The sequence below is a fragment of the Catharus ustulatus genome, chromosome 1, assembly GCF_009819885.2.
Source record: "Catharus ustulatus isolate bCatUst1 chromosome 1, bCatUst1.pri.v2, whole genome shotgun sequence".
NCBI classification, from domain to species: Eukaryota; Metazoa; Chordata; class Aves; order Passeriformes; family Turdidae; genus Catharus; species Catharus ustulatus.
Genome location: NC_046221.1, coordinates 107,684,067 through 107,828,245, shown reverse-complemented (window position 1 = coordinate 107,828,245; position 144,179 = coordinate 107,684,067). Strand labels below are relative to the sequence as shown.

Genomic DNA, 144,179 nt, shown 5'->3' with positions numbered 1-144,179 from the left:
GTTAAACATCTTCCAGACATTTTTGTTTGCTCTGTGGAGTAGGAGTATCTTTATTGTACAAACATGCCTACTTCCTATTTAATACTGTATTTTTAAACTGTGAGGCTTATTTCTTGCCTAGCAGGATACATTCTCCAATGCACCTTCAGTAGTTCAGCTTGGGAAGTTGCCAAGTTGACTTATGAGTAATATTTTCTTCCACTGACGCCTCACCACCCCCAGCTATCAACAAGGAACATTCCTTATTCTGCCGCTCTTCACCCACGTCACATATAAGCATTCTTTTAAAAAGATGTATCCTGTACCAGTATCCAGTGTGGATGAGTCAGGCAGGAGGACTCAAAACTGGTTAAGGAAACCATGGATATGCAAAGATATATAGGGAAAAACATACAGTTATTGCCCTGAAGTGGCAGAAGACTAATTAATTAGGTTGTTCTTTCTTCCTTCTTCTCCCTCCAACTTTAAAATAAAGAAATAATAATTATAACAAACAAACAAACAAACAGAAAACCAAACAGCAACCAATCACCCTCCTAAAATACTGCATTGCTCATAAGCCCTTCCTGTAAAAACAAACTTGTTACAATACAGGTGGTTTAACGATGCTGTCCCCAAGTCAGTGCTTACACACATAGATGCCAAGCAGAATTTTTTTAACAGGTTGCAAGTGCAGAATTTAAGACTACATTTAGTTCCCTGAGAATACTCTTCCATAAAACTGAAACAACTTTAGTGAACTTTCTGGCTTCTGTTCATGCATTACATGTAACAGTTTAGTGAGAATTGCCTCCTCCCACATGATGGCCCGTTGGTGTCTCTAAAATGTAGAAGCTGTTTACCCAGTTTTACTGTTGAAGAATAAATTGGATATTTTTAATGCTAATATGTATTAATATTATTCTCTGGTCAAAGTAACAGTACTCATGGTTATTGTTAAAGTTGTTTTATTCAGGCTTTTTATTCTAAAGACTGACAAAATCTGTTTATCAAATGATAAGATAAATATTTTAGAAATGCATCATTAATTCAAATAAGTCATCTTTTTAAGTTTGTGGTGTCTCCTCTTGTGGAAAAAATGTACATATTTTGTTATTCAGCCTGTTTTTCATCTTCTACTTGGAAACAGCACAGTTTGTGTGGAAACAGTGATAGGTGCCATTCATAAATTTTGAGGATGAAAAAGTAATAAATCTTAGTAGTTTTCCACTCTTTCAGTAAAAATTCAATACTTATGAGGGCTGCCTATTGCAGAAATGCATGTGGAGCAGGAGTTCATGCTCAATAAGTCAGTGAAGCAAACAAGTCACAATAAACTGTGCAGGCCACAGCATTTCTCAGCATTATGTATCGCAAGCAATAGTTGGTGAATTTTGTTTCTTTACTGGATTCAAGACAACTTGTGATATGGGATGAAGTGAATGAAAAAAGAGGGAATCCGTGGATTTATACTGCATTAGTACATTGTAGCTTGTCTGCAGCACACTCTAGGACTTGTTCAGTGCTTGTCCAGACATGGGAGCCTTGCAGCTCCTGTCCCCAGACAGACTTTGCTCTGGTCTCCCCATCTGAAGTGCACTCCTTGGTATTCTGTGTGCCCACATGAGCTGGTGTGAGTGAGGGGTGGTCACTGTGCAGCTGAGCAGGCTGTGGATTGTTGCAGTTGCCACTTTTGCAGAGTAAATGGAGAACAGGGATCATACATGACCGCGTGCAAAACTGTTCCTTGCCATGCCTTGCAAACATGCTCCTGACATTTGGCATTAAAATGCCTCCTTTCTCCCATACCTTGTGCTTCTTAACAATAGCAAGCAAATAATTATTTAAAAAGTGGAATTTTGTCCCATAAGCTACTTCCCAAGGTGCTTCAGAAAGAAACATTACTTTTGCAGGTGACATTGGTCCCTACCTGCAAGGAGAGGTGCCCCTGACCCAGCTGGGGTGGAACCATGGGTGTAGACTCCAGGACAGGAGAATTTCAAACCAAAACACCTTCCTGCCCTTCTCTCATGTCCATGAGCATCTACTGCAGTATGTCCCTCCTCTGCCTCTGGATAGTGGGATCAAAGAGATGCAATGGGCATCATCTTCTCCCTGGCCTGATGTGTTACAGATTTGCCAGGGATGGAAAGATCCACTGGTCAGTGTTTCCAGTAACAGGATTTTGTTTTCTCCCCAGTTGCGTGTAATGTGATAGTTAGACAGACGTCATTAAAACCAAATTCTTAGACAGGACAACCAAAGGGACTTCTTGGCTTGTCTGTGTTTTGCACTATGATGTAATTCAAGGCTGTGAATTATTGTCATGTAGCCACAGTCTTTTGGCCAAACCGGAATTACTAGTATGGATTTGAGTTAGAGGGAAGGAGACCGCCTGGTTTTTACATTTTCTTCATCCATGTAGGCTTTTTCCATGCTTTGAGGTCCACAAGTGTGTGTCTCCAGCAGGACTGCTAAACCAGTGCTTTTGGGTTTAGGTAGTACCAAGAGAAATATTTGTCTTTATGCTTCCACACCTTTTCCATCTTTTTAGGTTATTAATGGTTAAAGAAAATTATGTGTATAGAAGTCTTGTAGGCATCCCAAGGTGTCAGTTTGGAGGGACGAAGCATAGGGTTGTTTTCATAATAGCAAATGAATCATCTAGATCTGGGGTGGGTGGGAGGGGGGGAAATCTGGTCACTAATGTTGCGAACAGAGAGCAGTGTGTAACAAGTGTTTGGAGATGCAGAAATCCTGCCCTCAGAGGACTTGAATGGGTAAGTTCCTCTTAGAATCCAGGGAAAGGCGTGACGGCAGACATCATGCATGTCTTGACTGGGTACATGTGGCTTTTAGTAGCTTTCTTTTTTAGCTAAATTATAATGTACGGTCACTATTTCTATATACAGAAGCATCCTTCTCCAAGTTTCCTGTTGTGATGGGAAAAACATTCAAAGAACTTGTAGATTTAGGTATGCACATGCACAGAAGTGCACAAACCTTTCCCATTAATATGATTATTTGTTTTTTAAATGCTTGCTTCAGATTTCTCTTCAGAATGTCACCTTTAAGGGGGAAAAAAATATCCTTTTGTAAACTTGGATCGGTTTTTGGCTGGAGTTTTTTCACCGTTTACTCACTGTGTAAGTGTACTAAGCTTTTTTAATGCCCTAATTTGAGTTGTGGCTTGAGGAAAAATCACTCTGCTGTGTAGTTATTTTACATCTGGGATTGCTGCAGTGTAATGAGTGTCTGTTGATTCCAGGAGCTGTGTCAGTGCCGCCCTGGGGAAGGGAACTGTTCCTGCTGTAAGGAGTGTATGCTCTGCCTGGGCACACTTTGGGATGAGTGCTGTGACTGTGTTGGTAAGTTTTCATTTTTGGGGGGACTTCCTGCTTTTTTTACATTGCTTTCTCCTACCACATGCTGACCTCACAGTCTTAAAATAGAAGTAAAACACAGAATCTGTGCTTTAAGCACCTTACAGCTCATTGTGTGGAGACCCAAACATCTGAAGGCTGTGTCTGCTCTATGGAGCTGGGGGTGGCAGTAGTCCAGGTATTGCTTGTTAAATGTCATCATAGCTGATTATTAATTTTGTTTTTCAAACACAAAACTGTTTGAATTGTCATCTTGGGAAAACTCCACAGCGCCTGCTTTGTGGGGTTGGATGCAGCATGAAGGCTTCTGCCTGTAAAGGGTGCATTGACAGGTACAGCACTGGGGCAACTTTAGGATTGAGTTGGGACTACTAGTAAATATGAATGGCCTAGTGTTTCCATTGTTCTTTTATTTACAAAACAAGCTCTTTGTGAAGGCTAAGAAAGAAGCAGACAAGGTCTTACGGTAGGACTGGATGGCAGTCTTAAAAAGAACACATTGCTGCTGACAGGTGGGGTACAGAGTGCCCAGATCTTTGCAAGTGAGTGCTGTAAGCTGAACTTGCCTAAGGAGGTTGCTTTATAGCTCTGTTTCTTGTTTTATATGTAACAAAAGCTTCATCTTCCTGTGGTTGTTGTAAGTCTCCCTGTGCTGCCATCCAAAATCCTGGCTTCCATAAAGGGATGCATCTTGAGTGTTATACCTGCTTTCACTTTTTCTAGGTCAGTTTTCTCTGAATTCATGAAGGTGATTTGTTTCAAAATGCCCATTTTCAGTGAAGGTTATTTCCCTAGTTCAGAACCATTATCTGCTGTAGACAGCAATGCATAATGTACTGATCTCTAGAGAGAGGAAGAACCTGCCTCCTGGGATTGTGAAGTTCACACATGAGCCTCTTTTCATAAATCTGCAGGTGACTCACTGTTCTGCTGCTCTTTCCCTTAGTGTTTTCCAGGAGAGGAGTTAACAAGGTTTCAGGTTCAGTTTCCCAGTACTGAGCAAACTAAAACTTCTCCTGATGGTTCTTTGGGTGCCTCAGACCTTTTTGGATTCTGTGGCATGGTCCTATTCTTCTTCTCTTCAGTGTAGCCTTATTCAAATGAGGAAACAGGAATACATGCCATACCTGACTCCCTAGATACAGTTCTTCACTGATACTCGAGCTGATAATTAAGTTTCTTTATAAGCTGATCACATCTAATGTAAAAGCAGATAGATTGTTGTGTCTTACAGATCATGTCTGCTTTGAGGAATTACCTCCTATCCTTCACCACTAACTGTGCTGGTGCTCAGTTGATGCTCCCATGTTTTGTGTATGTCCTCCTTTCTTTGACATGTTGGAGGAGGGAGAACAGCAAAAAGTCCCCCATTGCCTTGAGTTAAGCTCTTCTAGTCCCTTGTGTAAAGGCTTGTCTGCTTCCATCATTTTAATAACCCATTTCTGCATCTTCTCATCCATTCCAAAGCAGTAGTGTAGACATATTTGATCCTTACAGATTGCTCATAAGTTAAACTTTTTAATTTTCTTTTTAGCCAAAACTGCTATTTTATAATATCTACTATATAAAAACATTATTATAATTCAAATGCTTTTGAAAACAGTAAGAGTGAAGGATCTTTGTGGATGAGATTTACCCATTAAAGGCCCACTGGTTTCTGTTTCACAACATTAATACGATGACATCAACTAAAACATACATCCCTTGATGTATCTGAACAAAATTCTCTCCTGGTTTGATATCTTCCCAGCTGATTTTCATGTGGTCATCCTTTATTGCAATTTTATGTTTAATACAGTGCTTGTTAAAGTATTGTTAATATTAGTGCTTTTTAAAAGGTGGTAAGAAAGTTACAGAGATTTTATTAAAGCTGTGAGTCTAAAAAGGTCCGTGATGAACAAACCTAATTGATAGAAGTAGGAAAACAATCATTTACAGTAGGATATTTGTGTAAGTGGAATTATTTTTTAGTATGACCTGATGTTGTTTAGAAAAGGCTTATTTTTTTACCTACTCTGTACTTGGCTCACGTTTTTATAGGAACAGACTGTCATGGAGTGTTTCTATTACCAAATGCTGGTAATGCTAACCACTTGCTTAAGATTTTCTAGATCTCATGCTAATCACCATGAACAAACTTCCCTCTGCTTTGTTCACTATGGAAATCCATCTACTTAGGTTGAGAAGATTATGGGTTTGTATAAGGCTCTAGTTAAGCACAATTATTTGTGAAGCTGGAGTCCTAGTGGATCTACAGGGCAGGTGATACTTCTCTGGTTTTGTGAGGGAGGTAGACTTTGAACATTTATGTCTCATATCACTTTTATACTTCAGGAATTGGTGTGCTTTGCAGCTGTAGCTGTCTAAACCTGTGTCTGTGAAACTACCCAAAATTATATCCAGATGTACATGAGGAAAATGGATTTGCCTGTCTCTTGACAGGTGACTTCTAACAGTGCCTTATGGCTCCTGAGTTTAAAAGACCTATGCAGATACAATTTTTTTTTTTGTCTTGGTAGTTTCCATGGATTGGACTTAAAGTGAGATGCCCTTCATCCCTAGTAATAAATGTTAGTGTTTAAATGATTACCAAAATACTGGCACCGGCATTGTATGTCAAAAAAACATTTTGTACTAATTGGAAGAGTGAGAAAAGATTACAAGGTTTCAAAAAAGATACTGCAGAAGACATTGAAAAGTAAGGAAGAGCTAACCTAGAAATGAGGATTTTGCCTGTTGTGGCCATTCCAGCTAAGTAGCAAAATGGGGTTCATCTTGGCTGTCTCTACACAAGTAAAGTAATTCAGACTCATGCTCTGTCCTGATAGTGATCTTTCCATTTCTGGCAGATGACTAGAAAGATCTAGTGCGCTACTGCAGCAGATGAGATGGAATACTTGAATTGTGATCAGAAGTTTCACGTACCTCAGACTTATGAAGATACTCCCTTTGTTCAGTCATAACCTTACATTCCAGGTTTATGCTCCTATTGATTATACTATGCTTTGTCTCTTCTCCCAGAGAAAACAAACCTTCCACTGGACCTTTCATTTTCTAAGCTGTAGTGCTAACACTGAAAGGGAAGCAAAGTGCTCTTTAGAAGAAGTTTTTCTTTTCACAACTCACAGGTGTGTTTTGTAGAAGACTGAACTATCTGAAACCTGCTGTTATGGAAAGCTTGTCCCACTATATTTGATAGCACTTCTGCTATTGGGCTGAGTGGGATAGATATGAAAGAGTTCTGTTCTGTTCAGCAAAAAAAGAAGCAATTTTAATTCTCTTAATATTCCTGCCTGTTCCAAGAAGAAGAGCTTAGGGAGTTCTGTGTAATTTTCTGTTTCCTTCCTCTGCAGGTATGTGCAATCCTCGCAATTACAGTGACACTCCTCCAACATCCAAGAGCACTGTTGAGGAGTTGCATGAGCCAATTCCTTCCCTTTTCCGAGCTCTGACAGAAGGGGATACTCAGCTGAACTGGAATATTGTTTCCTTCCCTGTGGCAGAGGAACTATCACACCATGAGAACCTCGTCTCCTTTTTAGAAACAGTGAACCAGCCACAGCATCAGAACGTCTCTGTTCCAAACAACAATGTCCACACACCTTACTCTAGTGACAAAGGTAATGAGTGTAGTGTCTAAATCCCTAGCATTTCCCTTTGTCTCTTGCAGGAGTCTTCTTGGTGCATATCCTATGCTTCTCTGTGCTCGCTTCTTCTTTTCCCATAAGAATGTGTGAAAGGTACAGTCTACTTTTGAGCATGACATAACAGAAAGAGTGAGGCAAAGGTGTTGAGGAACATGGAAGATGGTGTTTAAATGACTGATGCTCTTAGGAGACACTGAACCACATGAGTTTATAATTACTCCTGTGGCATGAGGCAGTTTGTTCATGTTGTTTCATGTGCACTGGCAGGGTGTGCTCTCTGACCTAGAAACAGTTACCTGTAGCTTAGGAGACAGGACAGACCAGAAACTGAATCCAAATCATGTATCCATGCAGTGGTAGGCAACTGAAACATGGCTTAAGAGGTCTGATAAAACCATGTGCCATAAGCCCCCATATCAGAACAGTTGTTTATTTCTTTCATCTAAGCTGGTGTAACTTGAAATCTTTGGAGGTTTTGTATGAAATCCAGGATTAATAGTAAATCTAAGCAAGATTAGAAGGATTAATGAAGGAAGGATGTGTGACAGACTGTCTCCAAAATAAGTAACTTGGTGGTAGGGGTTCAACTTACAGATTCATTCCTCCTATTTTATATGAAATTTTTAATATTCTTACCTTCAGTTTTAGAGGAGAGACTTCAGAATACTGTTTGCTGTGGGGGGAGGATGAGAAATTGGAGGTAATGTCAATAGTGGTATAAAAAATACTCTGTTTCTTGGTTTCCATACTAAACCTGAAACCCTTTTCCCTGCAAATCATTACGTCAGACTTTAAAGAATCTCATAAACAGTTCATCGTGGAATTGCTGCTTAACAGGGGAAAAAGAGCATCTGATTTATTTTATTAGTGCAATTAATGCTTTGCTTCCCTCCCAACATACACTTTAAGTATTTGCAACCCCATATGTTGCTGTTGTGATAGCCCTTTTATCTTATCAATAAAAGATGCCCTAATTGTTGGACATGCTGCTTTTCCATACCAGTGTGAACCATTGACCTAGTTGTGTTTCTGAGTAGGACTGCTGCTGATTAAATGGAACCGTAATGGCAACTTTTCTAATTTCCTTTGGCTAAGGCACATTAGAAAAATAAATTAATTCCAGAACTAGGAAACCAGATGGGCAGAAAGCATCTCATTCATATGTCTTTGATGTTATTAAAATGCTTGCTTGCCGTTATGAAAATAATGTACAAAGCCATGTAAAATGGAAAGCCACAAAAAGCCCTGTGTGCAAAGACTACAGTGCTTACAATTATAAATTAAACTCAGGGAAAAAAAATATGTTTAGTACAGCCTTGAATATATCCCACTGTACTTAGGTACTGCAACCCAGATGGCTGTTCCCTGACAGTCCTTTACTTCCCTACCAAGAGGATGGGCTAATGATAGTTTTGGGTTAAACTTGGAATTTGAATTGCATCTCAAGGGTGTGGAGCAGTTTTGAGTACAACAACACAGACAAATACATAACACTGCCATTTTTTCTTAGTCAAAAGTCTCCTTCATTTCTTTTACTAGGAACATATTAGAGATTAGGTTGAGAGAGCTCTTACTGGAATGATGACGGTCCAAAAACAACAGTTTTATTTGGAAATAGTTACTAAATGCCACTGGCTTTCAGGCCTCAGCAGACACTTAAAGCAGAAATAAATGTCAGAGCTGTTCTTGTAATCATTGGCTATGCCTTCTCCATCTTAGTGACCAGTGAAGAACTGGAAAAGACAGAAAATTTCTTTCCACATCCTATTCCTATAATTTCAAGTATTTAAATACGTAAGCCAGCCGAAGAGTCTCTTTTCTTGGACACAGTGTAGATAACTTTGTAGTGCTCTGCTTTCTCAAAAGTGATATTAAATTTTGCATATAAAAACATTGATCTGAGCATTGAGAACAGAGGAGGTGGGAAGAAAAATTAGCATCTGGCCTTGGTCAGTTGATGTTTATTATGGTGGAAGCAGAACAGCTGGAGAATAGTGTTGGATGTTATGTGAGCCATGGGTAGCATTGTTTCTAATCCTGTTTTGCTGAGTTCACTGGGGAAGCCATAATCAGAAGGTGGAGGGATAGTGGGTTGGGACTGAAAAGCCTTATGAGCATGGGCACAGTGAGGTAGCTGAGGTAGCTTCTGCCCATATAGAGTTCAGTCACACAATCAGGTCACTGCTTTAACAAGCTGGCAAGTGTTAGAGCCACTGAAAGAGAGAGAGGGTCTGTGACTGTGTATGTGTGTGCTCAGTGGCAGTAAACATCAGCATAGCCTGCAGTGGGAAAAATAGACCATGTCTGTACCCTTTCCTTCTCCCCAAAAATGCTGCTAGGCTTGAGGGCAGGTCTTGCAAGTGGAGATTCCGTTAAGGTAATTTGCTGAGTAGTTGTCTTCAGGATTGTGACAATCAGGGATTTGAAAGAATATTCATGTGAGCAGGAACACAGATGCCTTATGTTTTCTTTACAGAGCTGTACCTCCTCCATTTTGTGGTTCTTCTGTGGTTTCTTGCTTGCTTCCCTGCAACATGGTGTGCTGGCAGCAACCGATGGCATGGCCTGTAAAGGGAGAGGGGCTAATGAGAGGTAGATTTTATAGGGAGACAGTGGTCTCTGCTGTCTTCTGGAATACATTCCAAAATTTGGAAATGCTCTGCTTACAAATACCCCTTGTCACATAGTGTTGTAACGCAGCTCTGATTTTAGCTTTACTGTGCGTTCTCGCAGGGATCGCCGTTAAGCTGGCCCAGGGTGCCAGACTTGCTTGATGCAGTTCTGGGTGAGTGCCAGGAAAAGCAGCACCAGCCACAAGCTTTGTGCCTGAGTAGTGTGGAGCCATCACCAGGGAGGGCGGCTGTGGATCCGGGAGGAGGTGGGGTGCGGTGGGATATAAAGCATTCCTTTCTCGCCCCAGCCTACTCTGAACCCAGCCACCAGACCTTGAACTTCCCCGTTATTTTCCTAATGAGTGTCTTCCCTTTCCTCCTGTGAACTGACTTGTAATGTTTTAGCTGCCAAAGTTATGCATATGCTGCTGGAGCTACTGTAGTTCTTTATATCAGTTGTTTCTGGCACTTGAGCCTCTACTTCAGAAAGGATTGCGATAGTTATTAATCTGGACCTACATTTGTATTTAATTCTCTTTGCTTTACTTCTAGCTGATACCCTCAGAACTCTGAATTGTGAGTTCAGAGGTTTAAATAAGCTTAGTTGTTTCAGATGATGACAGGATGTTGGTGAGAGAGAGAGGGGAACTATATAATTTTTTGGCAATTGATGAAACAAAATCTGTGTTGTAGTTAAGAGTTTCTGACTTACACTGCTTGGTGACACAGGGGATGGTGTCTGCTCTGCAATTCTGCTCCCCTCCAGGAGAGCTAGATTTCCACTGAAGAGGCATCTCTGTAGGTAGTCTAGGGAGATTTTTTTTTTTACTTTCCTTTTTGTAAATTGATTGACATAAAACTGACTTGTCTAAAAGAAGTAGATTGTGTAAATTGATTGTTCATAGTCAGTTGCAGGTTAATCTCCTTATTCTTGTTTTCCCCTCTTCTCACTACTGCACTTGGCCAGTGTTTTTTCTAGTGGAAGGTGTATCCCTGCCAACAGGAGGGGATTTGGAACTAGATGATCTCTGAGGTCCCTTCCAATCCAGGCTGTCCTATGATAAAATGATATGACTGCTAGATGGACAGTTACCTTTTTTAAGAACTGTTGCGTAGCACATTTAACATCAAAGATCCCGTGCAGCAAATTATCATTAACTGGGAAGGTTCTCTGAGTTGCTAAATTCTTCTATATTACACCAATGGAGATAGTTTTATAGCAAAGCCTGGTAGTTTCTTCTGTTCATTTTTAATTTAGACACGGTTTTTGTTTCTCCTAACAACCTTCACTGAGTATGAAATGTGAGGAGGAAAAAGGTGAGAAATTCGTGTTCCAAGAGAAAAAGTTTACTGCTGTATCCTTCTCTCTCCCTGCATCTGCAGTCTGTGGTCCTTAGTGTGTGAAAATTGTCAAAATGCAAATGAGAAAGCTGTTACTGCACCAAGTAATATTTTTTATCTACACTGAGGGAGCCAAGTGATGACTCTGTAATTAGGTTTGTGAAACAGTTTAAGTACTCTCCCAGATCCCAGCTGAGCTTGTAGGTATGTATTTTGTTCCCCTGTGTAACTCTCTGCAGTCTATGGAGCAGGATTTAGTGCTTGAGGGGAGGAAGGAACTCTCCTGCTTTCAGTAATTCAGCCTCTAAATGAGCACAGAGGCATTGCTGAGGAGGGGACCAGGAGTGCCCTGTGACAAAGTGCACCCTGGACAATCTGATTTGTTCAGGCCTGGCAAGTCTTTCAGTGAGCAAAACATTGGAAACAATTTGGTAACATTTACTTGAAGCACATCCTCCAGCTGCTTACAGGAGCTACTTGGGACCAGATGGATTTACTGCTGGCTCTGGTCTGCTACACGCAGTCTGCTCTCTCCCCTTTGCAGCATTTTTGTACTCATCCTTGAGACCCCAATCCTCTTGACTTGTGTGCAGGTGGAAATAATCTTTCTTCTCCACTCTCCAGTCAGTCAAAATTAATGTCCTTGGTTGTCACTGCCACCATAATAAAGTTGAATTTTGGCTTTGGTTCTGGGAGAGTGATTCAGGAGACCCATCTCTGCAGTCTCACAGGAGCTGACTGATGCCACCTAGTTTTGCCAGAGTTACAAGCCAGGTGGTGCTGCTCCTCTGGCCTTCATTACTGGGAAAGATGTCTCCCTGTTCAGTGTCATCCATACTTACATCCTAGAAATCACAGGCTCTCCTTCCCCAGGAAGTTTATTTCATTTCTGCAGGCATTAGCTGATGAACTGGGGGCTTCACCAGGACTTGTGAAGCAGTACTAACACTGCTGAGGCTCCCAGAGATGAGGTTAACATGAAGGTGAGCACAGATGTCTCCTTACACAGAAGAGACTGGACATTCTCTGGTGTTAAGACTGCCTGTAAGTGCTGGGAGCAGTTAGCACTCCTCAGAGTGTGAACAGCCTTCCTGTCAACTTCCCTGGCCTACCTTAGGCTTTCCTTTGTGTGTTGCAAGTTGGAATGCCATGATCAACAGATAGTGAGCACTTCTGGCAACCCCTTGAATGGTTGCTTCCTTTAAAGAGTTGTTTCACTCCAATCTGGAGATAGCCATGAATCATTTTGCCTTCTCAGGTAACATCCAGAGACTAAGTCAGTTGGCAGGACATGGTTTCCCAAAAGATGATTTTGCCAGAAGAAATCTTTCTAGATTAGCCAGGACTGCCTGTTTCAATGCAGAGGCTCTGTGCCTCCAGCTGACACCTGAGCCTACGTATGGAATTTAAGATCAAACTTAATGTAGTACCACTTCAGTAAAAAACTACTAAAAAGGTATCAAAGGACTTAACAGAGATTAAGCAAAAGGATATAAAGAGTATGAGTAATGTGCAACAGAGGCTTGTGTAAGGTTCTTGTGCTTGAACCCCAGCACTGACTTGGATGACTGATGGGACATGAGAATATTGCCTGGAGACTTGCTTCCACTTTCTCATCCTTACCCTTCCACTAAAAACTTCCTGTGAGGAGTGAAGAGAGCAGATACCTGGGACTATCTAGGCCTTCTGGGAAGGGATGGTATTTGCTTCTTCATGGGACTATGGCAATCTGAGCTTATTGTCACCAGTGATGAAATATTGCCAAGTCCTTGTGCATTCCCCATAAAAGTTAGAGGTGCTGTCTGGCCTCTGAATGCCTTCTTGCCTTTGAGGCTGTGGTGGCTGCATCTCCCTACTACTTTTCAGCTTTGGCTGAGCACTTTGGGTGTATACCTATCACTCTGTACACGGTACCATAGCATACACTTCTGTTCAGCTCTTTCCTCTTCCTCTTTGTGAATCAAACGTCCTTACTGAAGCTGTAGATATGTTGGTTGTTTTCAGGTAGAGGTTTTGTTCTCTGAGAACTCTGTTCCTCTGGTTGCTGTGCCTCAGGGTATATTGTAAGGGCTTATAGAAATAGAAATGCCAAGAATGGGACGGGACTTACATAGCCACAGTGTACTTTGTTGATGTTCCCAGCAGTACTTCAGGTACTGCAACATTTTTGAGACAATAGTAGCTTTACTTGCAGCACAGCTTTTCTGGGAGCAGAAACTGCTTCAGCTCTGGGTCTGCCTCTCCTGCCCAAGATCCCTATTGCCTGTTGCACTGTATGTGGTGTCTGCAAGGTGTGTACCACAGTTTGGAGCCTGACCAATGCAGTGAATATTCTGTTGCCTTCCTCTGACCTTGCAGCTGTTTTGGTAGTAGCAAAATAATTTGGCAGTGGTCAAAATTGGTCATTAAAAAAACCAAACCAAACCCACTGTCTTGATTTACCAATTAAATTTGGATTATTTTTTCCTAATCCACATTGGAATGCAGATCACTGGTTTTCTCCTAGGTGCACCATGAGTAGTATTAGGCCAGAAAGCCCTTCGACATCTCCTGCTCACAAGTTGGTCTGATGTGCATAAGGGAGACATCCTTGTTTTCAGACAGCTGCCAAAGTGTGCCAACTTATGCTCCGGGTAAATGTCATGTAATCATGGTCCTTTGGAGGATGAACAAAGTTTTAAGGTATCATCGCCTGGTCAGTACAGAAGAGAGATGGTGGAATCTGCAAGCTTGGAGATTTGAAAGTGGACTGAGGGGGGGATGGTTTTGTTTTATAGCTGTCATGAATGCCTTACCTCATTTTGATGTTGCAACACCAAACTTCGTGGCTTTTCAAGTAATTGCATAGGTGTTAGAAGCACGAAGTCAACACTGAGGCAGAAGGGGTTTCTTGAGATAAGTAGTAAAGCTGGTGATTGTTTAAAAAAAAAGGGAGAAAAAAGTGTGTAGTTTTGTGCTGATGAAAAAAGCATTCTCTAGGTCTGTGATTTAATCTGGCTGAAGACTATTGTGGAGCTTGGGGCAGGATGGGAGAAAGAAACATTTACATCCAAGTAAGTGGGTTTTGATGTTTTTTTAAAATAACTTCTCTAAACCTGAAGTTTTTTGTGGTTGCATATTACCTTCAGAGGACACATTCCTGCTTGTAATTTTGGCATAGCTCATCTTTACACTCTCATAACTCAAAAACATTCTTGCCTGTGAATATAGAAGTAAGTTAATCCAGAATAAGATCAGACAACAAGTTGAGTTGTAGATGCTGAAAATTTGAAGTTGATAGATTTTGCCTCTCTGCCTTGCCTCTCTGCTTTAACTGTCACCTTTTTTTCCTTATGCCTCATAGTCCTGTCAGTTTGCAATCGTACTTCTAAAGCTGCTCATTTAATTAATTTCTAACTAACCTTTAAAAACAATTTAAGACCTTTTAAACCAATTTTTCCCCCTCTTGGTTTAGAACACATGTGTACTGTGGTGTATTTTGATGACTGCATGTCAATACATCAGTGCAAGATCTCTTGCGAGTCCATGGGAGCTTCCAAGTACCGATGGTTTCACAACGCCTGCTGCGAGTGTATTGGGCCAGAATGCATCGACTACGGCAGTAAAACTGTCAAATGTATGAACTGCATGTTCTGAAGCAGGAAAACTGTAATCTAGCAATACTGAGGCCAAAGTAATCTCTCTCGGTTGAAGAGACTGGGATTGCAAATACTGCATTTTAGTGGAGTGCCTGCTGGTTGCAATTAAATGTACCTGGTTGAAAAGAGGATGTATAAAATCAGAGAACTTTTTTTTTCTTTTTTTTTAAATTTTTTTTTCAATTCATGTAAGCGAGGCTAACTAGTAGATGTTTAAACACTATGTTTTAAAGTTATTTTTCTTTATTTCTGCTCAAATGGTACAGTCATGCTCATTGCTGTTCTGATTGTTTTCCTTTGATTTGAAAGTATTGTCTATACTGGTTCTCAGAACATAGTATTCTATCTTGTAGTTTAGAGTAGGGAAACTTTTAGAATATGGTAATGAGATTTCCATTATCTAAATTCAACAAATAAATAAATGGCTGCTAGGTTGGAGGGAGGGTGGATGTTGTTTAGGGGCTGGGTTTTTGGATTTGGTTTCTGGTTTTGTTTCTTAACTTTATTACCTTCCAGATTTTGAGGTTAGCTTTTTATTGTGGAAGTGGTATTTGGAGAAAAATAAAAATTCATGCTTTCTCTTCACGTTCCAACTATGGGCTGTCATGGATAAAATCCTAACTTCTTAGAAGGGCTGCCCAACAAAACACCATGAATGGGACACTTTTCCTCCAAGTTTTATTTGCCCTGCTCTCTTTTCATTGGGGCCTATGATGCATAATTTATGTTACACAGAATAATCTTTTCAGTCTTCTCTTAGATCCCAAAATAAAGCTGCTAAGTGCAGTTACATTTCCCACCTTTTGCACTGTTCTCTAGGGTTATTACACTCTGTACATTTAGTCCAGTAAAGGGAACATGAAAGGCTATGATGGATTTAATGACTAAAGGAATAAAGAATGAACTGACAGGAACAAGGAAGCGGTACAGGTTTACCAGTTGAGCAGCTGGCAGCAAGCATGTTCCCATTTAGTAATTTCCTGTGAATATTTATTCCTAAACATTTTTATTATTATTAAATTTCTTTTTCCCCCCATAATTTTTATCAATGAAGAAGGGAATATGTGTCTGCAAAGGCGAAGTTAAAGTGTTTTGAGTTTAGAACATTGTCCATTTTTCTAAGTAAGAGTTTTTATATGTTGACAGTTACATAGCAGTTACTATGACCCATTTAAGGGCTCCACAGATAATGGTACTAAGTACAAGAATAAAGTGTATGAGTTAATGATCAGCTTTTTGTATTTATAATAATGTGGGTTTTAACTCCTTGAAACTCCTCAGTCTAGAGGGATTAAACTGTTTTCTAGTTACACCTTTCTATCTGTACCATGTACAAATGAAAGCAGTCATATTACATTTATTTTGTTGAAAAATTTACCTGAATGTTTTTTTCAATTTTTTTTTCTCATGATACAGTTCTTTCAATAAGATGGAATAATAATAATAATAATGATAATAATAAAAAAATCTACTCTTGTTAAATAATGTTACTTTCTTCAGTGTCTTTTTCAGCTATAAAGATGTCCTTGAAAGATGAATGTTATTATTTTGAACTAGTGGATAATGGAATGTCTTAATACTTTAAACTTACAGTTAAGTGATAAAAGATCATAGACAAGAATAGAAAAAACTTAGGTCATAATGGAGGAGTTGTTCTTCCTATATTTTACAATTCATGTTATATTTTCTTCTGCTAGAATTTCTTCAAATGAACGGAGGGGAAGAATAAGTTAGAGTAGCTGTGACTGTTTGTAGCTGGAGGGTGATGCATCAGTATTCCTGACCAAGACAGGAGACATGTAGCCATCAAGCAAGCAGGAGGTCACTAGCGTCCTTTGGATTTTTGCAGTCTTAAATTATTGGAAATATGAGGGTAGCTCAGATTCTTCTTGGGGGAGGAACAGGGGTGATGTTTCTGGTCAGGCACCTGCTGTCCCATGGATCTGTGACACTGTCTCCATTTACATCCTCAGAATTTTACTGTGGGGTCAAATCGAGGGGAGGTGGGAGGGATGGGGGAGCAGCCCGACAGGTGTCCAGGAAATGCTGTGGGGAATGGCATAAAAATGTAAACACAGTTGTCTGTAGTGGCCTGAGAGAAGGTAGTGCACACCTTCTGGGCTTGCCTTACTTTTTGTAATTCCTATTGCTGTCTAGAGTTTGCTGAAAGCGTTGTGTGTACACAAATGTCATGCAGCAACACCCAGTGTATTTTATGATGATGAGTGTTTTAAGAGGTATTTTAATAAAAAGATATTACTGGTTCTTGTGTTTTCTTTCTCAAGAGTTTCTCAGGGAAATGTTACAAGGAATCATATTTAAAAGTTACTGATCTAGATGGATAGAATAATACAGAGAATTAACTCTCCAGACATTTTTTTCATACATAAAAGTGTTGCTTTGAAGTATTTTTCTGTACATAAATTATTAGTACTCAGAATGTTCTTTCTGAAAAACCTAACCATTTTAGAAGGTTGTTTTTTTTGGTCTTAATAATTTTGCAGGAAAAGTCATAATTTATTTTGGGGACTCTTATTTCACCCTACATCTGGATAACATCACTTACAGAAGAACATGTTTTTAAAACTTCTTTTAGTTAGGGATATTCTCCAGGTAAAGCATTGGCCACTTTTATCACTGCCCTTTGGTATAGAATTGTAAATTACTGAAGGTAAAGGGAAGGAAAGAGGGAATTCATATAGTAAGAAATTATACAAATCCCTAGTGTGTTGGGGGCCTGACTGAAAAGGGGTGGAAGGCCTTTTGTTATTCTCTTTAAAAGTTAAAAAAAGGTTTTGTTTAGTTGCTTTAGGGTTTGGGTTTGTTTTGTTCAGGTTTTTTTCGTTTGCTTTTCCTTACAGGCACTCAAGTACAAAGGTCATAACATGACATTGCTTTCCTGTCATTTCTTAAGGTTCCTGGCTTTCTTTTAGTATGCTTAATGGATTTCATATTCTAATTCCTAAAAAGTAAATATAAGAACACCTGGTTGTATCTTTAATGATGTATCTATGGTCACTCCAGTGTCCCTCCCAAAATTATGGCTATTCTGATACCTGGCTCCCAAGCCCCTCATCCTGCTGGCTGGAGTACTTGAAGTTTGCTGGCAATTGCACAGTGGCACAGCCCCACACAGCACAGAGAGGCTCCAGTGTCTCCAGCCCTGTGACCGATGGTGCCCTGTCCCATTGCTGGCACTTACACCTGCATGGGCAAAGCCTGGACACTCACAGCCTGGGAGGAGTTTAATGAGAAGAGAGGACCGACCGAGCTGATGAGGCACCCACAGAGCACAGCCAAACAGCAACCTAACGTTTTCCTGTCAGATGGTGATGTCTGTTGGGCTTGGCAAAAGGAACACCTGTACCAAGATTTGACACATTCCCTTGGCACGACAACTTTCACCAAATTACCAGTACATCACTAAAATTTGTGCTACTCGTGGGAAAACACACTTAGATACAAAATCTTCCTAGAAACAGAGCAAACCTGATTCAGACATCTAGGATGTTAGAATGGCCAAGGCTCAAGTTTTCTTACACCCTTTTCATTGCTGAAGTATTTATGAATTTTCTTCCTACAACAGAGAACTTGGAATTGTTTGGCTTTGAGCAAGCTGTTTTAGGGGAAGATGTTCCTGCCCAGGGCAGAGGGGTTGGAAAGAGATGGTCTTTAAGGGCCCTTCCATCCCAAACCATTCTGTGATTCTATGGCTCCATAATACTTCTCATAGGAGTTGCTTAGGCAGAGTTCAGCATCATAAACCTTTTTTGGCTCTGTTCTGCTCTGTGGTAATTTCTATGAACAACATACTTTCTCCCCCAAAGGCGTAACCTAATTTACTACTTCTAGATTTTCCTGTTGTATCTTCAGGCTCTCATTGTTTCGCTTGTTTGTTTCAGTATGTGGCCAGCTGGTTTCTTTCTTAAGCGAAATCTTTTTGTGTCTGCTGTGTATTCCTTTATTGCTAAGGAGAATTATACAGCATATCTCAAGTTATCCCAGAATGGTACAGCCCATGTAGACTCCCATCTTTCCAAGACAAACTCAACCCCAGAACTGGCTTTCTTGGAGTAGTAGTAGGAGAAGGAATTATTCATTAACACAGCTATGCCTTTTCTTTTTTCTTTCCCTGATCAAATGCTTTCTGAGGCTCCCCTCCATTATTATTTTATTACTTTTATGAAGATCAGGTACATCAGTGAGACCGATTTTCAAAGCAGAAAGCTTGCCACCTCTGAATCCTTGTTTCTCTTTGTCTTTAAAGCAGTAAGAATTTACTGAGTGAATGTGGGGCAAGCTGAGGGTGTAAGAAAGTGCCTCAGTCTGTGTTGCCTCAGGCCACAGTGAATTTTGCAAGTTAGAAATCATCCAAATGTGTTTCACATGGCAGTAAATTGGTATAGTCAGCACTGCACACAATCACTTGTTTGTCCTCAAAATCTGGGAGAAGATTCATTCTGGGTTCATTAGCTGATGGGCCCATTGTGCATGAACTTTTGTTGGCAGTGGCCTCTAATAATACACATTCTTCAGAGCTGAGAGCCTCTAGCCACCGTCACTTCAAGTGGAGATCCTCGTGGGCAACAATCTCCAATTACTATGAGATGTTACAGAACTAACCCCTGTCTCTTCTTTTGCCAGGAGTGAGGGGGCCTTTATGTATAGCAAAAAAAGAAACACATTAGCTGTGATGTTAATTAAATTGCCTGGTGAGCCCTTGCTGTTACACTGTTTCTTCTGGAGAGGAGCAGGATGAGTGGAAGTTGCGAGGTTATGTAATACGTGGAGAAGACAATATCCCTGTGCTCCAACACTAATCGGAGTGTTTACAACCCTCCCTTTTGTAGCTGCCACTGAATAGCACGAATTCCTGTGGGGGACCTTTTACATTACCGCAGGAGGTGGCACAAAGAGCTCATTCGACAGGGACTAAGCAGCATTGATTCTCAAGTGAATAAATGGAGCAGGTGGCACGCTGCCACAGTATTAATGTGTCCAATAGGCCGGGGATTATGCTTGAGGCTGTGGGAATGAATCGGCCCTGCTTCTGACTGAAACAAATTCCCCTGTTGATGAGCAATCCTGAAAGGGATTCAAATTACGCAGGTGCTCGACGTAACAGAAACTTGCATTGTAAGAGGCAAAAAACCCCCACAAAATTCCTTATAACATCACTGTAAACAGGATGCATCTTGAGATGGGGATGTGTTCCTTGGCACAGGTCACCTCAAGCAGCATCCAGAGCGTTTCTCCATTTCCCTCACATTCCAGATAGCAGTAGAGGGGAATGGGTAACTCCTCTCAGGAGATCAGGTTTGTTCTGTGGGATGAAGCCAAAGGCAGTGGCTGTTCTCATGTGAACTGAGGACATGGAATTCTGTCAGCAGTAACATCACATGGAAGGCAGCCCAGGTGGAGACCTGTGGGGCTGGGTCAGCTCCCACACTGAGACTGATGGCTTGTGCTGTTTGCTGACCTCCCACTCTGACAAGTGTAATCTCACACTTTATTTGGCCATATCCATCCTTAATCATTGCCAAAAGAATCTCAAAATCACAGAATGGGTCAGGCTGGAAGGGACCACAGTGAGTCACCTGCTCCAACCTCTCTGCTCAAGAAGGATCATCCCAGAGCACACAGCACAGGACTGTGACCAGATGCTGCTTGAGTATGTCCAGCAAGGGAGACTCCACAATCTTTCTAGGGAATCTGTTCCAGTGCATGGTCACCTGCATGGTGAAGTTCTTCCACATATCCAGGTGGAACTTCCTGTCAATCAGTTTCTGCCTGTTGCCGCTTACCCTATTGTTTGACACCACTGAGAAGAGCCTGGCTTCATCCTCTTGGCATGAGGTCCCCTCCCAGTTGTTCCTTCTCAAGGCTGAACAGAGCTCCCTCAGTCTTCCCTCGTAACAGAGATGCTCCAGCCCTTTAATTATCTTTGTTGCCCTCCACTGGAGCTGCTCCATGTCTCTTGTACCGAGGAACCCAAAACTGGACACAGCACTCCAGATGCGGCCTCACCAGAGCTGAACAGAGGGGCAGGATCACCTGCCTCGACCTGCTGGCAACGCTCTTCCTACTGCAACCCAGGATACCATTGGCGTTCTTGGCCACAAGGGCCACTGCCGGCTCATGGCTCAGGGACGCTTGAGCTCCCAGAGCAGCGATGGACCTACTGCCGGCCGGCTCCCGGCGGCTGCTGAGGGAGCTTCACATACGTGTCTCGCCGGGGCTCCCTCAGGCAGCCGGACCCCGCTCCCGCAGGCCTGGGGGCTTCAACAACGATGCGGGGCAGAGAAGCTGGAAACCCCCCCCGGGGCGCGCTGGCCGCTGGGAGCTGTAGTTCAGCGGTCCGCAGCCACCTGTAAAGCCCTTGCCGGCAGCGTGCCCCGGGGGGAACTACAGCTCCCGTCGTGCTCCGCGCGCGGGGAGACCGGGTCCGTCCGCCCCACCTCCCCCGCCCTCACGGCCGCGCGGAGCGAGGCAGCGGCGCGTGCGCGGTGGCGTGAGCTCGCGCCGCTCCCCGCCCGTCCCTGCGAGCGCCGGGCGGCGGCGGCGGGATGGGGCGCGAGGCGGGGCGTGCCCGCCGCGCGTGAGGCCGAGGCGGAGCCGCTGCGCGGGCGAGCGGGACCCCCCGACGGTCAGTGCGGGGGCACGGGGGCGGGCGGGCGGCCCGGCCCGACACCCCGGTGAGGGGCGCGGGGCCGTTCCGGGTACGGGCGGGCGGGCTGGCGGGGGCGGAGGAAGGTGGGGGGGGCACACACTGGCGGCGCGAGTCGCCACCGCCCCGCGGCGCGCGCGGCTGCCGGGTGGGGGAGGGGCCGGCGCGGGCTGCTCGAGCGGGAGGGGCGGGGCCTGGGGCGGCTCCGCCCATTTCCCCATCGGGTCGCTGCTCGCCCTCCCTCCCTCTCTGCTGCCTTCCCTCTCTCCTTGCTTTCCTTGCGTCTTCCCTTCCTTCCTTTCCTCCCTGTTCCCGATCCTTAGGGGCCGTGCTGTCCCTCCTGCCCTTAGGGACACCGGGCACCTTGTGCGCCCTGTTTCCTTAGGCGTTTACTCCCTTTGGATCGTGCCGGGTTCGCTGCAGCTCAATCTGGGCTGTGCGTTGGCTCTTTGCAAGGTCGTTTTGGATTGTTTTTTGGTGTTTTTTGTTTGTTTTTTTTTCTTTGTCGGGAGGGAGAGGTCAGGGATTTTTATTCACCTACCTTCACCTAGAGGTCTCATCTTAAGATCTAGAAAATGTACTGTTATTGTAATTTTTCTGCATCTAGTGCGATTAGCAGGTTCTAAGGATGTCGTGTTTTCTACCTGATAATGTTGTTTAGAAAGTGTGTGTTGCTCATCATCATAGAATCACAGAATGGTTTGGAAGGGACCTCAGAGACCATGTAGTTCCAACCCTTCTGCCATGAGCAGGGACCTTTCACTGCACCAGGTTGCTCAGAGCCCCATCCAGGACGGCCTTGAACACTTCCAAGGATATGTTAGTGGGTGATGTATGAGCAAATAAGTCTTACTTTTAAGTGCTAACAGATGTTCAAACAAGTGACAAAGAAAATGCCAGCAATCCACACTGAAAGTATCTGTTCATGATAATGGTGTGGTTTGGATTTCCCCCCACCCCGATGTCCCTGTGGTTAATGATAATTGTTGATGGGAAATAATAATTCAGAAAAACAGGCTAAGGCCTTTTTGCCAGCTGCATAAACCAGGGTGATTTGTGCAAGTCCCTTGCTCCAGCACAGGAAGACAGCCCTAATTGTGTCCTTAAACGGGTTTCTGATCTGGAAACAGCTTGAAGTGCTTACCATGAGTGCTCTGCATTGCCATAACCCACCCTTTCAGGGACGATGTTAAGGCTTCGTTGGATAAGACACAGGATGGTAATGGATGTAAATTTATTAATGAGCTTACAGGAGAATGGCAGAGGGATCCCTTAGGTCCCTTAGGTTTGGGTTTTGATGTTACTTGAGGTGTTGCATACAGCTCATGGTGAATAGTGCTGTGCTTCAGTTCATTTCAGTGCAGTCTGTGTATAATCCATACAGTCAGTGTGACAAGTGTCTGGGGGGCTCTTTTCTACAGAGAAATAAATAGGAATTTTAAAAAGCCCTTCCAAATTTTTGTAGTTATGGGTATTTAGGACTTCCAAGTGTGTGAAATTTATTAACCCCCTTGCTGTAATGTTCTAACTAACTACATCAAGAATAGAGTGTCTATTATGTTGAAGTAAGGAACTCTACATCCCTGTCCTAGGGATCTCATTTTTAGCTTGGAGAAAATAAGTTTTCTTTAGTCTTCCCACATCTGAAGTGGAACACAGGAACAGCTACCTTCAAATCTTAATACTCCACGTGCAACTTTGACATTGTTCTGTCTTAGTTAAGATGTATTCAGGGGTAGGGGGGCATATTTTGTAGTTTGGATTGGTGTTTTTTTCCCCCAAAGTAAGGATTTCACAGTGAAATCCCTGGTGTGGTTGTAATTATGTGGAGAAGAAAGTTCTTTTTCTGTAGGGCAGATTATTTCCATGTCTATATGTGCACGTCTACATGGAATTATTGTACTGGAATTGCAATAACTGCATTCCTGCCTCAGAGCTGCATGGCTCGGTTCTGCAGATGTCCTTGAGGCAAAGCTGACATGCACAAGCACTACATCTATCTCTTTGGGGTTCTCATCTCCACTGTACCCTTCAGGCATTCCTCCCAGTAAGTTTTACCTGTATTTTCTTACAGAAAAGGTTTGCATATTTCCTGAGTAAACATTGCTGTTTCTTATGGGAGTTTTTTAGACTAATATGGAAGATGCTGCTGTTCAGCAATAAATACTGCCAAATGCTAATTACTTTCCTTCTTGTGTCATGTAGCTAGCCTCAAAATGCCGAAGTATAGTATGATATTTACCTTCAGTTTATAGCAGTATAGTGTAGCATAATCACCAAGCTTGTCTCTGAGCCAATGTGTCTTATCATGTTGAATCAGTGAATGATTCACAACCCTTACAACTAGTCATGGTTTGCTATGTGCATGGCTTACTATCCTTCGTCAACTCCTTCTGCTGTTCCCCAGAACCTCATGGATCATAGTTTACAAATTGTTGTTAAAAAAAAAAAAAAAAAAAAGTTTATCAAATGGACCCAGAGTTGGGCTGAAAGTACATTATGGAGTAGGAAGTTTTCCTTAGGCTGCATTCCCAGAGGTGGTGTTGAGGGGTGACTGCTGTCCAAATAAGGTTTACATCTGCTTGCCATGGCCAAAACCAGAAAGGTAAGGATGCAGGTGGAGTTTAGAAAAAGGAAGGGTACGACTCCTTTCGTGTCCATACTTACCCTTCTCATCCTAACCATCCCTCACCTTTTGGGCTTGTCATCAGGGAATACAAACTTGGTTGAGGATGTGGACATACAGTAGTGGTAGCAGCAAGTCTACAAAGCTGAGTAGCAGCAGGGATCCAGTGCTCCCTGCTTCCAGTTTTTCTTTAGGCTGCAGTAAAAACTGGGGAATGACTGCTTACTTGGGGCAGCTGCTGGGAATGAAGGATTTATATGGTATTACCCAAGTAAGGAGTGGTGATCCACTAAGTTAGCTCATGCAGTAAATTGGCTCAAATATGTCCAAGGAGTTTCTAGTTTATTTTGTCCTGTTACTAGTGGATAATGTACCAGGAAAAAAATTATTTAGGTTTCATCAGTAAAGGGCTGTGACAATTTTGAACTAGTAGGGAAGAATTTGTGAAAAAGATAAATATGAGGTACAGTGACTTCAGTGGATAATAAGAAGACTAAAAAAGCCCACTTAATACCTGAATGAAATATGTCTACCAAAAATATTTGGAATATATAGCTGGGTCTTAGTGTTGTTTATTATTAGTTGTGCATTGAAAAAGCTCAGAAAACATCTCTTTTTCTTATCTAATGATGATTTCCACATATGCATCAGAGACTGAAATCTGCGAATTCAAAACCGTGAGATCACAGCGTTTAGAGCAATCAGTTCGCTACCTACAAGCAGTATTTCCTTTGATAATTAATTAAGGTGTTTTTGAATAGAGAAGATGATTTGCTATTTTTGCCTTGTCTTGTTCCTGTGATACTAAGTAAACAAAAGTACAGATAATGAGGATGTCCCAGTTTCTTTCAGAAGCAGCTTGGTGTAGGATCCTGACTAAAAAATTGCAACTAATTATTTACTAAACACATAATATTATAATAATAGAGGAAACATGCTTGCCAGATGCTGAAACAGTAATAATGTAACATACAGTAAATTGTTGATGTGTGTTAATAGTAATGTGATATTTAGCCCAGTTTAAAAAAATATTTGTAGAGAAAATGTTATCTATTAAATAAGCAAATTTAGTATTGTTTTCTACAGAAATAGGAAATAGTGCAGAATAAAATAATGCAATTATTGGGATATAATACTAATAATTGAAGAATGTGATGCAGGTCACTTCATCTGTGCCAGTGTGCTTAATTGTTAATAGCTTGCTGTCTGTCCATTAATTTTAAGTGCTAGGAAGATGGGCAGAAATACAGACCCTGTGCAATCAATGCAAAGAGAAAATTTCTTTAAAAGAAGGATTATGATCCTTGGTGTTACACATTAATTTGTGATGTGACCTTGGAGGTGATCCCTGCCTTGCTTCCACCCAGGCTTTGTCTTCCCTGGAGCAGCAGGGAATGGTTAATGATTCTTGCCAGCTGCAGCCCGACAGGAGTGCAGCGCTGGGGCAGACCCTGTGTGAAGGTGCAGAGGTACCATATTTTGGCTGCTGGGGGCTATAATTTTTCATAGGAATAGATCCACCCTTCAGAGCACTGGAAGGGTCAGCTTCCCAAACTGTAAGAGCAGATTCCTCATATCCACTCTGCCATCTTGATTCTCTTGCTCACCCACAAGGAACAGAGCTTTTTTAGACTGGCTATTCTGGTCTCTGGAGCACACAAGAAAAGCAAGGGATGAGTGATGGCTGTTTGCATGAGGTGGGAACGGCCAGATGGTTGCTGGAGAGGAAGAAAGAGGAGTGAGTGCTGGGTGGTAAGGTTTGACATTCCAAATCAGAATGCAAGTTTGGACCAAACTGAAAATTATTTTAAGAAAAATAAATTTAGTTTTATGTTCGTTGTTTTGTACGTTTCTTAGCAGTGACTAACTCTTGAGTCGATTCCTATAGTTATGTATAGATAAAATGTATTTTTGTACATTTTTGTCCTCTTTAGTGTGAAACTTTTGCAGGTTTCTGTTATCTAGGAGAAGGCAGCTCATGAAGTTTACTTCCTGTTTCACAGTTCAGTAGGATCTCTGGGCTTTTCCTATTACTAGAGGACAAGACATCTGGCAGAAAGGAGCTCTTGGAACTGATGATACAACTCTATACCAGAGCTTAAATAAGGACACACAATATATGATGATAATTCTGTTAACTTGACACTAGTATAAAAAAGGATATCACAGTGACAAAAATTGCAGCTTCTTGTAAAAAAAGAAGTAAGAATTCTTCAAAGGTATTACTTCTGTTTAAAATCATACCTAACTTTGGAAAAAAGGAGTTACACCTATGAATTTGAATCTGTCATTTAATGTTTATCCTCTAATGACTTTTGTGAAATTTAACATTTAGCTTACTGGTGGTGAAGCTTGTTGCTACTTTAACATTTCTAGCCTGCCCAGTTGTGTTTTGTAAATATAAGGATCATCAGTCACGTGCAAAATTTTTCTGGATGTTGCCATGAAAATAAATTTTCAGTGAGTTTTATTAGCATGAATTAAATGGAGTGCTAAAGGTAAATTCTAGTGATAAACATGCCAGCAATTAAACTCTCTCATTTTATGGTAGTAATAGTGGTTTTCTACCATGAATACTATGGAAGTTCATAATTCTCAGTTATTGTTTTCCTATATCCAATATACTGTTTTTGCATACTTAATACTGAGTGTATTAATGTAGTATATAATTACTGAAAAAAGATAATTAAGTTGGCAGATATTTTACTGTATTTGTACTACTCCTGTAGATTTTAATATTGTGAACAAAATGCTGTATATAAAAGTGTAACACTAATCTGTACAAAACCCAAAATACAATTTTTTTTAAACTAGATTCAAAGAGAAGTGTCATTTCCTCTTCTAAGTTTCAATTGTGGTGGCTTCAAAGGAGATGCCATTCTTTTAACATAGCCTGAAGAGCTTTTCATACTTTATGGGATATTTTTAATTGATTGAATGGACTAAAAATGCAAGAGCTTGGGAGGGAAAATGCCAATTGATTGAACAGATTTACCCAGAAGCTCCTTGGATTATTTCAGTCCAGTTTTTAGCTTTTTTTGTTCTTTAGGTGTTTTAATCTTTACAAATTCTGTAAGTTTTCTTCATGCTACCCACTTGTTAATTCTAGATGCAAAGATCTTTCAGAGGTCATGCTTCTGAAGTTTTCATCCTGAAATTTGGGGTTGCAGTTCTCTAAAATTCATGCAGTGTGTACCACTGTTGAGCAGATGTGTTTTAAGCTGTCAGGTTTTGAAACGTTGTTGGAGGAAACGAATTTCAGCTTTCCAACTGAAAGAGGAAGTGATGAACCTGTGGAGTTCTTTGCTGGTTCAGTAAATTAGTGTGACTGATATACTAGGATGTATATTTAAATGCATGTTCCTTGACAAAGATAATTAAGGACTAATTTTCTGTCAATAACTTTCACAAATGTACCTTTAAATATGCTAGAACCTGTATACGCCACCAAAAAGCAGTGGAGAAGGCACATCAGTTTTACCCGTGTCACTCATTTTGTGTGCTGCAATTCTATGATATTTTATTTGATCTATGATCAAATTTGTTTGCAGTTTTCTGTGGTCTTCTTTTGCTATGCTATGTAAGTTGTGCTATATTAAATCCTTTAGGAAGTAAGTTTTTAATGTTATTTCAGTCAAACTTCAAAGACATCTAAAAGATACAACAACACGTCAAAGAAGTTTGCAGTTAGTGTGTATCATTAGAACAGTCAGTTGTTGGTGGATATTTTGGCAGGGTAATTCCATTTGGTGGGTTTTAGTACTTATGTGGAAGGATTTCACCACTCTTAAAATTACCTTAGACTGATGGAGACAGTTTATCTTCTTTCGAGGGAGGGATAGAACAAAGGCCATCTTTGGTCTTATGTGTATTGGGGCTTTAATTAATCTATCTGCTCTAATTTTAATTAAAGCAGCATGACTTATGTTTAGAGAAAGCAACACAACAGATTTCGGAATGGCAGTCAGAACTTGCTTGGTCCTGTGCTATCAAATACCAAACTTTTCCTGCATGTGTGAAACATACAGCATTTTTAATGCTGTATTTGTTATCATTCCGTTAATTTTTATTATATTTGGCAAGTAAGTTGAAAACATCAGTGTATTTCTTAAGGTGTGGGGTTTTCTTTGTGATATTCTCAAGATGTAGGATTGCTGAAAATTGCTGCAGCAGATGCTACAGACTGAGCTAAACAAAGCCTGTTTTAGGAGAAATATGTGAATTTAATTTTAAATTCTAAGGATGTTTAAACATTTTTCTAGAAGGCTGCTGTTTCATGTAAGCTTTCTTCTAAGGCTGTTTGACTAGGTAAATTGGCATAGAAGACAAGGCAAATACTGTGAACTTGTGGGTCCTTCTGCTGTTCCAGTAATTGGCATTTTAATGGATGACAGATTCCTGCTTTCTCTGCAGAGACCAACAGCTGCCCCATGGTGGGTGGTGCCGCACCTTGCCTTGCATATATTTGTGAATGTTTTCTGTGTTCACATGCGTGACATTTCGCAACATCTCAGCCCTGGAGGTGGTGATGTTAATCATAATTAATAATCTGCTGAGCTTGTAAATATTTAAATTGACTTTACCCTTGGGTATTGAGTGAATCTGGGGCAGACACGGAAAACAGAACTTGTTAATCCCATCTCTACATATGGTACTGAAAAAGAACCCTAAAAACTCAGAAATTTGCTGAAAGGCTAAATCCTTCATGTGGTGGTGATGATGAGTTGTCACTGGCATTCATGGGAATATGTCTGGAAAGAAGAGATGGTATAGCCCTACTCTTGTACGGAAACTTAACATAGCGTGCTAAAAATAAAAATTTTATTTTTCATATAACATGAGTTTGAAAAACATTGACATCTATTCCCGCAGGTTCCTGCTGCAGACTTAACATGGATCAGCAAAACAATTATTTTGTTGGCATGTATCAAAACAGATCTCAAAATAAAACAAGCTACATCAGAAAAAACCTTTTGGTGGGTAGAACTGCATCTACAATAAGGCTGTGCTAAAAACTGCTGTGCTGGGAGCACAGAAATGTTACACATCAATCCATTATTGTTAAGTTGGGAAAACGTTTGCGTGCAGCCCAGTCTGTGCTTGATTTTACTCAAATTGGGCTCAATAAAGCAACCAGTGGAGGCTGATTTCCAGGTCAATAGCCATTGATGTTAGCTTGATAATAAACAGGACTCTTAAGCCAAAAGCAAAGGTGATGCAGATAGACATAGTTATCAAATAATCACTAAGAATAATTGGCTGATAGACATAGTTACTAAATAGTCACTGAAAATAGTCAGAGAAGCTGTTATATAAACAGTGTTTATGGATCAAAATATTTTTTTACTTTTCCTTTCTGCTGTTATTATAGAATGGGTTTTACCTCAACCACCATAGTTCCATTTAATATGTATTAGAAGCTGAACATGTTTTTCCACTGTGGCACAGGAATATACAGGGTTTTAAACATGAAAAGAATCATACATGGAAATCGATCATCTGTATCATGTATCACACTATGAAGAGATCAAGCAAAGCTGTTCTTTGCTTCCTCTTATGTTACAGAGTTGTCGGTTCAAGTGACATCCTGTAATTGATAGATCTTTTCATCTATGTTCAATACATGGTGGCAAAAATTCAATGTAAAGCATAAGAAAGTTAATTTTCACAGTTCAAGCCCTAAAGGTTTGTGTGTCATTAATATACTTTCAGAAATTGCTTTTTTCTGGAAATGATAAGGCCGTAGAATTGAATAGTATTTGCTTTTGGTAAGGTAAACTGGGTTGTTTGTACTGACTTCCCAGTTAGAGGATTATGAAGTGACTTCTGCAAAGTTAATGCCATTTAAAAATTCTATGAATAAAATAATGATCACAGTTCACCCAATTCAGTGAAGAAGCATGGTGATTCTAATTGATTTTTTTCTGTATCCAGTCTGAAAGATGATATCTCAATAGTGGATTAAAAAGCCACAGTGTCTGGGCTCAGTGTGCAGTTTTCTGTGCAGCACCCATGCTCTGCCGTTCCCTCTACACTTCAGCAGGTTTGTGTAGTTGCCAGAGTGTGGCAAGGCTCTGTCCCTATGGCACTCTGTGTTTGAGGGTGGCAGCAGGTGGCTCTCGAAGGGCAAACCAGCAAACACCAGTGAAGTGATGTTTGTAGAGGGGCACACACCGCTCCTGACTTCACTGTAGTTGGCATGGGTACAAAGAGGATGGTGGTGCAGCAGCAGTGGCACCTGCCTGCACATGTCAACTGAGTGTGTTCCCAAGAGTTCCACAGAGCTTGAACTCCACTGCTGGCAGGAGCCTCACAATGCCTTACTGCATCTCACTGCTGCTGTTGAATTTGCCCGGTGAATTACTGCTGTTACAGAAAGGCCAGTGCATTCATTATAGTGCACTTTTCTGGTGTGTGGGCATTCCCAGATTTGTTGCAACTGTTAAATCCAAAGCAAAAAATCTTTGGTAATTGCTGTTTACCTTTGCCATTTCTAGTATTTTAGCATGTGTTAGCTAAGACACTCTTAAAAACACCCCACAAAACCCAAAATTAGAGTTTTTATAGGCTTAGTTGTTTTTTACTGGGTGTTGGAACTGAGCGTGCAGAGATCTGGCCTTGCTGGAAAACTAGATTCTGTTCTCTGTTTGATCTGTCACAGGTAGTCTGCAGATGCTCTTGAAAGAACAGCGGAAGTGCTTAAAACTCCTGTAAAATATTTTATGGTGAATCCATTGGTTTTTCTTCTGCTTCATTTTGCATTTTTTACTCTGAATAGCACTTGTTTTTTTTAACAGCATTTGTAATACGTTCAGCTCAACCAGTCATGGGTTTAGGGTGTTGGTTTTTTTTTCCCTGATTCCACTAAATTGACAGCTGTCCTCAAGATGGCTGCATTCAGGTACTGGAGTGCGACTGAACAGTGCTGTAGTTTAAATCTCAGGAAAATGTGTCATTAGATAGATCCAGCCCAGGAACTGATAAACGTATAACAATTAGTATAATTTGCTAAATCATAATGGCTGTGCAACTTGCTGCAGACCTTTGGGGACTACACAACTCTTTGAAGGACTTGTCAGAATATAGTCCTGAGGGCAAACAAAATCAGTGGTGATACTGTGTTTATAGTGATTGTTAAGGAGTAAACTGCACACCTTTTGTTTTATTTTCCAGCCTATTTTCTGTTAAGTAGTAAAACTTTCTGTTCTGTTTTACAAGCATTAGCGCTGGTACAAGTGAAAATTTAGAGAGGTGGACAAGAGAGAAGGGGCAGGATTGTGGCACCAGGAATAATTCTAAGGCCAGTCTAAACAATAGTGGATATTATATATGTTGCACAATGTGGTGGTTTTAAGAAGTATAGGATGGTTTAATATGTTAGCAAGATAGTTTTAGTATTCAATTAAACTCTCAGTAATTCAGCTGTTATCAAAAGCTACCATATTTCAATTTGGACTGAAAAGTTTTGTTTCAGAGGCTGGTACTTAATTTTTTTTTCTTAAAAGCGCTAACAAAAGCTTTCAAACTGTTTCTGAGAATTGAGCTAGCAAGAAAACATCTCTTTTCTGTAATAATGAGTATTTTGGTAATCAGGCAAACCTTTTTAGTGCTACTTTTAATTTAGAGGGAAAACCTAAATTTGGCTGGAGAAGACCTCCCAGATTGCCTTGCTTATGTATGGCCCATAATTTGCAGAAGCTTTAATGAGAACTGAGTGTGGGAGAAACAGAAGGTGGTGAGGGAAACCTGGGAAACAGTGAGCAGCCAAGAGGTGAGGTTAGATGAGACACTGGGTGTGGAGAACAGGAATGGTGAAACTGGGGTTGCACAGATCTAGGTTTGTGAGCACCTGCTTGGTGAGGAAAACATTGTGAGATAGACAATGTGCAGTCCTGATTGTGGGGGTACTGGACTGCAGGAAAAGGAATGAGGAAACAAATGGAGAGAGCCTGGGGAAAAGTGTGACTAAACCATGGAGTGGGAAACTAATGTACTGGGCTTGAGTACTGTTACTGGAGGTGTTGGATTACTTTGTGCTGACAAGACCATGGGAACCAAGAGCAGGATTTTCTGGGGGTAAAAACAGAGAATCCTGAAGAGTGGAGTTGAAGTTTGAACATTGCCAAGAAGTTTGGAGAATGAGAAATTATTCTCAGGGTGGGCAGTAGCAGTTGCAATGCAGGGCTGATTAGTCAAGATACTCCTGCAGAAGTCTAGTCTGGGTGCAGTGCCTGTCTGCCTTGTGGTGCAGAGTTCAGCTTTCTGCTTGTTACTTGAGAAAGTTGCCACGCAAAGCAATTAAACAGCTTGTTAGCTGGACAGTTATTTGCAAGAATGCCTCTTATATATTTGGTTGTGATCATAATGTAGTGCACTGGTTTGAAACTGCTTCCATGGCAGTTTTTTCAGCTGGGGAAAGACATGTGAGGGGACTTGCTGGGATTATGCCTGAAGGATGGAATGAGCCACATGTGGGGCACAGTCTGTGTTCCCTCTGTCTAGTACTTTGGTTGGTACCCTGTAACAAAGGTCTGTGCCCAGACTTTTCTTGTAGACTACAGTAATTTCACAATTATAAGCCGCACCTGATTATAAGCTGCACTTCTGGGTGTTGGCAATTTTTCGTTCTTTGTCCATATATAAGCTGCACGTTACAATACAGAGTGTGATAAAAGGTATCTATTCTATCACCATCTGTTGAGGGTGAGGGGCAGTGATCCTTATCTCCGCGGGAGATATTCTGCTAATGGGCCATCCATTGAAACCAGTAAGGCATTGTTCTTTATCTTTTTACAACCCATCCTTCCTCCAACCAGTAATTTTCTGCTAATGGCCCATTGAGTCCCACTGAGTGACTGATAAAATTACTTCATACCATTGGAAGTTGCTCCTGCCAGGGAGAAGAGCCCAACATCTCTTACCAAGATAAAAACAGAGGTTTTGGGACACTAAGGGAGCCCCTTTCTCCACTGGACTCCAGAGGAAAACCGGATTTCTCCACATCACCACTGGACCTCCAGAGGGAAACTGCACCTTCTGCAGGAGCACTGCTCCAACTGAATCACATCTGTCACTGCAGGAGGATGCAGCCACCATTTAATTGAACTGCTACCAACACCCTGCCTGATGGGGTATCAGGTTGTACTCTGACTTTGTCAGGGTTTGGGGTTTGTTTCTTTGTAGTACTGTATTTCTATTTTAATTTCCCTAGAAAAGAACTGTTATTCCTAATTCCTGTATCTTTGCCTGAAAGCCCCTTGATTTCCAAATTATAATAATTTGGAGGGAGGGAGTTTACATTATCCATTTCAAAGAGAAGCTCCTGCCTTTCTCAGCAGACACCTGTCCTCCAAACGAAACCAGCAAGTTTTAGTTCTTTGTCCACATAGAAGCCGCACCTGATTATAAGCCGCACTTTGGGTTCGGGCCAAAATTTTAGTCAAAATGGTGCGGCTTATAATCGTGAAATTGCTTTGGAGAGTTCGTGGGATATAAATGGTCACAGCCTGCTTCTCCAGGGAAGTAAGATGTTACAGCAAAACAGGAGTGTCATGGTATAGCCAGTGCAGGAGGCAGCACCATGGAACAGGGGCTTTTGCTAGGCAGTTCTGGTCCATCTGTTTTCTGTGTGCTCTTTCCTGGAGCAGAGCATTCAACCATCCATCCGCTTCCAGGCATCCAATTTTTGTTTTACCCAAAACGTATCTCTTGGAAACAGCCTGTGAATTGCATTGTGATGGAGCTCTACAGAATTTTGTGGGCATGGGGCTGTAGTAGTCTTTTCCCTGAAGTGAGCAAAACTGGAAAGCATGTGCTGCCACATGTCTAGAGATTTTCTCTTCATGCGATTGCAAGACTTTATCATAATGGGATTGGAAACCTTGTTTTTGATATTTCTAAAATGTCTAGGGTATTATTTAATTATTTATTTTATGGCTGGCTCCCTACTGATTAGATTATTGAAGAGCTGGAATACCCTCAATTATTGGTGTATTCTGGATGCAGCTGCATATTCCACCTGTGAGCTGGCTCCTCCAAGAGCCCACTCAGATATGGATGTGTTCTGTAGTTCACTGATTGTTGAGAGCTGAGTAGTTTTGTCTGTTTGTATATCACTTCTGAGCTGGAATAGACTCTCAGAGCAGAACTTGAAATGCTTCGGATGGTGCTGTAACTGGCAGACTTTATTCATTTACAGGTAAATGAGAGACCACACAAAAACTGGTTTTGTTACTTTTAGAGGTGATTTGGTGTTGGCATTATTTGAAAAATGTGCAGCTTGGTCCTATGTGACTTCAACTGTATGATTATACACCCTCCTTTGAATTAAATTTTTCAACATTCTCATGGCATCACATATCCTGTAAAGTAATCTGAGGTTTAGGAGCTGAATTCCTCTAAACAATTTGTATTTTATTCTTTTTATCAAAAAGATTCTGTGAAGTCCCTTCTTGAGGCTCTAATTTTTGCCAGTTATGAAGAGTGTGTGACTCACAGGGGAGTTACTTAATGCTGTGTTTGTGTGATTACTCGTGACTTGTGAAATTTTAAACTTGCTTTGCCTGTCTACATGAAGTACTTCCCTATTACTTCTCCTTTCATGGCTATGTTGCCTTATTAAGAAAGGAAAGGGCACTGATTTTATATCTGGCTGCTGCTTGTTAAATAAAACAGACTGAAATGCTGCCATGCAGTCAAATGTCAAAATTACATGAAAACAGTGATTTGTATCAAGCTTTTCAGTACTATGTAAAAATTGCAATAGATACAGAACTTAGATGTGACACAGACCTTGTATAGTCTTGGTAAATAAATTCTAAACTCAATCTTGTCATCTTATTCAAGTCTCAACAGTTATATGAGTACCACTCATGGTTTCTGAAGTGTTTTGACATACTTAGCCCACAAGTGATAGTTTTTAATTCTTTCTTCTTATAGTTCATTACTTTCCAAAATGGAACTGTGTTTGTTACTAGGATAATTTTTGTCCAAAAATGGTGTGCCTCATTTCTGCAAGAATCAAGTCCTTCATGCACGTCCAGATCTTTTGGACTGAAGGTCTGTGATAGTGAGTGAGGTACTGCTGTGCTCTCTGTCTTGCTTTTGGATAATTGTGATAGAGAAGGTGCTGGTAGCTGAGTGAGTGTCCTCACTCTGTCTCCATCCTTTGGTTAGTGATTTCTTTGGGGCTATTGTCAATGTAACACCCAGGTATTCAGAAGGTGTCTGTTTGTGGCAAAATGGAATGACCAGGGGACACCCACTGTGCTTCAGATGTGGTCTTGCATAATAGTTGTTGCAGAAAAATTCCACATCCTTCATTCCACCCAGAAGCTTTACAAAATAACATCTGTGCATGCAATCACCTGCTCTAATTTGCTTTTGCTGTTGCAATTGGTTACAAGGCACAAAGTCACAGTACAGACTCAGTGCAAAACAGAAATAATGGAGCCTTCTGTACTGAATGAAAGAGCTGTGAATTTGGTCTTTCAGACTGTGCCTCTCTTTAATGTGTTCATGCCTACTTAGATGGTACACTGTTGAAAGTGAGATCTATTAAAGCTGGCTGTCATGTCTCTCTGTCTTCCCTTTTCTATGGTTTTTCCAGACCTCATCTTTACTTACTAAATATGCAGCTCAGACTGGACTTTTTAGGAAATAGTTATTTTCAAAAATGTGGCTTGAAAAACTGCATTATTTTGCCTGTGCAGGCATCTTCCTTTCTTTCCCCAGCCCACTTTCCTATGCTTAGTCTATGGTCTAGAAAGGTGGTGATGGCATGATGGCTAGGAGATTTTGTGTTAATGACATACCTTCTGTGTTTAAAATCTCATATAATTTAGTTTTTCCTTGGGAGATAGAGGAAAGGTCACAATTCTGCCCATATTCAGTGAAGGCTTCTATTTGACATTCAGTTATTCTGGAGGCTTGATTCAGCGGTGAGCAGGGAGATGGTTCAAGAAACTGCATTTTGGGAGTACTGAAAAAAGTAGCTAGGTCTGAGAAGGTGTTTGAACTGTGAGAAGCTCTCTGATGCTGTCATGTAACAGCATTTGTGGCTCCTGTGGAAGAGTATGTAGTCAAATGTCAGGTGAAGGAGAAGTGGTGGTAGTCAGGGAGCCTGCTGCTGGCAGGGAGGTAAGGGACTTCTTGTGATATGGGGAGAGACTGAGAGCCAGTGGGAGAAGTGGGGACAAGGTGAAAAGATGAGGTAGATAATCGTGAGGTAACAACAACAGCATCAGAGAACATTCAGGAAGAAGTGGGAACTAGTAACTAATCAGAAGAAACAGAGGAAGAGAGAGAACTTTGCAAGGAAGTGGTGTGCAGCAGGAAAGTAGGAACTGCCCAAATAAAAAACAAGATGAGGGGAAAGTGGGAAACTGAGCTTGAGTCACAGAGACCAAAGCAGATGAAGATGACATTGTCTATGATACGCTGAGGGTGAAACAGAGTAGTAAGTCATGACAAGAACTATGGAAATACTGTCACTGGGTGGTAAAGAAATCAAAGCTTGAGGTTATAAACACTAAGAAATAATTGAAATTTGAGGACACAAAGCTGTGTGTGCGGTATGACAGAACAGAGGTGCCCAAAGAGAGAGGTTGCACTCTTGTCATCATGGTTCTGCCACTTCTCTGCTTTTCATTGTTAGTGTTCGTTGAGCTCTTCCACAAGCCAGCTCAGCAGCAGAAGCCTGTTGGAGCGGCTAGCAACTTGAATCATCTCAAAAAGAGCAAACTGCTGCAATTGGAGGCAGAGGAGAGTTAATGGGGGAGTAGTGTGACCTTCCTCGTGGCAGCAGTGAGTTATTGAATCTCCTGACAAATGAGAACTGCACAGGTGAAGAGAAGTAGTTTGAGGGAAGGGACCTGCTGCAGGAGGAGAAGCAGGACTGAAGCAGTAAGAGACTGAGAAGTCTGAGAGGGAGAAGTTGGCATAAGGGCAAGTCTGTTAGAAATATTCCTTCTCAAAATGCCTAGAAAGTCCATGATTTTTTCAGTCTTGCCTTTTATTGCTGTCAGAAGAAAATGGTAAAAGCCAGAGGAAATGTGAAGATTTATATGGCAGTAGAACATTAACATCCATTAGCAAAAGTGGAAGAGGTTTATAAGTAGGCTTAAAAGCTCTCTTCTGCTGATAGGTCTTGGTATAATTTGAGCATCATAGAATTTCTCCCTTATTTAAAGAACTAGGAAATGATACATATAGGAAAGTAATGCTTTCTTGAAGTTATAAAATAAAAATTAAGAAACATAAATACAGTCTTAATTTGTTGCATTTGCAAATATACCCCATTGTTTTAATTTTTAGCTAGTGACTCTGCTTTAGCCCGAATAAGGAATGAATAGTATTAAATAAAGATTTCATTAATATTTTCTCATCATAATTCTGTGTCTTACTATGCCCTATTCAAATTCTGATCTGAGTAACTGGTAATTTCCATAAGCACTATGAGTGATCTCATGTATGGAAATACTGTGGCACATACTATAAAATTTCACTCTGATCTGCATACAGAGAGCTGAATGATGAAAATTTAAAAAAAAATTATTCCAACCCCCCAGAATGTGAACAAGCCACTCTCCCCAAAACCCACTTAGCTGGACTCATTTATAATTATTAACTGGGCAGAATAAAATACCATGTTGTATTTTTTTCTGTATGCTACCAGTCTGTAAATAAAAACCCAGGAGTTGAGTGATACTGCTGAAGAGTGTTGTGGAATGTATCCTTTGTGACCAGTTAGACACAAGGGGCCAAATCCAGTCAAGTGGACTCCAGAGGTGTGGTGTCCCATACAGCATATCCATTCTGTGGAATTTCTGAAATTTATTTGTGCTAGGAAGAGTTTTATGCTTGTGAGAATTTATGCATTGGCTTCCTTTAGCACTTTTTGTATAAGCTTTTATTCGGCCATAACTGTCAAGCAATGTGCCAGCATCTGGGTACAGATGACCTGATGCAGTCTCTTAAAAGGGGAAATTGTTGTATACCAGAAAAGCATAATCATTACGTTTTTGCCTTCTTTAATTTGCAGTAGCATAATTAAAAGATGGATTTGCTTTAGCTGTATTTATTTTATTTTTCCCCCTTATTGCAACAGGCTAGGCGAGTTCTTATTTGCATCTATAAAATATGCTTGGGAAAGAAGAAAATGATCTTTGCCTTAAGGGCAGAGCTTACAAACACTCTGGGCTTCCAGGCAAATCTATTTGATGTCAAAAAAAAATTCAAGTTAGCAAACTAATTTGTAATAAGTACTACCAATCAGTATATGCAACCTGCCTATGAATTTTGTAAAAATTATTTCAACAGTTAAAATATTCAGTTACTTTATATACATGTTTTATATATCATAAGGTAGAAATGGCTAAAATGGCAGATCTTATGTTAATGTAACTCAAGAGTTCAAACTCTGCAAACACTGAGCTTGAGACCTGATGTTATGTTACTGTGTCTTGACAGAAATTGGAACTCTCATTGTAGAAGGTGTAAAATTTCGTGGGTTTTCTTTTTGTTTTCCTCTGCTGTGCAGGTGTGATGGACAGGTAGCAGAAGATTTCACTTTGATATCCAGGTATCAGAATGACCGAGTGCTTCCTGCCTCCCACGAGCAGCCCCAGTGAACACCGTCGGGTAGAACACAGTGGGGGACTTGCTCGTACTCCCAGCTCTGAAGAAATCAGTCCTACAAAATTCCCTGGATTGTACCGCACCGGTGAGCCTTCACCGCCTCACGACAGCTTGCATGAGCCTCCAGATATAGTATCTGATGATGAAAAGGAGCATGGGAAGAAGAAAGGAAAATTTAAGAAAAAAGAAAAAAGAAGTGAGTAGACATCTTTTTAATTCAATGCTTTCAAGTTCTCTTTCCTTTTTTCTCTCTCAGAATTGCTAAGTATTCCCAGTGGGTTCTTTTAAATTTGTTTACATGTGGAGGAAGTTAACTTGCTACAAACAGACTTTGTGCAGCACCTGTTTCTCTTGCAAAAAACTCCACACCTTAACTTTCTTTTGTTGTGCAGATACAGGTACTGAGCATGTGCCCAGAATTACTAATAAACACGTTTATCCAAAAGCTTTCATGATACATTGGTAAATCCTGGCATGGGGTTCTTCTTCACATTCTAAGTGGAGATTTTCAAATGTGTTTCCAAATATATTCATTTTTAATCATAGCTGAGATGCTAGCTAGAATAAAACTCTATGTCTGATCTGAATTGTACGTTTGTGCATTTGGAAGAAGCAGTTTCAACATCTGTAGTCATTTTCCCATGTGTCTCCCTTATTCAATGTTTGCTTTTGTGAGCCATCCCAAGTTTTCATGTGCACACTGCACCATTATTCAAGCAGTCATAAAATCTCTGCCCTTTTTTTCTCTAGTTTCTCAGTTTAGTCTGATCATGCATTTTCCTCCAGCAGTGCCAAAGTATTATTGCAGAGGTCAAAAATGTGCAAACGAACACTGAGATCTGAATTTTCCAGAACTCACAGAGCAAAGGTTAGAAGAAATAAAGCTTTGACTATAGAATCCTTTGTCAGTGTATCAGTGTCCTGAGTGGAAATTTCATTTAAAAAGCTTACCCCTCCTCCAAAATAACAGAACTATTACCTCCCACCTTTAGATTTCTGCAGAAAAAATTTGAAACATTAAATAGTTTTTATTCAAGAAAGTTTTACTACATATTCTGAAAGAACAAAGCACTTGGAAATACTAGACTGATACTGAGCACTCTCAATGCCAGAAGGACCCTTCCTGTCCAAGTCTCTGAAACCTAAATATCACAGCCCAAGTGCTAGTACATTGTAAGTGACATTTGTTTTAGCAAAATTTCAAAATGTCTGTATCCTGCTACTTCTTACATGGGGAATCTGGAAGATTAGAAACAGTAAGACAGCGCACAGTATTCTGTTAGAATTAATGTGGTGACTATTCGTAATGTGCATGCACTTATTTAAATAATCACTCCTTAAGAATCTGCTGTCACTGCACTGCTTTTACTCAAACCAGTTTCCTGGAATGCAAGAATTGTTTCTACCACAGTTAAGAAAGATTATTACTATTTTAACTAAAAACGGTGCGCCTAAAGAATACAGTAAATTCACAAATACAAGCCGCACTGAGTATAAGCCGCATCTCTGGGTGTTGGCAAATATTTCAGTTTTTGTCCATAGATAAGCCGCACACGAATATAAGCCGCTCTGTCGTTCGCAGCGAGGACCCGCGTGCAATCAGTAACAGAACCGCGGGAGGGCAGGGTTTACTGGCTGAGCTAAGACTGTGCAGGCTCGGCCCGCTAGGGGCCGCTGACGGGGCCAGGTGGCCCAGCCCGGTGCTGCCGCTCGGGGCCGGCCGCCGCTGCCCCTGGGCTCGGTCACCCCGGGTCGGCGCTGCCCCGCGGTGGCAGGCAGGGACGGAGCTTCCCCCGCTCCTACGGCAGCGGCGGCGGGCGGGGACGGAGCTTTCCCGCGCCTGTGGCGCCGGCGGCGGGCGCGGACAAAGCACCCCGCCTCCTCCCCGAGCCGCGGCAATGGCGGCGCGCACTTCCCGCCCCCCCCTGGGCCGCGGCAATGGCTGCGCAGGGCTCCCGTCGGCTCCCGGAGCCGCGGCAATGGCGGCGCACCCCCCCCGTCGGCTCCCTGGGCCGCGGCAATGGCGGCGCGGCCCCCCCGCGTCCTCCCCGAGCCGCGGCAATGGCGGCGCTTCCCCCCCGTCGGCTCCCCGGGCCGCGGCAATGGCGGCGCCCCTCCTCCCCTGGGCTGCGGCAGAGCAGGAAAGAAGAGAGCTCTCCCGCCTCTCTCCCCGCCCCCTGTGCTGCCTGCAGGGAGCCAGGGCAACACGGTAACACTGTAACAATTGCGAAATGCCGGCTTTTACTGGCCGGTGCTTGGCTCGGCACTCTGGCTGGCACGTCTGGGGTTGTAAATGTCAGAAAATTATTAATATATTAGCCGCATCCGACTATTAGCCGCACTTCCGGGTTTCCACCAAAATTTTTGTCAAATTGCTGCGGCTTGTATTCGTGAAATTACTGTACTGTAACTCAAAAACACATCCTCAAATTAAAACCAACAGTTGAAATTTCTTCAGGTTTTAAGAAAAGTGATGCCTTAGTGATTTTCTGTAATGTAAACAATATTGACCCAATACAGATTACTTGATTGGCAGTGAAAATTTGATATTGATTGGATAGGTGTAAATTCAAGCTATCAGTAGTTGCTTTATTACTGTCCAGCTTTCTGTTAGAACTCTGCATTGCACACCTCTAAATCTGGAGCTGCTAGATCCCAACATTTTGCTTTGTGTGGATTTCTTTGTATGGAACTCAGGATGTCCCATGGTGATAGTGTAGCTGAAGGCTGTTGTTTAAGAGGAAATATGCTACTTCAGCAAATCCACACAGGTCTGCGCACATTGGCACTGCAACTGTTTTTTTTCCACAAGAGATTGCAACACATTTTATAGCTGATGTAAAGCAATTTCTGTTACTTAAAAGAAACTTTAAAGGTGTGAAAAAATCCTCAAAGATCACAAAAATGCAAAACGTGGGAAGAACAAAATAATCTCTTGCAGCGCTAATGTAAAAGAAATGCATTCAGCATTTCTTGGCCCTAGTACATTTCTGTCATATAACTGCCAGTCAGATAGAAGAGTTACAAACCAAGTTTTCAGTACATCTCACACACTCCAAAAATAATCAATATTGTAAATACACCCTCAACAGACATTTTACTTGTCTAAATTGCAAGTGTTCTGTACAGTTGCTTATCACGGCTGATTTCAAGAGTTTTCCTTCCAGATTTGGCTTTTGTTACTCCTCCCATCCTTTTGATTCATTTTATTTCATCTTTTCAAGTCTGTTGTATGTCATCAGATTGTTTCTTTTCATTTTTTCTGACTACCTGCTTTGGTTTTGAACAGTGCACAATCTGCCACGATCATACAGTTTGGGGTGTAAACAAATATAACTGAACATGTCAGTGAAAAAAAAGACAAGTTAACATTACATTATGACAGAGTGAGTGTTTGGTGCAATATTAGTGAATTAATGACAAGGTCATTCTAACACCTGAAACTATCTAAATTTAATCCCACAAAAATCTTGAGCTATTTTTGATATTACTCTAAATGTAAACTTCAGAAGTGCTTGAAGAGCAGCAGGGAAAGGAAGGATAAATATCCCAAAGTTATTCAGTTTGCTTTTTCAGGTAAATCATTTTGCAAGAGTAAGGTACTCTTAGCTTCATTATTATCACCTATATCAAAAAAGCATTTTTGTATGCTAGCAAAATATCCTTTTCCATATTTTTATATAGATATAGTTATTTAATTATTTTATTTTTTCAGGTTAGTGTCAGTAACCTCATAATACACAGCAATTATTCTGGGGGGAAAGTGTTAAAAATGTTTTGGAACTGATAGAATATTCAATGGAATATTGTTTTTTATGTGGAATATCAACTACTGGAAAAATGTTTCAGCCACTAATTTCTCCCCTCTTTTGTGATAGACTGGGTGGTGGTTGACTGTAGAGTGACTTAGATTAGGGGACTTACTAGAGATTAAAAGGAATTTTCTTTTTACTGGCATAGTTTTAAATCAGATCTGTTCCCTGACTCAAACAGAACTTGTCCTGTGACAGCAGGAGGGCAAAAATGGATCTGTGTTAAGCAGTAATGGATTATCTGAGGCAGCAACCACTGTAATTGATTTTTGAAAATGTTTAACCACCTGTCACTAATCATATGTTGATAAAGCCATAAAATATGAAGTTCCTTGCAGAAGAAAAATGTGATGATAAAATACTTCTGAAGAAGCTGTTCTACCCATTAGAATTTCTGTAGATAAAGAGTCTGTATGTAGTAGATCTTACTCTGCTTGTTCATTTTTTGAATAAGAATTTTTTTGTTTACAAGAATCTTGATTTTCTTTGTACAATTCTTGGGAAAATGGAGAATTGTTTGAATTGTACAAAACTATCACAAGAAAGGTTAATAGGAACATTGGTATGAACTCTCTGAAATATCAGGAAATATTTTTGAAGACCAGATCCTTAATGTTTTGGACAGGGGGTCCTGTATGTTCCTTTAGAATGTAGATGAGGACTGAAACCAAACCACTGCTATTGCAAACAAAACATTATTTTACTGTCTGGTGTGTGGAGAAGCTCTGAATACAGTTTTCAGATCTACAGACTAAGAAGTTATTAGAATTTTCTACACCTGATAAAGATTAGAGGCTCTTCATATCAGGGTTTATCTTTGGGATAGATAGGGTGCATTGCTGCATCCTGTTCTGCTGACAAATCACCATGTATCTCCATATACCACGGTGTGTTTATCTAGTAAAGCACCCTTTGCAGATAGTTTAAAAGTCTGCCTTTCAATGCCAGTGGTTATTTAAATTCAAAATAAAATTAGGCAAATTTCTTTCAGCTTCATTTGCTCTGCTGGTACAGTGCTGTGGATAATCTGAATGCAGAATTTGAGAGTGCTGTGCTGACATCAGTGAGTCGAGTGAATATTAAAGACAAACTGATCTAATTGAAAGTTGGATAGTCAGTGTTAATTGTGTCTGTAAGGTGAAAGTTTCTATTGATAATAAAGATGCATCTTGTAGGCAAGGAGAGGAAGTAGAAGTCATCTATCCAAGCTCATTGGGCATTTGTGTGTCTTAGTTTTACTTAGAAATGCTGTACAATCTGAAGACAATCCCTCTGACAAACTGACATCAGGTAACTAATGCTTGCATTGCACTTCAGTCATATTTGACCTACTAATTCTTTCATATGTAAAAGCCATCCATGTTTTCTTTCAGTGAATTAATTACAGATGCTGCAGACTTCCCTGGGGATCCAAATCAGCTGTAGAGTTATAAATTACTTGAAAACCCATCAGAGACCCGATAGACAAAATGTCTCTTGCAGTAGGTTTGATAAGTGGCAGTTCTGAATAATGCCACCCTTGGAGTTAGCAATAAATACTACAGCATGACTTTAGTGCTTTGTTGTGAGGACAACAGGAGGAAATATTCCCAAGTACGCAGCCTGATACAGAGACAGTGGACTTACTGCATGACAAAGATTATAAGCCTGTAAACTATTTTTTTTATTGGCCTGTAAATTATTTTTAGAGGGTTTTTTGTAATTCTCAGTAAGATAAGGGCTATACTTGAAGCACTACCTTTAAAATAACTGCAATGAAAGCATGCTTATGGAAAGAAGGTCTAACAAAAGGAACTGGCAGATTATGCTATGTCATTATGCTGGTGAAATTGGAGTATTTATTACATTAGTGCTGTTGTCATAGATGGAGGAAAATGTCAGTGACTTAGAGTGATGGGAAAATGGGGACTATTAGTATTGGAAGTCTTGAGGAAACAGTGAACAGAAATGCAGTTTACTATACTCTAGGTAATACTCTTTCCATATTTAAAACTACTTGATTTGTCAAGCACTTTTGGTAATTTTTCCTCTGTATAAATTTGTGTTTCAATAGATTGTATCACTGGTGAAAGGGATACAGCAATTTTATAAATAAAAATATAGTAAAGAAAATTGGGCTTTTCTTGAGAGGCATGCAAACCTTCTCTTGGTATGTGTGAGGTATTCTGTGTGAATCTGTAGTAGTATATATTTCTAAACTTTGTTGACTTATGTTACTGAGACAATTTTTAAAAGGCTGGGTTTGTATTTAATTTACTCCTTCATGTCTTCTCATGAATTCAAGAAATACCAGTTTCAGTAATGTTCTCTTGCTGGCGTTACGTTAGCACAGATTTAGGCAGGCGCCAAGGCTTGTGTTGCAGAGTGTTGGGACATGTGAGCAGTGGTGGCACCGACCTCCCAGCTTGGGTCCCAGTGCTGACACTTCCTGATGCATGTGGGAACCCCACGCTGTGTGACTAGGAGCTGTCACTGCTACCCAGGAGGAGAGACTGAGGGCAGATGGTTCTGGGCTCTGTCTGGGGAACATTTGGCTTTCTGTTTGGAAATCACATCTCTGAAGTTTATCTTGAACCTTGGTGCCAGCCCTGTCTCATTCTCATAAAACACAGTGAAGATGTGTGCTCCTGCTTTGTCCTGTAACTGGATCTGTATTGCTTCTGTACCAGAGTGAGATTTGAATCCTTACCCATTTCTGGGTTCAGTTTACAAAAAACAGTAAATGACATAGCCAGTAAGCATGGAGGAGAAGACCTGTCTGCTGGTTGTCCTTCAATTAATGTTTGCATTTTTGTGTTAAAATCTATTTGGAGAGGAACAGTCGTATAGTAAGTGTGTGTTTGGCAGTCCTAGGGAAGAGTATCAGCTGCAAAGACTGAGCTGATCCAACAATTGTAATTATTTTAGAGTAGTTCCATGCTTTAATAAATTTCTCATATTTGTTTGACTATTACAAGCTATTTTCTACAGAGCAGTCAAGGAGGCTTCAAAATAGAGACAGTTCTTTTATGTGCTGAAATAATGCTGAGAAACTGCAGACTGGTATAGTTTGGAATTGGAAGGATGAAAGACTGAATGCCCCCTGGTTCTTCTGCAGATATTCCACTTGGAAAAAATTATAGCCTATAGTCTCTTGCATGATGTGCCCACATGTTATCTAAGGGGGTAATTTTCGTCTACCTGAAACTATTCAGGCAGCAAAAGCACTTGGCTGTCAGTGCTGCCTCACTCGAGCAGAGGCTTTGCCTGTAGGTAGTGGAAGAGCCTCAAAGGGTCTCTATAATGGGGACTTGCTGCCCACTGCCTTGGGGAACCTGGCTGGTGCAGATGGCATGTCAAATGTCACCTTTGTTGACCAGGTTTCAGGCTTACTTTTCTTATATGGGGTACTGTGTATGCAAAATCAGAATTAGTGGACTTGAAAGTTGGGTTGGATTGCATGTTGCTGGGTTTGTTTGTGGGTTGTTTTTTTGTTGGTGTGTTTGTTGGGGTTTTTTTCGTAATCCACCTTTAAAGACTTTTGTGTTCTTGCCTGAAGGTGAGGCAGGGCCAGCTGCAGAGGCGTAGTGACTTAAAAGCACCTGATGCATGTTTTAGACAGCACTTGGACTTTTGCTGCTGGAATGGTGTGCTCAGCCCAGGGACTTGTTTGAATCTCTCCCATGTGCTTTTTAAGGCAAATCTGCGCTTCCATGGGCAGGTATTTTTCTAGTGTTACAGGAATTGTGTTATTCATCTAGTGAAAAGTAAGTGCTAGTGCTTTTTTGGTTTTGGTTTGGGGTGGGTTTTTTGTATTTTATATAAGGCTGAAATTTTATTAATGTCGTACTTGTCTTTAAATTCGTAATATTCTGGAAAAGGATTGGGGCTTTAAGTGGCTGGAGTTTAGTTTGTTGTTAATTGAAGTTTGTTAGACTTCCGTGTATGCAGTAGATGATCCTTAACAGCAACTCTTATACTGTTGATTACAGGAACATAGAGAAGTTGCCAGACAGTTGTTTTTGTTTTGCATTTCCTTGAGTATTAGATGGGAATCTAGCCCATAAGATGGACATTGCCATTATGAGTAAGTATGTAAAGTATTCATTGTTTAGATCGTTCAGGAGCTCTGTGGCTTATCTTTGATGTAATTATACAACTTGATTTAATCCTCGATCACTTGAGTGTGTAACAACTCAGGAAAACCTTCTGAGGAGTCAGACAGGAACTATTGTTTAATTCATGTTGCTTCTTCCCCCTCCTCCTTACGTTGTTGCTGTCTGGAAAGTGAACAGACTCACAGCTGTCCCCTTCCCTTGTCCTGCTTTGCCCAACAGCGGAAGGTTATGCTGCGTTTCAAGAGGACAGTTCCGGTGATGAAGCTGAAAGTCCTTCCAAGTTGAAGCGGTCCAAGGGAATACATGTCTTCAAGAAACCCAGCTTTTCCAAAAAGAAGGAGAAGGATTTTAAAATAAAAGAGAAGCCCAAAGATGAAAAACACAAGGAAGAAAAACATAAGGAAGACAAACACAAAGAGAAAAAGTCAAAAGACTTAACTGCAGCAGATGTTGTAAAACAGTGGAAAGAGAAGAAGAAAAAGAAAAAGCCAATTCAGGAGACAGAGATACCTCAAGTGGATGTTCCAAGTCACAGACCCGTGTTTGGCATTCCTTTGTCTGATGCAGTAGACAGGACCATGATGTACGATGGCATCCGCCTGCCAGCAGTTTTCCGTGAATGTATAGATTACGTAGAGAAGTATGGCATGAAATGTGAAGGCATCTACAGAGTTTCAGGTACTCTGGGCATTGACATGCAGCTTCCTAAGGTCTTTACCTGCAAATTTCTTATTTTATCACTTCCAACATCTAGATACACTGTTTATAGCTCCATTAATTATCCAAAAGGTAATCAGATAGCCAAAGTTAAGCAAACTTGTAGGTCTGAAGTACCAGAAAAAATTGGTAATGTGATGTCACTGCTTAATGGCAGTAAAAAACACACCTGTTTTGGTCTTTTGTCATGGGATGGTAGCAATGAATAGAACATGTTAGTATGGCCAACTTTATTCTTTTTCTTCTGCTTTAGAAATGCCATGATAGCTGATTGCAAAAGTAAAGATGAGCTGCAACTATTTTATTGGTTATGCTTCCCACTAAGTTGCTTTTTCCAGTTACTCCCACTGTATATTTTTTCTTGAAAACTTTTTTTCATTCAGCAAGTTTGCTAATAAGCAGAAAATGCAAGTTTCACTGTTTAAGCCTGGCAAGAGCAGCTAATTAACTGTGGTAGTTGTGTAACACCAGCTTACATAAGTGAAACCTCAGTTTTAGTCGCGTTAGACAAAACAGTCCCTTTATTTGTGAGCTGTACCAGAAATGCAACTCCAGTAAGTACTCCTGTGGGTACATTGGAGGGAACAAGAACAAGCAAGGAAAGGAATTTCAGGAAAAGCATTTTGAATCAAGTTACCCAGCACTGTAAGCCAATAATGAAATAATTCTAAAGGCTTCATTAGCTGTCTTCATGCTGTCCATCTGCATGGTGTTTGGCAGGCACACAGAAATACTGCACCACCTTAAGCAGTTGCTTAGTTCTGCCTAAACATTTTGGTTGCTTGTATTTTTACACATGATGTGTTGGGAGTTTTCACAGGTGTGTTTTCCTTATTTCTGCTGTGCCCTTTGTAGGTATTGTCCAGTGCAACAGCTCCCTCTTGTGTGTGTAGGATTGTTTAAATTGAGAGCTTAGTGAGAGCACTGCCGTGCCTCAGCAGCCTGCAACTGTTGTGATGGCTCATTTTGGCCATGAAACTGGGCATGTTTTCCTGGCATTTTCCAGGGGCTGAGTGTGCCCAGTTGTGCTCATTGAGTATGAGCCAAGCCAGAGCTGTGCACCAAGTTGGTGTAACCCGAGTGGGTGTTTGAGCTGCAAGAATGAAATCTCCCCAAGCCTAGTACGATTGGAATATCACTGAGTTTATACAAACACCTTGTAGAAAATCTTGGCTGGGTTGAATGATTATATGAAAACACTTGTATTCACGTGGTGCCTCAATGATCCTGTGTGAGATTCCTCTGCTGAGGAGGGCCAGTTGGAAATCTGGAAATTAAAAAGTGTGGGGTTTGTTTTGACAAAGGAAAGCTGTTACAGGTAGAGCTTGTTGCAAGCTCTGAACTAAAATAATATTTTCTGCCTGGCTTAGGGATGGATAATTGAACAGACAGAAAGAAACTTAATGCAAATACACATTTGATCTTGAGTTTCCCAGTCTTTCCTCACCCTGTTTTGTGTTCCTTGATGACAGGGAATGCTGGCACCAGTTCCGATTCAGAGCTCTGTCAGTGCTTTGGGTTTGCTTCATAGGAGTGAATAGTGCTTGTAGAACCAGTGGTCGTGTAACTTTGAGTCACAATTTTCACTTTGTTACATGTGGATAAATTTTAAAAGGTGTTTCTCGATTATGTTCAATTGTAAGGAGAGGTGAAATAAATGCATCTCAAAAAAAAAAAAAAGTTTAATTATAACTTAAACATTTGCAGTCAAAATTTCTCTTAATTCTTGATCTAACTATTTTAAGGAATAAAATCAAAAGTTGACGAGCTGAAGGCAGCCTATGATCGCGAAGAATCTCCAAACCTGGAAGAATATGAGCCCAATACAGTTGCCAGCTTGCTCAAACAGTACCTACGGGAACTGCCCGAAAATCTGCTTACCAAAGAGCTCATGCCCCGCTTTGAAGATGCTTGTGGAAAGAGCACAGAAGCTGAGAAAGTTCAGGAGTGCCAGAGGCTGCTGAAAGAGCTGCCAGAGTGTAACCATCTCCTGATTTCTTGGCTGATTGTGCATATGGACCATGTTATTGCAAAGGAACTGGAAACAAAGATGAACATCCAGAATATTTCTATAGTGCTCAGCCCCACTGTCCAGGTACGTGCACCACACAGCAATGCTTAGAGCAGAACTGCAGCCCAAGAAAGACTTCTTTGTAGGAATTCTTTTGCAGGTGAGAATTGGGTATTGTCTGACACAGTTTAGCTAAATTACAGCTCCTCTTTATGCCTCAGGAACCCAAAATGCTGGCAAGGAGGGAATAAAAGACTTTCTGCATGTGGGCTTGCATACTGTGTGTCTGATATTTGGGTTATCATCAGAGTATTACAAAGACTGCTATCTTTCAATTCTGTCATGAGAAGTCATTTAATGTTGAATTTGTTCAATAATTCATGCAGATACACATTTTCTGTGGGGTTTTGATTCAGTGACAGTTTAGCGAAAATATTGTTCCTTAGTTTTAATATCAAGCTAATGAACCCTGTCCTGCACATAGATCTTCCTGGTGCAGTAGTGACTTAGGTAAAATGGCTTTGTTGTCTGCAGCCAAATGGCTGGGGATTGACAACTGACTTGGTTTTCCAGTAAGATTTTGTGGTTTCTGGATTGCTTGATTCCTTAATAGACATCTTGGAAATATTTAATTAAATACAGCTCAGAATTAGTCCTGTGCATGTTGAAAATATGGCATTATTGGGTGTGGGCCTTCTAGAGCAAACCCCACAAGTTAGAAAAGCCTTGACTTTATAATTAAGAGTCCAGGTGGAGGCCCAGTAGCAAAAGGGCCGGATGTTACTCCTGGCTCTTTTGCTGTGCCAGACACCTCTCTAGCTAGGAAAAGAGTAACAATTAGGGTAAAACAATACAGACCAAATCATGTTTTGTTGGTAACTAGAGCTTAGCAATTGAAGTGCAGGTAGTGACAGAACTCTAATATTTATTTCAGGATAATTTTTAAAATTTTAATGGAAGATAAAGTATCAAAATAAATATGCTTGCTTCTGTCTCAGGTTAAAACAGGGAATATAGTGAAAGATGCTTTCATACTACTTTTTTCTGCTATATTAAGTCATCTGAGAGAGAAGCTATAGAGAATACTTAAAGGTTGGGAGAAGAGAGAGAAGTGTAGCCAGCCACCAGGTATTACACAGCAGGGTAGATGTTCCCTCTTACCTGAGTACAAAGACATTTAAAGCATTTCTATGTCTACCAGTGATGGAAATAATTCTGGTAAGTTAAGAGATGTGAAGATGCTGAATTTAGTCTGAAAATGCTTCAGATGCACAGGTAAGAGAAACAATGAAGTGATCCCTTGAGGCCAGCACTGCATTGTTGAAAGTAAAGATAACTTTCAATCCAGATTTTAATCTCTAAAGGCAAACTGACATGACTGTGGCTCACGGAAAGGTTTATTAAAGGCTGCTGTTTCTGTGCTTTGCAGATAAAGATGATGTGAATAAATCATCCTAACCAATATCCTGTCTTTCCGTCCTTTGCAGATTAGCAACCGTGTCCTGTATGTGTTTTTTACACACGTTCAAGAGTTCTTTGGAAATGTGACCCTCAAGCAGGTGACAAAACCTCTTCGCTGGTCAAATATGGCAACAATGCCAGCACTTCCAGAAACGCAAGAGAGCATCAAAGAAGAAATCAGGCGACAGGTTGGCAATTACTTGAGTGTTTCTCTGTTTATCTTTGCCCTGGCTTTTATACATTCAGTAGAAAATTCTCCTAAGTTTGTAACATACTCTTTAATTCCATCACAGTTATCATATTGGTGGAGTACACTGGGAAGAGCTTGATGATTTTCTTTCCTTTTTCATGTGTGGAAAGTTGTTATGGTCTTGTGATGCTCATAGTTGTGTCATCTGTGGAGTGCTTTGCTATGTAGGTCAATACTTTTGTTGTGGGAGGAAGGTCAGGAGAGCCCATTAGGGAGGGTGGTTTCTTTAGTACTGCTCTTCAGCAGGGTGTTGATAACACTTGTTCATGGACATGTCAAGGTTTGAAAGCCAGAACTCCCATCCCATTGCTACAAAGCCTGAAAGATCTTCCTTTTCAATCTGCCCTGGTACAATATATGTAAAGACAATTTTTTTGGCAATCTTTCTAGGAGTTCCTTCTGAACTGTTTACACAGAGACTTGCAGGCAGGGATAAAAGACTTATCCAAAGAAGAGAGACTCTGGGAGGTGCAGAGAATCTTAACAGCTCTTAAGAGGAAACTTAGAGAAGCTAAGAGACAGGTGGGTAACTTTCCTGTTTTATTGGCCAGACAGCTAAACCATAGATCCTAATTCATAACAGTGGGTGCAGAGGCACCCAGTTAGATCAAAACACCTTTCAACCTTCTTTGCTGGAGATTTTTTTTCACTTTAACTTTACATGCCTGACAAGCAATTGTGTTTTCTGCTTAGCTGGCTCTCCCTAGGGTCGAGGAGATCTTCACAGCTGTTCACAAAAAAATGTGTGTGTGATGAAAACCGTAGTGTTTGCTAGGGCACGTGCTTGTTACATGCTTAAAACATCAAGTCCTAGACTACCAAGAGGACTTTCTGGAAGACTTGAGGTTAACAAATCTGAGACATGTTTTTTAAACTATTTTATGTCTCACTGATGGGACAGACCATGCTCAAAATTTGGAAGACAACTGTGATGGTGTTTCTAAATTTGGAAAATAATGCATTCAAAAAAATCTTTTTTAGAGTAAATACAGTGACCAGGGAAGCTGTTCTTTTAAATGTTGTTTTCTTTCTCTGGCAGGAGTGTGAAACAAAAATTGCACAAGAAATTGCTAGCCTTTCAAAGGAGGATGTCTCCAAAGAAGAAATGAATGAGAATGAAGAAGTCATAAATATTCTGCTTGCACAGGTAGCTAGCAGGCACTTACCTGTTTGCCTGGTATTTTGTATTTCAGATCTATTTAACACTTCTTTGTCCCTTCTGATGCACAGGGGACAGTGCAGGCTCAGAGGGGTCTCTGTGTCCATTAAAACCACAAGGTTTTGTTTTAATGGTTAATGAAGCAGGGAAGGAATGCAGACTGCAGGAGTGAGCCCAGAGCTGAGGAGACTCTTCTTAACAGCAGAAAGGAGACACCATGAAAGCAAAAAAGTGGCCTTTGTTGTTCATGTACATGGAAAATGCCACTTCCCAATGTAGGCAGCTTTAGTACTGCTAACTGCTTTCCTGCTGATCAAAGGAAATAGGCAACTATTTTGGCTTTTTGCCTTCTGTTGCTTCCCCCACTAGCTTTAAAAATGAATGTAAGGAGGAAAGTACAGAAAGGAGAAGATCAAAGACATATAATTCTGTTTTTCTAGTTATTTTACTGAGTGGTCAGAGCTTTCCCCCATGATTTAAGGAAAGGCAGCCAAACATACCAGAATTTGGTGTGTCATCTCCACAACTATTCAGGATGGTGATTATCTTGAGGATTTAGAACAGACATTGCTGGGTTTGAACTTTTTATTTGCTTTGAGGTCTTGATGGATCAAAGTTCAAAGCAGACATGTTAACCACTGCCACTGAAAGTACTTCAGAGAACAGCATCATTGCATACTTACCCTATGTTCCTGTAGGAAATGAAGTCAGCTAACTGAAGTGAACTAACTGATCATTGCAGGAGAACGAGATTTTAACAGAACAAGAAGAGCTGCTGGCCATGGAGCAGTTTCTGAGGAGACAGATCGCCTCGGAGAAGGAAGAAATAGATCGGCTCCGAGCAGAAATAGCTGAAATACAAAGGTAAAGGAGACAGCTCACAGCAGAGCCCGGCCAGGATAGCACACTGTGATTAAAAGTACACTAATGTTTTGCTGAAAGAATACTCTAAACCACACTTAAAAGCTCACCCAGTGAACATCACAATTGAAAGCCACTTTTTTTTATGGAAGTCTTGACAAATTTGAATCTTACAGGATATTTTCTATTGTTTTAACAACGGAATTATGATCTAAAAGAAACTTGACCCTGTGCACTAGAAGAATCTCCCTAGGAAATCACTGCTTCATTAAATGAAGCTTTGAAAGGAAAGTCTGATTTTGCTCTTTAAACCATTGGCAATGATTGAGGGGATGCAAGTTAAGTCTTATGTTGCTACAGTTGTGGCAGACTCAAGGAAGTGTTTAAAGCGGAATTTGCCCTTGGTCTTTCAGTCGCCAGCAGCACGGCCGCAGTGAAACTGAGGAATACTCTTCCGAGAGTGAAAGTGAGAGTGAAGATGAGGAGGAGCTGCAGGTCATCCTGGAGGATTTGCAGAGACAGAACGAGGAACTGGAGGTAGGATTTAGTTCTTAGCATTCACTGGTTCTCTCCCGTGGTGGTGATGTGATTGCACAGGTGCAAACTCGTTGCGTGCATCAGTTTTGCCCAGGCTTGTGACCCACACACAGTGTTGAAATCACTGCTGTGTGCAAGTCCCTGTTGCTGTCTGGGCCAGCAGTGCTAAACACCCCTGAGCTATCCCTGACATTTGTTTCCCTTCCTTAAAAGATCAAGAACAATCACCTGAACCAAGCGATTCATGAGGAGCGTGAGGCCATCATCGAGCTGCGGGTGCAGCTCCGCCTGCTGCAGCGCGCAAAATCCGAGCAGCAGGGGCAGGAGGAAGAGGAGCCAGAAAAGCGCGGGGGCGTTTCTCAGCAGCAGAGAGACACTGTCCTGGAGACAAAAGCAGCCAAAGAGCAGCCAAAAGCAAGCAAGGAGCAGCAAGTCAAGCCATCGCCAAGTAAAGACAGGAAAGAAACTCCAATTTGATCCGGCTCCTTGGCTATGCATAAAATCAACTGAACTGTGCAAATTACTGTAATTTGAGTCAAACTGCACAAATTATTGGTGGCTGTGTACATTCTGTAAAGAAACTTTTCTTTTAAGCCCTGGAGACTTTTGTCTCTAATACTTGTGGCTTCTACTCATCAGACTCAGGTGAGTTTGGAGAGGCCAGAAGAGTTTTCCAGTTAGTATCAGATTATTTCAAGACTGGTTTCCTTCAGGTGATTCAAAAAAATTCAGTAACAGTTTTATTTCAAACCAAAATCATTATTTACATTCACTGGAGCAGAATTGGAAGATCTCATTTTCAGTAAACAAACAAAACCCACCCACACTTACTAATGATTTGCCTTGTGGATCTGTTCATCCTCATTCACCATTATTTCTGCTTATTAACCTAGTCACTTCTTGCTTGTGCCTTTGATACCTTTCTGATGCAGATTATATACAAGGGAGCTTTAAATTTATTCTGGGTTGGCTGAAACGGTGGGAGACTGTGGGGTATCGTTTTTACCTAACATGCCCTTAAGCTTCATTTCTGTTCTGAGATGTACTGAGTAAGTGTAAAAACTTGAGAGATGTTATTTATGTCCCCGTGTGATGGAAATGTCCATGTCCTTTAGCAGTGTAGGTAACCCACTGACTCATCATTAACCACCCTCATCACGCCTGTTGAGACAGGCCCTGTTCACACTGCTGCCATGTAGCCAAGAGCTTTGTCTTCATCCATTTTAAATGTCTCCATCTCTTGGAAAAAGCCACTGCTTGTAGGCAGGGATGGGAGTGGTTATGTCTTTAGGACGTATCTGCCTGACCAAGCAATACAGCATTTCCCCTGCACAAATCCAGTCACTTGTGATTCCAAATGAGCCCGAAGAGCCACGCCAACAGGAGGCACCGGGGGTTCAGCAATAGCCTCTTTCTGTTGGTGTTTAACAAACCAACCAAACAAACCTGGGACTTGGTTTTGGTTTGGCTGTTCTTAATGCTTCTACCCTGCAAAATCCTCCACACACACTGGCATTTAAGGGCCCTTTAATGTTTCGGATACACTCATTGGACTCAGCCCTTAATCCATATATAGACAGAAACTCCACAGAGTGCATATAGGCTATCTTATTTTTTAATCTGGATATTTATTTTCAGCACCTGTTGGATGTGGTTGTATTCTTTATCTATTGCACTGTTGTGAATCATTGGCCATGATTTGATTTTTGTACAAATAATGCTTTGATATGTTATAGAAAAAAACAGCATAGTATTTTTTTAAAATTTGGAAAAAAGTTTATAAACACAGAAAATGTGATCAGATTACAAATGTAAACTAAAGCATTCTCCCTTGCCTTCGTTACATACATTTTATATTTGCTGGCAATATTTAAACTTTTTGTTTGTTTGTTTAATTCACACTAATTCCTATTGAATTGTCATGAATTTTTCTAATGTTCTTCAGACAAATCTCTTAATATTGGTTAACTTTTATTTTGTTAGGATTGTATTTATCAAGCAAATAAATTCAACAGCCATTTGAAAGTAGTTTCTCCTTCATCTACTTCTACACTCTTCTAATCTACACTACACTCTTCTTGGGTGGGTGCCTGCAACTGAGAAGTTTCTATGAAAAATTAATCAAGTAAGGTCTGAAACAGAGGTGGAGCTGCTGCCCCTGCAGCAGTGCAGCTCCTGTAAGCAGAAGCTTGGTGTCAAACCACCTGAAAGAGGTTTCTCTGAATTGTTCTGTACCTCAGTACAGGTGGGGCTGGGGCTGGGCACCTGCTCTTCCTCTGCAGAGGGGCCTGACTAGGCCAAGCACAGAAGCAGCTTCCTCACCCCAATATCTGCAGTGAAAAAGCCACAGAGCAGCCGTATGAGAGCCTGCATCTGGCAGTTGTGAATCATTATTTAAAATTAGCTTTGGCTTTTTTTGGTTAAAGGGAAAATTAATTACAACACAATAATCTGAGTGTTCTGTTCAAATCACATTATAAATGTCTCAATCCCAACCTCCATGAAGCACCTACATGTTCTGAAGGACCAGGTTATCTAAATCAAAGTATCATTTTAGCTGACTTAAGGTAAGCCTCTTTCCAACACCTCAGAGCCTGTATGTGCCAAGTGCAGCAGCAGAATCTCTGTCAAACCCTCTGGACAGAATACCAGACTGATCTACATTTACTGAAAAGAGAGAAGAACAGGCTCACAACGTTAATTTCACTATTCTGGACTTAACGTTTGTACGAGTGATTGGCCCGTTGGCTTCCTTCTTGGAAATCTGAGCATTTCCACTAGAGGTGGCACAGGTGATGGGATGGGTGACAAGGACACACCTTGCTTGTTCTGACAGCCCTTCCAGCACAGGCCTGGAGCAGATTGGTCACATCAGACAGCCAGAAGCCCAAGGGATCAGAAGCACTGTATGAACAAATCATTGGGACTCCTGTGCCAATGTGAGCTAGGGCGTTTGCCCACAGCAGGTTACTGAAATCATGACAGCATTTATACCCACTGAAATAGTGCAGCTGTACTTTGAACAGCCTCAGACATTTGGCACACCAAGCAGGATTTTTCCCTCCCAGTAACTTTTTGCCCTGAAAAACAGCAGCCTGAAGTGAACTCGTATTGTCTGAACAGCTGAAACGAACTGGGGTTGGTTTATTTTCTGAAAGACCAGAAAAAATAAACAGTGAGCAGTGCTGCTCTCAGATCACATCCCCACCACAAGTCTAAAAACAAGCTTGTGTCCAGGGCCTTACCAGGTTTCCTGGGCTCTGTGATATCCCCACAAGTTTCCAGCAGCAGCTCAGCTTCACTTTGACCAAAGCAGAAGCCCCCTGTGCTGGTGTGACTGTAGAGCTACTTGGAGAGCCCTGATGGGTAACACAGGGAACCATAAACAGGCCTCCAGGAATACACTGTCCTTTACCATGGACATAAAGGACCCCTGCACAAAAGGTTTCCACCTCTATTCATCATTCCTACACTAAGCACTGGGGGGATTACTGGGGGGAGGATTCATTTTTATCTGTCTCCTCAAATTAATGAGTTAAATAGTAATTTTTTTAATCTATGTACTGAAGCCAAGAATTACACCTGACCATGTAAAGCTAATTTCTTTCAATTAAAAAAAAATAACAATAAAAAATAGATAACACAATAAAAACATATAAAACAATAAAAATAATTACAATACAATAAAAAATAACAATAAACAATAAATAACAGTAAAAAAAAGATAACAGGTTCAACCTGTAGCTCTGCCAAAAAGGTCTGACCAAGTTTCATCTAGCAAGGTTTTAATTTCTCAGCAAGCAGCTCTTACTCCCAACGCTTCATCTGCACAGGGAAAAATGCCTCATCCAGACCAAACATGGCTTACATCCAACAGCACAAGTTCTCCACTGCGCTCTTTAACACACATTCCAACAGCAGAAGCCACAGCACTGTTCCCTGTGCCAGAGCATGGCTGTCTGTCCTCCCTGTCCCTCGGACGGAGCCCCCAGCTGCTGCCCCACGCTCTCACAGAGCTGGATATTCACAGAGCATGTCAGGACAGGCCCCTCCTGGGGCACTCGGCCTTGGCACTCTCACTGCTGACACAAAGGACTTGCTGCCACGTTTCCTCCAGAGTTTCTTGTGTTGCTGCCTTAACAGTGTGAGCTAGGTCTGCCAAAGGATCACACTGCACAAACATGATTTTAAACCAGACAACCCCACTCCCACACCCTGGAAGGATTCCCCATCCGAACCACAAGAGTTCTCAGTAGGGTCATGAGGGATGCACTGAGACCACTGGAGGCAGGCCAGCCCTACAAACCGGGCTACTCAGCATGGACCTTTCTCTTCCCAAATCCCTTTTCTCCCTGAACTCTCTAGTCCAGGAGAGGAACCACAGCTGGTCCTAAGGTAGCCCCTTGGAGGGGGGAGCCTTGAGCACAGCCGTAGCCCTGTTCATCTACAGCTCAGCAGATCACCATGGACGTCTGCAATCCCAGCATTTTAATTTGAGAGATGGGAATACTGCAGCCCACATTTATGCACCAATGAACACCACTTGCTGACACACAGATGTGCCTGGGAGTCCAATGAGCTCCTGCTGCTGCACACTCCCACTACTGAGAGCCACTGCCTGGTGCTATCCCAGTGCAGAGCCTTGAAGAAAATGAGGGAAAGACATTTCTGCTGACAGCACTGCCTACAGGAAACAGTGTCAGGCTCAAAGATCCAGAAGGTGACTAGAAAAAACTAAAAAAAACCCCAAACCCCAAAACCCTCAGTCAAGAGGCCAGAAGAAGAAACCCTGAAATAATGACCAGTACAAGAGAAACGGCCTGGCCCCCATTTGTGCCTTTGTCGGCACCTTACTCGAATTGAGTTTATTTGGGCTTTTCTTACACTACAAACCCAGACTGAATGAAAAATAACAGAAATTCCTTTTGATGTTCAAACAGTGCATGTCTCCTCCTCTCAGCCTTGCTAGAAAACACGCAGAGAAGTGTGCTCAGTACCTTCACTTGTCACAATCCCGAGCACCTGCAGGTAATCCCTTTAAAGCATTTCCCACACAGAGACATTACTACACGTCTGCAGAATTGGGTCATGGAATTTCAAGCAGACAATGATCAGAGAGCTGTAAGATATTTAAACATTTGGTTATTTATCTCTGCTAAGTGACAGGGTATTTTAATCAGCTCGATGTAGTCCAACCTCAACAGTAACTGAACCCTAAAATAATCCCATTAACTTGGGCTCTTTATTTATTTTCCAACCTAAACAGAATGTTAATTAAAACTAACAGGCAGAATCTGAAGGCACTCAGGCTGGGGGAGAAGATCATGCACACTTTAAATGAGGTTTTCTGTCACACTTTCATATTTTAAGGCAGTCTATTAGTAGGTCATAACTCTGCACATAAAGAAGTAATTAATCACTTTAAACACCCTTTCCATGCTGGCACAGACAGGGAGACAAGCCTTTCTCATCAGTATCAGGGAGGACAGAGTAAGTGGAATACAAAACCCTTGCCCACCTGCCTGCCTCAGACTCCTCTTCCCACCCTTCACAACAGAAAAGTCCCTAGGCTGAAACCAGGTCAGAAAATGTGAGCAGCGCATCAGCTTCCCCAGAAAAAGACAAGGGACCAACAGGAGACTTTGCCAACAGGAGGGAACTCAGAGAGTGCCTGAACCATGGGACAGACTTTGCCCTCCTGGCCCCTCCACTACCAATTCCAACCTCTGCAGCCCGACCCTCTGGCAGTGCAGGGACAAAGGGGTGAGCACTAACAAGGCTGTAACAAGTACCCTGCTGTTCTGCTGTCCTAATGAACCCACGAGGCCAGGAATTTGTGCAGCAGCCATCTGGGACATTCAGAGCAGTAAAAAAAAAAAAAACAGTCTCCAAGCCTTGCTCGTGTCTTGGTTATAAACAAACCCCCCCCTACAGAGTTCCAGACATTTGCCAGTTTTATTGGTGCGAAATCTGCAGGGAAGTGTGGCGAGGCAATTGCCCTACCAAATCCTGATAGGTCCCTGGGGAGAAACAACTAAGGGAGAGAACCTGCTGTGGAAAACAGCAAGTGGGAATAAGGCAGTGCTGTAAGCAGGACATGGGAATAAAAAGACATTTCCTGTGGAGAATTCTCATGAAGAAGATGCAAGATGAGTGAGCCAAAAGATTAAATGGCAAACAAAGATAATTGCGCCTGTGAAGTATCAATCTGGTATTCTACCAAGCAGGTGGAGGTTGAGTGATGATACAGCTTTTGAAAACCAACAGATGACAACTCGGGAGACACCTCCCTTTCTGCTCAAGAAATCCTGACCAAAAGGGAAATTAACTACGGTGCAGAGCTCAAATCTTTCCTCAGCAAGGCACCCAGGAGGGATTCAGCAGGGTCTCTGGCAGCACACCCAGAAGAAACAGTGCCCTTGAGCAGCACTCAGAATAAGGATGCACATTTCCCCATACCCATATCCTTAGAGACATGATGAAAACTGAATTATTAACACTGCTGGCTGAATCAGAGTTCAACAACAGAATCCACATCCCTCAGGCTGTAGATCAAATGCTCTTGGGAAATGCTGAGAATAAAGCAAGTCTTTCCTTCCCCTCTGCTTCTTGGGAATCTTCAAATGGAGCAGAAAAGAAGGGGATGGATCCATGACGTGCTGAGTGGAGGAGAAAGGACAAAGCCCTTTCTCCTCTTCACTGGAGATCATCTTCAGTTGTTACATGAAAGGGGAATTCGGGCACTCAAACTGAAAACATTAGAGTCTTTCTAAGAAAAAGCTTCAATCTCTCCCTCAAATTCCTAGGCCTGCACCTAAATAAATAAATAAATAAAGCACCCAGAAGTTGTCTCATTTTTCAACACAGAAATGTTTTATCTTTAAGTAACTAGAAAACACCTGAAGGGATCAGATATAACCTTCATTTCACTGGACTAGTGGAAGAGTACATGAGTATAGTGATGGAATTAGGCTAGGCCATGTTAATTCCAGACTCCAAACACTGGGATTTAAGCCCCAGTACTCCTCCAGCAAATACTGTGCTCCATTCAGTCAGGAGGATGACCTGAACCATCCTCTGGTCTCAGCAGGTCCTGTTCACCCAAGGAACTGCACACATGATTCAACCACAATTTAACCATCATGACACTCAGGCAGAAAAGATGAAAGGATTTATATTCTCTGAATAAAATGCAGAAATCGACTGGACTTCAATGCATATTACTAAAATGGGAATCATCTGGTCTGGGAGAAGATGAGGCACTTTCAGGTGCTCTCCTTAGGGCAGCAGGGAGAGCTGCACTGCTCCCTGCTTCCACACAGGCTGCTGCCATCCACAGCACTGTCACCCTGCCGAGTCCTCCAGGGATTCTGCCAATTTTGAAAAGAAAAAGGGACATGCATGGAACAAAAATACAAATATCTCTCTCTCTCTCTCTATATATATATATATATATATAAAAAATCCACACAAAAAAAAGCAGATGAAAAACACACACCTACAAAAAGTAATTAATAAAGAAATCCCACAAAAATCCTCAAGCCTAAAAGAAAAAAAACCTTCAATTATAAAAAATCAAACCTACCCTAAATCCACCACACTTCAAGGCAGACAGAGATGACTCTGCATCTTAACCACCTTCATGGCTGTGCTAACGAGTACAAAAACAGCCTCTGGGGAGTAAACAGCAATGTTCTGTTTACAAGAGAAGAAACTGCAGAATAATCTATTTTCCTAAAAAACAGGAGATGAAAAAAAGATATCCCCCTAAGGCTCAGCTACCAAGGCATCAGGTACCTGACTGATAAGTGAAAATGTTCTGCTAAAATACATCAAAGATAAGCTGCCACAGCCATTTCTACTTCCTCAGGGAAAGAAAACTTCGCACACTTTGGGTTCTGCAGGCTGGAAGAAAGAATTTAAGGAAGTTGTCCCTGGCAGACACAGAAGGAGATACTGGATCAGTAATTTTAAATGAGAGGAAAGCAGACAATGGACTGCAGGCAGGTTAAGGGCAGTTCGAACTCACAGTTTTCTGTAAATCTGACTGAGGTGGATGTTCAGATTTACACTTCCAGCCAAGATGCCGTTTCACGCCAGAGGCAACAGGTTCCCAAGCAAAAGGGACACTTGGAAGAATCCAGCAAAACCTCAACAACATAGTCAAAGTACATCTGTGCTGTAACATATTCCATCTCAAAAAGCAGAGTTCTTCATGATCATTAACCAAACCCCTTGCCCCTGAAATAGCCACCAAAGTGCAGAAAACTGAAAGAAAAACTCCACTTAAATTTCAAACTTGTTTTTTTTAATGTCTTAAAAAGGTCACAAGATTTCTTTCAATCTTATTAATAAATTTTATTTGGACAAGTAGAGAACAACTTGTATCACAACAGCTTTTAAACAACATGATTAAAGACTGCAGCACTCCAAGGAGGCTCACAGATATGTACAGTATATGAAGAAAAAAGTTGCACCTTCAGAGCTGATCATGATCAAGTTAAAAATACCTGACTTAAAGTACATGTGCTAATAAATTTCCTTTAGGTCATGACCAGCATGAAAATAATTAGGACACAGGTACTCAGCAAAGTTTTCTGCTAATGGGTACAGCAATATGCTGCATTTAAGGATTAAAATCAGATTCTAGTTTAGTGTTAGCACTGAGCCCTTAAGAGAAATCCAAATTTCTACTTTTTCCCATTTACAAACATCAAAGCTATTCCCACTTAAGGGTGTGCCCAGCTGCACACAAATCAAGTCCTTGACTGATAAAAACTTTACCGCTAATACTGGAGGTCTCAGTCCCTGTACAAACTCGCCTCTCTGGCCATCCCGCCTATCAGCTGCTACAGAAAATACTTGCTAAGTTAACTCCTCAGGAGAAACAATGCAGGTCTCTGGAAATCATCACATCCTCTCTACAATGAAAATGATCTGCCAATTCAAGTTTCATTTGTTCAGGAAGACAGAAGATTTAAGGCTTCGGTGGCAAAAATAATCCTCTGAGCAGTGTTTTCTAAAGTCAAGCTGACACAGGTATGTTTACTTTGCCTTGACTCAAAATCCCTGGTTATCAGGTTTAGATAACATCCACCTGTTAAATCTGGCAAGAAATCCCTCCTTCCAAAGAGGTTGCTCTAAATCAACCATTTTAGAAGCATTTGAGGATAGCTTAATTTTTTTTTTTAATTATAGCAACGTTCAGAACTTAGTAAGTTGATGAAGCAGTGCTCATGGCATCATCTGCAATTTTGGTACTGGCAGGGTGGATGCTCGCAAAATACTTGACATCACTGTCACCATCCATTTGAAGAGCCATAATGGTTTGTTCCACAGCTTCTTGGTGAGAGTTGGCAGAATTCAGGAAATACTCTGTAAGAGAAAATGCACAGAACTTATGGGAAGCAAGGACAGAAGATACTGCAGTGCCAACCTCAGCATATCCCATGAGATACAAAATTTCAGAGGACAGTGCACTCTTACAGTCCAACTGGAATATCTGAGCAGGCACACAGGACACACTTCCAAATATATCTATAAATTCACCCTTAAAAATAAAATCATTCCATGTTTCACAGCACAGTTGCTCTAAAAATGCTGTTCAAGTACAGGATTTCTACAGCCCTTCAATATAACAGGGGTGACAAATGATGGCCAGAGAGGAAGGAAAAGCCTGGAAGCAACTCCAGATGAGAATGCTTGTATTTGTGACAGAGGAAAAATACCATCAATCCATGGCCGTGTCACTCCATTTCCCTGCCAGCCTTGCCAAGTAATAATCAAACGATAGAGCTAAGATAACATGAAATACGAGTGGAAGAAGTTCCAACATTTGACAGTTTCAATGAACTACAGAACACAAGGTGCATAAAAGCAGTGTAACTACAAATGGTTCACAGGAAGATCAGTTGAAATCGAGGTTTAAAAACTCCTGAACTGATTTTTTAAATCTGCCTTTCCCCATCTATCCACTGTGCCTTATTATGCACAGAACACCTGTGAGGCAGAGACTACCTGTGCCATAAGCTTACGTAGTGGCAATGCAGAATGGAGGTGAACCACCCACGTGGGGGACACAAAAACACCAATGCCACAGGAGAGTAGGAAGAACAGTGACATCTTTGGCCCAGTTAACAGAGGATAAATCACTGCCCATCAGCTGATCCATCTCAACTGTCCCCATGTGCTTCCTCATAGTCAGCATGCACAAGGCAGCTCCCATCAGCCCAGTGCTCACTGTGTTGGCATCCTTGGCATTGGGACATTTTGCACCTTCCTACAGCAGTCCTCAAGCCACTGCATGGTGTTGAGTGGGAGTGACCAGAAGAGGATAAAGTATTCCAAGCGTGGGTACTCTGCTGTTTTACAAAACAGCCCAATAATTCTAATACTATTTTCCTTTACAGTGCTTTGGACTGCAAGCACTGCTGACTCCTCTGGCACCTGTGATGCACCAGGGATGCTTTCCTAAGCACAGTCTGCAGTTTGAGAGCTGCATGTCTTATTTCCCTGAAGAGAATCTAAAGAAGCTTTCTTCCCACTGCTACCATAAAATATAAAGCCCAAACAACAGCTTCTCCCCCAGCGAGAAAACAAATGCTGGTTTGCATTTTTGTATTTTTTTCCTTTCTTATTCTTATTACACAGAACATCAACTATTTTTTTTAATTAGACAAAGGGCACTGTTCAACAACTTCACAGTTGCTAGCTGCTCACCTGTGCTTTCTGATAACACCTCTATGACAACTCTAGCTCACTCATGGAAAATGACACCAAAACAACAGGCTGGCATATGAGCAAGAACTCATTTGCTCAGCATTACACAACAGCAGGTCAGATAGCACAACAGGGTCATGGCTTTATGTCAGCCAAGGTAATATCTCACACCAAAGAGATGCTAAAAGGAACAGCAGCCCGTATCTGATGTTGTTTCTTCTTTTCCAGCTGAATTTAGGAAAATTGAGGGACAAAAAATCCCCATGCAGTCAGCCCATTGCAACTCCTTCTGCCACTAACCTTTCTCCAAAAGGGTTTGCTTCAAAGTTTTTGCGAGCAGGACACGAACATTTGGAACCTTGTCAGATGCCAAGTGTAGTAAGTGTGGCAACAGATGCACAGCAAACTGGTCCATGGGCAGGCAGTCATCTTCACTGATAGTCTGGCAGGAACACAGAGGCAATTTCATCAAATTTCAGCACAGGGAGGACGAAATCTCAACACAAAATCAGAGCTAACAGATCTTATTACTTTCATCACATCTACACAGTAGGTAATGTCCAAAAGTTTTAACACACAGTACAGCATTTTCTAGCACAAACCCAGACACAATGAAGCAAACCAAAATTTAGGAAATTCAGGTTCATTTAGAAGCCTGCTTTATTTTGTATGAAATCTAGAACTCTCCTTTTCCCCCTTTTTTTTAATCACTGTACCACTAGAAAACAGGAGAGAAAAGCAGAAGACCTTTACAATCCTTCTCACAGTTTATTTAGTCTGTGTTTAAACTAGGTACTATATTGAGACCAAAATGGTTCATCTCAATAAACACCTCTTATACCAAAACGTTTCTCTAAATAAGCTCAAAGCTCACATTTCCCCGAACACTTCAAAGAACTGTCCACCTGGGCAGCAGCCATGGTGGCTCTGAGGCTGCACCTCAACTGCAGCCTCCAAATTTGACCATTTTCTTGGGATGCCAGCTAGTTTCAACTCCTGTTTGTTTTGTTGAGAATGTATCAGTTTTGACCAAGCTGCACAAGCTGGCTAAAGATGTACAGGCAGCAACTACTGATTGATTTCTAAAGATTTATTATACAGATCTCACTTCACGCTGAGCAATAAAGCAGCTTCCGAACTCAGAGATTATTTTGCTACACTTGTGCTCTATCTTCAATATCAGATTTGATGACCTAGTGTTAATATGCTGAGCTAAAGATGCATTCAAACTCATCTATGGAGAAACAGAGAAAAAAAAGCCATGAAACTATTCCCTTGCAAACAACATTCTCAAATATTCACCAATACAGCGTCAGCAGACAGATGAAGAGTTCCAGTCCCCTTAATTCTGATCACCACCACTCTCCAAACCAAGAACAAAACTAAACAAACAAACCAACCTCCCCAAAACCCCCAGAATATAAGTGAAGACATTTCACCTGGCAAATAAAGACAAAAGTCTGCCGACCAGACCATTTGTGGCATCTACAGAACTTTTCAACAAGTTCATTCATGAGGTCTACCACGAGCGTTGGTGTTGAAGCCATGTACAGCTTTTTTACCATTTCACTAACCTTGAAGAAACGAGAACAAAAAAGAAAGTAAATACAAAGATTACTCCTGACCACCACGACTCAGGAATTTGACACCCTGAATTTATTTAGATTGCTTTACCAGCTTGTAGGAAATCCAGCGGACAGAGGACACTTTGTCTGCACAGAGGCTGAAGGCAATAGGCCGCAGGTAGTCATAGATGTCCCTGGCACTGTACAGGTCCAGAAGCAAAATCAGCTGCCTACAAGATGGAAGAAGAACCAAAGAGAGGACATCACAGTAAGAAAAGAGGCAGCTTAACTGAATATCATCATTTATATGACAATACTTACCAAATATGCAATGTGGCCATAATGAAGTTACTGGAAAGAAAAATCTTCTATTTTTCAGTGCCACCAGCTTGACTGTGGGTCACTTGCAAATATTAAACTGCCACTTACTCACAATAATGACAATACAACTACTGGGAATTTTTAAACAAGGAGGACATGTGGAGGAGGAGAAGGACCAACTACTAATAAAAAATGAAATTCAGAATATCACTGCAAAACATCTATTATCCAATTTTCACATTTTTAAACATCCACAACAAAAAAAACCCAGTAATTCAGAAAACCACATACTCAGCCAGTTCAGCACGGAAACGCCAGTTCCTGCTGTTATCAGTCACCAGGAATTCCTGAAGCTGATAAAGATACTCTCGTCTTTTGTCAACATGAAGAAGCTGTAACAGTAAATACAAACTTACATAAACAACTACAGACTACAATCAGTAGATAGAACAAGGGCTTTAAATGCAACTAATGAAACACTCTATTTAAAAAACCTTAGATCTTTAGCAACAGTGCTGCTTTCCTGGGTTAAACCCTGTAATGCTTAAGACTGTAAAATCACATGGGGCACTACTGAAAGGAAAATGTGATGAGTCTCTCCTTTTACACTAAAGAAGGAGGCATAAACAGAAAAGATAGTTTTAGAATTTGTGTTTCCCAGCTCCAGAAATGAGGCAGTTACAGAGAAACTTCTACAGAAATTTGACAAGTTGTGTAGGCAGATTAGAGCCCTCAAAAAAACCCATTCATATACTGAATAAACATGAACAAAGTTCTTCAGAGAAAAAAAAGTAGAAGCAACACAGATCTCCTGCAACATATATTCCAATATTCAACAGATATCTGCAGAGATTCCCAGTTACATGGGTTTTATGGTAAAAAGCAGGAGCATACAAAGAAACGAAGCAAAATCTGTCACTGCACTTGACCAGAGCCGAACACAGACATACCTTCAGGAAGTCATGCAAGTGCTTAAGCACACCTATTCTCACTTCATCTAGGTCCTTCAAAAAGCCATTGAAGACAGGAACTAAATCTCCAGCTGTAAGCTGGTCTCCAAGGATGACAGCAAGTTCATGTATAGAAAATGCCAGTGTCCGCCGAACCTTCCACTGCAACATAAATAAATCAATGTTACTGATTCAAAGTGCTCCAGTCGAACCTGAGGGCTGGTATCCAAGCTAGACTCCCACCAAATTTCACTACTTACAAATATCTTTACAGTGTGTCTCATGAAACAACTGAAAATTACACTGGAAATTTAATTTTTTTTTAAAAAAAAGAAAATGGAAGTGAAGACAAATGACAAGGCACCATTTCTTCCACCTGAATATCAAGGAACTATTCAAATACAAGTCATCAAAATATTTTAATCTTCCAGGTACCAGGAAGTAAAATAGTATTCCTGACATCAGTGCTCTTGCACACATTTCTTTTTGCTTTAAATTCTTTTGCATAAATTAGTTCCACTCTCTTTTTCTGTTTTTAATATTAAATGAGTAAGATATATATCCAGTATTTCAGCTGGAATATTTTAGTTTCCATAATAGATGAAGTTTCTTCCACACGTAGTGCCCAGCAGCCCAAGGACCAGTGGAGCTTTCAAACACCTTAAATTGAGGGCACATTGTTTAATTTGAGTAACTATTTCAAGTAAGTATTTTAAAAATAAAATAGTGTTTATTCTTTAGCCAGCACTTTCCAATTAGCATGGGCACTGTCTTTTTGCCCTGGTTTGGCGATCCAATCTTAACTCAGATTAGACTGGTGATAAATTGTGGACACTTCTGAACACAGGGTAATTTGTTTTTACTTATGTTTTGAATTTATTAGCTGGTTGTTTTTAATGGTTGTAAAGGAGCCTGGAAAACATGAGCAATAGCCATGTATAAAATTACTCACTATGTATCACTGAAAACGGCTGCTCTGACAGAGCAAGCAGCAAGTTCAAGAGAGGTGAATCAGTCTGAGAATATTTTAAAAAATAAAAAGAGCATCTCCAAAAAAGGAAACAAAGGAGGTCTGGGAAACAACTGTAAACTGACAGCAAAATGCAAAAGGCTCCTTACCACCTGACAACAAGGAAAATGCTGTTATTTCCAGGATTTGTTTTTAAAGCAGCAGTGCTGCTGCGCGGTGATAGCAATGTTATTCCTGTATGACTAACTGGATGTGGCACCAAGGCCTGGTGTGAGGCTGACTCACTGAGCTCCAGACATGCCTGCAGGGGCATGTCTGCTCACACAGCAGCACAGCCCAAATTCTCAAACCTAGGAGACTCCCAGACACTGCCACAAGATCTCAAGCATGCACAGAAATCAGAAACCCCTCCTCATTTTCCTACTGGAGATCCACCTCCCACTCTAACTAGCCCATTTCTTTACTACCTGAGCACCACAGACCCCCTGAAACCACTACACCTTCACTCCTTACAGGATAACACCAGCAATGGAAGGCTCTGTGTAAAAAGGACAGCAGCCCAACACCCAATAAACATGAGAAACCACTACAGAGGCTCCAGTTAGTCTTTGTCACATCACAGGATTTCAGACTGCTCACTGCTCCAGCTCACCTGCATGTCAGATGCCAGAGTCTCATAGGTGTCTTTCAAACAGTGCCAGTTCTGCCTGCCCAGGGTCAGTGCCACGCCAGGCAGGCTGTAGGCGCAGTGCTTGGCAATCTCGGTGTCGACTGTTTGTGCGCGGGACGGATCAGTCATGGATAAATACTGATCCAGCAAGGCTTGAGGTACAACATCCTGCAGCAAGAGAAAGGCAGAGCATCCACACTATTTTCACTTGCTCCTCATAAGGCTCACTGTAATTCCAGGGCACTTTTTCCCACAACTATGGAATATTATTTAATGTCTTCTTTGTCTTTAGAAGAGCACAAGAGTTTTGTATCAGCTAAGTTCCACCAAAAGGTTCCAAAGAAACAATAACATGACTGGGGGCTATTTGAAGATATACAGAACAACACAGGAGCAAGTGAACCACTCTTCTTAGGGAGTCCAGGAAATGGAAAGACTGCATTCTACCTTTCTGCAAACATTCAGGCTCACGTGAGTTGTAAACTGGCTGTTTTATGTCATCCATAAAGATAAGAGGAACAACAAATTATGTGACTTGCTCAAAAAAACCTTTCCTAATTCTCTCAAAATCTTGAGAAGGTGGAGAGAAGAAAACTAAACTAAAATGCCTTGGGGAGGCAGGGAAGGGGAGTGAGCAGAGTACAGTGTGTTCAATATTGCTTCCAAACTCCCCGAACAGTCAACAGGGAGGAAGAGGCTTCTGCAGAGACAAAGAGATCCCTGGTGAAGACCAATCCTTCTGTCCACTGAGGAATTAAAGCATCTGAACCAAAATTCTGTGAAAACCTCTTTGTGCTGACATCACTACTGCCTTTGCTTCTGCTGTGTCAGGGACTGACTCTATCAAGGGGTGCACAAGACCATTTTCCTAACACAGCTGTTGAATAGCTCCACTGACAAGAACAAGTGAGGGATCGAGGTTCCTACTCAAGGAATCACATTGATGCACAATAGCAACGTAATACTGGACTATGGAAGAGCAAACATTTGATTCCATTGGGAAAAAAATACCAGAGGCAGTTCCACCTTAATGAAACACTTTCAAAAATGTTCTACAAAAAGCTATCAAGTGGTGGGGGTGGTTTCTCTCAAAACATGCAATTAAAAAAACATCCTGTTTCCTCAGTAACCTAATTCCCAGTATGGCTTCCACAGAAAAGTAAACCAAATGAAACAGAGCCTGAAGATCTATGACAACTGTTATGTCAAAATAATATTGTTATCTCTCATGCATAAATGTAACAGAAGCAACTGCTAAATGAAGTCGTTAACTCTGGAAACAAGGACTATTTTTAAACTATTTAATTAAGAGGTATTTAATAGAAACTGTATCATGTCAGAAACGACTGAATGAAAAAGGGGATAAAGGAAATCCCCATATACATGAAAAAATTTCATTTATCTGCAACATAAAAGAAAACCAGAAGTCACTGTCATTTACCTGTACTTTGGATTTTCTTTCTTCTTCAGGGCTGAAACTACTGTTGGTACTCAAATCTGAATCATTATGAATATAGTGAAGTGTAGAATCCATACTCTGTTAAAAAAAATGAAAATAAAAGGTCACACAAAACACACTCTAAGATTAAACACAAAAGAAATACCAACATCAAGAAATACTTTCCTTGCCTCGGAGCCTATTTCTTAGATTAAAGGAATACATGTTTTAATATCAAATACAATTTTGCTGCAGCCCAAAATCAAAAGGTCCGCAAGATAAATCTGCTTTCAATTTCAAACAGAAGCTCCTCTTACTCTGCTCCATTTTGGTTCTTATGGAATGAAAATCATGGGAGAGGAGTACCTTTGAGACTGTATTAAGAAAAATATAACCAACATGTGGGTCCCATTGCTTCTCCCCTGAATGAAAAATGAGGAAACACCTGTAGCTGATTTTGCTGGATTTCTTGCTTTGGATTTGTGCTAGAAAAAGGTCAAAACAAAGCCACCCTCACACTCAAGAGTAGAACCTGATGAGACTTATACTGTTGTACCCTTCCTGGGGGTGATTATTCTATAATCTTCTCTGGATAAGCTTCACCTTATAAAACCGAGTCCTACTTGGCCTTAGCTGCTGACAAGAGTCATCAGCTCTCTCAGCAGCCCTACTAAAATAATATTCAGCAACAATTTTAGCACCCAGGCTACACATCTGAGCCTTGAGGATAAGAGCTGAGACGCTGTTTGAGAACAGTGGCAGAGGTGAGATGGGCTGCAGTAAACTCTGCTGCTGGGGGGATGCAGCACCAAGGCTTTGGTTACAAATACAATGGGCTTGAATTTTTTTACATTAATTTTGAGCAATATGTAATGAGTATCTGAAAAGCAGATCACGCTGTTGTGTGGTGGAACAGGACAAAGGCATTTGTGGCAGATTTGAGCCAAGGTATCTATCTATCTATTCACATATGCTGCAGGGGATGCTCCTAGGGTTAACACAAGCAACAAGAACATGCCTACTTCCACCAGCTGTTCAGATCGTTTTGACAACAAGAATTTTCCAGCAAACTACAAACTTCTTCAAAAAAAAGGCTCCAGGATACAATCTGTCTTCCTTGGTTTGGCTTCAGACAGTTGCTTTTTCCTTCTCCACAAGCTGCTTTCATCTAAGCACTGGGCTGCAATTTTAGTTGCCGAGGTATAATTACAGGTGATAAAGAACAGGCAGAGCTGTGAGGCAATTGCATATCTCTGGCACAGCAGTCCATGTCACCTGTCAGCTTAGGAAGCAGTAGCAAGAAGGTAGTAAAGAGCCAAGGAAAGAACAGATTTGCAAGCAACTCCATAACTAAATGTGTCCAGCAGCACACAGCTTCAACTATAAAACCTCCGGAGGCTCTGAAAACGATCTCTGCAGGATTTTTAGCTTTGACAGTCAATTCCTCCTTCACTCTTTTTTAGCCTTTTGTTTGTTTGGGGCTTTTTCCTCCCTGAAAGAGAGATTATTTTCAGCATTGCCAGTCACCAGCTTTGATGTCTTGCAAATCAAGGAATTAGGAAGCAGCCAGTACACCCTAGCCACAGTGCTTTCCATGAGTTGCCAGTCTGCATGGGACCCAGAGATTAGTCATTCACTCTGTTACAATAAAAATGAAAGGACTCCATCGCACATTCCCTGTTACCTCAGTTACAAAAGTTTCAGCTTAAAAAAAAAATCATACTTTGTTGATTGAACTAAGTCAAACAACTGAATATAATGAAGGGTGTCACAAATGGGAACATTTTTATCCAGCCACTTTTAAAGTCAAATATGCATTCCAGAGAGGAAGAGCTTCAGTAGAGAAGAATGACAGCCATGAGTCAGTATTTAGGTTATGCTGTATCTCTACCCCTGAAAATGAAGTTCTGTCTGTACTTCTTCCATGCACACACCCAACAGCATTGCAGAGAGCCAGGACATGAAAATTCAGCAGAGTTTAGCCTGAAAGCTTCCTGTGTACCAAATGCAAAATCTCTGTCATGGCCTTATAGATCTCTAAGGTTAAGCTTCCCTTGGCTGTGTAGTAAGAGCTCTGGGGTTGTGCTCCCAAGATCTCTGCTCTGTGTCAAGGGTTACACATCAGGACAGGTGGTGCTGGTGACAGGGCAGCTGGCCCAAACAAAAAAGAGGTCAGTGTCAGGAGTCCATCTCCTCCTGGCATCCATCCTATTCTTAGAGAGAGACAGACAGGAGTGGGAATGTTTTAGCCCAGTTTCCTTTCTCCCTCTACCTCCAAATTAAAACAGACTCCAGTACCCATCCTCCTTATCAAACCTTATAGAGAACATACAACCTAAAGAAAATAAAACAGCTACTCTCAAGAAACAAGCTTCATCATGTCCCAAAATCCTACTGGTCCATGCTATTACACCATTTATTTTCATTTAAATAGCAAATCTCTCTTTAATATGCAGCATTAACTCCTTCATGAGCCAATACAGCTGCCAAAGGACAAGCAAACTGTGGTTTTGCTTAGTGGTCTATGTGCACAACTGTGCAAGGTGCATTCAAATATGAAATGCTGGAGAGTCTGATTTCTGTCAAGTGTCCAGTACCTTACTGGCACACTGCTGTGCTGAGACTTAAAAAACCCAAGAAAAGCCAAGAAGAAAAAAATCACCACAACAACAAAACCCCCACTAAACTACCACCTGTGAAAATCAGTGGTCTCTTCACTGCTAGAGGCAACAGGCTACCTGCTCAACAGATCACAGCTTGATTGCCAGAATTCTAGGTCACCAATATAATATACACTCACTTGTAAAACGAGGACTTGACTCAGTGCCAGTAACAAACAGGAACTGACAGATTAAGAGCATCCTTTTAAAGCATAAAACTGAAAGATGTAAAATCAACATAAACCAGCTATGTGACTGGTTCTTAAATTTTCTGTCAGCACTATACTTTGTATACAGAAAGATAAAATGCAGGACATTTTATGGTCACTCTGAACAAACATCACCCTCACCACCTCCCAAAATTCTTAAGAATGGAAGATAAATGTACACTGTCATTTTAGGTTAGCATTAGAAAGAAGAGATCTTATAATAAAAAAAGCATATTGGGCCTGACAAAGAAATTTGGGGCTGGCTGTTGTTTTTGAAACAAACCACATTTGTGGAGTTAAATTAGGATTGTGTAGAATCAAGTATCCAAGTAAATGTCACATTCCTGAACTCCTCATATGTTTTTAGTCTAGATGGTAGTCCAACAGCTTAGAGAAAAAGTTAATTAAATGTCATCAAGAAACACTGCTCTAATTGAAGAAGGATGAAAATGTTTGCACTGAACTGATATTAACTTCTAAACATTTCAAAGATGTTTGTCAAAATTTCATCCGGAAAACACAATTTCAGTAGTGTGATTCAACAAATCACTTGCTCTGGTTTTATGGAGCCTATTTTGGAACCACTGCTTTTTGCAACAGCAACAGCTTTTAATACCACCTGAACTTGTGGCATTACATGCAGTGAATGTAGTGGGTCTGACCTGACACAGCAAAGAACAGAAAAGATTATCACATCCCAGAACTACAGTCAGGCAGGGAATGGGGAGGGGGGTTGGGGCTGAAGAAGCAAACTTTAAGATGTTACTGATTTCTAGAATAACTTTCAGCAGTCCACACAACACCTCAACTGCAGGTCCTGAACTTCTCTGATGCAGACCAGTAAACCTTAGTAAATCAATTCAACAGGGAGCAAAGGGAACAAAGTATCTCCTTCTCCAGATTCAGGGAGGGGCATTGGAGAAGATTCACCCATTATCAGCAGGGCCTGTTTTAAGCATTAATAAAATGTGGTAGCATTAAAACATGTTCAAATGTAACAGTCACAACAGAGATTTTAACAGAAACAGTTTCAAGAATTTACATGGACAAAGAGAAATGGCAAAAACAAAGGCACCCAACACAACTCATTTTATTTTAGTAGCTAGAACTTCAATACCATCCAACAAAAGGGAACACCACACCAGCCAAAAGTAGAAAGCATTTGGCTGCAATCCTCACATGAATGCAAATTACTGTTACTGGAGCCCTGGAAAGCCTAATGGGAAAAAAATTAAAAGCATAAAACTCTCTTCTTACCTCAACAGTGTCACCAATTAAAGGCACAATATCACCCAGTATAGGCTTAAAACTTTGCTGGTCATTGATGGTTAGCTCAGTCTGTGAATCTGTTCCCTTGCCAACACTGGCCATTGTCTCTTCTTGAGGATCCAAGCTGGATGCTCTGAGTGCAGCAGACAACACCTCCACTTGTGCTGCAGTACATGAAAGAGAAATACATGAGAGGCTAAACTGCAATAAAACTTTCAGCAAGTCCACGTATCAACTTTCAGACAGTTGCTAATTAACTGAAAGACGGCAGGAAAGACCACAGGAGAGGTACCAACTCAAGATCATTAGCTGTTGGTAAATCCCAAACTAGGGACCAATTAAGTGCTGGATTAATACCCCCATCTTTTCCTAGGGTACTCAACCAAACCACAGTTCAGTGAAATTTCTCCCTAAAGCTGAAATAAACAAACCCCATAACCCAAGAGGAATAAGGAGAGTGCTATTATGGCAGGATCGGTTCTTTAACAATTTTAGTAAATATTAACGGTGCAAATAGATTTTTTTTTTGCAGCAGAACAGCCCATGAATATTAACTTACAGACTGGGTCATTTGTGGGAGGTGGGCTAAGAGAAAAGAGGGACAAAGTAATTCAAGTAATGATTGTGAACAGGTTTAGTAATGCACAAAGGATTTCAGTTCTGAGAGGTTGTTTCTCCCCCTGTGTATGTTCATTAAATTTAAAAAGCAACTCCAAAGCAAGATCTATATAGAAAGATGCCAGACCCGATACTTCAGCCTCCTTGGATCCTCCAAACAAATAACAAGGTTACACTGTCTGATGTTCTCTCACTCATCTAAAAAAGGCATTAGCACTTCATACTCTGCTATCCACTCTTTTGAAAAGATCCAGCAGTTCTGAGGTTGCTCTGCTTTCCATCCCTCTGTTTACTGCCAATTAGAAAAAGCTTTGTTGAGTAAGCTTCTTGGATATAGCCCGACGTGAGATCAGGTATCAGAGGCAATCTCAGCTGCAAGTGACACAGAATTCAATGCAGATTAATCTACCCTGCAACTCTCCTCCTCCAGCTCTTTCCAAGAAGGCAAGGAGGAATAATCTCCTCACTTATTAAATTTACCCAGCCATCCAAAGGTCTGTTCCTCACAGATTTTGTCTTTTCCAAGGTTTCTTAAATGTTCACTGTAAAATTACATGACAAACCATATGCTTGTTTTTAATCCCATATTGCCATACTAAACTACAGAATTCTGAATTTCTCCCTCTGGCTTTTTGAATATGGTTGTTAACAAGAACTAAACAAAGAAAGTTGGACTCATTTGTAGATAGAAGAAACAGATATGAAATGCAACTGTTACAAGAAACAGAAATCATTAACTCAGCAAAATCTTAGATCAGAAGCCTTAGCAAAATCTAGCAAAACCTGGAAAACACACTGTGGTTTCACTGGTTTGTCAGTAGAGTCTGATGAACAGGAATAAAGACAATTCTTTACAATATGCAATTCTAACTCTCTGTGTCCAATTTCTGATAAAATAACCCAAAGATATTCTTGCTGTATTACTGCAGTTCTCAACAAGAAACAGGAAAAATACAGTTAAAAACTTACAAGTATAATCAACATTATACTAATACTTCCACTATAAAACATGTGAAACACAGTTTAAATATATACAATACATATTATACTTTACATATAAATATATAAAAATAAGGAATTTTACAATTTCTAAGATTAGTAAGAGACTGCTACAACCTTACTCTTAAATTTTACTTCACTGACAATAAACTTAAGTATTTTAAGACCTTTAAGACTATTTGAGAATAAAAAAGATCAAGGTTAATAAATTTAAATAAATTTAAATAAATCAATCACCCTCAAAACCAGGCAAAATAGGTGGCTATGCTAAGGCAAGAAATGTCTGGCTTATTTCCAAACTCTTTTCATTTTGAGAAATCAAACAAGAAAATTAATTTTATTCTGCTGCACATTAAGGAGACATTTTTCTTGAAGACCTCTTTCATGAGCGACTTCATGAAAAACGTGCATTCCTCTCACCTTCACTTAAAAGTCAAGAAAGCTTACCCTGACTAGATAAACACGTACTGTTTCAACACTGTTTATGTATTTCCTGAAAAATCCACACAGAGCAAAAAAGATTATTTCTAGTAACAAAAGTATCTACAGCAGTAATTGGGAATTTTCCAAGACATATTGCCCACCCATGCCCCACTGTCAGCCTGCACACCTAGACCATTCTTGCTTAGGGGCTTAACAGGATGGAGACAACACCTATCCTGATTTCCTCTGCCTGCCCAAGAAGAAACATGAAAAATTGTGCATTTCCTCAGCTTCTTGCCAATTCTACAATCTCAAGATTTGGGGATGAAGGATGGGAGAAGATAAACTCCCAAGGATTTCACTGACTGGCAAGTGCCTTCTTTCTTCTCTCAGGGCTTATTTGTGACTTCAGTGCTGCCATTCACTGAAAGGTGGATGACCTAAAGTCCATAAAACATCTTAAGGTCCTCTTCTTTGGAAAAGCCAAGCATTGCTGCTGCTCCTCATCTCTCATGAAGAGATTTCCTACTGCCATGAGACAGGTCATGGTTTTCAGAAAATCATTTGAAATTCAAGCAAAGGATAAGGCTCCCATTTAATGAGTGACAGAGAAATGCTGCAATAAGGGAATCTGCTGGCTAACCAGCTTTCACAACTACCATCAGTAAAAATTGGAGTGTAAAGGTCAGTTTTGCACATAGTACAGAACTCAGGTAACTGCATTGCTCAGATAAAGTCAATGTTCACTGGATCTTAGACCATTAATTAACTCTTTCTTCAACTTTTGCTTCAGGTGAGATGTATTTTTAAACAAGAAAGTATTTAGTCTTGGCTACTGTACCTGCATCCTAAAATAACTGGTACAATTTGTAAATTCTAAACCACATTTTATCTGGTCTTACTGAATTTCCTGGTTTTGAGGAGTCTCTGTCCTTTCAATAAACCTTATTATCGTTTTCTGTTTCTCCTGATGTTTCACTAGAAAACACTGATGTTTCGTGTTTGTTTTTTTATTTTTTCCTTTCTTTCTTTTTTCTAAAGGAGCTGCCTTCCTCACCCTCACTTCTTACTCAGAGGGAAAAGCTAGGGGCTGCAATAATGAGTGTAGAGATGCAGTAGCTGAAACACAAGAACAGAGATTCTTCTCCACTTACTCTTCACCTGTTCCATTAACAGCATATTTTAGACTTTTATTGCAGGGAGTGCCAGTAATCTAACTTATAAATATAGCTCTTTTAAGGGAATGGGATCAATAGACCCCACATTTGGACTGGTGGTCCCTGTTAGGTCTGATTTTGGCAAAGCAGCTTTTAACTGGCTTAAGCCACAGTTAGCCTTAGCAGCCTGCAAGTCAGGCTTCCTCTGCTCCCCCAAACAGCATTAAGGAAAGCTGACATTACATGATTCAGCCCTTTCTATCCAGAATGTAAGATAAAGCCAGTTGAAGAAAGTGTCTGTGGAAAGAAAAATAAAGAAATAAAAATATCTGAGGAAAGAAAAGCAATCTCTGAAGGAAGTGAAGACAGCAGCAGCCTCAAGGAACTGGAAAAATATGACCTGAAAAAAGACCCTGTGATAATTTTTAAAAAGCTGGCATACTTCACAGGAACATGCAGGTTCCCATCTCCCAGTCTGAGACCTTCCAGATGTCTGGCCAGTGGACTGGAAAGGTCCTTTAAACAGGGATTACAATACCAGTGCTTAACTTTGCACAGCCCATGTAGCTCTGTTAGCCAGCAGTTTCCCTGCGAGAAGACAGGTTGTCTTTATCTTGCTTGCTGACTGCTCAACTACCTATAACTCACTCAGATTTACTGCTTATTGGCAATAAGTTAGTTCTGCAAGGAAAGCCCCAAGGTAAGGAGTGAGATTCAGGTGAAGCAGTTCATCTTTTTTTGAGAATGAGATTAGGGAAAAAATATTCTATGATGGTTACTGATTACTTTTTGCTGGAGATCTCATCAGTCTCAATGCCTTGAAGGCATCTAAGGCTTGAAACAGAAACTGCTCTACTGAGGTACACTGCAGAAAACCCCCAACAAATCAATACCACCACCACCCTGAAAAAACCCGAAAAACCAACACAAAACACCAATCCAAAACTGCTTAACCATGACCAGTGTGTATGTAAACTAACTCCTTAGTGTTTGGCATCCAAGACATCTGGAAGATGGGGATATGCACTGAACATGCCATACTCTGGGTTGCACGATCTGGTGATGATTTTCCTTTGACTCTTCCCATTGGCATGGTACACTCAGGTACTCCTCAGATAAAAATTGAGTTATTATTTCTCAATACTTCTGCTATAATGATGCAAGCAGGTGAGGGGAGAAGCAACTCACACAACACAGAAGGGTGAAGTGAGACATGTGAAGTAGAGGAATGCCAAACCCAGTAAGAAAGAGAAATGAAAATAAAAAAGGAAATAGGAGAAATACATGTGGAGGGGAGGGGACAGGGGTACAAAGCAGAGGGTGGGATGGAAGGAAGGAACAACAACAACAAACCCACTAAGAAAACCCCAACAAAACCATATTTTTCTGACTCAGAAAGAATCATTGTTGGTTGAACTTCAACACCAAATCTCTACATCTGCCTCAGCTGTCAGGGACTGGCTGAAACCAACTAGCAAAATACAAATCATCAACCCTCCTCTGACTGAACAGTGAAGAACACCCTATTACCAACACTACATATTCTGCAGAGTCAAATAAAAATTTAGTATGATCTTAAGAAACTTCAAAAACCCTATGCCATTATGGTTCCACACAACAGGAATTCATTTGCTTCTCTTCCTCATAAATTTATACAACGTTTAAAAAAAAAAACCCAAAACCAACAAACGATGAAAAACCCATGTCAAGAGAAGGCTGCTGAATTTGCAGTCAAGCATGGAGAGGTGAGGTACAGCCACAGACAAGGTCATCTGAACAACTTAATCTTGCTGACACATGCAAAACATCATACACCGCAGTCTCATTCCCAAACCACATTTCATCTTGTCATGCCTTCAGGATGCTTGGCCAATTTGCTATAGAAGCCAGAAGATGTGTCCCATGGAAGCTCTCCAGTATGGCAGGCCTCCACTTACCCACCACAGAGAACACAGCATCTTCCACTCCCATCCCTTGGCTGGGAATGCAGCAATAAAGACAGGAGCACAGCATGGAAGCAGGAGTCCAGGACTTAGGTGACAGCAAGCCAATGAAGAAAATAAGTGCAAGAAAAAGATCACAGGGATTTAAAAAGAAATAAAGAGAGGAAAAAAACCTCCTAGCTTGCTCAGTCATTGCTGTCAAAGCAAAGCCTACTCACACTACAAGATCAAAAACACAATGGCCAGCTTTGCAGAGAGGGGAAGTGCAGGCAGGGAAAGACCCTACGGACCATTTGGGACCAAGGCTGTTTGGCATACATTTGTAAGCCATGTATACCAGAGACAAAATTATCTGTGAAATTAGATAGTTTCATAAAATTTCTACGAAAACAAATTAAGATAAGCTTTTGACTGAATATTTATACCATCAGTTTGTTACAACAGTTTCAGATTATATCGCTATGAGCAAAAAGACAGTCAGGGTTCTGATCTTCTGGGTTACCCCCAGAGCAAGCCTACCTTTTGTCACAATTTAGGAAGTGTAAGATTCAAAACATAGGCATTAAGTCAGCTACACAGAGACTAAAGTCTGGATATCTATCACTTCTATGTGTGCCAGTGTTTGAGATAAGCATGCAAAATTAATACTACTTGCACTTTGTGCAAAATTAAAATTGCAACGTTACTAAATCGAAACAGGTGTGTTGTTAAATTCCAGCTTCTCAAGTATTTAGACCAAATAACAAGAGTACAGGCAAGAGGAAGAAGAGTAGAAGATTTAAGAGGAGTCTTTCATGGGGCTTCACTGCACAGCCTTGACCAAGTCAGAGTGGGGAAACTCACAGTACTGACAACCTAATAACAGTTTTCTTCTACTGAAATGCACAAATGTTGGTCAACAACTCCACAGAAAACCTCCTGACACCGTCAAGAAAACTACAAACAAAATGCCAGAAACCTGTTCTGAAACAAGACACGAACACACATGATAAACAAATTCTTAGCACAGGACAATTCTGGATGTACAACTACATGCTTACATGATCCACTGTAATTGATGTGTTAAGGCATGTTCTCTAACTACAGACAGAACAGTTTTACAAAATAAACCTTAACAGCAGTGCAAGCTTCTGCAGTTGGCTTCAGAGATGGGTTATATGAAGACTGAAGTCATTAACAAGGGTGAAATTTTTTTCTTACCTCTTTCCTTAGTGCCCAAAAGCACTCCTAAAGCAAAGTTTTATCTGCTGACTTCACAAGTGATTAAATAAAAGTACAAAATGGATTTAAGAAAAGTTATTAGCATATCAACCTACTAACAATAAAAATAAGTTGAAAGCAGTATCAGTTTATTCTAAAACATTTTTTCCCCAGCTTGCTCCTTCTTTTCCTCCTATTTTTTCTGGTATGCTTTTCCCCTAGAGATTCTTCATCTCCAAAATAACATGGTTTCTTCCTTAGTGGTAACTCCAGACTTTCTGACTGTGACACTTGAGCCTTAGAATTTATTCAGCATATGAATATGAAGAAAAACCTACTTCCAGTAAGTATGTGTAGAAGAGCCAAGTATTTTAGCTCCAGAGGTGTCTCTGAAATGCTGCTCCACCACCTCATCACACTTATGAAACCCTTCTCCATTCTTCAAGAGCTTTTTAAATGGAGAATGTGTGTTCACTTCAAGAACTCAGCTTGGATCAATTATCAGTCTGATCCAATAAACTTGTTGCATTACAGCTGTCAACATGTGACTGCAAAAACAAAGCCCTTGCAGAAAAAAGGAGATGATTTCATCCAAAATCAAACAGATAATGAGTATAAAGAAAACCATTATTCACACTGATAATTAAAAAAAACCCACCCTTTTAATCTGTCTTATTTTGCATGAATGCTAATTAGAAATAAATTTGCTTATCAACAGCTTATGCCTTTGAACCATCTATTTGATTGTAATGTCAAAACAGCCAGTCAGAACTTAATACTGCTACCTGAACATGCATTCAGTTTATAAAAGGAATTTCACTCCTCTTAAACATCTTTACATAAATGCAAATTCCCTTTTAGTTCACTATCAATTTTTCTCAATCTTTCTGAGGACCAGGAGAAAACAGTACTTCTGACTTTTAACACAACTAAGAGGTTAAAGCCCAAACTGCTGAAGCAACACATGCACATCTCCAAATACTAAAAATGCTTCAGTATCTTTACCATACCTTTAACATCTGGATCATCTATATGGGGTTCCAAATTTTCTATCATTTCTTCTAATTCTTTCCTTGTTGCCATAGGAATGCTTGGAGACACTGGCATAGTGAGTTCCTGAATTTCTCTATCAAGTTTTATATCAGAAGTCTGCTGAAGCTCAAAGTCAATATCTATTTCAGGAAGTGGAGTCCTCCAGAAATGGAAAGAGTTGTATAATTCCTGCTCTGAAAGAGAGGTTTCCTGTGAATTCAGCCCAGCTTCCTGCAGATCTGTTGTACAGCAATGAGAACTTTGCTTGTTCTCATCTGCCATTTCCCCACAAGATTGTGAAGGCAAAGTGCAATGGAAGGATGATTCAGTCTGGAAATCACTTTCCCTGTTGGAGTTATTTGACACTGTAATTTGATCTTCCATGACATTTTCAAGTTTTGCTGCAAAATCATCACTATCATCACTATGTGAAGACAGATCCTCTGTCCTGTTGTGCTCTTCATATGTTGTGACATCTTCTGTGGTCCTGACTTGTTCACTGTTGAGTGGCAAAGAAAATGGACATTAAAAAACCAAAATAGATTCATTATGCTGTTGAAAATTCACACACATGCTGTCAACTTGTTATTTGTCAAAGCAAATTTACTTACACCATAACAAAACAGAAACCATAGAATCACAGATGGGTCAAGGTTGGAAGGGACCTCTAGAAGCCACATGGGCCAATCTCCTTGCTCAAGTAGGGACAACCAGAACCAGTTGCTCAGGACTTGTGTGCAGACAGGTTTTGAGCATTTCAGAGGATAGATATTCCACAGCCTTCATGGACAACCTTTGCCACTGCTTAGTCTTCCTCACAGTAAAAAAAAAAATATAGGTTTTGATGTTCAGAGGGGACCTCCTGTGTTTGGGGTTGTGGCCATTGACTCTGGTCCTGCCACTGGGCACCACTGAAAAGAGTCCAGCTTCTTCCTCTTTTCACTCTCCTCTCAGGAATTTATGAACATTTTAAGACACCCTCAGTGAGCCCTCTCTTCTCCAGTCAGAAGTTCCAGCTCTCTTAGACTCTCTTGACAGTAGAGATGCTACAGTCTGTCATTGTGTGGCCCTTCACTGCACTCTCTCCAGCATGCCAAAGTCTCCCTCTGGATGGCAGCATGACCCTGCAGGTGAAGCAGCCACTCCTCCCTCCCAGTTCTGTGTCACCAGCAGACCTGCTGAGGCTACACCCTGCTCCACCATTCAGATTACTAAAGATGATGTCAAACAGGTCTGGACCCAATACTGACCCCTTTTGCACATGGTTAGTGACCTTCACTTGCCCATTGCTGACCAGTGCCCGTGGGCCCAGTCAGGCAGGCAGTGCTCAGCCCACCTATCTCCTCATCTGACCCAAACTCCAGCAGCTTCTCCATAAGGATCTTACAGATGATGCCAAAAGCCTTTCTGAAACCCAGGTACACAGTATACACTGCTCTCCCTTGTCTGTCAAGGAAGTCATCTCACCATAGAATATCCTAATTCTGGTCTAAGAAGATGAGAAGATCCAAATCTTTTCATTTACCAAATATTCAATTTATCCAGGAAAGTTATTTTTCTAAGGTGCAGTTCATGCAGAAGAAGGACAAGGAGGCAAAAATAACTTGTAGATTAGCTAATGTACCTGTTTTCCTGTGCAGAATCACCATCTTCTGGGTTTTTACCATCTTCCTCTTTAAAGTACTGGCTACTGCTGGATGGATTAGCAAAAGTTGATATAAAAGGCCCCAGAGACTGAAAAGCTGCTTGGCGAACCTAGCGGAAAGAGTCCAAGGTGAAAAAGCAAAATTTTATATATAAATCTTGCTGTCCTATAAAACATAAAATTCCTGCTACTAGGAATTGAAAGGGTCATAAACCTACTAAGGAAATCAAGACCAGAGGCTCTTATCTGGAAAGAATCAGCCAGATCTATACAGACTGCCAAGTTTAAAAAAAAAATCTTAAGAAAAAAGAAAAAGTAGGGTGAAACCAGTAAAATCACCAACTGATAGGCTTATTCCCCACAACCAAAGGAGGAAGAATCTGTTTAGATAATAGAAGCAGGTAAATTTGAGAGCTCAGCTCAGAATATTAACAACTTGAACGGAAAAAAAATAATGTACAGTAAACAGACATTTCACTTTCAGAAATTTGACTGATAAGCATTTCTTTCCCTTTCCTGTTTGGCTATGTTGTGCATTTGCACTTCCTTTCTCCTCCTATTTATTCTCTTCTTCTCAAGAATTCACTATATCATTTTTTATTATTTGGACTACAACTTGCATGACTTTCCAAGATCCACGAGCTCATGCTTCTGTGCAATGATCCTTGGCTCTTGGAAGTAGTCTACTCAGTAACAAACTTAAGATTTAGAGTAAATCTTTAAGATGGCAAATAATAAAAAAACCCCAACCAAACAAAAAAACAATCTACCATCCCCCAAACAACAACAAAAAATCCCATCCAACCCCCTCTAAAAACAAAAACCCATCACTTAAGAGACAGTAAAAATTGTATTAATAAAAAACTCCCCGCCACCAACATCCAAAACACACACAAAATCCAAAACTAATCAACCTCCAAACCAACCACAAACTCCACCACCCCTACCCCAAAAAATGTCATGGTGGTAGATGATTAATGATTAATGGTTAATGATTCTCAGCAATGTTAATTCACAGGCAATTCTGTAGCTGAAAAAAGCTACTCCACTGACAGAGTTTTTCTTACATGCTGCAGTGAAAATGTGAGGGACTCTACAGCCATCAATGAACTAACCAGTTAAGAACAATTCTGCTTGAGGAACAGGTGAGATTATCCAAACCCATAAGAAGTTCTACACAGAGTACTGCAGCAAAATCCTTCAAATATGACAGCTATTCAAAAAATAAAAAGCAATTCTTACCCATCGTGAAGGATCACTAATCAAATTAATAAAAAGGGTTGACAATTTTGTTCTCCGGACTTCCTGTGATGTTGCACAAGAAACTGCCATGAAGCACTCAGCACAGGCTTTCCTAACTCCCCACACGTTATCAGAGCAGAGCTGGAAAAACCTCGGCAGCTGTTAGGAATATAGGGAGTGAGTTTGCAAGTCTTAATAGGCAGCACTTGTTTCAAAACAAGTTCTCTTTTCACATTCATTTTCTTCACCTGGTTGTCCACCTTCATATTCAGATGCACAGTTTAACATTTGCAAGACAAAGAACACACATTCAGTAGCACCATGCTTCTAATCTGCTGCTTTCAGATTACTTAAGGATATAGATGAGGAAAACTCACCTGCCTGAAGAATAGCAAGAAAGTACTAACTCTTAAACCTGATTTACACCCCCAAAAAACGCCCCCAAAAAGCCCAACTTCAAAAATACACCCAAGACCAACAAACCTATCATAAGACAAGACCTCATATCTACACCATTCGTTTAAAGCTGGGACAAGAAAAATAATACTGGTGGTACTACTTGGAAGCAATTCTTTACTGCGAGGGTGAGGCACTGGAACACATTGACCAGGCAGACACTGGATGTCCCAGGGCTGGAAGTGTTCAAGGCAGGTGGATAAGGCCTTGAATAACCTGATCCAATGGAAGTCATCCCTGCCCATGACAGGGGTGGTTGGAATTAGATGGTCTTTAAGGTCCCTTCCAAACTTAAACGTTTTTTGATTCTATGAGTAACATTTTACCTATCAAAGACCACTTCATATTTTTTAGTAAGATTCTTAGTGAAATGCAAAGGAAGAGCAACTTCAGAAAGAAAACACTTCCTTTTCTACATGCATTTCTCATTGATAAATTTATCAACCTCTGCCACCCTCTATCCTACAATGAAGGATATGAACTGCAAAGAAGAACAGGGGAGAGAAAGACTGACCCTGATCAAGAGAAAACATGTTTGAACAGAGCAGTGGTTTTACTAATAAAACTAAAAAAGCATTTTGAAGGTGCTCAGGTGCTTGGACTTTTTGAAAACAGAAATGGGAAGGGTGGGACAGCGTGCAGGTGAGGCACAGACATGCACGGTTGCCTTGGTTTGCAACAGGCACAGTGACAAAATACGAGTAATCCAATGGCTGTTGCTATGGCTTTGTTCAGTTATTGACGTTCAGCTGTTCCTACTCTCTGCAGCCAAGTTTTCTGGATTTTGCCTCTAATTAAAAAAAGCTTTTAGATTAGAAAATAAAGTTTTATCATCGAACTTTTTATATCCCTCCTTTTTCTTAACAATAATCCAAGAAGAGTAGAAAATGGCATTTTCTGTTACAGAAAGAGAACCCCAGCTGGCCTGCCACATGCTATTGCTTTCAAATTAAATAATCATAATTTTTTTATTTCATAGTAGTTCTAATTGCACCCTCTACAAAGTTTTAATCCAAATTCATTATGCTAATCACTAAAAAGGCAATTGTACGAGGGAATCAATTTACATCCTAAACCAGGAAGCATATGGGATGCAAATTCACACAACTAAACTTCACTACCAAATGACTTGAATCACTCAATAGCTAGAGAAAAACAAGCTTTAAGAGTTAAGAAATGGCATGAGAACCACAATAGGTCTACCTGTCCCAACACCACAACTGTAAAAAGCTGAAGAGCCTCTGGCTGAAGTCATGCCTGCATTTATACTCTATCCATGTAAGTCCCTCACTAATTCAGGGCATTGATTCATCAGCCCTCAACAAGCTCACTGTCCACATTCGCAAGAGGAGAAAGCTTGAAAAGGGACCCCAGAGACTGCCAGACTTCTGCTCTCTAGCACTGTTGTGTTTCCAAATCAACATCCACTAGCTGCCCAGACCCATCACGGGAATGTGGGCACAGTTAAGGATCCTCTTCTCACCACTCCATCCAGTTCCCTGCTTTTCCATTTTAAATTTGTCTCTCTTCCCTTTAATTCATTTGTTATTTCAATGATTCACTTATTTCCTTTACATTTCTTTCTCTTTCCCTCCTTTCCAGGAGGCTGTTTGAGGCAAGAAAACTGACTTGAAAAGATTAAATCAATACATAAGCCTCATCACTCCCAGCACTTTATCCCCCCCTGCCACATTCCCTCTGTATCTGCAATCTCTCATGAACTGTCCTTCTTCTGTAGCTTGTCTGGCTGAATTGTATTAAGAAAAAACACCCTTTAAGAAATGGCTTACCAGCATTTCTTCAGTAGCTTGCTGTCCAACCACACTGCAGATATCTCCAAAATTGGCTGCACACACCTTGCAGACAGAATGCAAGAAATAAAGACTAAGACCACAGATTTTAATACAGCAAAATACAAGGGGGGAAAAGAAACCAATCAACTTTTAAAATCAGAAAAATGTGTTTTGGTGCTACTTTCCCATTCTATCCATTTCCACGGTTTTTAAAAACAAATAGTTTTCTTTTTATTCAAAATTAGTCAGTCTTTGTTAATCATAGAAGAATCCCAGAACTTAAATGAAAAGAGAAGAGGATAAAATGCATTTGAAGTGCTGTCAAATTAAAGAACATACGCAGCTATCATGGGAAATAAGCTATTCAATGGTAGTATGAGACCAAAGCACAGCCTCCACACCTAAACATCATGATGGAATACTGGCTTACTTCATCTTTAATGGAGATGAGCATCTTTAATTCCACATGTGCACAGAGATATGAGCTCAGGTGGCTGATGCTGCACCAGCCACAGTTGGTTCATGTTTTCCTGGCTACCAACATAATCTTAAGGAGATATGCCCAGTCACACTGCAGCTATCTATAGCATAAGGACAAGCAGATTCATTCTTTGTTTCTAGAATAAGGGTAGTAATTAGGGAAAAAAATCACAGTGTCAAATATTAAAATCTGTGGAAATGCAAACTACAAAAACCCCCACAGCTTTCACTTGTACAAGTCACAAATGAGATCTACCAGGAAGGTTTCTTAGTCACATGCAAGTTCCAAGCACATGACACGTTTTTCACAGATAATCTAGACCAGATGCTCATAATTTATACCTTACGGACATGGAACATCCTGCAGTCACAGCACATCTCGCAGAACCTGGGAAGCACAAGTCTTTCCGTGATGTCCTTTCCAACCATGGAGGCCATTTTGCACATAATCTAATGACAAGACAGACACTAATCAGAGATGCTTGCACAACACACCACTCCGTGTCAGCTAAGCACAGGCTTTTTACATCTACTCTTCATTCTGATGAACATAATTTTACTGAAAATTGTGAAAAATACTGAAAACAAAACCCCATCTGAATCGAAAAGTTTTGGCCACTTTTGCAAAGAACTGTGTTTCTCATTTCATTGTCATGACATGACACAGGTGTAGAAGATGACATTGATCTTCCAACTAACTGAATCAAATTCCCAGCTATAACAAAGATAACTGGACTCTTAGAAATTATTCTCCTATGTTACCCAACAGACTTCTAAAAAAAAAAGTACATGATTCTTTTACTCTTTCAATATGAAATGCATATATGTACAATTAACAGAAAATTACTGACAATTAATATGCTTAAGAGACTTCTGAGTTCTGTATGGTTTAAAATTAGTTACATTACACTGCATATATGCAACTCCCAAACATAAAATTCCTAAAGAAATGAATCGCACCAAAAAAAGAGCTCTTCCCTCTAACTGCTCTTTAATTCTAATTTGTACTGAAACTTAAAAAAAAATTGGCTTCAAAAAGCAAAAAGAATTTTATGTTTACCTTTCCCAATCATGTCAGAAGAACTATTTACACATTCCCCTATAATAACAAATTAAGGCTTTTCTAATCTCTAGGGGGTTGATGAGGTACAGAAATTTCTGTCAAGTTTCAATACCTTCAAAACCATAAAGACAGATAAAACTCATCTGCTTATACTTTATTCCCTTATGTGTTGTAAGCTTCATCAAGAAGCACTAGAAATTTGGTGCCAAATGCAATAGTGCTGAAGCCTTTTTACTGTTTATCAGTCCAGCCACTGTAGGAAAGTAAAATGTTAAATGAGGTCTCTCTCAAGCAAAAAATAAAAGAAAAAAATTCACCCAGTAGAAAGCATCAATATAAATTGGAAAAAAGCACAAAGGAAACAAAAGGGCATACATCTGCCATTTCTCCATTATAAATTAACTAATCTGCTTACTATTTTAATTCAACACATACATTTTAATTATGAAGGTTGTGTCTAATGCAAAAAAACACCCCACCAACCAACCAACCAACCATGAGTTAATCAACTCAGACGCTTATTACTTACTCCAATAAAACACAACCAAATCAATAAAGAGAACAGACAAACAGCAAGAAGCAACAGAACTGAGGCATTAAAGCTTTTGAACTGATGGAAATTTTCCACACAGGCAATTTAAGCCTCCATAAAATAAGCAGACAAACCTTCAAAAACCTAAAAAGCCAACACAGCAGATGCTTTAGGAGTCAATAAAATGAATCCCCTGCACTGTCTTGTCCAGCTGGAGGTTTTTTTACAGTATATATAAGCTATTGAATTTAAATCTTAACTTGACCAGAGTGTGCAGCCCTGACACAGCACAGAAGTTGTTACAGATTTGTTATGGAGAGGGAAGACAGATTTGTTACGGAGAGGGAATATATAAAGTTTTCTTTTTAGTAATGGCTGTGCTACTTAGAAACACACCACCACCACTGCACTATCAAGCATTCAGGCAAACTTTTGGCTGTGTGATTTGATATTGCTGTTACTTACAGCCACAGCTTCTGTCTTCACATCATCATTGCTGTCTGGAGCTGTCAGATCTATCAGCACAGGGCACACTTTGGTCTCCACATCGTATCTCTCAATTAGTTCCTGCTCCAACAGCACTAACAATGCTGCCTGGCTTGTTTTTCTTACCTGCCATAAAAAGACAAAAATTTAACCAAGCAACTCAAAGAGAGTATTATTTGGTGAAATACATGTGTCCTGCATTTTGGAAGCTGTACCCATATACCAACACACAGCAGCACTAACTGCACACAGTGAGAAGACAAGGGCTCCACAAGGGCTTTTGCAAGCACTTCATGTTTACTGTCCTGTGTTTTGGGAAGTATGGAGGTGGACACCTGCCTTGGTTGACAATGTGCGGGTGTTTCTCAGGTTCACACACAATTTATTTTAACATCAAAAAGAGCAGTCATGGCAAATCTTGTGCAAATGTGTGAAGAAAAAGCAGCACAATTAATGGAGAGCAACAAATTCCTGAGGAAGATTAATTTTACTAAACAAATCCTCTTTTTCTGAGATTAACAAGAAATAGGCTGGCAAGGAAAAATTGAGTTTATTTCCAGTGCTTTTAAATTCTGAGATGCAATTTTGCTTAGTTCCACTTTTTAAAAATATTGTACAAAAATAAGATATCATTATTGACTTCATAGCTGGCTAACCCCTGCCTCTAAAAGGAGTAATTTCATCAGAAGAGAAAACATTGCATACAGTAAGAGACTACATATACTGCAATGCAGCAATTTTGGAAACACCTTTGAGCTCTTTGTTTCAGAGATATGCAGCCCAATGAACTATTCAACAGAGGTTAAAACAATGAAAAGAATCACTGAATCTTCTAGCAGGAGAATATCAAACAGAAGCAGGGTTGTTGCATTATATGTGAATTAGTAAAACAACTACTAAGAAAAATAGGTTTGGGTAGTTACTTTTAACAATGGAAATTTTGAAAAGGGCAAGGAAAAAAGTGACAAATTCAAGAAGCCTAAAATGTCAAAAATAATGTATCAACTAGCATTACTCAGTCTGAAATGACTGGAGAAGCCTCAAGAAAGCTTAGGACAAGCTAACTTATGCAAGCAGAGAAATAAACTACAGAAGTTCAATCCAAAACTTTCATTGGACTGATGTACAAATAACTAGTAATGAAGGTACATCATGGTGCTAAAAAATCAAATTATACAAAAGGTTCAATTCTCATTACTACCGTTCCTTTTTTCAGAATTTAAATTATGTAAGCCTGTCCAAATGACTGATTTTGTCCATATGAATATAACACCATAATAGGCCCCAAATCAGTACAGATCACATTAGATGTAAAAAACTGTCATCACATTGTCTTTAAAAGTTTTTCTTTACTATTTTTTTAAAATAAATTCATAGCACTATGTATTTCATGATCATTCCAAACCCTTATATCCCAAAATATAACCCTCCTGTACAATGTTAAATTTAAATAATTTGGCATCACAACAGCATTTCACCAGCTAGTGAACTACTACTACAAGAAACTTACCTGGTTGTTCTGGTCTGCGAGGTATCGCACCACAATAGGTAGCAGGTATTTGGAAAAAGCATAAGGGATCGAAGGTCTGTTTTCTTGACAGAACATAGCAATGTGAGGCACCTGTTCCATCAGTTCTGCCCGCACTGTTGGCTCTGTAAGGGTCAAAACAAAACCAAAAAAAGGCACAATATATGTTTACAAGCATGCTCTCAGGTCCTGCCAGAGTAAAAGTTTCTTACAGTACTCTACATACAAAGTATGTTCTAAAGTGTTCATGTCAGCATGATTGTCAAGCTTCATTTTGACCATCTTTCTACAAAACCAGGTAAAATTACATACTGTGTCTCATCTCATACTCTTAGTAATAAAACAAGAGGAGGTGTAAGACAGCCAGCCACCAAATATAATGAGTATCAGAACTGTCCAAATTCCCTTATAAGCATCACCTACTTCTCCTATGCAGAAAGTCAGCCCAGAACTGGCATCAGTGTAAGAAGAAAGGAACTGAGGGGGAATCTGGACCACTGAAATTGGAAAAACCCCACTAAGCAGGACAACCAGCCATAACCACAGATGCTGTTCTTTGCATTTTAAGGCTACTGATGTCATTGTCAGACGGAAAAGGTCCTGCATCTTTCCAGCTGCTTCTGTTAAACCTCTGAGATGTGTTTCTCACCAAAGTTGGTGAGTATTTTAAAAGTACCTAATTCAATTTTTAAATTCAAGAAATGGAGCACTGGCTGGATGAACCCTAATCCCCACAGAACGTGCACATACATCTGGGGGATGAGAGAAGAAACAAAAAAACCAATACAGGTGTGGATTAAATTTCAACTATTAGAAAAACAGATTCAGTTTAAGAAGCAGGACCTTATATTGTGCCTAATTTCTCCAAGGGAATAAAAAAATCAGAACTAAGTACTTCTACCCTTTCAGGATTTGCTGACATATGCAGTTACCACTGGGCTACTGATTACCTACAAAAAGGCATAACAAAACCCATCAATTCCTCTCAAATTATACTAATTTGATTTACAATATTTTAAATAGTAAGATATGTATATCACAGGACAGATACATATGCCTTACTGAATTTTTACCTAAAAGTTGTTCAGGTAAAACTTAATGGTATAACCTGAACCATCTTCCTTGGAGTATTTGTAATTAACATGATTCATTGAAAATACAACCTTTTGTTAAACAGAAGCATACAGCATGTATTTATATTTAACATGGCAAATGTGTGCAGCACTTGGCTTTCTTGAACACTGGCTTACAAGCGTAAACTCGGGCCTGAATAAAACATAAGAAAGACAAAGCAAGTCCCCTGCTGTGTGCAGTCTTTTCTTCACTGAGGACAATGAGAACAAAAAAGATCACTGCACACAAAGTAATTAAATGCCTATGGGCTCCAATTCTTTCACTAAAGACTTAAATTACTTTTCCTACAGAAAAAACAGACCAAAATCAGAGCTGGAGGGGGCCTTATAGATCATCTGGTTCCAATCCCTGGGGGTAAGGGTTGCTCAAAGCCCCATCCAGCCTGGCCTTGAACACTCTCAGGGATCTTCTGGAAAGTTTATGAGCTGCTGACCAAGTTGCAAAACACGAAATGAAGTCTCAGATAAATCAATATTGTACAGGTTTGCTGTCCATGATAATAAAGTAAAAAACGTCTTCCAATCTCTCTGTATCTCTTCCCAAATGTTATCAGGAGCACACAAGAGAAAAGTGTTCTTATTTAAACTTCAGATGTTCTGAAACATGTGCAGGTTGAACTCCATAAGCAATACAGGCATCCTGAGGTTCGTATTGAAGTCAGATCCCAAAGAACGCTACACAAACCATGTGCAAGTTTTAGCAGATCTAACATAAAAGCACACCTCAGCAAAATGCTGAACTCCATGTTCAAACACTACATTTATAGCACTAAATGTAACTGCTGACCAAAATATGCACCTGTAACTGGGACAAACTAATAGTTAATGAGATTATTAATTCTGAAAGTTGAGTCTCCATATCATACCAATGTGCTTTTTTCCACCTGAGTGACAACCTGCCCAAAGGTGGTTGAGTTACAGAAGCCCGGCAAACATCCTCCATTTGCAACTGCCCAGTATCCACTGAAAGCAGAGCAATGACAAATGGAAGAGTCCTTCCTTGCTGAGTACATTTTGAGATAAAGAAAGACCTTATCTCTGCAGAACAGGCTGTACACAGCCTCTCTCCAAGAGCAATTTGTTTGGAAAGGGTGTAGATGGCAAACAGAGCAAGATGAGGAACCACCAGGGAAGGGCAAGGAGGATGGGAACTTGATGGACAAGAAATGGAAACCAGTGCCCAAAGCCAGGAGGACCTCACGCCCACCTTTCCCATAAGGCTGTTATTTCAAGACATGCCCTGGACACAATCTAGTGGTACAAGAGACTTCTGTAACAACACCTATCCCTAGGATCTTGTTCTCCCATCTTAGGACCCATGCCTTGTTTCTTGTGGCAGACAGAAGATGACTGGGGGCAGGGAGGGGGAGGGCAGAGGTTAAAGGGGATAAAGTATAAGCAAAATCAATCTGACTGAGGCTGCCTATTTGGCAGCCTCTTAAATAAATGGCTTCTAAATTTGCTTCAGGCAGTTCCCACCCTCCCAGACACAAAACCCACAGCTTCCATTTATGCCAATGCTACTGTTCATGCAGCCAGACAATAAACCCTATCAAAGAACTGATCTAGCTGATGCAGCTTTTGCCTCGCCACAGCAGCATCATTAAACAGCAAGAACTGGCACTTAATATTGACCTCTCAGTGCAATCACACAATTCCCTCAAGTAGCAGAACTGTCTGGTGATGGAAGTAAGCAATGGTAAAAGAAGGTCCTAGAACTGAGGGAAAGAAGCAAAATGCTGAGAAAGCCAATTTATTCCTTTGCCTAGTGTGAAGTTGTATAAAATGTTCAACGCAGGCTCTTCACAAAGAAACTGCACACTACTCATTTGATTGCAATCCAAACTCTGTCTTAATGCTGAAGAAATACCTCTGCAATCAAAGCCAACAAGAACTCGGTATTAAGCATATCAAGAGCTCTGCACATACTTTGGACACCAGGCACTCAAAATGGGGAGACTGTTTCCATAACTCTTTGGCACCTCTACAGTTTGCCCACCCACTGGTTCAGCAATGGCAACACTCCCTTTCCCCAAATTGACAAGGTTTGCTGTGAAACTGGATTAATACATTTCTTTATGAAGCACTCCAATAGAAGTGCAGGTCCTTCAGAACAGGGTTCATCTATTATGCAGCACTTATGTCAGCCGCCTGACAATACTAAAGACCTGCAGCTTGTAAAGTGAGCCCCTTCCTTCCTGAGCTACCAAGTCAGCCCTGGCTTTGTGAAGAACACAGGTAGATGAGATGATGCAATTAAAGATTTGAAACATTCATGCCCAGGAATGAATTAGAACTGTAAAGTCACCTTAGTTCTTACGTTCCCTAACTTTTAAGTACACAGCTCAGGGATCTTTGTAAGGTCAATTCAAAGCAGCAAACAAGGAGCGCTGTGTAGGGAGCTGGCTGTGTAACACAACACCCTAATTCGCCATCAAAAGGCATTTGTGCTGTTCTGGGGAATTACTGCAGCTATGCAAGAACCTGAACCTTAAGCTTACCAATTTAGATAAGAGCTCAGTTCTTCCAAAGGCTGAAGCATATGTTCCAGTGTGCACTGAATAGAGCCTAATCTCGCAGTCTGATGCAGTTACAGTAGAGCTTTTTTTTGCATTATGTTTCCTTTAAGACCCAAGTAACAACGCCCAAAAAATCCACTGAAGTCAGAGAGTTTTCTCATTGCCTTCATCTATTCCTCAGCTTTGTCTTTAGCTTGGTGGCAGCTCCAAGCAGGGATTCCAGGAGGCTTCAATACATAACAGTGTCTGCCATTTCAGTTTAAACTCCCCTGCTGTTTAAAACCAAATGCACAGCTTGGTCATTGTGTTGGTTTTGGCTGGGACAGAATTAATTTTCAGGGTAGTTGTTTGGGGCCATGTTTTTGACTTTTGCAGGAAACAGTGTTGATAACTCAGGGATGTTTTAGTTATTGCTGAGCAGCACTTACACAGAGCCAGGGCCTCTTCTGCAATAGGCAGGTGATGCACAAAGAGGGGACACAGCCAGGACAGCTGATGCCAGCTGACCACAGGGACACCCCAGACCATGGTGTCATGCAGATCACATGGAGCTGAGGGAAGAAGGAGCAATGGGGAAAAGTTCGGAATGGCGGTATTTCTTGTCCCAAGTCACTGTCAGGTGTGATGGAACCCTGTTCTCCTGGGGATAGTTGAACAGCTGCCTGCCCATGGGAAGTGGTATATAAATTTCTCCCACATTTGCAATGAAGACTTGAGTACTGCCTTGCGTTATTTTGTTCCCTGCTCATAAAATTAAGGCAGTTTAAACACTGTTTCCAGCACACAAATACAAAACATGGCCCAATATTAGTTACTATGAAGAAAAATAACTCTACCTCTGCCAAAACCAGCAGTTATCAACACAGTGAATAGTACACAGCAGTTACATGTTGCTTCATGAAGCATAAGCTTGTTCAGCTGGGGAATATGTCTGCACTCTGACTTTTTTGCACTGTACAGTATAGTCAGGGAGCAGGCTTTCACACAGTATAAACAAAATCCATGAGGAGAATTTTGCTTCATGTCAAGTTTCTATTTTAGGCAGTCTGGAAAAATCTCTGTGTACAGCTAGGTTCTACATCACATTTGCCTGGAACAGTATTTTTCCATTTGGCAAAGGAAGTATTTTTAAATGCTGATCTTCTCAAACTATCTCTTGAAAGTATAAGTCTATCTATTCCTTAAAGTAGCAATCTACTAAAAAGAAGCCCTGCAATTTGTTAAAACAAAAACGTTGAAAATAAATATTAATATAAAAGACTAGATTTCTTACTCAGTAGCGTTTTGTTTCATTCTGTCATATCTTGTATGTTATCTAGATACAGAATTACACTGAACTGAGTTTTAGGAACAAAGCAAAATTAAGAGAATGATAGAAGGCAGTGAAAATAGCTTCCATTTCTTCTGTTCATTAAATAATTTTGAAAAGAAGTTTCCAGAATAAAATGGCACAGTTCTACCTCTCTTCATTTCCAGACCACACAAAACCATCAATAGGTTCAAATCAGCATCTCCAGAACCTAGGCAAACTTTTTTTGCATAAACAAACCCTCACTTTTAGATATTTCACAAATGACCATTCAAAACAACATCCTAAACTGACTCCAAGATCATGGAAGCAATTAACTTCTTCATCTATGGAAAAAACCCACATTTCCCCTAAAATCTGATACCATGTCTCATGTAAAGTGCCAGGATGCTCACTTGGCTACTAGCACATGCACTCAGCTTGGATATATAAATGTGTAATGTTGACTTCAACCCTGCTGAGGCTTCAGTTCACTTTCTATTCCACTTCAGCTATGAGGAAATAAAGCACCATCAGCTGCATACTGGAAATTAAAAGGGGATTATTTTAGAACTGCAGAGTACAATAACAACTAATTGCTTCAGAGCAGTTATTTATAAATAGAGTCATTATTCTAGAGCCACCCCACAACTAGATTTATTTCACAATGCTTTATTCTGCAGCAGTGTACAGTATTTAGAAAAAAGTCTGCAATGCTTTCATTATCCCACTATGACCATTATGAAGTACAAGTAGCAGTGAATTTCCACTATAGTTTTGAGGATTGAAAGGTTTTTGTGTCGTAAAACTGTATATGAAGAACAACTACTGATGTTAAAGCTGCTTTAACTGACAATTTTTATGAATGTTTTAAGTACATCTGAATATTAATAATATTGCCCTTTGCTCTTATTAGGGGTTGTGAGCAACAGGGAAAGGTGTAACTGCATGGTTTTTTATTAATACTTCCATTCTATAAAAGAATAATTCACAGAATCACAGAATATTCTGAGTTGAAAGGGACCCAGAAGGATCATCAAAGTCCAACTCCTAGCCCTGCAGAGGACTACCCCAGAGTCACACCATGTCCCTGAGAGCCTTGCCCAAATGCTTCTTGAACTCTGTCAGGCTTGGTGCTGTGACTACTTTCATGGGAGCCTGTTCCAGTGCCCAGCCACTCTCTGAGTGAAGACCTTTTCCTAATGTCCAACCTAAACCTCCCTGGCACAGCTTTAGCTATCCTCCTCTTTTCCCAAAGATAACTTCCCGTTTCCTTCTTTTTTTCCTTCTACAAATGTACATATGTTCCCTTTTGATTTCTACCATTTCCCATTTCAGCTTTGCCTCTGACTTTCCTACCTCTTTGGAAGATAAAAGAAAAGCTAGACAAGTGGAAACAGACTGTAATCAGAGACTATCCCTTTTAGCTTAGGAGTCCAGCAGAAAGGCTGATGTGTCTGACGCATGTGCTGCTTCAGTAGTCAGGTTCTTTTCTCCTACTAACCAGAAATGGATTTCATTACTGACTGGCAGAGCAATAACTGAAACACAGACTAATGACGGAGGGTAAAGTCACCATTAGTCACTCATCAGATGCATGGAGAAACAAAAGAAGTTCACATCAAGCACAGGAAAAAAATTCTTAGCGTAGCACAAGATGAGTGATTAGGTATGGAAAATCCTGAAACATGAAGATAGGTAAGGGAAGAGAATACAGCTGGAGATACTGGCAACTGAGAAAGGCAAATATTAGCATTCCCATTAATATTGCTTACGTAGGAAGATTTTTGTTAAATGAAATGCTGCAGTATGTGCTGTTTGACAGGTAATGTTGGCATGTCTCAAAATATCAACAGCAGTAATTGAAGCTACATTAATAAAACCATTTAAGCACACTGTTAAGTAATTAGGGTTGTGAGGCCATCCACATTAAGCCTGATTATAGAGCTTCAAAACTTAATGACCAATTAGCCTAATAATTGTTTTCAAAATCAGGTTGTTTTGGAAACTGCATTTACAACTGATTCTTTGCAGTAAAGAGATTACTTTTCATTCAGAAGAAAAACATCTCAGTTTGCTATATTCAGACAAATAAGCATCAGCCCTTCAGGATGTCATTTTATTTTTCCCCCATCATTTCTTTAAAAAAAAATCTATGTGTATCTATTTCATAGTAAGCTAAATTACACATGTATTTTAGAAATGAAGTTACAGACTCTCACTTTTAAAGAAATTTCAGAAAGTAAGATTTAAAGCTTCTGGAGCCTCTTGCACACTAAGCAAAATGCCAATAATGCAGTAATTGTGGCTGAGGCTAACTTCCAAAGCCAGTTAATCACACTTCAGCACACAATGATGAAATTTTGTATCATCTAAGCCACTCACATGCTGGTACAAAAAAAAAAAAAAAAAAAGAGTTTGAATTATACTAATTTACTTAAGTGAAAAACTCAGACATGAGGCCCTTGTTCACAAGCCTGTGGGTAGTCTGTATTTGAGAATGAAGAAGACCCAGCTGTCTTAAAACAAAGATAAGCATGTTTAACCTAACAAGGGCTTATGGGGAATAATTTAAGATTTGCCAAGTGCTTCTTGGCTTGTATAGATTCAAAGACACCACAAAAACATCTAAATGGGAAATCATATTTAACATCCCTAAAAAACAGAGAAATTATAAATTGGTTGAACAGCAGATTCAAAACCAGTACAAGGTATCTTTCTTAGTAGTCAGTACTTTAAGAAACTCGGTACCAAAGACAGCAGGGAAGTCCAATTTAGGACTGAAGAATACCCAAATTCCACAGCAGAGTCAGAGATTTAACAGCAACAACCAATGAAGACAAACATTAAAATCTTCCAAACAACTCGGATTCAGAGAATAACCTTTTTTTGGCAAGTAAGGGCCTTGGGGGCAGGAGATTATTCCCCAAATGCCACCGATGGGTTTCCTCCATCGTACAGCTATTCTGTGCTGCCATGTACACGTAACAGCAGCACACGACACCAGGGCAGAGCAAATCCCGTGTTCTGCCAGCACTTGGGAGCAGCTTATTTCCTGTATGACCTGAAGTGGGTATTTTTTCCCAGTAGAAACACAACAGTGATTTTAAGGCTACAAGTGTAAACTGGAACTAATTGATTATCCACACATAAATGTGAATTAATTCATTAGAAAGAGTCCAAACTACCCTGTCAGGAGAAGGCACTCTATATCATTCGTATGTGCAGACACAATGGTAATCAAAACTCTCTTTCACAAAATACAATTCAATACAACTCTACTCAAAGGGTCCAAATGAGTTTCCATTAAAAGCCATTTCTTTCAGATTTTTTTTGACAAAAGCTTTTATAAAACCAGTTTTGGAGCTGACATTTGCTTTTGCCATGATGCCTCAAAAAATGTGTCTTGGCTAGCCAGTTGTTATCTCAAGATATGTATCAATCATAGTAAACCATACTGTCATAATTTTCTTTCATCCTACAATCATATATTTGGACCCAGATATGTTTCTAGTAAAGATTAATTTTTATTCCACATTAATACAGTATTTAGTGAAACCAAATAAAGTTTTATCACACTGGATGAAGTATGAAAATTATTGGAAATTCTCCTGCTTTTAAACACAGAAATGGCTGTATCAGCATAGCCCCAGCTTACTAAAAGGTATTAAAAACAACCAAAACAAACCTGAAAAAAAGCTAAAAAAAAAGTAAACCCAAAGGACCAAACCACAAACCCAAATAATTTTTAAAAAACCATGTCTGAAAAATATCAACTACAAGACTTTTGAAATTGCAAGGTATTAACAGGACATGAGGACTCCCTTGGCAACTTTAGGATAGCTGGCATTTCTAGTTCACTGTTGCACCTCTACTTTAGAAATCAGCATCAGTAGCCCAGAAAGAGACCAGATATTGTGCATCTTGAGTATATTCTTCAATTTCAACCTCACTATACCAACTACTGAGAAAAAAAAAAGCAAAAAAAAAGTACCTTACTTTCTATGACTTGGTTTGACAAGGGAAGACAAAGAGTTCTAAACGTTAAAAGAACTGCATAAGACTGACAGTTAGAAATGAAAAGACTTGAACTTAGTCATAGTTTAGTTTGACTTCTAAGTTTGTTTTTATTTTTATTTATTTAAATATTTAAACATGAAGGTTTGACTCCAGGATGGCTTTAACCATATAAATACCTTGCTCTAACCAAGCAAATTAAAACACACAGGCACTTTTACAATGTTTTCTTATTCCAAATTCAGGGGCTTTTACATTTTACGGACAAATTGGAAAAAGAAAAAATATTGTAAATGGAAGGAAGCAAGACAAAAATTAACAAGTCTAATAGTAATAACCTTAAACAGAAAAACCTTAAACAGAAAAAAACAAAAAACCAGAACCCCCACAAGAAAACCAAAATGCCAAAACAAAAAACATAAACAAAACCCACTGTGCTGCAGTATGAATAATAGTCAAGCTCATGTATTAAGCAGATACAAAGCAGATCTAGATCCCTAATGAATTTTCACATGGTTTAAAACACAAGGATATTCTAATAACCTGTCTTACCGAAACCAGTCAAGTCCAATACTGCAACTGCTCGAGGCACAAGACTCACAGTTAAGTTGCAGAAATTTAATTTGTGGGGCAGCTGCAGAATCCAGCACTACGAGTTTGGCAGATCTGAGACAACTTCTACAATGCAGGAAAAGCCTGAACTGCTGCTTTTACTGACGCTGAGAAAATATCAGCCCTGACTAAAAATTTACCCCACCCTTGTTAAAGGCAACAAATTGATTTGAGCTCAACTCTTGGCTTCCACTACATTTCTGCCTAAATAAACTTCAATTTGACACACTTAGTTGGTCACCAATGAAAAGCCTAAGGCTACAAGTTGCTGCAAGAGGCCATTTTCCCTTGGACACATCTGTCCTATTTTCTAAACTGAAGTGGAGCTTCACAAAGTTTCTGATTCTCAAAACTATTCACAGGGCCACACAAACAGGCAACTGTATACAGATTTCAGAAGCAGAGCTTTGCTAGGAAAGCACTCTATAAACAGTAGCATGCCACTGTTTTCAATTAAAGACACATTTCATTGTAAGTGAATGGTGACTTTTTTTCCCTTTTAAAGAATCCTTGGAGAAGTACTCAATACAATTATGTAATGCTTACAACAGGCTACTTTTCCTGGCTGAACAAGGACAATCCCTCAAAAAAAAAAAAATACCCAAGCATTTTAAATTAAGACAGTAATGACAGAATAACAGAACTCGACAGAATATATTTTTACCCTTGGAAAGCATTACCTTCTGGTTTCCAGAAGGGAAAAAAAAACTAACAGACATTAAATAGAAGAAACATTTTCTTCTCATTTGAGATTTATCACAAATTTCTCTCCATAGCACTCCAACAATAACAAAGAATGACCAGATCTCTTTTCATGTTTTGTTGCTAGACTTTCTTCCTTCTGGCGTGTCAATTGTATCAGTTACGTTGAAAACAAGTCCTTAATTCTTTCTAGACCATCTTTAAGTTAGAATTTTGTCACAGCTCTGTCCACACCTTTTTTCCCTTCATCTACTCCCCATCACTTTTTAAACAAATATGAAAGAAAAGGAGCGTTTTTCACTCTTCTCTTGTTTTTGTCTTTTATTACAAACACTCTGCAGCCCCAATATATTGATTAGCAACAGACACACTGGATCTACAGAGTCCTCCTACTTGTAGCAAAGAGGGTGCAGAACAAGCTGGACTTTAAGAGCAGACTTCTGGCATCTTCAGGGATCTGCTTGGTGGAGTACCATGGGACCAAAGTCCTGGAGGGAACAGGTGCTCAAGAAAGTTAGCTTATGTGCAAGGATCACCTCCTTCAAGAGCAGAAGCAATGCATCCCAACAAAGAAGTAGTCAGGTAAAAACACCAGGAGGCCTGCATGGATGTACAAGGAGCTCCTGGACAAACTTAAGCAAAAAAAGGAAACCTACAGAGGGTGTAGGCAAGAACTGGTAGCCTAGGAGGAATACAGAAAAATTGTCTGAGCTGCCAGGGATTGGGTTAGGAAAGCTAAAGCCCTCAAAGAATTAAAACTGGTCAGGAATGTCAAGGGCAACCAGAAAAAGTTCTATAGGTACACCAGTGATAAAAGGAAGAATAGGGAAAATATGAGCTCACTCTAGAAGAAAGTGGGAGACATGGTTACCCCAAACACGGAGAAGGTTGAGGTGACGTGAGGTAAAGAACTCAATTATATTTTTCCCTCATTGTCCAGTGGCAAGTTTTTCCACCTGAGTCCCAGAAAGCGAAGCTAGGGATTGGGAGAATGAAGAATTGCCCACAGAATAAGATCAGGTTCAAGATCATCTAAGGAAGTTGAAGGTGCACAAGTCCACAGGACCTGATGCAGTGCGTCGACAGGTCCTAAGGGAACTGGCAGAAGAAGAGGTTAAGCCACTATCCATCGTATTTGAGAATTGTGGCAGTCCAGTGAAGTTCCCACCCAACTAAAAACACAACTTCACAAAGCTCAAAACCATTCCTGGAAAATTTGTTGGCTTTCTACAATGGGGTTAAAGTGTTGGTGGATAAGGGCAGAGCAATTGACATCACATACCTGGACTTATGCAAAACATTTGACACTATCTCATTATGTCCTTGTTTTTAAATCGGAGAGACATGGATTTGACAGATGGCCACTCAGCGATAAACACCTGGCAGGATGGTTCCACTCCAAAAGTTGTGGTCAACAGCTTAAAATCCAAGGGGAGACCACTAACAACTGGAGCTCCTTAGGGGTCAATACTGAGATCAGCACTGTTCAACATCTTGGTTAGTCACATGGACAGTGGGATGGAGAGCACCTTCATTAAGTCTGCCCACTACACCAGGCTCTGTGGTGAGATTGACGTGCTGGAGAGAAGGGAAGGCATCCACAGGGACCTTTAGGTGCCTGAGAAGCAGGCCCACGTGAACCTCAAAATCAACAAGGCCAACAACAAGGTTCAGCACCTGGATGGGACAAACCTTGGTACAGGGTTAGCAGAGAATGGATTGAGAGCAGCCCTGCGGAGGAGGATACGAGGTGTTGGTTTATGGGACGCTCACCATGACCTAGCAATGTGCACCTGTAGCCCAGAAAGTCAAACACATCCTGAACTGCTTCCAAAGTAGCATGGCCAACAGGGCAAGGGAGGGGATTCTGCAACCGCCCTCCACTGTGGTGAGACTCCATATGGAGAGCTGCATCCAGCTCCGGGGACCTCAAGATAAGAAGGAAGCAGACCTGTAGCAGTGAGTCCATATGAGGGTCATGAAACAGAGAGAAGGCTCTGGGTAGACCTAACTGCAGCCTTCCTGAGGAAGCCTGAGAGCTGGAAAGGGACTTTTTACAAGGCCATGTAATGACTTGATAAGGGGTTAATAGCTTCAAACTGAAACAAGGTAGGTTTAGATTAGATACAAAGCTGAAATTTTTTACTATGAGAATGATGAGGCACTGGAACAGGTTGTGGAGTTGTGGATGCCTCATCTCTGGAAGTGTTCAAGTTCAGGCCTGGATGGGGCTTTGAACAACCTGGTTTTGTGGAAGGTGTCCCTGTCCATGGCAGATCCCTTCCAACCTAAACCATTCTCTGATTCTACATTTGCATCTTTACCACTCTTGCTGATTCTCTTACCTTCACACCTGGCTGCCCAAAAAGGTCTAAAGGAATTTAAAGGAATTTAAATTCTATCAAACCTTATGGGAGTTTTGCACAGATAGTTTCCAAGCTTATTGTCAAAGCCAGAAGCTAATCTTGATTTACAAATCAAAAATAATCATGTAGATCTCTTGAGTAGCAGAAAAACATAATAAAAGTTACTAAAAAATGTACTGCTGGAAAGCTGCAGTCCTACCTTTTGAAGGGGTGTAAATCTGTTGATGAAAAGAGTAAGGAAAAAAGTCATCTTTGGGGGATGATTAAGAAAAATTACATTTTACACTATATTATTGAATTTGCAGAAACCTAGTTTGAATACTGGAGAAAAAACATACTGCCCCTGTGCTAAACAAAGGTTCAGCAGCTCTAACTTTCCCACATCAACCCAGTAAAATGTTTAGTGCTACCTACCTGAATCATCAGCTAATCTGCTGATTCTCTCCAACACAGCAATACAATCTCTCTCATCATCACTGACTTCCTTCAAAGTGTCCAGCAAACTTCGAGCCACCATTTGCCTAGTTTACAAGAAAGATTAAAAATCAGCATTATCAGCATTACAGTGTCCAGAAATACAGCTAAATCAAAAAGTTGTACAATCATACAAGTTTCTTACACCAAACAATTATATATCTAAATATATGTATATATTCACTTTAAAGTCAGTAAATTTATTTAGTCCTGCTTTGGGAATTCTTACTTCTGATACCTGTCATAATCTCAAAGAATTGTAAGCTTTAAATTTAACATTAAAAGTATCCCTTGCATTTACAAGGATATGAGCAACCAGCCACCAAGACCAGAAATAGTAATCATCTGCTAAGTGGGCAAACAGGAGCTGAATGTTGGGAAGTCAGTATCAGCCTTCTATCCTCACCTATGATGTCCCTAACTTGTTCCATACAAAGCAAAGTAACACTAGTATCATTAAAATGTTTTTAAACAGAATCCTGAATTTATTTCGCAAAGCATGAACACTCAAGCCAAAGATTTTCATACCTATGGTGACATATAAAAGTCAAACTCATTTGAATGCTATGGGTACATACTGTGAATGGTGGGTACATACTGTGAAAATAACACCTACTACCCAACCCATGTGTACCTGAGACGTACATCAACCAGAGTAGATACATTAAGAAAATATGAAATAATAATAATCAACTCAGTTACTACTTCGAATGCACAAGAAAATTTTCTATGGATTAATTTATGAGTGATGACATATAGTCAGATTTGGGATTTTGTCCTCCAAGGTTCTGTCACAGCCTATGCTACAAAGCCATACTCATCAGGTACCTAGACAGCCCTAAATGCAGCTGGGAATGTGTGGCAATCAACCTTTCTCCTCAAAAACAGCCTGCAATGGCATAATTCTTTTCTCACTCTATTGGATAATGCTGGTAACATGTCAGTTCAGAGAGCTAGCAGAATTACCCCTGGATAATGGAATGGGAACGGGCCAACAACAGCATCCAAGATACTGGTAGATCTGGTAATGCCCTGGAGCAACATAACAAAATGCTGAAGTAGCAAGTGTCAAGTGCCAGGTATTTCCACAACTGAAGGACAGAAACACTCCTAGGGTGCAGCCCAGGTAGAAGCACTGCTGACAAACAGCAGTGCTGTAGACAAGAGCAGAGGCATACCTAAACTTTATTATGTTCACTACAAGTACTGAATGTGAGCAGTGGTCAACAACTGATAAGAAAACAGATGGTTACATTCCTAGTGCACACAGGAAGCTCAAGAACTTCACAATTCCATGCAATCAGAGAAAGGCAGGAGGTTTCCATGAATTCCCAAAGCTAAGCACACATTTTCTCCCACTGAAAACCAGTAATTTAAGTATTTCACATTGGCCACTTGCAGAACTATCTTAAACTAAACTGTTTTGACATAAATGTATAAAATCTTCTAAATAAACAAAAACTGAAGAAACTGTTTGTCTTTAATAAATTTCCTCTCCCTCACTCTTTTCAACTCCACAGAAGTACATCTCCCAGCTGAGATCCTGATGCACAGTTAAAATTCAGCTATCAAAACCCTAGTGGAGTAAAACAGACTGCATGACACACTAACCTAGAAGCAGAGTTGACTTGGTCTTTTAAAGGGCTGGATACCTCTGAAAAGAGAAGAGGAACAGATGAAGCAATTTCATAAACCAGCCTGTGTGGACACGTGTCTCCTACATATTAAATGTAGTCTTGGAAAATGAGAGACAAGTCAACTAAACCACTGAGTCTCAGCAAGTAAGGAACCACAGTAAACAGCACTACAACCCATCTAATAAACAGCTCAAAAATCCATCTGACTCCTGGGGACTATGGAATGCTCTCTACTATGCTGGGAGTTTTGAGAAGACCCTCATCTCTTAGAGCTGGACTGTAGTGGTTGACTCACAATGTCTTCACTGGTTCCTGTGGGTTGGACATGTGGCTATGCAGAAAGCCATAAACTGGCTCAACAGGAGGAGATGAAAACAGAAATCCTAACGTGAAGCAGACCTGACCTATCTATTAAACCCATTCAACTTACTCCATGCACTAAATGTAGGATGGCCCCCATCTGCATCCAGATGGTATTTCCCTCTTTAGCTTGTAAAGGAATCAATGGATCTACTTTTACAACAAGCAAATTCTGGTAAAGAACAAAACAACAAAGGGCACCAGAGTAAGCTAAACTCACTTCAGCAAACCTAACAGGGTAGGCAGCCAGTATCACAGAGTTAACACAAAACTCACTCACTCCAGCTATCCAGTCATCGTTCTGGGAGGGGATGGTCACTCATGTTCTCCAAACACTATAGGTTGTGATCTAGTTCTGCCAAGGTGTGCTTGGTCTATGACTGCCACCTAAGCAGCAATACATCTATTTATCCATTCAATACTTTACACACCAAAAAAGGCCAGAGATCAAAGGCTGCAATGTAGCATGCAGTACAAGCACTTCAGTATTATGTGCAGAAGTGTGGGATATTTAGCAAAATTCTAAATTTCATGAGCCTGTCCAACATTAGGAAAAACTGATAGGATATACTGTAGGTACACTTAACTGCAATTAGCAGAAAGACAAAATGGGAATAGATTACAAACACCCTGCCTTTACACTCACATGCAGGTGACAAGTATTTTTAAGACTGTACACACAGACATAATATAGGATGTGAGAATATACTCTGAGAAGAACTATAAATATCTTTGCTTTGCTTATTTAAGCTCCTTTGAACATCATTAGCTCTTTTATAAATTTCTACTTTAGAATTTAAATTACTTCTGCACAAGGACTGTATTTAGATAATAAGCATATGTTCAAAAAACTGAAACAGAACCAGAGAAAAATAAAAGGAAAAAAGATACCTTTTTTATTTTGCCCATTTTTCAGAACTCGTAAATCAAAATTTCACAGAATCACAGAATATGCTGAGCTGGAAGGGATCCATAAGGATCCTTGAGTCCAACTCTCAGCCCTGCACAAGACATCCCAAGAGTCACAGCACGTGCCTGAGAGCACCAACGACATTTTGTGTTTAAATTAATACTGGCAGTAGTAATTGAGCTTGGCAGTGTTTTCCCCAAACAAGCTCACAGAATACTCACAATAACATCTTTGTACTCTTAAGAAGAAAGGCTAAATATGCAGAGGTGTATTCAAGCATTGTTGAAGCAATTTGATTTTTCTTAGTGCTTTGGGAAAGTTCTGTCCTTTGTTAGTTCAGCTTAAATCATTTTAACATACATTTAAAAGGCAAAATTTCTCAAGCTATATTGTTATATTTAAGTAATTTATTTGGTATGCACAGACCTGCAAATTTATGAGCAAAAAACCCCGTTTGGAGGTTTGTTTCATTTTTTTACTATATATTAATTTTTGACATACAGTAGGATCAGAATACCAGGATAGTAGGATCAGAAACCCAGAGATGAAGTTAGAGACCAGGATTAATAATCTAATTTATACTAAAATTATGAGAAATGTCCCTGTCAGAACAAAGCCAGTATAGTTTCACCTATATGTCTTCAGCGTGAGTTTAGCATTTCCTTACTGTCAGTACTCAAATACCCAAAAAGAAACTACACTGGGCTAGGCTGCAGAGACAGAAGGGAAGAGGAAAAACAACTGCAGCTGTGGACAATCAAATTATCAATTCACTTCAATCTGATCGTATGTAAATGAAAATATGGCAAGGTAGTCTCGACATCCCACAAAACTGTCAGAGAGGTTTTTCATATACATTATAGCAGGGATCTTGTAATTACAGCATTCCTCTGTTTTAGTGGGGGTGCTTCCTACATCCAAGTCCCAGCTTTAAGATACATAGTTGATGAAGTTCCTGTGAAAGCGTTACTTATAAGCTGTGAGTACACACATGTGCTCATTCCCTCTTTGAGACCCCTCACGTACAGCTGTTCTATGAGCATTTAAAATTCAACTGTTGCCAAAAAACTTTTTTCAAAGGGCATCAGGTATTCTCCCAAGGGAAAAGCAAAGATGTACTCCTACACACAAAGAAGTCTGGCAAGAGGATAGCTTCAAATTATCCACATCCATATGCAGATACAGTTGATAGCCAGGACTGACCACACTCGTGAACAAGAGACTCCTGCCAAGACGTGCTTTGGTCTGAAGAGAAAAAGCAGCAGTAATTCCTCACAGGATTATGAAAATGAAGGACCTGTGTTCAGGAACTGCCTCACTATTCAAATAGATTTATTGGTGAGTGTTCTACATTTCTGAGCCTTCTTAATGAGGAACAGAAGCAAGTTCACGGCAATAAAGATTAGAAAAACCCACAAGGGATTTTAACATGAAAAAAGAAAAAAAACAAAAGCTAAGCTCCAAACTGCACCAACAACTAGCAATTGGTTTTTAAAGCAAGCAGCAAAAGGGAATCATCATCCCTGTATGTATGTACACACACCAGTGCTACCAGACACAAGAAGACTTGTGTCTCAGGGTGATGGCTCTGGCTTTCTGCTCAACATCTACTCTTGCTGCAATGTGATGGATGTTGGATTATTACGGCATATGCTGGAGATGCTTCTCAAATCTGGTCTGGAAGTTGCTTCTTCAATAATCACACCACAGCCAGACTCTCACTTGCCTTATTTTACAGACACAACAGGGGTAATTTATTGTAATACTTGTCAGTATTACAATACTCACTCCATTCTCATAGACTAAGGCAACACCTGAGGTACTCACGAGCAACACCTAAACCAGTAAATGTAAACCATGACATACCAAAAGTTGTCACAAAGCAACTCCCTTCCACCGCTTGGGAAGCTGTTAAAGGATTCCCTCTCTCTCTCCCCTTTTCAGTTAATTCGATCAAAATTCTTATATATTTAAACAAAGAAGACATTCCTATTTTTAAGCCCTATCTCCTGAAATTTTTTATGGACACAGACAGAGATCCATTTCCATCTCAAAACAAGTGCCTGAGAAATCATGAGTGCTCAAAGAATGCACTTAAAGGGGACTAGACTTTTGCAGCAGTTATTAAAAATCCCTTCACTTTAATCCTTCAATACAGACATTCATTTGCACAGACTGCAAATATGCTGCCCGAGTTGATGATTAACCAGACAGAAAACAATAATGAAACCAAACTCGAAGATAAAAAACTGTCATGCTAAAAGCAAATTCATCCAATTAAAGGGAAAAAAAAAATCTTACCCTAATTTACCCAGATTTAATGATTATGTTTCAAGGGTTTGGAATGTGTAATATGAAGCTTCCACAGAAATGCAGGTTCCAGGTCACAGAAACAATCGAAACATTATTAACTCAATCATAGTATTTTGAAACTTTTAAACTACTCATTAATAATTGTATATGCTGATACCATAAGACATAAGAATAAACTAAGACATAGGAATAAACAAATGTAATTTAATTAATCTTTTTCCAATTAAATGCTTCAGTTCCTCTGCTTAGCAGAAATCCCTCCTGTATTCTGAGACTGACTAATGCTGAACTTCCATACTGAGAAATCAGACATAGTTTTTTCTTAGGTGGGCAAGTAAAATATTAGGACCAGCATTCTTGATTAAAATTCAAGACACACAACTTGAGTTTCTCAGCTTGTTCTCCTCCCTACTAGCTTTTATTACATAATTGTCACCTGGAGCCCTCCCTGAAGGCTCCTCTTCCCTCCCTCCCCATGAAAAGTCAAAACAAGCAAAAAGTCTCAATTTCATCTTAAATTGTAAAATTCGGCAAACTTTGGATTTCAGGAAAAAACAAAATTTGAAAATGAAGTGTATTTCAGAACTCATTTGTGCATACAGGTTTACACAGGTTATAACAAGAGAAACCATTCTGCAATTTTCAGCTTCAATTCAATGGTATGTTCACACATGTAATGTGGAATTTTAAGTAGAGTTCACGTGACTAAAGTTAAGAACAGGGTTAAATCCTTTCTGAACCCAGGCCACCAACAACAAAACAGAGGCTATCCTACTGCGTGGCTGATCACAGACTTTGCTTCTGCATATTACTTTATTAAGCATTCAACATTAAAGCAAACACACTTAAGTAAAAGCTTACTTGAAGCCCAAACTAAACCATCTTCAAATAAAATACCAGAAAATCTCAATGTTAACATATTTCATACACTTCCTGTTACTGTTTACAGTTCCAATTAAAATAAACCATGGGTTTGAATTTCTCCATTCAAGTGCAGAGCATCTGAGTGCAAGGGGATGGGGTGGGATGTGTGAGAGATGCTATAATATCTGTGCTTTTAAATGAAACAACCATCTCAGTGGCATTGAAGAAATAAAAAGGGAGAAATGAAGAACAGTGTTAACTGGGCAAGTTCACTTTCAATAACCAGAAGTAGTAATACTCAAATTGTAAACTACAGAGGAGATTGATTCTGTAATAAAGTTCTTGGGTTTCTCTTGGCAATCTCTAGACTACTCATTATGCTCTCCTGACCTTTCACAAAGTATTTTCTTAAACTCTCTGGATGGAGTTTACCATCACCTTACAGTCCTGTGCCAACAGAAATGTTAGCATCTGCACAAAAACCTAAAACCTAAACAATGTGCTCCAATTAATGAAGAAGCCCTTTACTACAGTTGATTAAAAGGTAAACTTATGTTTTTCTGTTATCATTAATATTTTGCTCTCTCTAAGTAGGAGGCACATGAGCAAACAGAAGGAGGGGTGGAAACTGAAGAGTTTCATAAAGGTATTGGGTTTCTGAAATTATCTGTATTCCATGCAAATTTACTTCAGTCAGATTTGAACCAGATGAATAGCTTGAATACCATGAGCCAGACAAGACATTTAAATAGCATACCTGTTAAATATGTTCTCACTTGCAGCGTACTTGTCCAATCTTCCCAAAGGCGTCAACATTTCATCTTGTGAGACAAAGTCCAGGGCTGAAGGTATAATAATCACATCAGACTCTGAGCTGTAGTCATCCACACCAACTATCAGAGACATCAGAAATATTCCTTATAATCACAGTAGTTTGACACTAAAATGATGTCTGTTGTTGGTCTGAAATACAGAAGTCTAGGCAAGGTCCCACTGACAACATATTTAGTAACTGCATCACATTGTTCCCACCAGCTTCCCCAGCCCCCATAAAGTCCTTTCTATACAAGTGTGACTGATAATGTATAAATGGATTTTGAGTCATTTTCTTTAAGTTCCCAAGTAAGATTCATCACTAAACTTCCTGCGTATTTTTATACCTTATGTTTTTCTCAAGCAAATGACTTTTACCTATTTGTAAAGTCAACTTTTTGAAGACACATATCCCAATCATAGCTGCATGTAGCCCAGAGTTTATACAACATGATCTAACAGACCAAAAAGACTTTGTTCTAAAACAGAAAAATATAAATTAAGCATGTAAAAAAAAAATCAGTGCATTGCTAGATCTGACTACCAACTAAAATGGGCACGATTCACCTACTACATAATTATTAACCAGCAAATCATCAGGGAACTTCACACACTGACCGCTTTATCAACACAGAACCAAAGAAGTGGAAAGAAGTCCAATCCTGTTCTGCAGAGCTGCTTAAGAATCAGGATTTGAATTACCACTTTTTCAGTTTTCATATGCCCTCAAAACTGCTCTAAAACTCAGTCCCATAGCAAACACACACTTCTGGTGGCAAATAAGATCACCTGTTTGAAAAGTCACTTCCATTAGTCCTGTAAACAGAACACTACAGTAGACTACCCCAATTCTTCAGTCTAGCCAAATCGCTCTCAAATGCCTTTTCATAACTTGCAAATAGAAAAGATCAGAAGACAGGTCTACAAGTCCAATTTTTTTTTTAAATGAACTCTACAAAAGGAAGAAAAAAGATTCTTGTCTTCTTACTTTGCATACATTTATGCTGTGCTATATAAATTGCTTGCCAAATAGTGTGTCCTTATTTTCAACATTCAGAATACATAAACAGCAGATGCATTTACATCTTCCTTAATGTCAAAAACAGAAACACTGAACTCTAGGAGAGTTATATTTTTAGACATAAACTAAGTTAATGGTACCCTTTTACCAACTAATTAAGTTTCCCATTTTCTACACAGAAAATCCACAGACACCAACTGGTCCCATCCTTGCACAAGGGACCAGATTTTGCAGTTGCTGATAGGATATTAAATTCTTGCCAGAAATCAAATGAAAAAGTGATAGGGAAAGAGCAAGTGTGTAAGAACAATCTGAGATGTGAGAAAAGAAGAAAGTGTACTAGGAGCCAAAGGAAATGGAAGAGCAATCTGAGAAGAGGAATTAGCGGTGTTAGGTATGTCTAAGGTAGAGGATAGAATAACAAACTGCAGAGGGAGGAAGGGAAGGCTGAAAATAAAGATCAGCTGCAAAAAGCTATTGCAACATAAAGGGAAAGTGTTTAGCAACTCCAGGTTTACATAACTGTTTGAACTTGTGTTTGGTTTGAGTTTGTGGGTTTGTTTGGGTTTAATTTTTGTTGTTTAGTTTGGGCTTTTTGCAAGAATCAGTTTTATTTTCACAGGAAGTGGGAGGCAAGTAAAAATGAACTCCTAATGCAAGCTAGGACTTTATGCCAGGTTAAGTTAACAAGGAACAGGCTACATCCTTTCACAGACTCCTAGACCTTTAATTCAACCCATCAGTCCAACACAGACCAAGGATTTTTCTGTGTTTTTAGTTCTGCCATCTCACACTCAGACTATTTCAGTTGAAAGTATCTTCAGCTATCATCCAGTTCAACTGCCCAGCCTCCTCAGGCCTGACCAAAAGCTGCATCACTTCACTCTCCACTTCCCATTCTCAGGAATCTACAGAAAGTGATGTACAGCCTCTTTCTCTCCAAACTCAACAGTGAAATGAGTTCTGTGACAGGTCCTATTTTCTATTTCAGTGTCTGTTGACCATACTGTAAGTTTAAAAACATAAATTGAAGAAACTATGTTAAAATACCAACATAAAAATAACTATACTGCTGACAATAATTATTTAGCTATCAAACTCATGAATACAACAAAATAAAATGCTGACCATTACATGCACCACCAATTTTACTCACTCCACTTCTTTCTCCTCAACCTCAGCTTTGTTCCATGTTCCTCCTTGTACCCTCTACATTTATTTTTCTACAGTTTTTGCCTCATGAAACCGGTTAAGTCAACCCAACTGCTAAATCCACTCTACATCAGATGTAAATACCAATGATAAAAATACAAACATATACAAGCTTCCAATTTATCCATCTGATGTCTCCTACTAGTTCAAATAGTTATGTGGATTTGGCTCCACTGAATTTATGAATTGTAAAATCAGGCTTAGCACTACACTGAGCTTGATGCGCCCCTGCTACCAAACAACGTTTATCATTTAAATAATTCCAGCATCTCAGCTCATAGTCACAGAAGAGATCATTTAAGTGACAGCACCTTGATTAACACAATTATAATACAGGGAAGAAAAGGGTGGTAAAAATAAATCAATCAGCACATGAACAGTTTATAGTTCTAGTAAAGTGCTGTTACAGTTATATATTCATTTTCACTTTCATGACACCTATCCAAGTCAAAAGACCCAGTCCACTCTAACAAAGAACTCCCATTCCAGCGAAGCCCCTCAAGTGGATGCCTGTCTTCAACCTGCCACAAACATGAATCACCAACATCTAACCACTCCTCAAATGAAATGCTTAAAGGACTTTGCATTATTCAATAAACCAAGTCGCTTTGCTATTCCCTTCACATTATACCAAAACAGCTACCAAAAAGGCTTTTAACTGAACACTGTATTGCCTCTTCAGCCCTACTCAGCTTTCCATCCAACTTTGAGCACTTGACTAAGTACCACAGAACCTTCTGTAAGTTTTACAAATGCAAAACACACCCTTACACAACTTAAGTGTACTGGTTTTGGCTGGGACAGAGTTTAAGTTCTTCATAGTAGCTTATATGGGGATACCTCGCACATTTCCAGCCTATTCATGGGAGGGCACCATGAGGAACAAAAAAAGCAATGTTTAAGCCCCGTCTTCAACAGTAACACATCAGTGATTTATCAACACTAGTTTCAGCACAAATCCAAAATACTGTCACATACAAGGTATTACGGAGAAATTCAACTCCATGACAGTCAAAACCAGTACAAACTTTTGCTAATTCAAATGCAGAACACACAAATTTCTTCCCACTTCAGAATGTAGACCAGGCAACAGGACCACATACTACTTAACTACTGCAAAAAAACTATGGGTCAATTTTCTTTTCAAGCAGGTACAAGTATGGACCAAATCCACAGAAAGCACATAAGCTACAAGACACCACTGAAAACTAATACAAGTGCAGAGCCTTAACTACCTTCTAATCTCGTTTTACATGTTCACACCAGCATGTAAAGCACAGCTAGAGAACATAGGAGTTTCCATAAGAACACACTGTCCTAGGAGTTTAAAGTCACTAGTTGCGTCAGGAGAAGAAAAAGCAAATGCACAATGATGTCAAAACACAAGGAAGCATCGCATAACAAGACAGGCACTACCTTTTGCTTCCATGTCTGACTGTCATTAATCTGTTGTATTACAGAAGCCAAGCAATTTCTCCTCTGTGTACCTTTATTTTCTTGTCAAAACATTTTTTGAGTGGCTTTTTGTAGAAGTTCTTCAAGCTTGCCTATCTTGCATCTGGTCCATAATGTACTGTGTGAAAATATATGTTAACATTCCCTGCTTTAAGCTCTCCTGTTTCCCTTAAGCACTCCTCTTTTATGGCAAGGATACAACAGTAACTTGACACAATTATTAACTAACATGAACTATACAGCAATCTTGCTGAGGCAGACTATGTTTGGAGGTTTAGTCAACCACTGCCAAACTTGGCTGAGCATACGTCAACAAAACAGAGGTCCATTTAAAACTCAGTCCTCCATAAAACCACAGCCTCTAGGCCAATTTTCAAGAGAGTTGGTTTTTCTACTAGATATCTCATCCTCACAGTATGCTTCACACAGGTCTCTCATACTGAATCTTTTACAGAGAGACGCACAGAACCACATTTGAAAAAAAATAATGACAATTTTTTCTTTCTTAACAGTGCAGGAACAGTTCTCTGCCATAGACTGTTCAGTAACAAGGTCTATATGTATTCTTTTTGTTCTTCTGTATAGGCTATGAGATCCATGGCAGAAACATATTCTTCTTTGTTTTGGTATAGAAACTCAGTGACAAGAAGTGTATTTTAAAAAATAAGCAATTTTCAATTCTGAAAGGTGAACAATAAACAGTTTAAGGATTCAAGATTTCCAGTTAATTTTAACAGTTCTCTCATTTTATATTCTGCATCCCCAAAGACTTCTCTTTCAAAGATATACTGCAAAATCTGTATGGCAGATATATCTGCTAAAATGGACTAATTTTATTCAATTTTAGTATAAGCTACTTATTACACTCTACATCAATTGTTATCATATGGATATTCAGGACAATACAGCACTTCTATGTAGAAAAAACTGAGTTCTGTTCTGCTGTTCAGGCAAGTAATTTTTCTGCTTAACTGTAAAGTAAGAATTGTAATCTTATGAGCCCAGACATTTGATATCATGACCACAATATAACAGCAGCAGGTTTTGTTCTAAATTACTGCCCTCCATGTCACAAAAGAATACATTCACGTTAGATTCAGACTCCTGCAGAATACAAGAAGTATTCTCAGCCCTTCGATATTGCAAACACATTCATTTCTATGTAACTTTCTGTAAGAAACCTCACTTTGCATCTGATGTGCTGCAAAGAGAAATTCACCTCAGCCAGTAAGAGCACTAATGCTTAAATATCTGCATTTGTTCACAGTTGAACTTACTACTCTTAACCCCTTCCTACTGCACACTGTCCCAGCTCTGGTTCAACACAGACCAAAGCATCTGCAACACTATTTCAGATTCATTTGTTACCACATATTTACTGCATGGCTTCAGTAACATTAACCAACAGCTACTGCAATGGCAATCACGTCAATTTTACAAAATGTGCTTGTCATGCTGAATCCTACCACCCTGGCCTGTCCAATCCAGGCATCACTCACTGGTCATCACAGAACCCACCATCAGAAAGTAGGAGCTGTTTTTTCCATAAGACACTTAAAAACTACTTTCTCTGTTTTCCTCCTGCTGTAGTTTGAGACTGGAAATGCAACTGAGATACCACAAGGTGTGAGACCCTACTCAGCAAAAGTCATCACTGCAAGTGATAATCTTAGAATCTAGCCCACCTACCATTTTAGCAGAAACAAGAACCACCCTTCGTCTTCTGTTTCTCACCTAACTAGCCCTTCAAACCATGGAACACTATCAGACTTGAGCCTCTTATGAATGTCAAGTTACCACACCTGTATGCACAGACTTTGTTGTCTGAACTCCTAGTTTGGTGGGACTGGGTTTAGGGGTGGGGCAGAAGGAGTAGAGAGGCAGGAAGAAGATAAAAAAGGTGGAAGTGCAATGCAGCTCTGATGCAATTACCACATTAGCCCCTAAGCAGTACTTTGACAGCAGAGCTTGCTAACAGTGAAGCACAGACACAGCAAATCTTTAAAAATAAAGCTTCAGTATAGATTTGGGGGAACACTTAGCAGATGAAAGACACACGAATCAAAACATCAGCAGCTGTTTACACACAGAACTGATGCAAGCATGGCATGGCAAATTTCGAAGATCCAGTAGTCTAAATGCAACAGGCTATGAGAATATTTTCATTTAGCAAAGGCCTTCATATAAGGATATCTATCAAGCTGCCACAGAAGTTGCATTTCACATCAAGCATCAGAGGAAACAAGAGGCAGTACAAAATTCTTTAAGCAAGGAGAAGAGGTGCAGCTAGACACAAGTTTGTTTCTTGCAGCATACACAAGCAGCATTGAAAATCCTGATTTGCTCTGAAAGAAAAGGAATAGTTCTATTTCATATTGCTCACTAGTCATTTATTTGCACAACAGCTGAATGTACCTTCTACTGGTTAACAGCTTGACCTGCAACAAACGCTGCTCCAGAGGAAACTGAAACAAAGAGAAGGACATCCAAGCTACCAGTTAAAACAATCAACGGTTTATATTCTGCCTGCCTATTTCCTGTAGGGAGCATGTCACACCCATCACCAAGGCACTCAAGTTCTCTGCTATTTAAGTCCCTGTCTTCTACCCTTTCCAAACAACTGCATGCACTTAAGAATCGTGGAATGAGGTTGGAATGAAGCAAAAGCCAGCTACTGCAAGCAGGAAGTTTCTCTAAGGTACTTTTTTCTCCTCTACAAGGTCATTACTGTCAAAGAAAGGTATTCCTTTTCTCTCTGCAGAGCACTGCTGTTCATGGGATTTTTAACGGACCTCATGACTGGCTGAGAATTTTGTAGCACTGGCAGGAAAATCCTACTTCCATCTTCAACCAACGCGGTCCTACCACAATAGGATATGTGCATTCACTGTGCTCGGGGCAATGCTCAAATTCTGCAGTACAGCTGGGTATCTGATACACACAAAACCACCAAGTTCAAACTGTATGTGCCATAATATTGGACTAACAAGAAGGAAGAGAGATATGAAGCAAGCAGCTGAAGCTCAAACACTCCCAAGACTTGCGCAAGCTATGCAATGCTTGATGCGACACCGTAAGTTATGATATCAGCTACCAAGCGTTGCTTCGCTGTGCAATGACTTCATCACAGTAACTAAAACACACTTACTTAGGCTAAACACTGCAGACAAGGCAAGCTCTACAACTAGTACATCCATAAGCTATAAAACATTGCTTTGCAACATAAATCCCTTTCATCTTCCTAACTGCACTTTTCCTCTCCCCGCTTAAATGCCAGACAATGTTCTTGAGATGCTGCTTGACAGCTTTCAAAACTCTTGGTGGAATAAACCTCTGTGTTTTCTGGACATACAGATAAATTCTTGCTGCAACTCTCCATACTCTTCCTGTCTGTGCAACGTATGAAGTATAAAACTGGTCTATAGGAGAAGAAGAGCAGTATAGAATGCAGTGGACTCAACCTTAGAAAAAAGTAAGAACAGTCATGGGTGTTCATTTCAATGCAATTTAATGTTTACATCACTTGTACAAGCAAGCATCCCTACAGACTAATCAAGCTGTTCCTCCTGTAGGCTAGAGAGGAAGGAAAAGGTAGTCTCTCCCCCATTCAAATATTTGGGAACAGTTTAGGCACTATGGCAACATCACAGAAAAAATTCCCTAAGCAGATTTGTTTATCAGAGAAAAATGCTTCAACAGTCTGCAATATCATTCATATAGCATGTCCATTTTATACATTAATCTATTTAGCTTTTCCAGAAATTGTACAGAGAATAATGCATATTTATGGTACTATTCGCCTCTCCGTTTTCTTTACCTTAAAAGCAGTAAGAAAAACCCACCAAACCAGTGGTCTCAACTGTCAGTGCACTTGTTCCGCTGTTGCAAACAAACATCCTTCACAAACATACTCTGACACTTTCAACCTACCCAGTAGGGTTTTGACACCCTACTGCCAGAAAGGACTGCAGCATCCCTCTCAAACCAAAGAACAGCCACATTAGTTTCTCTTATACTGTATCTTCTAATACAGACAGAGGAGCCCTGATATTCTGGGAACCTTTAGGGGCAGATGTCCCTGCCTCGCTCTTCCAAAGATGGAACTGTTCCTCCAGCTCTCAAAGCAGGAGCTATCCTTTCATCCAGTTCTGCTCATGTTATAACTCTTGCAATGAAAACTTCCTGCCCACACAGAAGGAAAGTCTTACCAGCAAAAGGCACACACAGGAAAGAAAAGCATTTTATCTTCAACACACTGCAGTCTGCCACCTCCACAATAGGTCAGTAGTCAGAAATAACTGCAAGCACCAAAGTTTCGCTATCCTGAGCCTAGGATTTTGAACATTTCCAGTTCCTTCATGACTCTTTCACTCCCTCTATCTTTTAGCTGCAAGTGCGAAAGAAAGGGAGAAGAATACCCACAGCCCCAGAAGATAAATCATGAGACAAGGAAAAAAAAAAAACCTTAATTGAGAATCCCTGCCGGAGATAGGATAATAAAAGGTGGCTGGTGAAAAGCACATTCCCACATCAGAAGCGATGCTAGTGGCCTCAGAAAGCTGAAAGCCTAGAAAATTACTTCTTCAATCCTCTAGGTGTAATGGAGAAAAAATGTGCAGCTGCATGAGGAAGGTTCATTAGCTTACATCAAATCAAGCACAATCCTTTCCTCACATCATCTTCTTTTCTCTAGGATCCTAAGAGGTTGCTGGAGAAAGAGACTAACTACTACCCACCTGAGACCACTAACACCAGAATTCCATGGGGAATGGGGACACAGCCATCCACCTGAGTCTCCCAGTTTCTATGAGGGTCAATCGCCACATTAAAAGACAACGAAATGAACTGAAGTGTTGGGAGAATTAAATCCCGATCCCCAGGGAAAACAATAGACTTAACACATGTGCTTCATTAGCATTAAGGAATGCTTATTGGATTCCCAAAGGAACAGAATCTCAGTCACACCAGAGTACTGATTCCAATCACTACAGAAAGTCTGCCATTAATTTCTGTTATTACTTTTTTTGCAAGGCTGAAATGCCAACCCAGTAACTCAAACTATCTCAGCACTCTTTCACCAGAGCTCAGACTCTGATGGGACCAAAAGGTCAGTACTGCAACAGGGCATTTGAACATCATGTTGGAAATTCAGCTACACTCAAAGCTGGAATTAAGTCTAAGAAGTGACATAATATGCAGCCTTATACAAAGTAAGTACCAGCATAACAAAATCTGTCAATTCTTATTCTGTGATGAAGGAACAAAGAAACCACAGTGCAAAAGCTTCTGATATTACTACATACAGCTGTGGGAAAGGGAAGGTGAATTTTAACATACTGAACACATGTTACGCCAGCATAATTCACTGCCAGAGAATAAAAACTACAACACAGCATCAAGCTGAGACAGTGATTTGACACCACAGGGAAATATAGACTGATTTTGTACAAACAAAACAACAACAAAGAAAAAAACCCTATTTTTTACTTAACTATAATTTTTACTTAACTATCATTAAAACAGGCTGAAAAAAAATTAAATTTAAATTAGCTTCCATTTGGAAAGAGACTTATGCCCTACTCAAAGTCTAACAGAATAATTTAATTAAAAGCATTCAACCAACACAAGCTCTCTGCTAATGCCAGATGATTTGCTCATCACCTGGAAAAAGAACATAGCATCAATGATAAAACAGCTTTTGACATCTGCAGATGCACAAAGAGAATTTTCTTCAGCTCAGCTAAATAAGTGTTTCACTCACTGAGAAGCCTGCTGGGAGGAGAGGCTAGAAGACCTGTCCTGCCTCTTTAATCAATGGAAAAGAACTCAGTAATAAAAAAAAGCTATGTTGGATCATCACTACTGTTTTTAGTTTTTAGAACTGTTTCATTCACTAATAAAACCCAAACAGTAACATTAGATTTGCCAATTGTAAAAACTACCTTGTTGTTGAATTTTAAATCTATCATACCATTAAACACTTGCATTAAAAGAAAACAAGTTTACACATAGGTGTGTGTATATATATATCTGTAAAAAATAATTTAACAGCTCTAAACTAGAACTGTCTAAACAACGCACAGATATTGAAAATTAATTTTCTGCATTTTTAGTTAAAACATCTGTAAACTAAGTATACAGAAAAAGGAAATTCACTATTGTCAGCACAGCAAAAGGTAAAGTTTCAAAATCTGAGTAAGCTACATAACCAAAGCATGCATGTATACTTGCAACTACCAGAAGTCCTGATGTTGCATGCAAATGCAGCTTTCAGCTATCACTAACAAAGACTTCTTCCAAAAAAAAAAAAAGTAAAACAATATTAAAACCAGATATCAGATCAAAATTTTTCTCTCCTGATTTAAGTCACAATTAAAATAATGAGTTGAATAGAGCTATCCCCTTTCCAAATCTGAATTCTAATTGCAGATGGCTCTATTTTTTAGAGCACACATCCTGCACACATCAGTGGTCAGACTGAAAGACGTCAGCATCATGGTACGTTTCATTTCATCTATCTGTACTGATCAGTTCAGCCTTCAGAAATAGCCGGGGAGGGGGAACACAAACTGTCTGGCAAGAGTCATAAAGAACACTTCATTTTTCCCAAGCCCACGTTTGGTTTTCAACCATTTCTGCTGCCTATCTTCTTTTTGGTTCTATATTTATCTTAGACAGTTATACCATTGTATTTTGATTTTGTATGCACAAAAGAAAAGATCTGAATAAATGCCAGATTTTCCCTGACTTTTCATATATGTACAAGATGTTAGACAGAAGAACAAGGAAGCCAACAATCCAAGTAGTGCACGGAGATTCTTCTTCAGGTTTCCACTTTGAATTTTTAAATTTTCACCCTATCGTTTTTAGAGTGAGGTGCCTTTATTTATTTATTTTTTCTTTAATGGATAATTTCACACAAGGATTCCTCTTAGGTTTATCTCCACATAAATGAAATGCAATTTTATGTTCCTTATTGGGGATGGTGGGGGGGGGAGGGTTAGAGCCAGTTAAGTTGTATTTCACAATAAGAAGCCACATCTAGGAATTAATTTTTCTTTTATAGCCTTCTGTACGTTCAGCCAGGGTACACTCACTGTCTTGGTTTTGGGTTATTTTTCCTTTTACTTCAAACAAGCAAACAAGGAAAAGCCACTGGCTAAAGAACTCTGGAAGAACCAGAATTTCTTCAATTATTTTCACAGCCTTTGACATCAGGAGCTATATCTACAGAAGTGAATATCAGCTAAAATGAAAATACTGAAATGCCATTTGCAAGCTATGTAACTACTTAAAGCAATCATCTGTTTAATGTACCAGGTGTAAAGTATGCATTCACCTCAAGAAAAAAAAAAATCAGAGCTTTCCAGTGGTTACCAAGCAACCAAGAGCAGAAAAATAATACGAAGCTTTCAAAATAGAAATGCAAACCAAAGCTGAAATTAATTATTTAAAAGTCAATCCAGCTGGTTTATCAACCACTCTCTGAAAGCCTTTCTTATAAAAGCTCTTGTTTAATCTCTGACCTCTTAAACAAATCATCAAAAGGAAGGTTATTTTTTTAATAGATGCCTTCCACAGCATAAATTCTGAAGGTCTCTACTACTCCAACAGCAGATTTACTGCTCTCTGTTGAAATCTAGGAATGTTTCAAAGAAATAATTCTTTACTGATCCATATTTCAGGTTAATTGGCATCCAGCAAGTTGGCATAATGAATGAGAAGAACAAATTGTACAGTTGTACAAGTTGTTGATTAAACTCCAACTTTCCAGTAAAACACTTGACTCCAGAAACCTTAAAAGACAAAGATCATAAAACAGCTGTTCTTCCCTCTGCCTGTCTAAAATATGCACAGATGCTTGGTTCATTACTTTCAGCAGGAGCTGTGTATGGCTGTTTGCTCAGCTCCAGGACTTTCTCCTAATGCTTTACAACATGACCAACAAAAGATATCTCTTAAGTCACCTTTTTAGGGGGAAACACTGAATTACACTGAAAATTCTCACTACCAAAGGGAAAAAAACCAAAACAAACTATACAACAGCAAAAAATTTTATGATTCAGGCTCAAACCTAAGCTCACTGATGAGCTACAGAAGAACACCTAATCCAGTGAAATGTCCTAAACCATATGCACAGACTCAGCTTCAGATGTCCAATCCAGACCTTGAAACATACATCCAGTCTTAAACACTCCTGATTTCTCCAGCACACCTTTACAGATGTCTTGCTATTACTTTATATCAGATCAGTTAAAAGCCCAGAAATTTATTGAAAACATAGTTCACTTTTCAAAATAGCCAGTCAATCATACTATTTCAAATTTATCTAATTCCTCCTCCTAAATTATATGACCATGACTACAGGTATACCTGCAAGTATTTCTCTCTTATTTGTCCTTAAATATAGCTTAGCACACTTAATAGCAAGAATGCAGCTGGCATAATCACACAGGCATAAAGACGCCAGCACTTCCAGTTTTATCACTGTTGCATTCTACTGCTTCAGTAATACACCTCTAAACCAGTGTCTAACTCTGCTACTTGAAAGAGCTGCAAACATCTGAAATATTTACAATAGAGGGATACTGTAGGGTGGGGTTCAGGTAGGAGCTGCAACTTTCTGTCTTATTTAATTGTCTTGTTTCTATGAAACCAACCAATTGGAAACACTTTCATAATTGTGTAAAACATATTTTGTATGGGTACAAAACACAGCTATTTCAAATAATACTGCACAATAAACAGTACTTTTGACCAGATATGTACAGTCTCCTTGATCTGTATTATTTTTCTTTGGCTCACAGACAACACCCAAGAACAAAATCACGTACAATTCAGAACCATGAAAGCCACTGTGAGACTGAAATACACCCAGACAACACATATTGATTCATACACAGTCCTGCTTTTTTTCCTCTTAAAATACCATGCATAAGTATTGAGACATTTGCTTTCATCTACTTCCATCAAAACCTCAGTAATTTTTAATGAGGTTTCAAATCTTTATATTTCTATGCCTTCTGCCTTCAGGATGCTCTCATCTGCACTGAGTCATATCTCCAAGCACTTTTTTTTTTTTCATTTTTGAAGACCATAACATTAAGGCCAGCACCAGGAACCCACAGTTTCAGTCACCCCTCCAATGACTACACATAATTTAAATTCCTGTCTTACAGTCAACTAAAACCATAATCTAAGTGGAAACTTAAGAATGCATTTTTTTTTGTTAAGTGTGTCCTTTCTGAAAAAGTCCTCTGTAATCACAGAGTTTTCAAACAGCGACTTATCACGCTGAATTTAAAAAAAAAAAAGCCTGAGGGAAAAGCTCCCTCTTTGTGCAAGGCAAGGCACAATAGGAGCCTTCTAAATGTCAGCTGACAAAAGTGAAAAAGAAGACGCATCAGTTAAATCTTAAAAAGTTTAAATAGCTCTCCTCTAAAAATGTAAGCCACAAAACACAAGGTTTTTCTCCTGCAGTCCAGCCCTGGTGAGGGGATGCCCTGCAGATTGCACAGCAGACAGAACATCTTCAGGTAGCAACCAGAGGTCTGCAGACCCACAGCAGGCACCTGCCTCCATCCCCATTTTACCTTTCCACCCAAAATTCATCCTCCTCTGCTTCCCTCAGTATCAACAGGATCAACAGACACCTTCTCACCTGAGGAACATCTCAATCTGCCATTCTAAGGCTTCCCAGCCCTGAGTTAGTAATTTTTGCACCACTCCAGCTGCAATTCTGCTACTTTGCACCCTGACATTAACACTTCTGCATAGATCTCTCCAGCGGGGTCAAGACCCACAGAATCAACTAGGCGTGAAAAGACTTCTGAGATCATCGCCTCCAACCTGTGATGGAACATCACCTTGTCAACTGGACCATGCCACTGAGCGCCAGGTCTACTTAAACACCTCGGGGCACAGTGACTCCTCCACCTCCTGGGCAGCGAATTCCAGTATCTAATCACCCTAACAGAGGACAAATCCCTCCTGCTGTCCAACCTGAACCTCCCCTGGCGCAGCCCGAGGCCATGTCCTCTCTCCTGTCCCTGGCTGCCTGGGCGAAGGGACCGTCCCCCACCCGGCCACAAACTCCTTCCAGGTAGCTGTAAAGAACAGTAAAGTCCCTCCTTGAGCCTCTTTTCTCCAAGCTAAGCATCCCAAGCTCCCACAGCCGCTCCTCACAGGACATGTGCTCCAGACCCTTCACAAGGAAGAGAGAGCCTGAGGGGGAGGGGTGGAGGGGGGAGAAGGATGGGGGACACAGAAAAGATATACAATACACAGAAATGTAAAAGTAACGAGCAACCCACATGCTGCTGCTGCAGATGCAGCAACCGTAACCTCCCGCTGCTTCTCCCCGACGGCGCCCTGCCGTGCCCGGGCCATGAGGGGACGCCGCCCCGCAGGCACAGCCTCCCTTGCTTCCATCCCTTCCCTCCCTCCCTCGCTCCCGCCGGGGCGGCCGCTAACGGCGCCCCCGCCCCGCCCGCCGCCCAACGCACCCCGCGGGACCGCCCGGCGCAGCCCCACGCGCGACCGGGACCGGGTCATGGACACCGGGAAGCGCGGAGCATGGCCATGGCTTCCTCCTCCTCCTCCTCCTCCTCCCCGCCGCCTCCCACAATGCACCCTGGGCGCTCCCCCGCGGAAGCCACTTCCTCGCCCGAAAGCCGCCCCGCCGCTCCCCCCCGTCCCCACTCACATCCGTCGATCTCCTCCTGCAGGTCCTCCTGGAGCAGCGACAGATCTGCGGTGGGGGAGACACACACACACACGCACCATGTGCCAATGCGCCCGCCGACCCTGGGTGCCACGCGTGACCCTGCCCCGCCCGCGGGCTGCGCCCCCCCGACGCGACCCGCCCCGCAGCCCCTGCGCTCCGAGCCCGGACAGCGGCGGGCAGCGCTCCCGAAGCCGGGGCGGGGGAGAGGAGAAGGAGGGGGGATAGAGGAGGGAGGGCTGGCGCCTCGCCGGGGAGGCGGCGTGTGCGGGAAGGGGGAGGGGGGCGATGCCTACCCGCCATCTTGCTGCTGCAGCCCCCGCGGGGCGCCCGGCTACATCCAGCCCGCGGCCGGGCGGTGGGAGCGGCGGTGGGAGAGGGCGGGCACCCGTGCGGTCCAGGCCCCGGGCCCGGCGGCGCCTCTCCGCGTCCCCGGGAGAGCCGCGCAGGGAGGGAGGGAGGGAGGAGGGAGCGGGCGGAGGAAGGCGGGAGGAAGGGTCTGGGCCGGACACGCTGCCCCCGCCTCCGCCCGGCGGAGCCGCTCTCGCTCGCTCCGGCGGCCGCGCCTCCTCTCGCCGTGCTCTGACTCACGGCCGGAGCCGCCCGGCTGGCCCTGGGGCTGGAGAGCGCCCGGGCTCGGCCACACGCCCCGACTCGCTCACCTGCCCTCCGCGCTCCTCCGCCAAATTTGGGCTCGGGCTCCTCCTGCCGCCCGCCGACGGACTGAGGCGAGGCCGCGGAGCTTCCCGTGCCCTGAGGTTTGGGTGTTGTGGGCTCACCTGCGGAAAGGGCCCCGAAGGTCCCCCTCACCGCGGCCACCGTGGGGTGGCTTCCAGAAGGGGTAGCCGGGCCGCAGAAATCCTTGCTGCCGGCGTCGTGGGTTACCTGGGGAGGAGTCCGTGACCTACCAGAGAGTGGCCAGCAGGTCCGGAGAGGGGATCCTCCTCCTTTCCTGGGCGCTGGTGAGGCCACATCAGCAGTGCTGTGTCCAGTTCTGGGCTCCTCAGTACGAGAAAGACAACGAGCTACTGCAGAGGGTCCCGTGGAGGCCACAAAAGTTATCAGGAGTCTGGAGCGTCTCTCATACGAGAGGCTGCGGAGCTGGGCACGTAAGAGAAGAGAGAGGGCATCTCATTAATGTATGTAAATATCTCAAAGGCAGGTGGTAAGAGGATGATTCCAGACTGTTTTTGGTGGTTCCCAGTAACAAGATGAGGAGCAATAGACGTGAACTAAAACACAGGAAGTTTCACTTCATGAACCTCACTTCAGTTATTTACCTTGAGGGTGGCAGAGCACTGAGCAGGCTGTCCAAGGAAGTCGTGGAGTCTCCCTCTCTGGAGACATTCAAAACCCACCTGGATGTGTTCCTGTCTCACCTGCTCTAGCAGACCCTGCCTTGGCAAGGGGTTTGGACCAGATGATCTCCAGAGGTCCCTTCCAACCCTAAGGATTCTGTGACAGGCAGCAATGCCACCACCGTGTAGCCCAAGAGTATCCTCCTCATTGCCAAGTTCTGCAGCTGGAATCCCATGGCTTAAAAGCACAGGATATTGCCCCACTGCACTGCTGTGCCTTCCAACTTCTGCTTTAAAAACAGGCAATTTGGTTGTACATAGACACAAAGGTGCACATCCTTTTCTGCTTTTTTTTGGCTGTGCCTTTTTATCACTGCTGATGAGTCTCATTTCAACTCTTTTGATAGATTTTTACCACTGTAAATTGGAATATTAGAAGTGTTGGTTCAAACAAATGCTCTATTCAGTTGATAACTAGGGCACTTGATAGAGGAAAGGACCATCACTGGTACTAGTGCTACCTGGGAATATTACCTGAGTCTTCCACTGGCTTGTTTTAAATCTCCATAATAATTGATTAAGTTGTTAATACACAGAAAAGCAAAATAAATTATTTCTGGCTTGCAAAAAGAGATGCAATTTAATTAGCACTATTTTTAACTGTGTGTTTGATAGCATGTCTTGTAAGCTACTTTTTAACAATTTTTGGTTTTATTTGATCAATAGTACAAGGATTAAATCTCCAGAGTCATTCAATGTCTTTGCCATGGTGAATGAAAATGTGTAATCTTTTAAAATCCATACATCCCTTTGCTTACAATCCTGTAGAACACGCTCTGTCCTATTTCACACCTGTTCAATCTTTGCATGAGCCACTGAGGCCTACTGGATACTGATTATCTAACATTTTCTACTGTTCAGATATATAGCCTCAAAATCTGAATAAATCAAGTAAATTCACCATGACTAAGTTATATGAACCATGCTATTCTCTGCCAATGTAATTGAGGAAGAGATTCAGGGGAAATATTTGACATCACAAATCTCTGGCAATGCTGGATGGAATAGCAATAGACTTAGAACAGAAAGGTTAGGTGTACTTCAAGATCCCATTCTATTATCTTTACTGCTGTAAGTTATTTCCAGGAAGTTTTCTCCCATCTCCTCTTCATTGTTCACCACAATCAGTTTTGCTCCTGCTGATTCAGTAGAAGTGAATCTAAGAATCTCTCTCATAACTAAAATTTGATGCGCTTCATTTTACTGAATGAATCAAGGGGTCTGACTCCTTTTTCCAATCATTAGGAAAAGCCATAGATTACTGTGGTCTGAGAGCATCAAAGCTACCTTAAGCATTATTAGAGTTATCATCATAAGGAGAGCTTAATGAGATACATCTGAATTTACAATGACCAGAATTACTGCTCTTAAAAGTGTATTAATATTTAATCATCATCAATTAATTATTGTCCCATATATAATTGTCTCTAGAGTGTTTAGGAAATCTTTTGTGTGTATTTGTTTAAAGAGATGTAGTATAATTTATTGAATAAAGCAATGACAATTGCAAGCAGTCATATTGAACATAAGATCATATAAATCAATTTTGAATCTTTATATGTGCTCGTGATCTTCAGTAGTTGGTTCTTTCTCTGTAGGCAGGACCATGTAGTATTTAAATAGCACAGCTAACAAGGATCATTGTGTTACAAATTACAGTTGTTCAGGAATTGCAGGGTTTTTTGTGCTTGGTATTACCTGTAGAACACCAGACTTTGCTCCTCAGGCGCAGTTGGTTCCACCACCATCACTAGGACCCATGAGGAAAGGTATCTTCTTCCCTGAGTAGGAATTCTGGCAAATCCTTTGCTCATACAATGAGCCATGGTAGGTGGGAAAATAATTTAATTTTTAAAAAATGGTTTCATGCCAACATGCAATGAAAACTCTCATTTAATAAGTAAGTAACCAGGTATTTCTAAACTTGTTGGCCTCAGTAAATCCAGAGGTACTCCTTCAGGGCCTGATCCAAAGTTTAAATTGATGGTAAGATTCCCTGCCACTGGTCATGGATGAGGCAGAGAACCTTCTAAGTGTAGGACAGATGCTGACTCTTGCAGATGAGTGGCCATTCCAAACCAACACACCTAATTATGAAAGAAAGTTTTCATGACAGACTTGCTTTATTAGATGAGATGTGTTAAGGAGCAAGTAATATAACACCTGCCAAAACATTCTAGCAAGTTTTGTGCTGGAATTCTCACAGTCAGCTTAAGTACCCTTACAGGCACTGGGAAGTAAAGAACTGAAGAGTGATGAACTCACGTTCTCACACTCTGTCTCAAGGAAAAAGCACAGTACAAACACCACACCACTGCTTCAAGGTAGAGATGGAAGGATACAGATGGAAGGATACAAATGAAGACTCGTTGATAAGATCCTTTGCATGTGATAAAAGACACCTGCATTGTTATCTACATGATGTATCTCAGAAAAGTCCATAGCAATCAGCAAGACATTTCCATGAAGTAGAAGTGTAGTATTTACATAAAGTACTACATAGATCCATGCAAACTTCACATTAAACACAAGATATGCACCACATACTTTCAACAAGTTATTCTGTAGTTTGATTTGTGACATCTTTTTATGGGTGTAAGGACCTCAGGCTCAAAAACACTGCTGTACACGGAACTCATGCATTATTTTATTTATTATCTAAGGTATTATTATCAATTTTTGCTCATTTGCTTGAAGAAGCAGGTCTGATCAGATAGTGTCATCTTTCGATGTCCATATATTAACTCACTTTGCATTTCTCCCAGGCTACCTTCATGTGTGGGAAGAGCTTCCCATAAACATCTGCACAGCCATCTCTCTATCCTTTGGATTCCTCTGCGAAACACTCTTTTCCTGTAAAGTCTATCAAGAAATGGATCAGGGTTAGACTGCTGGTGCATCAAGGCAACTGCTTATCCTCTTGAGTAATCCTGACTCATCGTCTTCTTGGCCACCCCCAGGATTCTGTCTGCCTGCATGTGTTGTCCTTGATGTTTGAACCACTTACTCTTTGCTTTCTGGACCATAGTTTTGTTCTTTACAGAGTGTTTAACCAAATTTGGCCCATATCTAGATATACAGATTAAGATACATATACACACATAAGCACACACATACCTTTAATATGTACGGATACATATGAAAACCCAGTGGCTGAAGCCTGGGATTTGCAGTTGATTTTCATTTGAAAATACAGTAAAGCATTTCTGCTAAAAAGAGGTGTTCATCACAAAATGTTTCCTTTCTTCTCCTTTCCCTTTCCCTTTCCCTTTCCCTTTCCCTTTCCCTTTCCCTTTCCCTTCTTTTCTTCCCTATTCCTTTTTTCCTCTCTCCAATAAAAATACTGGAGAGGGGTGGGGTTTTGTTTAGTTTGGGTTGGTCTGTTTAATATATCTGTATTCCTTTTGGTTGCAAAAGTTTTTAACTGTGCATCACTCAGCTTTATTTAGTTTTTCCTGTTTCCTGGGCAAGAATTTGAGCTGGTGACTACTGGCAAACTTAGGCATTAAAGTTCAGCTACTGCTGCTCTCAGAGAAGGCCTTGCAGAAAGATTTTAAACACACAATATGCCAACCATGAATAAATTAACACCTTCATTTGCTGAGAAAGAGCCTGGCTAATATAAAGTTTGCCTCATGGGTTCCTCATGTCATTCCAGGTCAGCAGCAAATTCTGTAGGAAGTTCAAGTGACGCTCAAACCTCTTAAAACTAGGAAATATCCACCTACATCCCAGGTGATACATCCCAGTGCGGAATTAAGGGAGTTGCATCTAGAGTTTGCAGTGGCTCTTGGCATTAATTTGCAAGGAAATCTCTTGCACTGGTGGCATGGAGATGGCAGCTGTGTGGGCAAAAGGAAGAGAGGTATGCAAGTCAGGAGACAAGCTCTGGATGCCTCACTTTTCAATTAAGACCATGACCAGTGGTTATATTCACAACTCCTTTGGCCAAAGACCAAAGAGAGAGTGATCTGTCATCTCAATAGCAGTGATGTGAAAATATCTGTCTGTATCTGACTCTTCAGATGCTGAAGTTGATGGTGAAAAAACACAAAGAATTACTGCATCAGAGGCTGTTTCAAGGAGATGGGTGTCAGTTTGACTGCAGCATATGTGCAGGATTCCTCATTTAGTAGCGCTCACCTGGGCACAGGTTTTCCTTTAAGAGCATTTAAAAGAAAGTTTTTCTTTAAGAGCACTTAAAGTGCTGCAGCTCTGAGCTGTTCTGCTTCAGGAGTCATGGTGTCATGCATATGTATGTTACAGGAAGACTGAATCAGTGATCAAACAATGCAGAGTTCAGGTTGTACTGCCCTACCTTAGCTCTGGATTTCCTGCTCCTCAGAGCTGTCTATCTCATGGTCATATCAGAAGGGAACAAGACTGAGCAAAAGAAACTGAATCTTCTCCTCACTGAATTGCCTAGGAGGGAATTTGTTTTTTGCTGGATTTTTTCTTTTTTTTTTTTTTGGGGGGTGGTGGGGCAGAAGCATTTGTTTATGTTTATTTTGTTATTTTGGTTTTGTTTGCTTTGATAAGAGAAAAAAAAGGGTGAATTTTGGCTATTTCAAGAAATTCCAGCAACCACCTATATATGCAGCTGGGATACTATTGTAGTAGATACATTTATCCCCCAATACTTTGTCCTAGATCTCCAAATAATTTTGAAATAAATAAATTATTCTCATCTTACAGGTAAAGAAACAGAGAACAAAAGAAGCAAACTGATCTGCTTGAGGCCTGAGATGGCAATTAGTGCATAAAATAAAATAAAATACATTTTAAAAAAAATCTTCTGTGCTATCTGATGCTATTACATATATGACAGTAGCAATCTAATGCATGGTTCCTAATGTGCCAACTCTCAGTTATATGCCAGGCCAGACCCTCCCTGTTAGATTAGCCCTTAGGCCAGCCAGGCTCTCCAGCCTTTCCTCAGCCCACGCAGTCTCCCTTCCCCACCCAACTAGTCCCTGCCCGGAAATACCTAACCTGATACTCAGATTAATATATTTGCATTTATTCACTCCTTTGCTTCCTGGTCTACTGAGTTTTAGTTTGCATCTCTTTAGATCTACTTAGATGTTGGCACATGTAAGCTGATGGCTTCCATTCTTCTGAACCACAGATGAGTTACTGAGATCCCAGAAGGTATCTCAAAGGGACAAATGGAATTGAATTGTCACTACTCCCAAACCTCCTTTTCCGTGAGTTTCACATCCCTCCAAATGGTCACTTCCTAAGATTCTTTTTCTTCTTACTTCAGCACTAGCTCTACCCACTCTCCTCCATCCCAAACTCCTCTCAGCAAGCTGCTGTGTACAGCACATTTAATTCTGTCCTTTTTGATAGTTTTTGAACCTTCTTGCTTATTTTCTTATACTCACATCGCATTTTTCCAGAATAAAACAGAAACAAAACCTAAATCCTGGCAGAAGTGGAGTCTGGCACCTTGTCTGCAGACCTCTGTCATATTTTAACTGGACTTAGACTCAGGAGTGGCACTCTTTCATAACCCCTATGAACATGAGCTGGCTGGAAGTCTTTTTGGCACCCTATTCAGCCAACAACGGTGTAATCCATTTAGTCAGGGAGGAAGGACTGGGTACATACATGCCTGTGCAGGCAGCCAAGCTCTTTTTTTGCTGATCTGAAAGGTGGTAGGTGCCAATGGGAAGCAAGTCAGGAGAATGATTATTTTGGGACATGGCTTGTTATCCCGGTCTGTGCAGTCACTAGGACCTGTCAATCCTTAAAAATGTGAGGGGTGGAGAAGTCAAGAGGTTACTTCCTAAGAACCCTTTGTTTAGATAACCCTGGCTCTTGCAGGAAGAGCACTGAATTTTGGGGTCAGTAACACACGTGTGTTTTAGAACTCTGGAGGAGGCAGCCTTCAGATGTGTGTGTTTGTACAGTCTTTTGAGGGCAAATGTGAGCTCATTCTGCTTCTGCTCCAACTCAATCAGCAACTGTGTAATTACAATTCATGTAGCATTGAGCCCAGACAGAGGTACAGACAGACGGTGGCACAACGTTTGGAGACTAATCAAATATACATACCAGATATAGCAGAGGTCCTTTCACTGAAGAAATAATTAAAACTGAAACTGGTGTTCTTCTCAAAGTGGAGGCTGACAATATCTGAAAAGACTCAATGCTTATCTTATTTACAGTGTTAGAAAAAGATTACAGACTATGAGGAAAGGATTACATAACAGAGGAAACAACCACCAAAAAGCTACCCAAAATAAAGAGAACTGAATGATGGTTCTTGACATGTGCTGGTTCCTACACCAAAATTTTCAGGTGGGAGGGAATCCCAATAATTAAGTTTTTTACCTGAAATGAATGTACACAAAACTAGAGGGGATACAAATACACACAAAACTCCATGTATAATTGCTGACGAAAACAGTGATAAAGTATGTGTACAGGGCCTGATGGTTTGTAATGGAAGGTACCAAAAGTTTAAAGAGCTGTCTGGTCCAAAAATAGTTTCTATGTTTAATTAAATTAGTTAAGATGTGTGAAAGAGCAATTACAGCCCTAAAGCAGCTCCTGACTAGGCTGATTCTCTCAATAATTTCCAAATCGGCTTTGCTCACTTGATATAAAAATGATTATTTCGTTTTCTTTTACCGTCACATAGGACTTGACCTCCTGGGTGCGTGGTTGAGGTACAAATGTAAGCTGTAATATTTTTTAACTGTAGGAACAGTTAAAGGGTGTCAGGTATATTAAGAAGCTTTATGTTATGCACTTCAAATTCTTCTTGGATTCAAGCACTGGCAACATTCCAGGTTCCAAGGTTTCTGTTTAAAATGAGATTTAATGTACATATTCTGTGGCATTGCCAATAATATCTTGAACTGGGTGTGTTTTATTGAGTGATTCATAAAGTAAGCCTGACAAAGTATGCACAGTGGTATTGGAATTTGGGTGGGATCAAAGTACTGATTTAGTGTAATATGTTTGTCAAGCATAGCATACAGGAAATCCTCTTTCTGAATGAAGATGGATTCAGCCCTTGAGAACCTCAGTGTATTTCTAACTGTCATTTATTCCAGTGAACCCCCCTTTGAAAATATTAAAGTAAAACTAAAAAAGCTGCATCACTCACCCTCAGATATTCCATTGGCAATGAGACTACAGTCAGACTTCTTGGAAGTAAAAGGCAGGAAAACTATTAAAATTAATAAAAATAACATTGTTTTAAAGGGACACTGTCTGCAATTGCAACACAGAAGAAAATTCTGTCTGCTCCCTAACAGGGCGGCTGCAACATTTTAATTTAAATGCAGTTTTGCTGTTAATTGAGCATCCATAAACATACTGAGCTGGGTATGCTGTGATTGTACATTTGCATGCATGTACCTCACCCTCCCTGCACTCTTCCTGTTTGCATCTCCTTCCAGGCAGTGTTTTGAAAACCACAGTGCTGATTTTGTTTGTGAGACTAAGAAGCCACTCGTACTGAGAACAAGGAGCTCTAACACTGAGAAACTGAGCCCTACTAAGAGGGCTTCATACTGGGAGGAGGGAAATTCCTGTCCTGAATTCTGCTATTAAAAATCAAGCTGTTTAAATACATTGTGTTTGATTCTTCTTTGACTCTTGATCAAGAATTACATCTTTTAAAATCATATACTGCTTGCTAAACAGTAGAAACAGAGTATTCTGCCTTTATCCCTACTTTCTCCACTCAAATGCACTTGGAGGACATAACCACCTTGTTAGTCTGGCCCTGCCTAGTCCTAACTGCTCCCTTGGCAAAATCCATGCATTTGTGAGGTAGGACAGCTTACTGAAATAAAAGGGAAGCTAGCAAAAGGAAGGCTGTGGATGCCCTGTTTCACGAGGAAGAGTTTTATGGAGAAGAAGGAACTTGCAAGACTCGTACAGAATGGACGGAATGGGACGAGGGGAACTCTCCTGCTTCGAGGAGCTAAAAGGACTCTAGGTCTGCCCCTAGCGCTGGAAAGGACTCAGTACAGGGTTCAGTGCAGATACAATGCTTGCAGAGGGCTTTCCACCCTTCACTTTGAAAAGTAGCCTGCTGGTTTGCGACACCTGTGTATAGAGAACTAATATTCCAAAGTTGTTATTTAGTTCTCAGAATTTCCTACCAACTGTGGTTTTTTTAAGCATATGAATGTTATTAACCTATAGGTTAATGGATTAGCTTTAAATAATGTAGTACATCCTCTCCCTCAATTGTATTTTAAGATTTATATTAGATTAAATACACAGGGAAGATTTTTGTTTGTAATTTGCCTCTGTGAGAAATAGATGAAATAGAAGGCTGTGCTTGCTGTGCGTAGTGTCCTTCAGTTATCCATGAAAAAAGTTAATCTGTCAAATTCTCAGAAAACAGTCTTGGAACAAAACTTCAGGATATTAAGAACTTGAGAATAAAGGCAAAATTCTTTCTCCTGGAAAGCTCTAGCTTATATGCATTAATTATCTCATGATACCTTTTGATAAGCAAACACAAAAGCAGGCAGCCTATAGCATGCCAGTGCAAGTTAAAGGAGAGGCAGTGAAAATTTGGCTTATCTTGAAAAAAAGAAGCTGTAGCGTGATTTTGTTTCTTTGATCTGCAGACAGATCCTTCATGAAGATAAGAGCAGGGAGCAGCATGTCTTGCTTTAAGGTAGGATTAGGTAATCTTATCTCCAAGAATCTCTGCATTCTTTTTTCTTCCACATTTTGCTCCTGATATGCCACTAACACAGCAAATGTACATTGAGCCTGATTACTTGCCTATCATACTCCTTCCCTTGGAGTAGATAAACCAATCAACCAGCCCTCAGTGTGAGCTTATTTTTGGGTGACAAGTCCAAGAATAGGTGTGCCATAGTGTTCTACTCAAAGACGTCTTTATGTCTTCATTCCTGTGCTGGAGTAAATAAGACATTACGAACTTTCTGTTGTGGGATAACACACCCAGGCAGCTCTGCATCTGGATGGAAGCCTTTGAACTCCCACAGTATTGTTAACCTTCCCTTCCTGCAGGATAAAGCCAGAAAGTAGTTCAGTTTCATTCCCCATCCTCTGTGCAAGTCATTTGGGACCCAGCTTCCCAGATCCTTTCTTATTTCCAGTGGTCTGATTTCCTTACTTTTCAGGCTATTGGAAATTGCTGTGACCTAGATCACCTAAATGCCCAAGTGCTCTCTTTCTCCGTGCAGGAGCCAGAGGGGATATTCCTACCAAGATGCAGTTCATCTAAGCTTTTTCAGAAGAGGAATTACAGTCAAGTCACATGCCCAGAAGGCAGGTGAACAATAGTGGTTCACACAAAGTCCAAATTGCTCCCAGGCTATGCTCTTTCCTTGCTAATGACTGGATGAACACCTGGATCAGGTGGCTAGGGACCACATCACCATTCCAGCCACCTGTCATGCTGAAAAGATTTACAGTAGTTTCATGAATACAAGGGGCACGGAGTATAAGCTGCACTTCCGGTGCCTCGACAATGTTGCTGTCTTTGTCAATAGATAAGCTGCACCCCGAATATTAGCCGCACTTTCGTTCGTAGCGAGAATCCGTGTGCAGCTTTCACAAATTGGCCAATTAGTAACAGGATCGTGGCATAGCGGGGTTTACTGGCTCGGGGCAGGGCCAGGCAGGCTCGGCCCGCTCATGGTTGCCAACGGGGCCGGCCGGGTGGTGCTGCCGCTGCCGCCGGGCTCACTGGCCCCCCTCTCCCGTCAGCACCGCCCTGCTGCCGCGTTTGCTCGCCCTGCCAGCGGGCCAGCCGCCGCCGCCGCCGCTGGCAGGCTCGCCGTCCGCCCCCTCCCGTCTGCACCGCCGCCGCGTTTGCTCGCCCTGGCCGGCACTGCAGGCCCCCGCACCGCCGGGCTCCCCCATGCTGCTGGCCCCGATTCTGCTGGGCTTCCCCCGCTGCCAGGCAGCCCCACCCGCCGGGCTTCCTGCTTCTGCCATGCTCCCCTGCACTGCTAGCCCCAGTTCTCCCGGGCTCCCCCGCCCTGCTGGCCCGGGCTCTGCCGCCCCCCCTGCCCCGCCCTGCTGGCCTAGGCTCTGCCGCCCGCCCCCACACTGCTGGCCCCGCCTCTGCCAGGCTTTCCCACCTCAGCCGGGGCCGGCCGGGCTCCAGCTTGGCTTGGGGCTGCCGCGGGCTCTCACTTCCGTGTTGGCAGCTTTTAGAATATTGTTCATGTATTAGCCGCCCTCGAATATTAGGCGCACTTCCGGGTTTCCACCAAACTTTTGGTCAAATTGGTGTGGCTTGTATTCGTGAAATTACTGTACTTGGCACTACTAGCTCAAAATCATTTCAACCAAGGCTTGAAGAGTTGAATTAGAATTTTTTTAATATGTTCTAACACTAAAATGAGACTTCTGACTCTTTCTGGGTTGTGGTGAAATGATATTTTGTCTCTGCCAGAGCATCATATTTATTTTCTAATCCATTTTACCACCGACCTGATATCATAAAAAAGACTATGACCATGGTAGCTTTTCTTTAAGGTTGTTCTGCAGATAGACCTTCATTCTGCTGCTTCCTTTGCTGAAGATAATTAGTGCCAGTTCTCTTAAGTGATATCTTCACAACTTACTGGTTTTTTTACTTCTTTTTATTCTCATCTATTCTTAAAACTTTTCTAACTGTGAAAGTGAGAGATACTATTCCATGATCTATGTGTGAATAAGACATGTGTGCAGAGCCTTAGAGTGCAGATCTAGTATAGAACTTTTCTTTTGCATTTAATTGCCCGAAAAGTAACATTTAAAGCTTCCTGGTGCAGGATTTTTGGACCTACCATCTTTAAAGAAACCACAAGAACTGATTGAGAAGGAGGGTAAAATATCTGGACTGATAAAACAGACTGCATTGTGCATATTCCCAGTCTCTGCTCCTTGAGATAGTTTCTTAGCTATTAGTTATGTCAGGGTAACCAGCACCTCTTGGTGCAGTTAAGGGCCTGGAAAGTTATTGCTTATTTGAAGAGATTGCCATATTATTACTCCTCATTAGAAAATTAAAGCTATTGATCAAGTAGTGCATTTTTTCCCCCTTGTAAAATATTTTATTAATATATATTAAAAAACCCTACAAATCAAAGTACACTAACTTATTGTTTATTTTTAGGTTTGAACAAATTCAGATTATCTGTTTTGCAGGCAGATTCTGAGATCCATAAACAGGCAGTACTGCCGCTGCTCTACAAGGAAATTGGAATAAATATTAAGCAAAGAGTTGTCCTGAAATGAAAAATGCTGTCATCATTAATAGAAATAATTGTAAAACGTGTGGTCAAAACTTTGCAAAAATGCATGTTTCTTTAAGGGTTAATTTATCCTCATAAAGGACTTAGACCCAAAAAAAGAATTTGGAATTTACGTCAAACATCCTTTGCATTTCAGGGCTGTTTAGATTAGTGGTGGGAAGAGGGGAGGTCACATTCCCAAACCCAGACTTCAACTCATTTCAACACACAAAAAATGTGACTCATAGCAGAAACAAAAGAAAAGGAAAAAAAAAAACCAAAAACCTCTATGTTTTATGCTTTAGATTTTTTTGATTGATGAGAATTTCTTTCTCATCATCAAAACGATCAGATTTTTCTCCCTCTGAAATTCCTTTCTCATATTGTTTTCCTGTTTTCTTTTGGGAGTGAAGATCCCTCTCACTGTCAAATCTAAACAAAGGAACCAACTTCAGTATGTAAGACTAAAGACTAAGACATAAGATAAGTCTCCTCTGTCACCACCTGGCTTACAAATGGATTTTAATTTCTCCTTTGCAGTTGTCTCATGATTGTTCCTAATGAACACCCAGTTCCACTGATGCAGACAAAAGATGGGAGTGACACCACAAGCTGGTTACAGACACCCTTCTCACTGCCTAAACTACCGTAAGGTCAGGATGGATAGATGCATTTTCGTTTGAAAATTTTCATTTGAGCCTTGTTTGGAAGGTCCCTGTTTGGGTTTTCTGTAACCAGAGGAAGCACCCATCAATGTGCATTCACTGCCTGCGGACTTAATGAGAAAAATCAATGTGAAGTTCAAACCTTCCCTGGCTGGCAGCACATGCTGGGTATGTTTTAGACAAACCTGATGCTCACTTGGCAGGACAAATTTCTGAGAGTATAAGAGCCTGTTATCTCTCCTTGGCAGTATGCACAATAGAAGCCTGCTTGCTTGACAATAGAACTTTGGCCTTAATATAAAACCCTTTTCATAGTTTATAGGGCTAAGCTTAATTAAAAGGAGAATTGTGTATGCTCTTCTTTCATTTGGTAGCAAACACAGGCTCCTTCAACTCATAAAAAGCTAATGGTGGTAAACCAGATACTGCACCACTCTATACAAGAATAGTGTACTGTGGAATATACTGCTAGAAGGAAATAGCATGTCTATTCAGTAAATCCAGTTTTAATTTATGAGAACCTCGCTGGGCTGCCTCTGCAGGGAGCTGGAAGGCAAGAAGGTATCACCGACCTGCTGCAAAGACTCCCTGAATTTTGAAGTACAGATCTCCACTTATCATTCCCACCAGACAACCTGTAGTTGGGTGAAGCTGATCTTCACATTCCCTTTCCAAGCAGCAAGTAACAGGTGTCACTTATGCCAGAAGCATGAAAAGAACCGAGCAAACCAATGTCAGCATCACCAAAAGTAAACTGAGACAGTTCTTGTCATCTCCAGGGACTCATTCAGAACAATCATCATGCTGTCTTTACAAACTGTTCTCAAAATTGACAGCCCAAAATGAAGACCTGCAAAATGGAACATGTTACAAGAGCTACAGATACGACAAAATTGCAGCCTTGAATATCCCCCAGGCAGTGACCCCCTGTTTTGAACTGTGCCTTGGTACAGGAAATCACAATAGCCTTTTGTTTGGATTGGTGTTTACACTGCAAACACCTGCATGCTCGGGCATGGCTTTGTCGGGAATGATACATGACAAAGGACTCGTGCAGCCTTGTGGGCTCACATTAGAATTTTCATAAGATTCATGCAAAGAGTGAGTTTGATAATAAGATACAGAGCTTCTGACTGTATTAATTCATCCAGTATAAGGAACTTACAGGATGCAGCAACTGGATTGATTTTGCTGGACTGATTTAATAAAATCACACAGATAATTTCAATCTCAGCAGAAAGAGCTCTAACTTGGTTCCTTTGTGACCTAATGTCCAGCCTCAACCGTCAGTGCTGGCTGCCTGTCATGGTTTAACCCCAGCCAGCATCCAAGCCCCAGGCAGCCACTCACTCTGCCACCAGTGGGACTGGAGACAGAATCAGAAGGGTACAAGCTGGAAAACTCACGAGTTCACATAAAGACCATTTAATAGGGAAAGCAAAAGCTGTGCACACAAGCAAACCAAAAAGGGGAATGAATGTACTGGTTCCCATGGGCAGCAGGTGTGCAGCACCTCCAGGAGAGCAGGGCCCCATGACACATGGCAGTGACTTGGGAAGACAACCTCCATCACTCCAAATGTCCCCCCTTCCTCCTTATTCCCACACTTTATATACTGAGCATAATGTTATATTAGCATTCCTTTTTTCCTTTGGTCAATTGGTGTCAGCTACCCCAGACATGTCTCCTCCCAGTTTCCCACATGCTCCCAGCCTCCTCCCCAGCATGGCAGTATGAAGACAAGGCCTTGGATCTGTGTAAGCCCTGCTCAGCAATAACAAAAACAAGTCTGTATTATCAACCCTAATAATCTGTGCTCAGCACAAATCCAAAACACAGCCCCATCCCGGACACTGGGAAGAAAATTAACTCTTCTCCAGCCAAACCCAGCCCACGGACCAATTTATTTAGCATTATGGACAAATAGTCTGTTGGATCACTGAGTCTTGACTTCTGCATTTCCAGGATATCTCAGAAATTTCTTTTTACCTGTATAAGGCTGTATCTTTAAATTAGTTTCCTTTTCATTTGTTGCTCTGACTGAGCTTTTCAAAGCCTTAGAAAGTCCTGCTCCTAACTTCCAGACTAAATCCATCTGAAGCCAATTTATGCCTATTTTTTTTTATTGAGCCAATATTTTGCTTTAGCTGGTTCCTGTCCCTTCTTGGTGCTTAATTTGTTAAGTTCTTAATTTGCAATGCTCTCAAGTTGTACCTCAGCTCCTGTTTTTCCGATGTAAGCAAAAAAGCTTTTTTTAAAATTCTTTCCCCATCTAACAGTGGAGAAATGTTGCACTATCACCAGCTTGAGGCTATGGGATATCATTTGCAGAGAATGAGAAGTCTTGCATCACTTTTCACTCTTTCCATAGGAGATTGCCTTGGGGATTAGCAGTGAATAAGCAGAGTAAACTTGACCTTCTTGATAAACATACAGTCATTTTACGATTATAAGTCGCACCTGATTATAAGCCACACGTCCTGGTGTTGGCAACTGTCTTGGGTTACAATACAGAGTGTGATAAAAGGTATCTATTCTATCACCATCTGTTGAGGGTGGGGGCAGTGATCCTTATCTCAGCGGGAGATATTCTGCTAATGGGCCATCCATTGAAACCAGGCAGGGCATTATTTTTACCTTTTCACAACCCATCCTTCTTCCAGCGAGTCATTTTCTGCTAATGGCCCATTGAGTCCCACTGTGGGACTGATAAAATTACTTCATACCATTGGAAGTTGCTCCAGCCAGGGGAAAGAGCCCAATATTTCTTACCAAGGTAAAAACAGAGGTTTGGGGACACTGAGGGAGCCCCTTTCTCCACTGGACTCCAGAGGAAAACTGGATTTCTCCACATCACCACTGGACCTTTAGAGGGAAACTGCACCTTCTACAGGAGCACTGCTCCAGCTGAGCCACATCTGTCACTGCAAGGGGACTGCAACCACCATTTAATGGGACTGCTACCAACACCCTGCCTGACAGAGTGTCAGGTTGCACTCTGACTTTGTCAGGGTTTGGGGTTTGTTTCTTTGTAGTACTGTATTTCTATTTTAATTTCCCTAGAAAAGAACTGTTATTCCTAATTCCCATATTTTTGCCTGAAAACCCCTTGATTTCAAAATTCTAATTATTTGGAGGAAGGGGGTTTACATTCTCCATTTCAAAGAGAAGTTCCTGCCTTTCTCAGCAGACACCTGTCCTCCAAACTAAAACAGCAACTTTTCATTCTTTGTCCGTATATAAGCTGCACTTGATTATAAGCCACACTTCCGGCTTCGGACCAAAATTTTAGTCAAAATGGTACAGCTTATAATCGTGAAATTACAGTAATTTCACGACTATAAGGCGCACTGGACTATAAGGCGCACTATTTTTTTGCAACGAGGAGCTGCGCGGCGCGCAACAAAGTAACAAATTACTGGCAGGTGCTCAATTTGCAAACATTTTTCAAAGATTGGTGTAGCCTTTAAATGCAGCCCCAGGAGCCCTCCCCGTGCAGCGGGCACCGGCAGTCCCGCCCGCCTCCGGCGCTGGCTGGCACGGCTCACAGCTCCTGGCTCCCACCGCGCGGCTGCCGGCGGTGGCGCCGCTTCTCAGCGCTTTCCCGCAGTGCTTTTTCGGCGCTTTTCCGCGGCGCTTTTTCGCCACTTCTCAGCGCTTTCCCACGGCACTTCTTGGCGCTTCCCCACGGCCGTGCCGCTTCCCCCCGCTTCTCCCTGGCCAGCAGCCACACCAGTTCCCGGTTTCCCCCACCCGGCGTCTGCAGCTCTTGACTCCCCCCGCACGGCCGCAGCTCCCGCGGGTCCTGACTCAGCTCGCAACTCGCACTTCTGGGTTCACAAATTTCCGAACTTTGTACATCAGATAAGGCGCATCGGACTATAAGGTGCACTTCCGGGTTCGGGGGAAAATCTTAGTCAAAAAGGTGTGCCTTATAGTCGTGAAATTACTGTACTGTACATCTCTATGGCCAGAGATACCAAAATGTTTCCCAAGCACTTTAGGAACAGTGCATCTGTTACAAGGTCCAACAAGAAGCATGCTGGTAAGCTTTACACAAACAACTCACAGGTTTCACTCAATGGCAATAATGCTGCTTTTCGAAGTTCTTGGCAGTCAAAGCTGCAAGTAGGATCTTGCAGAGGTTTACTCCTCTCTAAACTTTTCCAGCAGATTTTTCTCTTCAGAAGGGAGTGACTGGACTATACTGCCATAAACAGGAGATGTTAAAACATGAAGCAGCACTACAACAACATGAAGTAGCAGCCAGCTGCATAGTCTCCTGGCATTACTGCTGGAACTAGTGGGTTGTAAAGAGCCTAATTCACTTTTTGCATATGCAATGAAGTGGAATTACCCTTCTCAAACTAAAAAAAAAATTACAGTGGCTTAAGACCTGTGTAGCTGAAATCAGAATCATGCTCTGATTTCTATTCTAGTACTTCTCTGGTTTTCATGCCTCAGGACTCTCATGATGCTTTTCCAGGGCAGTCCTTTTCTAGCCTTTAAGTAAGCAAACTTTGATTAAGTAAACATTTACTTCGATCAAGTAAACAAACAAACAAAAATAGCATCTCCCAGAATTTTAGTAATTTCATAACCACTGGATTTTGCATGGAATCTAGGAGCTGGAGGCTACTCCTCCCACTCAAGGAACAGCTTGCTCAGCAGCAGCTGCTTTCCTTTTAAGAGATTTTGGCAGTTTCTTGGGCAAGCACCAGAAAGATTTCTGTGGTGGCCGTCATTACTGTTCTGTAAGTTTGTGTCATCCAAGGGATGCAGAGGCATTTCTTCCTGGGCAGCAGGGAGTTAACTTGCCTCCTGTTCCCTGCCTTGGGAATAAGAGCTGGGATGGCAGCCCATAGTAGGAGGGTCTGGATTGAATTCACCAGTGAAGAGGAGGGATAACATTTTTGTGTGAGAAAGATGCTTGCCAAGAAAACGAGAGGGGAAGTAACATGGGAGAAAGGAAGTAACTCATCAGTGTTTGGGACAGACAACAGCAGTTTCAGGATCTGGGTACACATCAGGGTCTTGGATGGATCTTTACCTACGTCACTCACAGAGAAAGAAAGCAGGAGGAGGAAGTGTAGATGCCTTCATAAGCTTACAAACACTGCCAGAACCTCAAAAGCATTGTTTCCTACAAATACAGGCTTACTAAATACCACTACACCACTTCTAGAGAGGAGGAGATTGAGGTCATAGAACTTTTAAACATAGGACTAGTTTTCTACCAGTAGGAGCCACATTGGGGCAGACACACGTGAGCAGGGGCAAAGAGAAGGGCAGCAGCAGCCCCAGCTGCCATTGCTCCACACCACTGGAGGACACCATGCCAGGACATGAAGCTCTAGAGGAAGGCTGCCAAAAACTGAAGTCATTTGGCTTTGTACTTCCCAAAGCCAAAATACAGTTGGGTAGAAAGAAGTGAGGTACACCATTGCTTCAAAACTTACAATTATTCATTGAATAAAATGCTACAAAAGGAAGAAAAAAAGAAAAAGAAAAGAAAGAAAACTTCTGGTATGCAAAGACTTGTTTTCCTTTTTTTTTAATCAGCCATTGAAAAACACAGCAACATGACCAATTCTGCAAAAATGTTTTCCTGACCACAGTGTCTTGCATGCCGACAAACACAAGGATTATGCCAGTTCCTGGAAGAATGAGCGTCAGTGGCTTTTTTAAATACTGGAACAC

At 40.8% G+C, this 144,179-nt stretch overlaps 3 protein-coding genes across 10 annotated transcripts in view; 2 read left to right on the top strand and 1 right to left on the bottom strand.

Moving 5' to 3' along the window:
* The window catches only part of TWSG1 (twisted gastrulation BMP signaling modulator 1), a 22,814-nt gene extending 5,949 nt beyond the window's left edge, over positions 1–16,865 (top strand). For all 3 annotated transcript variants that reach the window (XM_033063113.1, XM_033063124.1, XM_042779433.1), the window contains exons 3-5: positions 3,248–3,347; positions 6,716–6,982; positions 14,417–16,865. In XM_033063113.1, coding sequence (XP_032919004.1) covers positions 3,248–3,347; positions 6,716–6,982; positions 14,417–14,598 — 549 coding nt within the window. In that variant the 3' untranslated portion in view covers positions 14,599–16,865. The remainder of the gene's footprint in view (positions 1–3,247; positions 3,348–6,715; positions 6,983–14,416) is intronic.
* A 4,307-nt stretch (positions 16,866–21,172) lies between these two features.
* RALBP1 (ralA binding protein 1) lies at positions 21,173–55,461 on the top strand. Its single transcript, XM_033067792.1, has 10 exons — positions 21,173–21,246; positions 38,433–38,726; positions 46,659–47,117; positions 48,902–49,251; positions 50,655–50,816; positions 51,269–51,400; positions 51,918–52,025; positions 52,780–52,901; positions 53,312–53,435; positions 53,649–55,461. Exons 2-10 carry the CDS (start codon positions 38,483–38,485, stop codon positions 53,910–53,912), a joined length of 1,965 nt encoding a protein of 654 aa, XP_032923683.1. The 5' UTR covers positions 21,173–21,246; positions 38,433–38,482; the 3' UTR covers positions 53,913–55,461.
* Positions 55,462–61,778: 6,317 nt separating this feature from the next.
* PPP4R1 (protein phosphatase 4 regulatory subunit 1) lies at positions 61,779–125,631 on the bottom strand. Of its 6 annotated transcripts, none has more exons than XM_033054052.1 (20): positions 125,519–125,631; positions 125,205–125,249; positions 110,756–110,891; positions 103,855–103,961; positions 90,786–90,928; positions 89,255–89,401; positions 87,537–87,644; positions 86,712–86,777; positions 84,466–84,624; positions 83,203–83,333; positions 81,557–82,077; positions 74,195–74,370; positions 70,072–70,167; positions 68,613–68,798; positions 66,991–67,152; positions 66,332–66,432; positions 65,829–65,949; positions 65,594–65,728; positions 64,455–64,596; positions 61,779–62,810 (listed from the first exon to the last, which is right to left on the bottom strand). In XM_033054052.1, the coding sequence occupies exons 1-20, from the start codon at positions 125,523–125,525 to the stop codon at positions 62,647–62,649; spliced, it is 2,853 nt and encodes a 950-aa protein (XP_032909943.1). In that variant the 5' UTR covers positions 125,526–125,631; the 3' UTR covers positions 61,779–62,646. The 6 variants fall into 6 exon arrangements, with proteins under 6 accessions (XP_032909943.1, XP_032909961.1, XP_032909952.1 ...); XM_033054070.1 differs by having other exon boundaries at positions 110,756–110,840; XM_033054061.1 differs by lacking the exons at positions 125,205–125,249; positions 125,519–125,631 and adding an exon at positions 125,005–125,167.
* Between the last annotated feature and the right edge of the window lie 18,548 nt (positions 125,632–144,179).

Excerpts from the sequence above, each read along its gene's own strand:
- RALBP1 (XM_033067792.1), top strand. The coding sequence starts at position 38,483 with ATGACCGAGTGCTTCCTGCCTCCCACGAGCAGCCCCAGTGAACACCGT. Across the intron at positions 38,727-46,658 it reads TAAGAAAAAAGAAAAAAGAA|CGGAAGGTTATGCTGCGTTT; the intron begins GTGAGTAGACAT and ends TTTGCCCAACAG. Across the intron at positions 47,118-48,901 it reads AGGCATCTACAGAGTTTCAG|GAATAAAATCAAAAGTTGAC; the intron begins GTACTCTGGGCA and ends AACTATTTTAAG.
- PPP4R1 (XM_033054052.1), bottom strand. Across the intron at positions 74,371-81,556 it reads AGATGATCCAGATGTTAAAG|CACAAGTGGAGGTGTTGTCT; the intron begins GTATGGTAAAGA and ends CATGTACTGCAG. Across the intron at positions 70,168-74,194 it reads TAATTGGTGACACTGTTGAG|AGTATGGATTCTACACTTCA; the intron begins GTAAGAAGAGAG and ends TTTTTTTAACAG.